The sequence below is a fragment of the Zophobas morio genome, unplaced genomic scaffold (assembly GCF_036711695.1).
Source record: "Zophobas morio isolate AGI-343-1 ecotype UQ-CSIRO unplaced genomic scaffold, CSIRO_AGI_Zmor_V1 ptg000006l, whole genome shotgun sequence".
Taxonomy (NCBI): domain Eukaryota; kingdom Metazoa; phylum Arthropoda; class Insecta; order Coleoptera; family Tenebrionidae; genus Zophobas; species Zophobas morio.
Genome location: NW_026972111.1, coordinates 5,744,014 through 5,888,192, shown reverse-complemented (window position 1 = coordinate 5,888,192; position 144,179 = coordinate 5,744,014). Strand labels below are relative to the sequence as shown.

General features: G+C 33.8%; 9 protein-coding genes, 1 long non-coding RNA gene and 1 pseudogene across 15 annotated transcripts in view; 6 read left to right on the top strand and 5 right to left on the bottom strand.

The window, feature by feature from the left end:
- Positions 1-11,566: 11,566 nt before the first annotated feature.
- Positions 11,567-12,935, bottom strand: LOC135123771 (eukaryotic translation initiation factor 6-like). Its single transcript, XM_064048649.1, has 5 exons — positions 12,928-12,935; positions 12,824-12,866; positions 12,193-12,261; positions 11,781-11,957; positions 11,567-11,726 (listed from the first exon to the last, which is right to left on the bottom strand). Exons 1-5 carry the CDS (start codon positions 12,933-12,935, stop codon positions 11,586-11,588), a joined length of 438 nt encoding a protein of 145 aa, XP_063904719.1. The 3' UTR covers positions 11,567-11,585.
- A 36,324-nt stretch (positions 12,936-49,259) lies between these two features.
- LOC135123419 (eukaryotic translation initiation factor 6-like) lies at positions 49,260-54,701 on the bottom strand. 2 transcript variants are annotated; one of them, XM_064048055.1, is made up of 5 exons: positions 54,292-54,701; positions 54,213-54,229; positions 49,910-50,168; positions 49,584-49,760; positions 49,260-49,529 (listed from the first exon to the last, which is right to left on the bottom strand). In XM_064048055.1, the coding sequence occupies exons 1-5, from the start codon at positions 54,565-54,567 to the stop codon at positions 49,389-49,391; spliced, it is 870 nt and encodes a 289-aa protein (XP_063904125.1). In that variant the 5' UTR covers positions 54,568-54,701; the 3' UTR covers positions 49,260-49,388. The 2 variants fall into 2 exon arrangements, with proteins under 2 accessions (XP_063904125.1, XP_063904124.1); XM_064048054.1 differs by lacking the exon at positions 54,213-54,229 and having other exon boundaries at positions 54,230-54,693.
- A 128-nt stretch (positions 54,702-54,829) lies between these two features.
- On the bottom strand, positions 54,830-56,381 carry LOC135123418 (G2/mitotic-specific cyclin-A-like). The gene is made up of 4 exons (XM_064048053.1): positions 55,972-56,381; positions 55,588-55,920; positions 55,284-55,538; positions 54,830-55,232 (listed from the first exon to the last, which is right to left on the bottom strand). Exons 1-4 carry the CDS (start codon positions 56,158-56,160, stop codon positions 54,921-54,923), a joined length of 1,089 nt encoding a protein of 362 aa, XP_063904123.1. The 5' UTR covers positions 56,161-56,381; the 3' UTR covers positions 54,830-54,920.
- Positions 56,382-56,448: 67 nt separating this feature from the next.
- LOC135123417 (E3 ubiquitin-protein ligase RBBP6-like) lies at positions 56,449-88,604 on the top strand. Of its 3 annotated transcripts, none has more exons than XM_064048050.1 (11): positions 56,449-56,612; positions 56,660-56,856; positions 56,910-57,153; positions 63,864-64,548; positions 64,610-64,842; positions 64,896-65,312; positions 71,186-71,392; positions 71,487-71,612; positions 78,935-79,270; positions 86,444-87,365; positions 87,414-88,604. In XM_064048050.1, exons 2-11 carry the CDS (start codon positions 56,691-56,693, stop codon positions 88,452-88,454), a joined length of 4,377 nt encoding a protein of 1,458 aa, XP_063904120.1. In that variant the 5' UTR covers positions 56,449-56,612; positions 56,660-56,690; the 3' UTR covers positions 88,455-88,604. The 3 variants fall into 3 exon arrangements, with proteins under 3 accessions (XP_063904120.1, XP_063904119.1, XP_063904121.1); XM_064048049.1 differs by having other exon boundaries at positions 71,174-71,392; XM_064048051.1 differs by lacking the exon at positions 71,487-71,612 and having other exon boundaries at positions 71,174-71,392.
- A 16,407-nt stretch (positions 88,605-105,011) lies between these two features.
- LOC135123770 (cathepsin B-like cysteine proteinase 4) lies at positions 105,012-106,354 on the top strand. The gene is made up of 5 exons (XM_064048648.1): positions 105,012-105,389; positions 105,439-105,639; positions 105,690-105,918; positions 105,970-106,265; positions 106,313-106,354. Exons 1-5 carry the CDS (start codon positions 105,051-105,053, stop codon positions 106,352-106,354), a joined length of 1,107 nt encoding a protein of 368 aa, XP_063904718.1. The 5' UTR covers positions 105,012-105,050.
- Positions 106,355-107,774: 1,420 nt separating this feature from the next.
- LOC135123769 (uncharacterized protein K02A2.6-like) lies at positions 107,775-108,816 on the bottom strand. Its single transcript, XM_064048647.1, has 2 exons — positions 108,675-108,816; positions 107,775-108,601 (listed from the first exon to the last, which is right to left on the bottom strand). Exons 1-2 carry the CDS (start codon positions 108,814-108,816, stop codon positions 107,775-107,777), a joined length of 969 nt encoding a protein of 322 aa, XP_063904717.1.
- A 1,251-nt stretch (positions 108,817-110,067) lies between these two features.
- On the bottom strand, positions 110,068-111,483 carry LOC135123768 (uncharacterized protein K02A2.6-like). The gene is made up of 2 exons (XM_064048646.1): positions 111,080-111,483; positions 110,068-111,037 (listed from the first exon to the last, which is right to left on the bottom strand). The coding sequence occupies exons 1-2, from the start codon at positions 111,481-111,483 to the stop codon at positions 110,068-110,070; spliced, it is 1,374 nt and encodes a 457-aa protein (XP_063904716.1).
- Positions 111,484-112,900: 1,417 nt separating this feature from the next.
- Positions 112,901-115,703, top strand: LOC135123415 (cathepsin B-like cysteine proteinase 4). 2 transcript variants are annotated; one of them, XM_064048048.1, is made up of 5 exons: positions 112,901-112,946; positions 113,719-114,129; positions 114,179-114,379; positions 114,430-114,658; positions 114,737-115,703. In XM_064048048.1, exons 2-5 carry the CDS (start codon positions 113,791-113,793, stop codon positions 115,147-115,149), a joined length of 1,182 nt encoding a protein of 393 aa, XP_063904118.1. In that variant the 5' UTR covers positions 112,901-112,946; positions 113,719-113,790; the 3' UTR covers positions 115,150-115,703. The 2 variants fall into 2 exon arrangements, with proteins under 2 accessions (XP_063904118.1, XP_063904117.1); XM_064048047.1 differs by having other exon boundaries at positions 114,710-115,703.
- An 8,523-nt stretch (positions 115,704-124,226) lies between these two features.
- Positions 124,227-126,237, top strand: LOC135123018 (cathepsin B-like cysteine proteinase 4). Of its 2 annotated transcripts, none has more exons than XM_064047512.1 (5): positions 124,227-124,309; positions 124,734-125,135; positions 125,185-125,385; positions 125,436-125,664; positions 125,716-126,237. In XM_064047512.1, the coding sequence occupies exons 2-5, from the start codon at positions 124,803-124,805 to the stop codon at positions 126,153-126,155; spliced, it is 1,203 nt and encodes a 400-aa protein (XP_063903582.1). In that variant the 5' UTR covers positions 124,227-124,309; positions 124,734-124,802; the 3' UTR covers positions 126,156-126,237. The 2 variants fall into 2 exon arrangements, with proteins under 2 accessions (XP_063903582.1, XP_063903583.1); XM_064047513.1 differs by lacking the exon at positions 124,227-124,309 and adding an exon at positions 124,344-124,378.
- A 2,797-nt stretch (positions 126,238-129,034) lies between these two features.
- Positions 129,035-130,869, top strand: LOC135123017 (cathepsin B-like cysteine proteinase 4; annotated as a pseudogene).
- A 12,825-nt stretch (positions 130,870-143,694) lies between these two features.
- The window catches only part of LOC135123016 (uncharacterized), a 1,425-nt gene continuing 940 nt past the window's right edge, over positions 143,695-144,179 (top strand). The window contains exons 1-2 of the long non-coding RNA XR_010279518.1: positions 143,695-143,867; position 144,179. The exon at position 144,179 is cut by the window's right edge and continues 146 nt beyond it. This is a non-coding gene — a long non-coding RNA (uncharacterized LOC135123016). The remainder of the gene's footprint in view (positions 143,868-144,178) is intronic.

The window sequence follows — 144,179 nt, the reverse complement described above, 5'->3', positions numbered from 1 at the left end:
TGCAACCCAAATCTATTTGATTACCCCTAACTCCATAATATCTAGTACTTAATATAGTTATACGCTTTTCAGTTGAAAATGAAAGAATTATTTGTACTGGTAGTTGTAAACAATTGTATAAATATTTCCGTTGGATTCCTTTGCGAACTCTTTGTCAATTATTATTTATGATACTATGGTATGATCCCAAACTGTTTAGAGAAGAAAGGGAGGCTGTGGTGTGCGCACGTAAACTTGTCCTATTTCTTTCCAATACATTAGCTCTAAATATTAGCTCTCTGTCTATCATCTCCTACGTGCGCTTATCATAGACTCCTTTTATTTAAAAAGTATGCAGTATTTCCCGCGCAAACCAGCAGTCAGATCTCTAGATTGCCTGGCCTCGTGATTTGTCACGTATTTTTAAATAACATACAGTTTTCTAAATTTGCTGAAGTACTACTAAACTACAAAAATAAATAAACGGGTAAATTATATTCTCAAATTATAAGTCCGAATTAAACATGCAATGTGAAAAGTTAATGCCGTGAACCCTACTAAGTATAAATTAAACGTCATTGTTTGCTAACTACATAATTGATTAAACTTATTATTTTAATAAGGTAAGGTATTAAACTAGACAGAGACTTGAATACTTTTTTTTACTAATTTTAATAATTCTTATAAATGAGTAGATATTTAATAATAAAGCAATACATATTATTATACGCAAAAAATGTATTTGCATGTTTTTGCATAAACTTCCTGCACTTATAATTTATGAACAGTATTTTGGACGATGCCCAATTAATTGATAAATAATAGTATGTTGATGTAAAAAGAGTATCTTTACATTACTTCAAATTCTTTTAACTTTCATTATGTATGTAGTATATCCTGTTTCCAAAATCTCAAGAAATTAGGGTTATGGTAATTCAATTCAATCTGGATGCTTAGGGTAAAATCTCAATAAACAACAAATGAAAAAGTATGTTATTTTTTAAAATTTATATAACATTTATTGCTGTAAAAGTTGGAGATGACGCTATATGATGGGGAGGATGATTACAAATGTTGGTCAGCGTTTTATCAACCGGAAACGAGAGACCTATGTTTTCGTATTATAGGAGTCATGAAACGCTGAGAAGCCATAAAAGTAGCCAGTCGCCCGATGAACCTGATTACAATACTTCCTTAGCTTGCGCTCGAGATATAAAAAAAATAAACAATAACATTTGGATTTAATAGCTTTTGATACAGTGAGTGAATTTTATGCGGCTATTATTACCATTACATATAACCATCCACTTAAATTAATTGGTAAAAAAATTTACCCATAAATAAGTTATTGTAAAGTTATTTTTATTTACACGCGTATAATTGCACAACAATAATTGTTAGACAAATAGAATGATAAATAATAATAATGTTTATTAACGGATATATACCTTTACATAGAATTATAAATATACAATTACCTTTACATAGATTTATAAACTTACAATTACTTATAAATAAGCAAATATTAAAAAGAAGAGAAAGCAACAAAAACAAAAAACTAACATTCTAAAATACGCTTTAAAGATGCCTTAAAAGAGTTTGCAGACCTAGATTTGAAAAAGTCAACCTGATCACAATATTTATTGCACGAACCAAGAATAGTATTCATTGGTGAAAATAACAAGTAATTAGTTTTAGCTTTGCTTATACTGAATAACGGAACTTTACGAGCATGGTATTGAGGCACATGGAATTTGACTAAACTAATGATTTCTGAAGCATCAATATAGTTATTTAACAATTTAAAAACAAAGTTGATAGCACTGTATTCTCTTCTAACTATAAGTGTTGACAATCCTAAGTAACTTAGATACGTCTGGTAATCACTAATCTGTAGGGGTAATTTGTACTGTAAGTATTTAATAAATTTTCGTTGTACTGCTTCAATTCTATCAATATGAAAATTGTAATGAGGTGCCCAGATGACGGATCCATATTCCAAATTTGATCTAACAAGCGATAGATATAGCTTTTTAAAAGTTTGAATATTGTGAAAATTTTTACTATATCTCTTGATGCAACCCAGAGTTTTATTGGCCTTGTTGGTTATATAATCATAATGTGGAATAAATGATAGCTTGTTATCCAATAATATGCCCAGATCTTTCACCAAAAATTTAATTGTTATCGGATAGTCATTTAAATTATACTGTGGGGGTGATGGGTCATTCTTCCGACTGAAATTTATTATGAAACACTTGTCACGATTTAGAAACATTTTGTTAGTTTTGCACCAGTTACTTAACGTGTCTATGTCAGATTGTAGTTCTTTCTGATCAGTAATGTTTGTGACTATTTTGAAGATTTTTAGATCGTCTGCGAATAGGCTAAATTTGCACTTAAATTTGTCCCCAATATCATTAATAAAAACTGAAAACAGTAATGGTCCCAGTATGGATCCCTGAGGTACCCCCGAAGGCACGCTCTGTACACATGAAAGACAATTTCCGATTTTCACTTGTTGCGTTCTGCCTGACAAGTAAGAAGAAAACCAGTCTAATAGACTGTCAGAAATTCCATAGGCTTTTAATTTTTGAATTAATAGTGAATGGTTTACTTTGTCGAAGGCTTTACTGAGATCAGTATAAACAGAATGTACTTCCAAACCCCTTCCCAACGCGTCGAGCACAGAATTGACATACACAAGTAGATTAGTAATTGTGGATCGCCTATAGAAAAAACCATGTTGTTCCACCACGATCACACTCTTAAAATGGGGAAATAGTTTGTTCCACATTATCTTTTCAGAAATCTTGCTTACACATGAGAGGATTGATACGGGTCTATAGTTTCTAATACAAGAAGCCGAGCCGGATTTGTGAATTGGTACAACATGACTAAGTTTCCACGATAATGGAAACATACTACTCTGAAGAGAGAGGTTGAATAAAATGTGTAGAGGCAGGGCTAAAGGTTCACAGCAGTTTTTAAAAAAAGAAGGTGGTAATCCATCAGGTCCAGGACCTTTGTTGGTCTTTAATTGATCAATAGAATTTTGAATATCGGCGACACTAATAGATAGGTTACTTAAACAAATAGACTGGTTACACTTGAAATCGGATTTTATGGCTCCGCTATTGTCATAAACAGATGAAAAATAGTTCATGAATTCATCACACACATCTGATGGATTCTCTAGAGTTAATCCATTATGATACATAGGTAGAGGTAGACTATTGTGACTTTTACTTCGAATAAATTTCCAAAAGTTTTTTGGATTGACATTGAGATCGTTTTCCACATTGTTTAAATATAACTCATACGCTTCATTTATGTGTAGTTTGCATAACCTTCTAAGAGCATCAAAAGTCAAGTAATCAACTTTGTTATTTGTGTGTTTATATCGTTTATGCGCAATTTTTTTTTCTTTAATAAGTCTAATAATATCGCTGTTAAACCATTTGGGGTAGGTTTTAGTATGTTTATATTTAACCGGCACAAACATATTGATCACAGAGTGCAGATTAGCGTAGAAGATGCTGACGGCATCGTCCACATTAGAGCAGTTTAAAATCGTTAACCAATTAATACTGAATAAGGCCATACAGATTTCAGAGTAGTTTGCACGCTTAAAATCGTAATAGCTTTCCATTGTCCTAAACAATGGACTACCAAGACAGGTATCTATGTTAACTATAAAGGTGGGATGATAATGATCGAGCTTTGACATAGGCTCGCATGGTGATATTTCAACTCCATTACAGTTTGAAAAGCACAAGTCTAGAACTCCATTTTTGAAATTTTTGACATTATTAAACTGGTGAAAAAATAGATTGAAGTAATTGTCGCAAACATACGTCTCAGTTTCACTTGAAATTTTAGTAGGAAGCAGACCATCAAAATCAGGTACCTGCATCCATTCAATATTACTTAAGTTAAAGTCGCCTATCACTAAAATATCACAGTTAGAATGAATAGCGCATATGCTTTGCAGAGATTGAACATGATCAGAATATTTTAACAATACGGAATTAGGTGGAATATAAACACAGCCGATAATGAGATCCTTATTAGGAAGTGAAACTTTTACCCAAATTTCTTCAACGTGGGAATTAACACAAGTCAATTGCATGGAGTTGAACTTCTTGTTGATTGCCAACAGGACGCCACCACCTTTTTGTTTATTACTGTTTTCACTGTTTCTATCATTTCTGTACACTATGTATCTACTGTCAAGAACTTCATTGCTTTGGATTTCCGGAGATAACCACGTTTCACTTAATGCTAGGGCACAATAATTTTCGCTTAAAACAGCACAATATAGATCCTTCAGTTTGCTTCTGATGCCTCTTGTGTTTTGGTAATAAACTGAGAAAGTGCTGTTTCCTTCTGCTGAGTTTTGTTCATTTGTGCATTCCCCCCGGTTATTGTTTCTTTTTTCTTTCCTGATAAAAAATGGAACTTCTTAATTACAATACCAGTTGGCCATATTTCTTCCTTCATGAGAGAAGTGTACAACTCACTAGCGACTGAAATCTGGAAAGCTTTACTTTTAGCGTTCTCACGTTTGGGTAGAGCTTTAATGATAACTTCTTCATTAGGAAACCTGCCTTTTAAATAGTCAACCAAATCTTCACATCTAACATTTAGTTCCACATTGCCAATATAGATATGAGACATACCTGGTGCCGCTTTTAATGATGTACTCCCTTCTGGCAACTTAGCTTTACCGCGTAGAAATTTTCTTTTGAATTTTCTAGAAAGAACTTCATGGAAATCATCCTGTACAGTGTCGACCGTTAATGTCTGTTTTTCACTAGTAGTACTCTTGGTATCATCAACTATAGGTACAGTATCAATTATTAGCGAAGATTTAGTAGAAGTTTTCAACGAAGTGGGACATGAGGGAGATAATTCAGTTTTTGTTGCATCGGGAAAATTGTTGTTTTGATTTAAACGATACAATGAAGTTCTTGTTTCAGTTGACTTCGTAGTTAACCTATGTTGACTGGGTTCTTCTATTCGGTGATTTTCTTCTATGTTCCCAACCACGTGATCATTCGTTTCTGTAGACGTTGTTAACTTTTGATGATTGTGCTGTTTTAACTGTTGGCTATTCTTGAAGCTTCTAACAGCAGACACTTCTGGTATCGTGCCATATGTCGAAGATGGATGTCTCATAGTGTTGTGTTTATGAGAAAAATCAGTTAAGAGCCTAACTAAATCAATGTTGCTGCTTTTGAGGTCGTTGACCTCTTGCCTAAGTTTCTCTACCTCAGCAACTAATGGAGCTGTAGCTCTTAAAATCGAATCATTTACTACATTGAAAAAGTTACCATTGTTTAAAAAAGCGGTGATATCCGGGACTACAGGGCTTTCTTGCTCAATTCCATGCTGATCACAAATCATTTCGTTATCAGACAACACAGTGCATTTCTTGTTTCTTTTTTGCATCACTTGCAAACAACTTTTGTGATACATCACATCACACTTCACGCAACGGATAAATGCATGCACAACTTCAATTTTGCATTTATTACATTGTTTATTCACTATTTGAGTAGGATCGCTTCCTAACCCAACTTTGCTGACAGACGCCATCTTGAAAGGCAATGTCATATTAAAAAACAAATTACCTACTCGTTTCGATGTAAGGTACCTTATATAAGTTAACAACATACATCTATTTAGTTATTATAGGTAAAATTCTAATACGGAATTTGTTCTTGAAGTAAGTCGTAAATTGTAAATAGCTATAAATTCGGAAATAATTCTTTTTAAAAGATACAAGTCAAAAATGTATTAGGGATGATTGTCAAGAAACATTCCAATTCTGTTTCAAATTTGCAAGCATTTTATGTCAAAAGCTGATTTTTGTAAACGTTCCAGTAATAAATTTCGAAGCAAAATCCACCTAAACAGATTTTGCTTCGAAATTTTAATTTTCATATTACTTTTACAACATTTTAATTTAAAAAATTAAAAATGTATCTATTATTTGTGATTATTGATGTAGAAATATTGTTTCTACAAATAAGAATACTACAAAAAATTGTGAACTCTTTTACTGGTATGCAGCGTTATAAATCTTGTTCACTAAAACTTTAGAGAAAATAAGTTCAATCATTCCCGAGAAAAAATTAAAGAAAAATGTTACTGTTTAGTAAAAAATTAAATTATTTGTTTATCGAACAACAAATCTATTTGAAATTTAAATTTGTAAAATTTCGAATCTAATAATTTGAAAATATTTGTAACATCTATAACAACAGAAAAAGAGTTGCACAAATTACAGTTGCTTTTTTTTTAATTTCAGATTCATCAAAATTGTTAAGTCTCTTTTTTATTTATTTCACATTATTCTTATTGTTCTGCGCGTGAAGTTGAATACGATTTCTTTCCCAACCCCAAACCTAACGCTGAAAAGCAAAACAGCAAGGAAGTACGTAAAAACGGATAACGGTACTGTATCGATTTCTGCTTGGACATGCGGCAAATCAGCACTGAATCTAAACTATGTTTCGCTTCGCCCAAGTGCGACATGCGGCAAATCTGCACCAAACAGTAGAGGCGAAAATCCCTCGGACGCGATCTGGATATGCGGCAAACCAGTTCTAAGGTGACGATAAGGTCAACTACTACACCTTTCGAAACCGTAGATAGTTGTAGTTATATCCATAATTTATTATATTTAAAATAATTTGTGATTGCATTAATTGTCGTCTTGCGCGGGCATAACAGACTTCGGTCTCTGCCCGAGCGCTTCATTTTAATAATAATAATAATAATAATAATATTTGAAGAAACATCGTATGAGCTTTAGACGTATTGCCTTGGAATCGCACGTCAGCATGGCACTTGTCAAAGCATTTACTGTGTTGTCTAGTTCTGTCATTTAGATTTTTCGATTTATCGTTTTCGATGTATTGAAATGAGTGTGGCGCAAGCTATATTACTGAACAAGCAGCAATTGTGAGTGAAAATTTACTTGAATTAATTTTGGCTGTCATTTCAACTTATAATAGTTTAAAATGTTTAAAATACATGGTGGTATGAGCACGAGCAGAGCTGTAAAAATTTTACTGGCAGCCAGTAACATTTTTTACAGGCCATAGTCAGTTAAGTGACATTTTCATGTTGAATACAGTGACTTGGTAAATTGATGTTTACAAGTGAGGAACAAGTAAATCAAATTTAAAATGAAACTCACACCCAAAATTAGTCTTTTAAATGATTGAGCCATACTCCAACCTAGATCTGACAAGTGCAATAAACAAGGTTTTAAGGGTTTGTGTTTTATTAAACTCTTTGCTGTTTCGGTAAATGAATCCTAAAATTTTATAGGCTTTTGAACTCATATTTCCAAGGTGCGGTACAAACGTTAGAGCAGAATCAAACAATATTCCTAGATCTAATGCAGAGATTTCTCGTCGCAATGTTTCTTTATTTATGCTATATTGAAAATAAATTGGGGACAATTTCCGGGTATACGTTACCAATAAACATTTGATGGTATTCAAAAATAAACGATTAAGCAGACACCATTGATAAACATTATCAAGGTCATTTTGGGGAGCAATGCAATCATCAAGGGATTTGATAACTCTGCAGATCTTGAAATCATCAGCAAACAATAAGTTACCTGCTGAGACAACCTCCGGACGAAGAACGATATTTTTTATATTTATATTATAATAGCCACTCTGTATTGATACTGATACGCACAATTTACACTGATCACTGTAAAACGGTATAATATCTATAAGTTTTTAAATTTTCGATTGGGAGCCACTTTGACAGAGAGAACTATCAATTTCTACGAATCAGAATTCTTAAACTTGACTTAAATGTCGCCTCATTTTACCCCTAAAGCCCAAAAAACAGCTTACGCTCAGCAGTTTTCCAAAATTTACGTTGTGGATTGGACAGACAGGAATGGCCTGGATTTTAGTTCAGAAGGTACTGGTTTTGAAGGGCTGAAAAATATAATTCTAGCGGTTTTTGGTGGAATTTAGCGGAGGATCTGATGCAAAATTGGCAAAAATTTTTGTGACGTGAGTTGTACCATGGACGAATGAACATTTATTATATTCTTTTCTCCATGGTTTGTATCCAGTCAGGTGAAAACTGGTGACTTTTGATCACTTTTCATCGACAGTAAAATTTAATCTGTCAAATTGTCGAATAACCATACAGAGGAGACACAAAAATCTTCGGGCCAGGAAAAAGTAGTGTATGATTAATCATTTTGTTTATTTTTCCAAGCTAACTAATCCATCCAAGAATTAACTGGCCTGGATTATGTCGTTGTTATTTCCAATTGTTATTCGTAAAGCCTGTGTCCACATTTCACGGCGGTCGGAGTGATACATGAATCCATTATATGAACGTCTTGTTTGAAATGCTTGCGGCCATACACACTCATCTCATAACGCGATTTACCATTACCCTGCATAGTATTATCTTTATTTGCTCTTTTGATTTAGGTACCACCAAAGGTTTTTCTCTGAAGCACTTGTGTAGTTGCGTGTTTGAATTTTGCCGGATGGCATAGACTACTCTGTTGTTTCCATGATCAATCTTACACTACTTGTCGATCACACTAACAATACTAACCCTTAGATGATCAGTGGACTCACTGGTTTTATATACTACCACAAATCTAACATTGACATCATGTTGCACAATGTTGGTAAAAAAACTTGAAGTTATGAAAGAGGAGAGGGAATTTAGCAGCGAGAATTTAGAGTATTGACAGATGAGTACAAAAAAGAGCTGTTTTCAAGCCACATCGTCAAGAAGAGTTATTTTTCTATGGTCAAAAACAAAGTTTGGAATTTTTATCCTTGTGATGTTTACTTTTACCATTACTTTAGCGATTATTATATGCATACTAATTTAAATAATATACAACGTTGCTAAAAAGTATGGAGTTGAATTTCTCATGAACGGTTAATTGTTTACATGTGGAGTTGTTCCGTCTATTTCAGATTGTGTAGCGTTTCATTCGTTGCTGATGTGTTTAATTGGTTCCATAAATTCAGAAGGTGTGTTGAAAAACCAACACTTTTATTGGAATTCATTTCTCATATGAAGTTGAAAAACTACCTGACAAAAAGTTCTACAAGTTTTATGGTGTCGTACAGACATCACATTATAAATTAACATTATACAAATTTGTACAATTTATTTTACAGCTGCACGTAGTGGCGCAACTCAATGTCGTGGATTGTTAGTTACACCCATTATTTGTACGCGGTGAAATCTTATTGTTGCACTGTGTTTGGAACTTGAACACTACTGTCTTTCGTCTTTTGTCGATTTTATTAAAAAGGTCATTCCGAAACTACCTGATGATTGTTGAACGTTTATGTACTCGTATTTTAGGAAATGTCCTATCCAACAAATAAGGTAAGTAAATCCTACTTAAATTTTATAAAATACAATATTTCTATGCCGTGACGTCAGCATTTGTTACTCTGTTGTACGTTTGTGTTACCATGTTGACATTTTGTTCACCTTTACCACGACTTTTGTAATTATTTATTACGTGATTATATATTTTTTAGGTACATAAAAGTGCTGTTTTGATCGCCGCCGTCGTTCAAAATGAAGTCGATACCCTTAAATATTTCTCAAATTGCACAGATTGGTACAAAATCGACAATCTAGAAGACGGTAATTCTCTCTTACAAATTGGCATTATCCACCAAAAGTGGGTATATTTCTCTCTCTTTCTCTATTCAATAACGATAAATCATGCTTTAATTAATTTTAGGAAAGAAGTTTGTGACTATTTACTGTCACTACCCGACTTTCCATTGGATCATGAGAACAACGACCACCTGACAGCGTTGGCTCTAGCGTTACGCGGAAAGGGCGAATTCTGTGACCACATTTCCTACGAACTGATTAAAAGAGGAGCGTCTGTGCCATCTGTTAACACCGTTTCGTTTAAAGATGGCTTCACACTTCTGCACCACGCTTTGGAGAAATCTTTAGTCAAAGTGTCAAAACTTCTAATGGAGCTGGGTTACGACGTAAACGCGTTAACCAGCAGCCAAATGTCACCGCTGTGGTGTTGTCTAGATGCCAATTACATAGATGAAATCGAAGCAGAGTTAGTGGCAGCTTTGTTCTATTACGGCGCTGACCCGACAATAGGTACCATTTACGGTTACAGTACTTTTGAATTTGCGGTAAAATTTAGTTCGTTTCCTGTAGAAGAAGCGTTGTTTTACTACACTTTCGATCAGTACACTTGCGTAGATATCGATTTCGAGGTACTGTTAACACTGGCTAACAAAAGATCGCCGTTTTTTCACGAAACAGTTCAACGGACAAACAACGTCATTTTGGGAAACTCGCCCATGACCCAATACTACCCTCTATTTTTAATCGATGTCGAGTATTTAGATGTTTTGATACAAAAATGTGGCTACGCAATAGCCCAAGTTTTCGCCCAGGTTAAATTCACAATTTACGAAATGTCCAGTTTTTATGAACCCACGTTTCTTCGGAATTTAGATTTTCTTCTTGGAAGTGACTTGCGTCACGACACCATCAATTTCATCGTCATGTTTACTGACATATTTTATAGTTATTTTTTAATGGCTGTCAATCATGGCGAATCTATGATTGTTGAAAATGTGTATTATTTGTTGTCGTACGGTTTGAGGCTAAACGAGTTGCATTTGAAGGCTTTTTATGACCGGTACGGGTGTGGAGAATTACTGAAAATAGCATTACATATGGATATAGAAAAAACCGACAGCAAGCAATATAGTAACAATTCTTTGTTGGTTTTTTTATATGATGTTAACATGACTTTGGAAAAGTATTTGCAGGATTCGAGTCCGTACTACCCTCCTCAGAATCTATGCGAACTGTTGCCTTATTTTGTGCATTCGAAGTTACATTTACTATGTCAACATGAAGGGATTGTAAATGCAGATGTGTGGCTCAGTCGACCGACGGTTCCGTTGTTGGTCGAACTGGCTCGGAACGTTTTTCGTAGTTATTTCATCGAGACGTTTAATATCAGAAGCGCCAAACAGTTTTATGCACTCATTAATGGACTTCCTGTAAGTCCTGTACATAAGAAAATAATTACCTATGAAACGGAGCTGTATTAACATTGTAATATTTCAATGATTCGGACTGACGTCACATTATTTTCAAATATTTGTAATTAGAACTATGATTTTAACTATTTTGTGTACTTAATTGTTCAAATTCCACGTCTTCCAACTTGTAAAGTATTTTGATACAAATATAGCAGTTTTCAATTTATTTTTGTTTTATTTCGGAAACGCCAAATATTATATCATCCCAGTTACATTGCAATGGACTAAAGAAGTCATGTTAAGTCAATCCGGCCTTAAACGATGGACGACTGTGTATGGAAACGTAGGTCTTCCCTTTTCGACTGTCTGTCGGATGTGACGATTTTGTTATCAATCAAATTAAAGTTTGTTGCTTTGTAATAATAATAATAATAATTTATTTCCAACAGGAAAATCCAATTACAGGAAATACAAAATTAAATAAATAAATATACGAAAATCATCACAAGGAAACTATGTACATATATTGTAGTCTCTTCATTAACAGCGTCCTGGTAACCTGAACGCCTTTTCGATAGCCAAAAATTCTCTTGATGTTGTTTTGATTCCTGCATATGCAATAGTATCATTTGCCGCTATCCCTGCTGCTACGCCTTTGTTACCATAATTGACCGTTCCAGGCTACAAATAAAAGTATAGTGTAATTATTTATTCAGAAAAATGTCTTCCGCTTACGATTAGAGGTAACCCTGGTAGTGACGATAAATCTTCCAAATCAGTTTGACTGATATCGACGTGCACTAACCCTCCATTATTATTCAAAACACAGTATGAACCAACGAGAGGATTATTAGCTATCACATGACGAAAAACTTCAACTTGTAACGTATCTTCGATAATTTCTTCGCTTTCCTGTAAAACAAAATCCATTCATAATATACACATTGCACGCTTCGTAATCGAATGGTAAACCACTGTAACTGTGTACAATCCACTGGTTATTCCATTACATTAAACCCAACTAAAATGTGACGAAATCTCGTAAACGTAGGAAACGAGTTCTCGTTCATAACATTTTCCTATCCGTGAGAAATGAATAAAGTCGTTCCTGTTACACAATATATTTTATTTAAAAAGTATCACGTACCTTGTCCAATTCTGGATGCACCAGGGCAACCTGATCATTACATACAACCACGTTTCCTAATGCTGATAACTAGAGAGCGGATTTTATGAAATTTGCATATCCGTTATTTTTTGCATATAAGCCTAGATATTTAATATGTGAACGAATCATACTAATTAAAAATGAATACAGCTATAAAAAAATTGCATATTTGCATATATTTGCCTTCTGCTGCATATTTCACGGAACGGGTGCATATTTTGCATTTTTATCGATTTTTGTGCTAATTTGAAAAAAAAAATTATTGTCATTCTATCGGCATTTATATAGAAAAACGAAATTTTATGAATCATATTGCAAATATTGTCCTGAGCTTCAAATAACTAGAAAAGGTTTGGGTTTTATGGTAGTTTGGAGACACCACTGGGTGTTAAGCCATGCTTCCAGGTAAATTCGCTCCCTAATTACTTTTGGAAATATCCTTAATTCCCAATATTTTGTTCGTTAGTTAAGTGTATTAATCGTACGTTTAGTGGTGGTCAAAGGGACCTTATACTATGATTTTTCATCGTGAGTTTGTATTGAAAGCATTTAAAGGGATACAGGTGTATCAATATGTCGAAGATAACTGAAATTAATTTAAGGATTAAACCTTTTCCTGAACTTCTTCAAGAACGAAGTGTGTTTTATCGCGCCTGCCCTAAACCGGTAAGTATTTTTACATCTGTGGACGTAGTATGCAGTTTTTCTATTTACAAATACATTTACTTTAGAATCACCGGAAAAACTTTTTGTTAGAATATTTCGAAAAATGTCTCAAAATAAATTGTTACCAAAATAGTAATTAAATAGTGGATTACTACTATTTTTTAATTTGATCTGTTTATATTTATTTTTTAGTATATATTATCTTTAAAAACGTGATTTATGTGTTAGTGAGATGTAATTAAACACTTTGCAATGCGATTTATGTATTTTTTGTAATAAAACGTAGGCTCGGGAAACCTGTTTTTGAATTGAAATAAATTTACTTCGCTTATTAAGTTTTTTTTTAATTTTTGGAGCATATGCAACTGCATATCTCTGCATATATTAAGAAAGTTACTGCATATTTGCATAAATTTGGTGCATATCATATGATCATATTTCTCAAAATTTTGCTGCATATTTTCCGCTCTCTACTGATAACCTTTCTTCTATTTTTTTAATTTGGATGGACTCCAGTATTTTGTGTCTAATGTGGGTCTAATCCTGTGTTGTAAATCGCTTCAGGTACAAGAAGACCATGATTGTTTCCCACGCACATTCGACCTATTACTCTACACCCGCTTAAGGAAGTTCTTATCACAGGGTTTTCAGGCAGATCGCCTTGAACAGTCCTGTAACAATTTTGATTCGAATTAGAAATAGAAAGTTTCAGAGTCATCTTACTCTGTTTATGTTTTAACAATGTATTTAATTCTCTTGAATTAGGTTATATCGGAAAATGGTAGATTAAACATCGCGGGAGAGAAATGCATGATTTTTGGATTTTGGAACAAAATCGCTAAACTCATTCAAGATTTATATTATAACGAATTTAACAATGATAGAGCCCTTTAAAAATGTGGAATTTAAATCCTCGCGAAATGCTAGAAATACAAAGCGCAAATTATTACAAGAGCAACCCGAAAAAGAAAGCCAACTTCTGCAACTTTATGTAAAAAAGAAATCATGGAGATTATAAAATACTATGATGAAGAGGCACCATGTGGATTACAAAGAAAATTTTACCATATTGCTTCATTTGAATTAACTTGGCGCAAAAGATAAGGTTCTCAATGTTTCTCAAAATATATATCTCGAGATATGTATTTTGGGTTGCACTAAAAGTTGGTTTCGTTATTATTATTATTATTGTTATTAAATGCAATTTTCCCAACGGGATAACCCACTTATACGGAAAGAAAAGAAAAGAAAGTGAAAAAGTTATTAAATTGGACTTGTCAGAAGAAAAGACAAAATTTTAGTTTGTAGATTATTAATAAAGATATAATACTAGAAATACACTAAACACCATATTCAGCAGTAACACAAGCAGCAAAGATCATAGTCCTTGGATATTTTGTTGTACACTGTGCACATAGCAACAATAGGAGATTTTTGAAGTAAATTACGAGTACTCTTACAAGAGGGACAATAAAATAGTTTGTGTTGGGGAACATTAAATTGCGCGCTTTACCATTACCCTGCATAGTATAATCTTTATCTGCTCTTTTGATATACCACCAAAGGATTTGTGACGTAATTCTTTCTATAAAGGGCTCGTGTAAGGTTATGGCCAACTAACCCAGTCAGAAAGGTATGGGTTCACAACGATCTGCTCAAAAAAATATACCTGGACGCCACGAATTTATCACAACCTTACACGTTTGGTCACCCTTTACATAGTTCCCACCTAAATTCGAAAGCAAAATCTCTAGGCCAACACAAAGGACTTATACCAAATAAGACAACATAGACTAGCTTAAGATATAATATAATTACGGTAATAATTCGACAGAATACGAATACCCGATAAAATAATTATAATAAACTCAATCTTCTAAGTTAAAGTGTTAAACGTTTCAAACTGGTTAATACTAGATTATCTCGGAAAATCACAACTTCAAAAAAAAACTAAAGAAAAATTATAGATTGAGACAACATTACGACTTGGTGATTTTCTCCTTCTTCGGGCTGTTCCTCCTTTAGGGACCTCGTGTAGTGGCGGGGCGATTTCTGGACGTTGACTTGGGTAAGTGGAAGGTATTCCCTTTTCCTCTAACTACGTACTCCCTAAATCCTTGTCTTACAGGGAATTACCGGGACTCAACAGCATGGAATTCTGGATGGCAACCCTGCTTCGGTCGCGAAACACGTACTCCAAAAAAGCCTGTTATTTCAAGAATTGAATATTAATTAGTTTGTTGAATGGGTGTTTCACGTAACTTTTAAATATCGCAGATGTTGCAAGCACATTTAATATTAATATAAGACCGAAACTATTATATAGAAATCATTCTAGCGATTCCCTGGGAAAAATAAATATGTATTTTTACCTTTGATGGCGTGTAGGCTGCTTGATATTCGAGAAGACACCTTTTATTTCAAATCCGGCATTTCACCGCGTGCGTTTCTTTCTATTTCAACCAAAGAAAAGGAATGCACCTAGCTTGCAAAATTATACATCCAGCACCGCGCTCTGGAAATGGGCTGTATTCGAAAATTCCCCTAACACTTGGAATTTTGAATTATTATTCTTGCAAAACTTAAAAAGGTGTCACTCGAATGACTGGTAAAATTATACTGACTGCGACCCTCTTATCTTTCCCGTTTCTTTTCAGAGCTGGATCAGAAAAACTTGGCTATTGATAACAAAGTGAATTTTTAAAGTGGACGGCAAACAGCGAAAATTTAGAGAAATTATTTAATATTAATTGTTGATCTCTATTCGCATATGTCTGTATTTCGGATTTAAGCAGTTCTATGGAACACTGTCTCTGGAGTAAAAAGTAGCTGTTACAGTTTGTCTCTGAAGCACTTGTATAGTTGCGTGTAGGAATTATCAATTATGTCGGATGGCATCATAGACTGCTCTGTTATCTCCATGATAAATATTACACTACTTGTCGATCACACCAAAAATACTAACCCTTAGATGATCAGTGGAATCACTGGTTTTATACACTACCGCAAATCTAACATTGACATCATGTTGCATAAAGTTGGCAAAAAAACTTGAAGTTATAAAAGAGGAGAGGGAATTTAGCAACAGAATTTAGTGTATTGACAGATGAGTTCAAAAAACAGCTGTTTTCAAGTCGCACCGTCAAGAATAGTTATTTTTCTGTGGTCAAAAACAAAGTTTGTAATTTTTATCCTTGTGATGTTTATTTTTTCCATTACTTTAGCGATTATTATATGCATACAAATTTAAATTATATACAGCGTTGCTAAAAACTATGGAGTTGAATTTCTTGTAAACGGTTAGTTTTTACATGTGGACACTGAATTGCTCTATTTCAGGGTTTCATTTAATTGATTTAATTGGTTGCATACCTGTAGAATGTGTGTTGATAAACCAAAACTTTTATTGGAATTCATTTCTCATACGAAGTTAAAAAAACTAACTGACAAAAAGTTCTAGTTTTATGGTGTCGTACAGACATCACGTTAAATTAACGTTACACAAATTTGTACAGTTTGTTTTACAGCTGCATGTAGTGGCGCAAGTCAGTATTGTGGATTGTTACACCTTTTACACCTTTCGTACGCGGTGAAATGTTATTGTCTTTGGTCTTTTATTGATTTTATTTAAAAAAACACCCCGAAACTACTTGATGATTGTTGAACGTTTATGTACTCGTATTTGAGGAATGTCCTCTCCAACAAATAAGGTAAGTGAAATCCTACTTAAATTTTATAAAATACCATATTTCTATGCCGTGACGTCAGCATTCTTATGATGCTACTACTTTTCATAAAAAAAATAAAACTCAATTCTGTAGTCCCACAAAATTTGTTACTCTGTACGTTTATTGTCTTTGCCATTTCTATTGAAACACCACCTGTTGATTTTCCTTAAAATTTAGCAATTGGTAAGAGCTTTCGGTTGATTGACAACGGCTTTTAATTAGAAAATTGTGTGAATATGAACGTTGCCAAGTTTACAATTAACAAGTGGTGTTTCAATAGAAATGACAAAGACTATATGTTGCTATGTTGACATTTTGTTCACTTTTACCACGACTTTTGTGATTATTTATTACGTGGTTATATATTTTTTAGGCGAATAAAAGTGCTGATTTGATTGCCGCCGTCGTTCAAAATGAAGTCGACTTCCTTAAATCTTTCTCAAATTGCACAGATTTGTACAAAATCGACAATTCAGAAGACGGTAATTCTCTGCTACAAATTGGCATTATCCACCAAAAGTGGGTATATTTCTGATTACTCTCTCTATTAAATAACGACAAATCGTGCTTTAATTAATTTTAGGAAAGAAGTTTGTGACTACTTACTGTCACTACCCGACTTTCCCTTGGATCATGAGAACAACGACCACCTGACAGCGTTGGCTCTAGCGTTACGCGGAAATGGCGAATTCTGTGATCACATTTCTTACGAACTGATTAAAAGAGGGGCATCTGTTAACACCGTTCCGCTTGAAGATGGCGTCACACTTCTACACCACTCTCTGAATAAATCTTTAGTCAAAGTGTCAAAACTTCTAATGGAGCTGGGTTACGACGTAAACGCGTTAACCAGCAAACAATTGTCACCGCTGTGCTGTTGTCTAGATTCCAGTTCCATAGATGAAATCAAAGCAGAGTTAGTGGCAGCTTTGCTCTATTACGGCGCTGACCCGACAATAGGTACCATTTTCGGTTTCAGTCCTTTTGAATTTGCGGTAAAATTTAGTTCGTTTTCTATAGAAGAAGCGTTCTTTTACTACACTTTCGATCAGTACACTTGTGTAGATATCCATTTCGAGATATTGTTAAAACTGGCCAACAAAAGAACGCCGTTTTTTCACGAAATAGTTCAACGGACAAACAACGTCATTTTGGGAAATTTGTCCATGTTCTATTACCACTTTCTGTTTTTAATCGATGTCGAGTATTTAGATGTTTTGATAAAAAAATGTGGCGACGCAATAGCCCAAGTTTTCGCCCAGGTTAAATTCACAGTTTATAAAATGTTCAGTTTTTATGAACCCACGTTTCTTCGGAATTTAGATTTTCTTCTTGGAAGTGACTTGCGTCACGACACCATCAATTTCATCGTCATGTTTAGTGACATATTTTATATGTATTTTTTAGTGGCTGTCAATCATGGTGAACCTATGAAGGTTGAAAATGTGTACTATTTGTTGTCGTACGGTTTGAGACTGAACGAGTGGCATTTGGAGGCTTTTTATGACCGGTACGGGTATGGAGAATTATTGAAAATAGTATTACATATGGATATAGAAAAAACTGGCAGCAAGCAATATAGTAGGAATTCTTTGTTGGTTTTTTTGTATGATGTTAATATGACTTTGGAAAAGTATTTGCAGGATTCGAGTCCGTACTACCCTCCTCAGAATCTATACGAACTGTTGCCTTATTTTGTGCATTCGAAGTTACATTTACTATGTCAACATGAAGGGATTGTAAATGCAGATGTGTGGCTCAGTCGACCGACGGTTCCGTTGTTGGTCGAACTGGCTCGGAACGTTTTTCGTAGTTATTTCATCGAAACGTTTAATATCAAAAGCGCCAAACAGTTTTATGCACTCATTAATGGACTTCCTGTAAGTCCCGTACATAAGAAAATAATTACCTATGAAACGGAGCTGTATTAACATTGTAATATTTCAATGATTCGGACTGACGTCACATCATTTTCAAATATTTGTAATTAGAACTATGATTTTTACTATTTTGTGTACTTAATTGTTCAGATTCCACGCCTTCCAACTTGTAAAGTATTTTGATACAAATATAGCAGTTTTCAATTTGTTTTTGTTTTATTTCGGAAACGCTAAATATTATATTAGGCCGTATTCAGCGCTGTCGAGACTAATAATGATTAAAATGTAATTATTGAAAGTTGAGCGGTCCAAAGATGTGGTTTCGCATCAATTTCGATAAATGTGGGACGTCAGCGAATGCAAATACCAATTTACTGTTATCACTTAGGTGTTGAAAAGAGATTTTTGACATATTTATGCTCAGTTCTCTCCACAAATCTAAATTCTGCGATCACATCACACATACTATTGCAACAACTGAATAATCACAAATACATTTTTGCAATTTAACGAATGTATTTTAAATTTCGCGCTAATATGATGTCACTTGAAGTCACACCCGATGCGTATGTCTCAAAAATATGGAGAAGGAGAATGAGCTTAGACTTCTGCGCATGTGTACATTGTGGTGGCCGCCATTTTATCAGTTAACGTTGTGCTTATCTCGTGATTACGACGTTGCTGAACCAATTGTAATTTGGAGTTAAAATTATTACTTATTTTGTTTTACCGTTAGTGTACGTGTATACGTGCTTGTTAGTGTTAAAGAACATTATTATTGACAACAAACATGTCTTGTACAGTTTCTCACTGTAAAATTTGTCAACGATTTCGTTCAGAAGGTGTATCTTTTCATCAGTAAGTTTTCTTCATTATGTTATTAAAATCGAATACGTAGGTATTTATAATTAATAACAATTGGTTATTGCAATACTAAGTGATGAATATTTATTATAACTGATTTTAGGTTTCCCAAAGATTGAGAACTTTTAAAAAAGTGGCTGATTGTTGTGAAAAGAGATGACAGCTTCAAACTGACTAAGTATAAGCTGGTGTGCCCAGATCATTTCACAACAACTGATTTCATTGTTGTAAATGAGAGAAAACGATTGAAATCAATGAGTACTGTGAGTGCCTACTTTGGCTGATATTTCGGAAGACTCTTCATCGATTATACCTCAAGGTGTAACGAGGAAATTAAGGTTTGAATATTTTATTATATTGAATTTTTTACTACTGTTAATAATAATTATTATTTAGTGCTGCGCAAAGATACCATGGAAAAAGCAGTAGCAGTACAAGTGGAAGTAAAAGCAAGAACTCAAAAAGTAGTTCTGACAGTAGGGAAGGTTACATAAAGAAAATACATGAATTACAAAATGAAAAATTCCTAAATGTTGCAAACAAGTTGAAAAAGGCACGTTTGGAGTGGCGGCAACATAAAATGAAAGTAAGTTGTTTTCCTGACAATATTCCTTACTGACATTAATAATTAAGTTCTATTATAGGTGAGTTTAGCAGCACAAACTCTTAGCAAGAGTGTTGCGGATGCACTTGAATTTTTAAAAGATCTTTGTAATGGTGACTTTCACGGTTGTGAAGCAACAATAGAACTCATCAGAAGGATAGATTCTTTATTTGAGATTCTCAATTCCCGAAGTGTACGTGCTAAGAATTTTAAGGCACCTTTGAGAGAAAACAATGAAGAAAAGTGGCGTCCATTTCTCACTGACACCAATGTGTATCTTCTGAATTTGAAGGATGTCACTAGCAGGCCTTTTTGGTGCACTCCCCGAAAAACGTCAATTCTGGGCTTTGTTATTTCCGCTACTTCGTTCATGGGAATTTTTGATGAATTTGTTAGTAGTAAGAGGTTGAATTACTTGCTAACATATAAATGTAGTCAAGATCATCTGGAAATTTTCTTCTGCTCAGTGCGGTAAGCTTTTTAAAGAAACAATTGTATTACTTTTTTTATGCACTGGAATTACACAAATCTGTATTTATTTTTCTGTTTTCAGATCGAGAAATGGGTGAAACAATAACCCTACTCCTCTACAATGTTGTAAAACTTAGAAGGTTGCTTCTATTTACAAACATAACGAGGGAAAGAGGAAATTGTAAAGTGCTTTGCACCACCTGTATGCTCTCTGTTAGCAGTGGCCCAAAACAAAAGAGCACAAATGTTCAACAATCGGTTGCCGTGTTTGCCTTGAAAAAATATGGTCTGGATATTTTGACTGAAGCACTTGCAGATCATGACTATGACTATCTAATTTTATTGGGCTGAGTGAAGTGGCAGAAAACGTTGTGGCGTATATTGGTAGCTATGTTGTCAAAATGGTGGTGAAGACGTTTAAGTGCGCAGACTGCATTTCTTCTTGCATTGAAACACGAGGAAGTGACTTACAGTTTTACAGATTATTGTTGGACAAAAAAAACATGGGTAAAATAAAATACTTACAATAGTTATTGTTTAAGTCTTAACAAAATTTTGATTTTAGGAGAGCTTATTAAACCTGCTGGGGTTGTAAAGATTTGTTGTTACTGTCAGTTGCAAATACGAAAAATTTTGCAACTCACCGATAACAAACTTCCAAGCGATGAACAATTTTTTAAAACTTTTGGCATATCTTGTGCGCAGAGATTCTACAGTGCTGCCAGTATTCTTTTTCCTAATTTAGAGGACCACGCACTCGAGACGGCGGCCATCGATGAAGGACATTTATATATTCTTATTAAACAAATAATTAATGCCTACATGTAAATAAGAATGTTTAATTTGAGCAAAAGACTTTCATGTCTTGCTCAAGGAATTTCTGTTAGAAATGTGTACACAAAATTGGTACTGTTTTTGCATCAATAAATATATTGAAGTATAATATATAATGTTTATTTATTTATATAAGGTGGAATATATTTTAGTTGTGATTTATTATTAGGTGATTTTAATTAATGATTTTAAACTTCCCGCTAAATAATCAAGCAATTGTCTAGGGATATCAAGTTTTGTTAGTGATTTGTGATTATGTTGGCAACAGTTAACTGATAAAATGGCTGCTGTCAATTTTATCAAGGATTTTGTGTCTGCGCAAGTGGAAGCACATTCTCCCTCTCCATATCTCTGTACGATTCATGGAGGAAGGAATATACTATATCAAGGTATAGGAATGTATTATATCAAGGTTAGTTAATAGAGAATATCTATAAATAAATGTACGAAAATCATCACAACGAAACTACACTGACCGGCAAAAAAAATCGCCTACCCTGAAAAATTTCGCAAAACCATACTTTAAAAATGATTAATTTAACTAGTTATCGTTATTTCATTAAAGAGGTATTCACTATAGATATGTATAAATTAGCAAAAAAAGAAGACAAATCAACACAGAATTAAATTGAATTAACAAAATAACAGGAACAACCAAGTCCGATATACCAAGTTTAAAAGGCCCGGGAAAAATTCAAAATTTGGCCTTGGCTGTGATCGTCTAACAAAATGCAACCTACGTTGTGTGTTTTTTTTTTAAATGGTAGGAAGACGTTTCTTCTTCTATCTATCGCAAAGCCTACTGCACAGCACATCTCCATGATGAACATGCCGTCCTAATCAGGCCGTGACGGTCGAAAACTTGCAGTTGGGTCCCGGTTATTTCGAAGCCGATAGCGTTACGTCATCGTGACCGCCCGGGAATCTATACAAACCTGCATCTTTTGTGCAGGTAACGCGATAAATCTCGCCAGCCCAACTAGGAACCACACTCCAGTTCTGCCACGTTTTCTGTGTTAATTTCAATTCCATTTTAAATGTTCAACTCCTATGACTCTGACAGTAACACAACTGAACAAGTGTTAAAGTTTCAAAATGAGCAATAAACAACATTTAAATTCGCCATACAATTTTGTGGAATTTTAAACGACAAATAATTCTTATGTGAGATTAAAATTGGACATTAGACGTTGCGAGGACATGCCTCGGTGATGTAATGAGGATAACGATGCTAATAACGATGATAACTGCCTAAAGGAACAAATTATTTTAACCCCTCCGCAAGTTCACAGTATGAATGAGTTAATTTAACTGCCGTAAATAAACTATTAGTAATCTTGTGTGAATAATTAAAAAGTGTTATAATGTAACACTTACGTATATGCATCCAGAAAATTATTTATAATTAGACGAACAAAATCAAACTAGTCCTGACTAAGTGAATTGCATGAAAATTCCTAGCAAATGTCTGTTAAAATAAATCTAATGTCTGTTAAATTGCGTTAGAAACAGGCAACGATTAAAATCCTAACCTGATCTGTGAATTTACAAACAATAAAACAAATTTACAGCACATTCAATTAGAAACCGCAAGAATTAGTCGCGCGGGTTGGGGAAAACTAGGCGCCATCGTTATTATTAATTTTCGTTAAACAAAGGCTTCCTCCCTTTTATTCACTACCAAACCAACTAATTTAACCTAGCCATTTACAGCCTCTTTTCACCATGCATCCACTACACCGAAAGAAAAAATAATGCCCCCGCTTTCATCATCCTATTTGTCGTGCCGCTCTCTTGTCAAGGTCAACTACCGCCCTCTAACTAAACATGCAGAACCACTCCCAAGCGCTAACGTGCACATGGTTGCCTATGTTTAACGATTTTTTTATTGAATTTTTTCTTCCAAATTAAAATTATTGAAAAGTGATTCAAATTCGGTCACCACAACACTTTCAACTAAATCATAGAAATTTCTAATATCTTCCACATTTTCTACAGAATCATTAAGTATTAAATTCAAATTAACTTTTAATATTTCGGCTTGTATAGTATATCTCAAGATATGTATTTTGTGTGCACTAAAAGTTGGTCCCGCTATTTTAATAACCACTCTCTATTGATACTGATAAGCACAATTTACACTAACTGTAAAACGGTATAATATCTATAAGTTTTTAAATTTTCGATTGGGAGCCATTCGATCTGGTTCGGCTCGTGTTCTTCACTTTGACAGAGAGAACTATCAATTTCTACCAATCAGAATTCTTAAACTTCACTTAAATGTCGCCCCATTTTACCCCTGAAATCCAAAAAACAGCTTACGCTCAGCAGTTTTCCAAAATTTACATTGTGGATTGGACAGACAGGAATGGCCTGGATTTTAGTTCAGAAGGTACTGGTTTTAAAGGGCTGAAAAATATAATTCTAGCGGTTTTTTGGTGGAATTTAGCGGAGGATCTGATGCAAAATTGGCAAAAATTTTTGTGACGTGAGTTGTACCATGGACGAATGAACATTTTTTATATTATTTTCTCCATAGTTTGTATCCAGTCAGGTGAAAACTGGTGACTTTTGATCACTTTTGATCAACAGTAAAATTTAATCTGTCAAATTGTCGAATAACCATACAGAGGAGATACAGAAATCTCCAGCCGAGGAAAAAGTAGTGTACGATTAGTAATTTTGTTTATTTTTCCAAGCTAACTAATCCATCCAAGAAATAACTGACCCGGATTATGTCGTTATTTCCAATTGTTATTCGTAAAGCCTGTGTCCACATTTCACGGGGGTCGGAGTGATACATGAATCCATAATATGGCCGTCTTGTTTGAAATGCTTGCTGCCATACACCCTCATCTCATAACGCGATTTACTATTACCCTGCATAGTATAATCTATATTTGTTCTTTTGATATAGGTACCACCAAGGGTTTTTCTCTGAAGAACTGTTTACTTTTACCATTACTTTAGTGATTATTATGTGCATACTAATTTAAATAATATACAACGTTGCTAAAAAGTATGGAGTTGAATTTCTCATGAACGGTTAATTGTTTACATGTGGACACTGAGTTGTTCCGTCTATTTCAGATTGTGTAGCGTTTCATTCGTTGCTGATGTGTTTAATTGGTTCCATAAATGCAGAATGTGTGTAGAAAAACCAACACTTTTATTGGAATTCATTTCTCATATGAAGTTGAAAAACTAACTGACAAAAAGTTCTACAAGTTTTATGGTGTCGTACAGACATCACGTTATAAATTAACGTTATACAAATTTGTATAGTTTGTTTTACAGCTGCACGTAGTGGCGTAAGTCAGTATTGTGGATTGTTACACCCATTTGTACGCGGTGAAATCTTATTTATTGCACTGTGTTTGGAACTTTGAACACTACTGCCTTTCGTCTTTTGTCGATTTTATTAAAAAGGTCATTCCGAAACTACTTGATGATTGTTGAACGTTTGTGAACTCGTATTTTAGGAAATGACCTCTCCAACAAATAAGGTAAGTAAATCCTACTTAAATTTTAAAAAAGACAATATTTCTTTGCCGTGACGTCAGCACTCTTTTGATGCCACTACTTTTCATAACAAAATAAAACTCAATTCTGTAGTCCCCCAAAATTTGTTACTCTGTTGTACGTTTGTGTTACCATGTTGACATTTTGTTCACCTTTACCACGACTTTTGTGATTATTTATTACGTGGTTATATATTTTTTAGGTAAATAAAAGTGCTGCTTTGATCGCCGCAGTCGTTCAAAATGAAGTCGACTCCCTTAAATATTTCTCAAATTGCACAGATTGGTACAAAATCGACAATCCAGAAGACGGTAATTCTCTCTTACAAATTGGCATTATCCACCAAAAGTGGGTATATTTCTCTCTCTCTCTCTCTCTATTCAATAACGACAAATCATGCTTTAATTAATTTTAGGAAAGAAGTTTGTGACTACTTACTGTCACTACCCGACTTTCCCTTGGATCATGAGAACAACGACCACCTGACAGCGTTGGCTCTAGCGTTACGCGGAAATGGCGAATTCTGTGACCACATTTCCTACGAATTGATTAAAAGAGGGGCATCTGTGCCATCTGTTAACACCGTTTCGTTTAAAGATGGCTTCACACTTCTGCACCACGCTTTGGAAAAATCTTTAGTCAAAGTGTCAAAACTTCTAATGGAGCTGGGTTACGACGTAAACGCGTTAACCAGCAGCCAAATGTCACCGCTGTGGTGTTGTCTAGATGCCAATTACATAGATGAAATCGAAGCAGAATTAGTGGCAGCTTTGCTCTATTACGGCGCTGACCCGACAATAGGTACCATTTACGGTTACAATACTTTCGAATATGCGGTAAAATTGTGTTCGTTTTCTGTAGAAGAAGCGTTGTTTTACTACACTTTCGATCAGTACACTTGTGTAGATATCGATTTCGAGGTACTGTTAACACTGGCCAACAAAAGATCGCCGTTTTTTCACGAAACAGTTCAACGGACAAACAACGTCATTTTGGGAAACTCGCCCAAGACCTATTACCACCTTCTGTTTTTAATCGATGTTGAGTATTTAGATGTTTTGATAAAAAAATGTGGCTACGCAATAGCCCAAGTTTTCGCCCAGGTTAAATTCAAAGTTTATAAAATGTCCAGTTTTTATGAACCCACGTTTCTTCGGAATTTAGATTTTCTTCTTGGAACTGACTTGCGTCACGACACCATCAATTTCATCGTCATGTTTAGTGACATATTTTATATGTATTTTTTAGTGGCTGTCAAGCATGGCGAATCTTTGATGGCTGAAAATGTGTATTATTTGTTGTCGTACGGTTTGAAACTGAACGAGTCGGATTTGGAGGCTTTTTATAAACGGTACGGGTATGGAGAATTACTGAAAATAGCATTACATATGGATATAGCAAAAACTGGCAGCAAGCGATATAGTAACAATTCTTTGTTGGTTTTTTTGTATGATGTTAATATGACTTTGGAAAAGTATTTGCAGGATCCGAGTCCGTACTACCCTCCTAAGAATCTATGCGAACTTTTGCCTTATTTTGTGCATTCGAAGTTACATTTACTGTGTCAACATGAAGGGATTGTAAATGCAGATGTGTGGCTCAGTCGACCGACGGTTCCATTGTTGGTCGAATTGGCTCGAAACGTTTTTCGTAGTTATTTCGTCAAGAGGTTTAATATCAGAAACGCCAAACAGTTTTATGCACTCATTAATGGGCTTCCTGTAAGTCCCGTACATAAGAAAATAATTACTTATGAAACGGAGCTATATTAAGCTATACGAGTATTAACATTGTAATATTTCAATGATTCTGACTGACGTCACATTAAGTATTTTCAAATATTTATAATTAGAACTATGCTTTTTACTATTTTGTGTTCTTAATTGTTCAGATTCCACGTATTCCAGCTTGTAAAGTATTTTGATACAAATATAGCAGTTTTCAATTTATTTTTGTTCTATTTCGGAAACGCCAAATATTATATCATCACAGTTACATTGCAATGGGTTAAGGAAGTCATGTTAAGTCAATCTGGCCTTAAACGATGGACAACAGTGTATGGAAACGTAGGTCTTCCCTTTTCGACTGTCTGTCGGATGTGACGATTTTGTTATCAGTCAAATTAAAGTTTGTTGCTTTGTAATAATAATAATAATTTATTTCCAACAGGAAAATCCAATTACACGAAATACAAAATTAAATAAATAAATACTTATACGAAAATCATCACAACGAAACAATATATATATATATACATAAATTTTGTATTAAGTGGTACCCTGTAGGATGAGTGTAATTGTGACGCCCGGTGTATATACCGATTTGATAAATAATGTAAAAGAAGCACAATCAAAATCAACAGTAATAAGGCACCCATCTGTATATAAATTGAGACAATCAATGCTTTTGTGGCACCATCATCGTTTCTCTGTCATAGTGAACTTTTCTAGCTGTACCTATTCAAATTAGTGCCTAATCGATTCATCCGCATTCGTGCTAGTGTGTTAACCAGTTCACTTAAGTTTATGTTTCCCCGTGTTATTGTTTGCGATTTCAAAAAATAAATTTAAAAACCACCCCTTTCTGAAGTGTGCATGTTACGCTACTGACTGACAGTCTGTTGTTAGATTCTGATGGCTCACCATATTGAACTTAAAATAATCCATCTTTAATAACACTTGTCCTCCAACACTAGGCAATAGCATTCTGATGGTCAAGTGTTTATTTATGTCTATACATCGAGAGAATGTCACATAGAAATTAGTTTGCTTTGAATGTGTTTATCTTTTCAAAACAAAGGCTAAAATTATTATTTAAACCACAATCGAACAAAATGTTCTGATCGTATAATACAGGGTGTTATTAAAATGTACGCACAACAAAATTGACAGTTCTTCGCGAAGTCTAAGAAGCCTGAAAAACGTACTTTGTGTTATCAAAATTATAAGGGGAAAATTAACCCTTATCCATCTTTTTTAGATGCTACTGAAGGATAAATCGTTAAAATTAATTTAGTATAGTAAATCCTAGCAACTGTAACAATAAAACTTTTGTCAAGGCGAAATGTTGCTATAGAAATGAAAGATGATCTTTTTATCAGAGGCGTACAATTTTCGAGGAAATGGGATGACTGGTTCTTAATTTGACCAATAAAAATTTGTAATGAAGTCATCAACATGGATAATACTAATCACAGCACAAAAGAAAAGTAGTCACAGCGTATTACCAGTGCAAGAAAAAACAGCGAGACGTATATCAACTTGGATTGGTGCACTGTAATACTAAAAAAAAACTGTATTGAATTCCCAAAATTTTCTGAGAAAAAGCAGTGAGCCGTTCCTGATTTAATCAATAAAATAAACTGACTCATTCATTAATTTTTTTGAGACACCCCGCATAAGCAAGTCTAAAAAATATTCATGCAGTGATAAATCACAAGTATAGGCCTATCATATTTTGCACATCTACTACGACAGGATTTATTCAACAATATTTTGAGGTGACGTCATAAATGTTTTAGGGGTGATGAGCAAATACATTTCGATAAAAAATTTACCATGCTTATGATAAATTTAAAACATTTCTAAGATTTCAAAGCATTGGGTTTAGCAGTTCCAAATTAAATCAATAAAATAAATTCATACATTCATTAATTTTTTGAGTCACCCTGTATCCGCAAATCCAAAAAATATGCCAGAAATGATAAATTACAAAGACAGACTCATCATAATTTGTACAATTTAGATAGGATTTATTCGGCAAAATTTTGAGCTGACATTTTTTTCAGGGGATAACAAATATATTTTGTTTATGTATATATTATATTTATCATGCTTATCATATTTTCAGTAAGCCTGTATAATCAAATCCAAAAAATATTAATGGAATGATAAATCACAAGTATAGACTCATTATATTTGGACATTTTAGATAGAATTTATTCAGCAAAATTTTGAGCCGACGTCATCAATTACAAAGTTTATTATGCTTATCATAACTTTATAACATCTGCAAGATTTCAAAGCATTCGGTTTTGCAAATTCAAAATTAAATTGCAAAATGTTGTTTTATAATTGTGATTTTTTTTCCAAAAATCTGGACGTTTTGAATAAAAACTCAGCACGAAGTCATAAAGCATTGTTATTTAATACAACTTAAAACCCATTTACTATGTACAATTTTGAAACGACGTCATCACACAATTGTGGTGGGGATGATTAGATAAATTTTGGTTAGCGTTTTACCATTCACATGATTTCCTAATGTATTTAAATACAAAATTTGACAACAATTGGCCCAGTACTTTCGGAGATTACCTGTCTAATAAAAATCGGGACAGCAGGCAGAGACATATTCCTGCAGGTGTAATTTAAGAATCCATGTTGATTTTTTCCCGTATAGATCCACATTTTTGTGAAAAATTAAAAATTGTATTTTACAATTTAACTTTGAAATTGCAAAACCGAATGCGCTGAAAACTTGCAAACGTTTTAAGGTTATAAAAAGTTTAATAAATGAATACTCAAAATTTACTTATTTATGACCTCCCCAAAAAATTATGACGCCATATCATATAATTCTGCCGAATAAATATTTTCAAATTTTATAAAATGGCATGCACCTGCATGTGTGATTTACGTAGATATTTGAAAAAAAAATCAAAATTACCTAACAATATTTTACAAATTAACTTCTAAATTGTAAAAGCTGAATGCTGTGAAATCTTGCAAATATCTTAAGTTTATTATATTATATATTATATTATAATCTTCTAGGATAAATGTTCTTCAAATTTATGAGTGTTTTTGGGAAGAAACTGAATGTGATTAATTAATTAATCGATCCTCTCTTCTGCTTTGAAAAAAACATCGGTTTAATTTTCTTTTAACAGTTGATGCTTGTAATCTGAACTTGTTAGTTGTCTAATTACATAAGCAGTCGAAGTTAAACTTGTACTGAGAAACGGAGAATATCTACATTTTTTCCTGTTGGTTATCTACGATCCAGGGGCTGCGGGATCTTAATTCCGCCGCTGGTTTTTACTTTGAGGAGGTTATCAAAGTGATTGGAACAATTACTTCTAAAAAGTAATGCATTACTTTAGCAAATACTTTTTGCACTTTGAAAAATTTGATGAAGATACAATTTTAGATCTTTGTTGTATGGGTCCAAAGGGAAACAAACGTGTTAGAACGAAAATGGCACTGAGTGATTTATTTTACTAACGCATTTGTTGCATACCCACATCAGTAAATAAAATAAAACAAGTAAATACTTCACGTAAGAGGATTATATTCATAATTTAAATTCAACAATAACTGACATTCAAAATTTTCGTCAGCTGAGGCATGACGTTTTATCTTAAAAACATCCGCGCCAACACTAAACATCCTTTCTACTGCGGCGCTAGATGGAATTGTTGTGGGGCAACATGTCACATATTTTACCAAAAATTGAAGAGCCAATTCTTTTGTGTCTAATTTCATTTCACTCTAGCTACAAATAAAAGTTCGATGCCAACTGCAACAACTTTTAAACAAAAATTTGCATTAGTGGGAGATTTCAAAATATCTTATTGGCGACGTGTAAATGTATCGTAAATATTAGTCCACCAATCTTTAACAAATGGATGTTCCTAAATACTTAGAAGGGGGCTACAAAATAATGTAAACTTAAAAGTCTGTCTTTAATTGCCTCTTACTTGGCGTTGTGACTTACAGATTAAATTTAGAAAACCTTAGAGGGTGGACACTCTCATAAAATTTTGTGGTCGTATAATGAGTGGTTATAGATTTGAGTGGACCAGAAAAATGGCTAAAGTTTGTTTGACCACAAATTTTAAATATTCTGCCCCTGTTTACTAAATTATTTATTAAGATATTTTATTTCATTTCTGTAAAGCGCAATGAACTTTTTAATACAATTTCTACTATGTACCTTTTTGGAAATTTAAAATTGATCCATAAATATCGAAAACCAGATAATCTCATACTCTTCACAATTTTAAGGCGTTGTAGTGTTTTTTTTTGACAACAAAATTTAAAAAAAGGACAAGCAGTCTGGGTAGGGTTTTTACGCTCATTTCAACGGTGTGAAGTTTATTACAATCGGACGTATACTTTTGGCAAAAACTTGGACATATGTATTTCCTTATGCTGGAATATGTTTTAGCTCACCTTTAAAATGATTAAGAGTTTATATATATTATGATTACGTGGTTTTTTAACAAATTTTGTGCTAAACTCGTTTTAGATTTTCACTCCTTGGGTTAATCTTCTGTTTGTGGGGACGAACTAGGTGTAATAATCCCAGCAGGTCAAGTAAACGATTCGTGGACAAAAACAAAACAATATTTTTGAGTATTTGTGGTAAAAATAATTGTAAAGGTGACTGAATTACTCAAAAAAAAAAAATAATTTGCTACAATTACTCATTACATTTTTTGAAAAGTAATGCATTACAATTACTCGTTAAGTCATTACTTATTACTTCCAAACACTGGACGAAACTAACATCGCAACATCAATTTTATAATTTTTTAATGCAGCGGGATTTGTCGGAAAGTGAAGATTTGACAGAGAGAACTATCAATTTCTATGAATCAGAATTCTTAAACCTGACTTAAATGTCGCCCCATTTTACCCCTAAAACCCAAAAAACAGCTTACGCCCAGCATTTTTCCAAAATTCACGTTGTGGATTGGACAGATAGAAATGGCCTGGACTTTAGTTCAGGAGGTACTGGTTTTGAAGGGTTGAAAAATTTAATTCTGGCGGTTTTTTGGTGGAATTTGGCGGAGGATCTGATGCAAAATTGGCAAACATTTTTGTGACATGAATTGTACCATGGACGAAAGAACATTTCTTATATTCTTTTCTCCATGGTTTGTATCCAGTCAGGTGAAAACTGGTAGCTTTTGATCACTTTTGATGAACAGTAAAATTTAATCTGTCAAATTGTCGAATAATCATACAGAGGAGAGACAAAAATCTTCAGCCGAGGAAAAAGTAGTGTACGATTAATAATTTTGTTTATTTTTCCAAGCTAACTAATCCATCCAAGAATTAACTGGCCCGGATTATGTCCTTGTTATTTCCAATTGTTATTCGTAAAGCCTGTGTCCACATTTCCCGGGGGTCGGAGAGATACATGAATCCATTATATGAACGTCTTGTTTGAAATGCTTGGGGCTATACACAGTCATCTCATAACGCGATTTACCATTACCCTGCATAGTATTATCTTTATTTGCTCTTCTGATTTAGGTACCACCAAAGGTTTTTCTCTGAAGCACTTGTGTAGTTGCGTGTTTGAATTTTGCCGGATGGCATAGACTGCTCTGTTGTCTCCATGATCAATCTTACACTACTTGTCGATCACACTAACAATACTAACCCCTAGATGATCAGTGGACTCACTGGTTTTATACACTACCACAAATCTAACATTGACATCATGTTGCACAATGTTGGTAACAAAACGTGAAGATATGAAAGAGGAGAGGGAATTTAGCAGCGAGAGTTTAGAATATTGACAGATGAGTACAAAAAAGAGCTGTTTTCAAGCCGCACCGTCAAGAAGAGTTATTTTTCTATGGTCAAAAACAAAGTTTGGAATTTTTGTCATTGCGATGTCTACTTTTACCATTACTTTAGCGATTATTATGTGCATACTAATTTAAATAGTAGACAGCGTTGCTAAAAAGTATGGAGTTGAATTTCTCATGAACGGTTAATTGTTTACACGTGGACACCTGTGTTGTTCCGTCTATTTCAAATTGTGTAGCGTTTCATTCGTTGCTGATGTGTTTAATTGGTTCCATAAATGCAGAATGTGTGTTGAAAAACCAACACTTTTATTGGAATTCATTTCTCATATGAAGTTGAAAAACTAACTGACAAAAAGTTCTACAAGTTTTATGGTGTCGCACACACATCACGTTAAATTAACGTTATACAAATTTGTACAGTTTGTTTTACATCTGCACGTAGTGGCGGAAGTCAGTATTGTGGATTGTTACACCCTTTTGTACGCGGTGAAATCTTATTTATTGCACTGTGTTAGGAACTTGAACACTACTGTCTTTCGCCTTTTGTCGATTTTATTAAAAAGATCATCCCGAAACAACTTGATGATCGTTGAACGTTTATGTACCAGTATTTTAGGAAATGTCCTCTCCAACAAGTAAGGTAAGTAAATCCTACTTAAATTTTATAAAATAAAATATTTCTATGCCGTGACGTCAGCATTCTTTTGATGCCACTAATTTTCATAAGAAAATTAAAAGTCAATTCTGTAGTCCTCCAAAATTTGTTACTCTGTTGTATGTTTGTGTTACCATGTTGACATTTTGTTCACCTTTACCACGACTTTTGTGATTATTTATTACGTGGTATATATTTTTTAGGTAAATAAAAGTGCTGCTTTGATCGCCGCCGTCGTTCAAAATGACGTCGACTCCCTTAAATATTTCTCAAATTGCACAGATTGGTACAAAATCGACAATCCAGAAGACGGTAATTCTCTCTTACAAATTGGCATTATCTACCAAAAGTGGGTATATTTCTCTCTCTCTCTCTCTCTCTCTCTCTTTATTCAATAACGACAAATCATGCTTTAATTAATTTTAGGAAAGAAGTTTGTGACTATTTACTGTCACTACCCGACTTTCCCTTGGATCATGAGAACAACGACCACTTGACAGCGTTGGGTTTAGCGTTACGCGGAAAGGGCGAATTCTGTGACCACATTTCCTACGAACTGATTAAAAGAGGGGCATCTTTGCCATCTGTTGATACCGTTTCATTTAGAGATGGCTTCACACTTCTGCACCACGCTTTGGAGAAATCTTTAGTCAAAGTGTCAAAACTTCTAATGGAGCTGGGTTACGACGTAAACGCGTTAACTAGCAAACAATTGTCACCGCTGTGCTGTTGTCTAGATGCCTGTTACATAGATGAAATCGAAGAAGAGTTAGTGGCAGCTTTGCTCTATTACGGGGCTGACCCGACAATAGGTACCATTTACGGTTGCAGTACTTTTGAATTTGCGGTAAAATTCAGTTCGTTTTCTGTAGAAGAATCGTTGTTTTACTACACTTTCGATCAGTACACTTGGGTAGATATCGATTTCGAGGTACTGTTAACACTGGCTAACAAAAGATCGCCGTTTTTTCACGAAACAGTTCAACGGACAAACGTCATTTTGGGAAACTCGCCCATGACCTATTACCATCCTCTGTTTTTAATCGATGTCGAGTATTTAGATCTTTTGATAAAAAACTGTGGCGACGCAATAGCCCAAGTTTTCGCCGAGGTTAAATTCACAGTTTATGAAATGTCCAGTTTTTATGAACCCACGTTTCTTCGGAATTTAGATTTTCTTCTTGGAAGTGACTTGCGTCACGACACCATCAATTTCATCGTCATGTTTAGTCACATATTTTATAGTTATTTTTTAGTGGCCGTCAAGCATGGCGAATCTATGATTGTTGAAAATGTGTATTATTTGTTGTCGTACGGTTTGAGACTGAACGAGTCGCATTTGGAGGCTTTTTATAAACAGTACGGGTATGGAGAATTACTGAAAATAGCATTACATATGGATATAGAAAAAACTGACAGCAAGCAATATAGTAACAATTCTTTGTTGGTTTTTTTGTATGATGTTAATATGACTTTGGAAAAGTATTTGCAGGATTCGAGTCCGTACTACCCTCCGCAGAATCTATACGAACTGTTGCCTTATTTTGTGCATTCGAAGTTACATTTACTATGTCAACATGAAGGGATTGTAAATGCAGATGTGTGGCTCAGTCGACCGACGGTTCCGTTGTTGCTCGAACTGGCTCGGAACGTTTTTCGTAGTTATTTCATCGAGACGTTTAATATCAGAAGCGCCAAACAGTTTTATACACTCATTAATGTGCTTCCTATAAGTCCTGTACATAAGAAAATAATTACCTATGAAACGGAGCTATATTAACATTGTAATATTTCAATGATTCTGACTGACGTCACATTATTTTCAAATATTTCTAATTAGAACTACGATTTTTACTATTTTGTGTACTTAATTGTTCAGATTCCACGTGTTCCAACTTGTAAAATATTTTGATACAAATATAGCAGTTTTCAATTTGTTTTTGTTTTATTTCGGAAACGCCAAATATTATATAGTGAACCAAGAGCTATAAGGTTATATGGCCATCATAAAATCATCCCATTGTGTCGAAGTTAAGTTGTTTACAATAGAAAAGGTTTTAGGGTCGTAAATAACGAGTCCACTACAGCTCGACCGGCTCTTGCGGTTTCGTTCAGGGGCGGCTTTCACTAAATATGAAAATCCACCACTCCACTATTTCTTTGCTACCTGCAGCCGCTGAGGGTTCCGAAATAACCACTCGCTTTGAAAGCCGGCCCTGTTAAATATGAGCAAGAAATGTTTAGAAGATGATTTATTGCCAACCGGTAAGCTTAGTGCGAACCACACAAAGGGGGTATTTATTTGCGGTCAACTAATTTTATGATGGCCATATAACCTTATACCTCTTGGTTCACTATATAATCGTAGTTACATTGCAGTGGGCTAAGGAAGTCAAGTTAAGTCAATCCGGCCTTAAACGATGGGCAACAGTGTATGGAAAAGTAGGTCTTCCCTTTCCGACTGTCTGTCGGATGTGACGATTTTGTTATCATCAAATTAAAATTTGTTGCTTTGTAATGATAATAATAATTTATTTCCAACAGGTAAATCCAATTACATGAAATACAAAATTAAATAAATAAATACTTATACGAAAATCATCACAACGAAACTATGAACATATATATATTGTAGTTTCTTCATTAACCACGTCCTGGTAACCTGAATGTACATATGCAATAGTATCATTTGCCCCTACCCCTGCTGTAACGGCTTGGTTACCATAACTGACCGTTCTAGGCTACAAATAAAAGTATAGTGTAATTATTTACTCAGAAAAATGTCTTCCGCTTACGATTAGAGGTAACCCTAGTAGTGACGATAAATCTTCCAGATCTGTTTTACTGATATCAACGTGCACTAACCCTCTATTATTATTCAAAACACAGTATGAACCAACAAGAGGATTATTTTATTAGCTATCACATGATGAAAAACTTCAACTTGTAACGTATCTTCGATAATTTCTTCGCTTTCCTGTAAAACAAAATCCATTCACAATATACACATTGCAGTCATTACACGCTTCGTAATCTAATGGTAAACCACTGTAACTGTGTACAATTCACCGGTTATTGCATTATAGTAAACCCAACTAAAATGTGACGAAATCTCGTAACGTAGGAAATGAATTCTCACTCATAACATTTTCCTATCCGTGAGAAATGAATAAGGTCGTTCCTGTTAACACCAGGGGCGGACTGGCACTTTAAAAGTGGCCCGGGCAAAAGATTTAACCGGCCCTGGAGGCGACCCTCATTTACTACTTATACTAAATTTTTTCTGTGATATTTTGTAAAATCAACAATTTTACATTTATCTATTAATTAATAAGGTTAAAATAACCAATTTTATTTAGAAATACGCTCAGGAAGTAAAAAGTTGTAGCAATTTTATTTTTGATATGCATTATACCTATATTATACAGATTATTTTAATAATTTGGCCATAACGGCACTTTGACCCGACAGTGTATCTATAACAATATTACAGTCAATGTCATCTAACATGATACTTTCAACAAACATCATTGTAAATGCTTCCAAATGATCATCCGTCAAACTATTTGGCAATCTGTTTTTGACAATTTTAAGCTTCGAAAAACTCCTTTCACAACCAGCAGACGAAATAGATAGAGTTAACAAAAATTTATACACAAGAAAAAGATTTTCATAAGCACTTGAATAAAGATTGCGTTTCATTAAAAATGTATAACAACACAAAGCACACTGTTTGCAGGAGTTGCAGGATTTTTGGTTACCACAATCGTCACTAAAAGTTGACTCTTCGGATACTGTTTGTTTTAATTGATCCTATTTTGCAGCAAAATCTAAAAGTTCTTCTCGTATTTGAGACGGTGTAATTTCGGCATTAAATTTTATTAAAATATTGCATAGTGGAACAAATAAATCTGAATTTAGAGTTTCAGAACTTATATTGTTGAACTGTCGGGGATTAAATACAGCAAGCATAGTATAAATTTTTTCGTTTTTGGTAAATCTTGTACTAAAACTTTGCACAATAACGTCCATAACCACATTGTATACATCAATTTTATATTTTTCATAGGGGTTATTAATACAATAGTCTGAAGTTTTTTCACCCGACAACATTTTTTTTTACGAATTCGCAGAATATCTAATTGCGAATTGATTATTATCGTAGACGCGTCGTTTTCTTTTCCCAATTCATTATTTGCCCATTCTACAAATTTATCTGTTGTTGACTTTAAATGATCAAAATCTCTGGATATTGCAGTTAAAGAATTTTTTGTTCCAGTAATCATTGTTTGCGCTGTAATTAGGTCTAGTCCAGATGTTTGTAAATATTTTGATGTAGGTGAAGTATGCTGAAAAATTCTCAAATACATATTGGCGGTTAAAATAGTTTCATATTTTGAAAGTGAATTTAAGTAGGAAGTTGCTTTATATCGTGTGTTAGAATTTAAAATTTCTGATTTTGATATACCTTCAAGAACCTCTATAATTGTAACAAAAAGGGCATTACTTGTGTCACCATAACTTCCAAAAATTTTTAACACTGCATTAAATTTAGAATCCCATCTTGTTTCTCCATTGTACTTAAAACTTTTCGAGAAGACTCTTTCCAATTGTCCATTCTAGTGTGAGATTCTTTAAAGAAAACAGCAATACCATTTAACAAACCAAATAAATATGTACACTGATGTGATTTTTGTGTAATATCTGTTATTACTAAGTTTAAAATATGATTATATGAGCATAGCACCAGAGATGTATGTGTTCAGGATTAGAAGTAGCCATCCAAGAACTAAAACCATTATACATTGCCTTTGCATATTTGCAGCACCATCGGTGCTACTACCTACACAATATTTTAAATTATTGTCGGCCAACACTTTTGCTATTAACTCATAAAGAGCTTGGCCTTTTGTAGAACTTGTACTTTTTAATGCAAGCAATGTTTCATGCACAGATTCATCATCTACATATCTAATAATAATAATAGAAGTTTGATCTGTAAATGTAATGTCTTGTGTTGTATCAATTTGAATTGAATACATTCCGATATTGGTATTTTTTTCTGAAATCTTACGCGTTATTAAATTTTTGATAATATTTACAATGGAATTTATAGTTGTTTTGGACAAAAAAGACACAATATTACCTCTACCTTTCTTGCCACGTGTATATCGCTTTTGCTTTTCTAAAATAACACGATTAATATGTGAATTAAATAAGGGGTCAAGTTTTTTTAGCAGTAAAATAAGTTCCAAAAAGTTACCATGATTAATTTTTGAATTGGCCAAAGAAAGAATATCCTCATTTCTGTGACCTCTGTAGGCACTTTTAATACTTCTATAATTCGCAGTAAAATATCACTTCTATTCTGAACTTGACTTAAACGAATATTTTCTTGTTTTGGTACGTACGACAGTATATTTAATTTTTTCAATTGCATCAAATGTGCTTCAGCAGAATTTTTGTGACTTTGACTTTTTTCATGCTCATCCACTCTACTGTAAATATGTTTAGGATGAATACTTTTTACACCACTTTTAAATATTCTAGATTCTTTGCTGTAAACCATACAAACTGTACAAAATAAAGTTTTTGAGTGTTCATTATAAGTTAACCAAGTACGCCGCACCCCACTTTTCCTGCGAAACAGTGTGATCGGATTGAATGGTAAGTCTTTTACATCACATGATTCAATTGGATGAAATTTAAAAAAGCTATCAATGTCACTTGTTGCTGGTATAGAAAAAAATTTATTGCTTTCGACGGGTGGCAGAAACTCTTGTTCTGATACTTTTTGTTGTGAAGAAAACATCTTCCAGAATCGTTGAAGTAGTAGGTTGCTTCAATCCCAGTTCCACCGCTTCAACAGGTTCAATAGAAGTAGTGCTTGTAAATTGTGCAGGTTGACTGTCACCTTCAACATTTTCTTTACGCAATTTAATAAATGAAGACAAGGGCTTGTAAAACTTGGCTTGTTCCTCCAAAGCTTTTTTTTCCTTTTCGCGTAATTTTTCCGCACCGCCTTTAACCGCTTTTCTTTTAACACCCTTCCCACTTGTGCTTGGTTTGTCCATTTCGACAAACTAGTTTTGAAAAAGCCATAATGCAAAACAAACACTTTTATGTTTAAACTAGCTGACCCCGTGAACTCCGTTTCACCTACAATTTAATTTTGAATCTGCAAAACCGAATGCTTTGAATTCTTGCAGATGTTTTAAACATATAATAAGCATAATAAATTTTGATTCAAAATAATTTACTTATCCCCTCCAAAAAATTTATGACGCCAGCCCAAAATTTTGCCAAATGAATCCTATGTAAAATGTCCAAAATAGGATGAGACTATACTTGTGATTTATCATTCCATTCATATTTTTTAGTTTTGCTTATAAGGGGTGTCTCAAAAAAGTTAATCACTAAGTCAATTTATTTTATTGATTGAATCAAGAATTTCAAAACTGAATTTTGAAATATTGCAGACGTTTTGAAGTTACTGTTTGACATGGTAGGTTTTTAATCAAAATATATCTGTTTATCAAGCCCAAAAACTCGATGACGTCATCTCAAGATTTTGCCGAATAAATACTATCTAAAATGTGCAAAATATCATCAATATATTTTCGTAATTTATCATTGCATTCATATTTTTTAGATTTTCTTTTACAGTGACTCAAAAAATGTATGGATCATTCAATTTATTTTAGAGAATAACTCAAGAGTTGAAGAAATGACTTCTTTGAGATCTTGCAGACGTTTTAAAATTATTGTAAGCATGGTAAATTGTTAAGAATATTTACTTATTCCCCCAAAAAAAATTGATGGAACGGCCTACTCGATTTTCGCAGATAATTTTGGGAATACAATACAGTTATTTTTAGTATTACACTGCACCAATCCAAGGTGGTATACGTGTTGATTGTAAATGTTGATTAGGTCATCACAAAATTGTGTGAAGAAAAGACTCAACTCGAAAATGCTGAATATGTTTCATTATACTTTTGGTGCGAAGGAAGTTCTGTCGAAACAACGTTCGATCAAATTTTTGACAATGGTTGATATAAATAAAACTCAGTAGATGCTCATACTCGAAATACGAAGTATCGACTCGAATATCAAATCAAAATATTTCTAGTTTTTCTAGATGATGCTAATACTTCAGTAGGTAACAGTTGATGCTCAAGTAGTATCTCGATCCAACAAAAACGGAAAACAGTGACAGTGTTCAACCATCAAGGCAAAAATCGAGTCACCAAAATATAAGTTAGTATGGGGTAGACACCTTGAGTTGGGAATCTCTATGGTCAGTGTTAGAAAGAAAGCACTGCACAATTTATGCATAAATAAAAGCTAATTATCTTACGACTTCAGTTTTAATTTATCGGATTCCGTGATTCCTTCACTCGACAATGTTTAAATTTTGGGAAAATTTTCGAAACGATTGAAGTCGGTTGATCAAAGCTATACATTTGCATGATATAAATTATATAAAAAATTTTAAACATAATTAATATCACTTATAATGTTTAAATATGATAAGCATAAATATATATGATAATGGAACCGAAACTCGTTGTCCTAAAAGCCCGAAATTATTAAAAACAAATCAATTTGTTTAAACATTGTTAAATTATCCCCGAAAATGTGCATTTTCCCGGCCAAAATATGAAAAATAATTTTTGCAATCTCATCGTGACGTACGATGACGTCACTGTCACCTGAGCTACCTGTCCGAAGGCCACGTTTCGCGGTCCTTTGCGTTCAGTATTAATTTCTGTTTGATGGCGGCAAGATCGTCGCGTCGTTTTGGCGTAAAAGTGGGGCGTTTTAGCGAATTTCTACTTTATTATTAATAAATATTGCGGAAAGTATGTTGTGTTAGTGTTGTGAACACGAACGAAAATGGATATTTTTCCGAAAAGGACCGAAAACAGGGTAAGTACGATTTCAGTTTTAATTTATTGGGTCCGGTGATTCGTTTACTCGACAATGTTTAAATTGTGGGAATATTTTCGAAACGATTGAAACTGGTTGACCAAAGCTATACATTTTCACGATATAAATAAATAAATTTTAAACATAATTAATATCATTTATAATGTTTAAATATGATGAGCATCAATATACGATAATTAAACCGAAACTCGCTTTCCTACAAACCCGAATTTATTAAAAACAAATCAATTTGTTTAAACAGTGTTAAATTATCCCCGAAAATGTGCATTTTCTCGGCCAAAATATGAAAAATAAATTTTGTAGTGTCATGGTGACGTAGGATGACGTCAATGTCACGTGAGCTACCTGTATAAAGGTCACGTTTTGCGGTCCTTTGTGTTCAGTATTAATTTCTGTTTGAATGCGGCAAGATTGTTGCTTCATTTTGGCGTAAAAGTGGAGCGTTTTAGCGAATTTCTACTTTATTATTAATAAATATTACGGAAAATATGTTGTGTTAGTGCTGTGAACGCGAACGAAAATGGATATTTTTCCGAAAAGGACCGAAAACGAGGTAAGTACGACTTCAGTTTTAATTTATCGGATTCCGTGATTCGTTTATTCGACAATGTTTAAGTTTTGGAAAAATTTTCGAAACGATTGAAGTTGGTGGGTCAAAGCTATACATTTTCGCGATATAATTAAATAAAATTTAAACATAATATAATTCATAATGTTTAAATATGATAACTATTAATATATGATGATTAAACCGAAAACCATTTTCCTAAGAACACGAGGTTAGCAAAAACAAATTAGTTTGTTTAATCATTGTTAAATTAGCCCCGAAAATGTACAATTTCTGATCTAAAATATGAAAAATAATTTTTGCAATCTCATCGTGACATACGATGACGTCACTGTTACGTGAGCTACCTGATAAAAGGTTACATTTTTCGGTCCTCTGCGTATACTTTTGATTTTGGTTTGGTGGTAGCAACATCAGAGTCCGTTTTTGCTTAAAAGTAGGGCTCTTTTCACGAATTTCTAATTTATTATTAACAAATAATAGTGAAAATGTGTTGTATTAGTACTGTGAACACGAACGAAAATGGATATTTTTCTGAAAAGGACCGAAAACAGAGTAAGTTCGAGTTCAGTTTTAATTTATCGGATTCCGTGATTCGTTCGGTCGACTATGTTTAAATTTTGGGAAAATTTTCTAAACGATTGAAATCGGTTGATCAAAGCTATACATTTTCACGATATAAATAAATAAATTTTAAACATAATTAATATCATTTATAATGTTTAAATATGATGAGCATCAATATACGATAATTAAACCGAAACTCATTTTCCTACAAACCCGAATTTATTAAAAACAAATCAATTTGTTTAAACAATGTTAAATTATCCCCGAAAATGTGCATTTTCCCGGCCAAAATATGAAAAATAATTTTTGTAATCTCATCGTGACGTACGATGACGTTACTGTCAGCTGAGCTACCTGTATAAACGTCACGTTTTTCGGTCCTTTGTGTTCAGTATTAATTTCTGTTTGATGGCGGCAAGATCGTCGCTTCATTTTGGCGTAAAAGTGGAACGTTTTAGTGAATTTCTAGTTTATTATTAATACATATTACGGAAAATATGTTGTGTTAGTGCTGTGAACACGAACGAAAATGGATATTTTTCCGAAAAAGACGGAAAACAGGGTAAGTACGACTTCAGTTTTAATTTATCGGATGCCGTGATTCGTTCACTCGACTTTGTTTAAATTTTGGGGACATTTTCGAAACGATTGAAATCGGTTGATCAAAGCTATACATTTTAACGATATAAATAAATAAATTTTAAACATAATTAACATCACTTATAATGTTTAAATATGATAAGCATAAATATATATGATAATTAAACCGAAACTCGTTGTCCTAAAAGCCCGAAATTATTAAAAACAAATCAATTTGTTTAAACATTGTTAAATTATCCCCGAAAATGTGCATTTTCCCGGCCAAAATATGAAAAATAATTTTTGCAGTCTCATGGTGACGTACGATGACGTCAATGTCACGTGAGCTACCTGTATAAAGGTCACGTTTTACGGTCCTTTGTGTTCAGTATTAATTTCTGTTTGATGGCGGCAAGATCGTTGCGTCATTTTGGCGTAAAAGTGGAGCGTTTTAGCGAATTTCAATTTTATTATTAATACGTATTAAGGAAAATTTGTTGTATTAGTGCTGTGAACACGGACGAAAATGAATATTTTTCCGAAAAAGACCGAAAACAGGGTAAGTACGACTTCAGTTTTAATTTATCGGATTCCGTGATTCGTTTGGTCGACAATGTTTACATTTTGGATAAATTTTCGAAACGATTGAAGTTGGTGGGTCAAAGCTATACATTTTCGCGATATAATTAAATAAAATTTAAATATAATTAATAGAATTCATAATGTTCAAATATGATAGCTATCAATATATGATAATTAAACCGAAATCCATCTTCCTAAGAACACGAGGTTAGCAAAAACAAATTAGTTTGTTTAAACATTGTTAAATTAACCCCGAAAATGTACAATTTCTGATCTAAAATATGAAAAATAATGTTTGCAATCTCATCGTGATGTCACTGTCACGTGAGCTACCTGATAAAAGGTCAATTTTTCCATCCTCTGTGTTTAGTTTTGATTCCGGTCTGGTAGCAGCAACACTGAAGCTCCGTTTTGGCTTAAAAGTAGCACGTGTTCGCGAATTTCTAATTTATTGTTAATAAATATTAGCGAAAATGTTTTGTGTTACGTACTGTGAACACGAAGGAAAGTGGATATTTTTCCAAGAATGCCCGATATTTTCTGAAATATGTTGTTAATAACATGCATTCAGGACTGATAAAGTACGGCTTTGGAATATACAAAGTGCAGCGTTCATAATTCACAAAATACTGTATGCATCATTTTTAAACTATGGCGTCCAAATTTACAAAATACGGTGTCCTTCACCCATGCTATCAAACCTTAGTCCTCCCTTTTAATGGCAAGACGCACTCCAGACCTCCTCGTATTGTTTGGTTCTTGCTGGGCAACAGCAACGAGCGAGCACAGTCATCGCTCTTTGTTGGCAAACGTGGAGAAATTTGTATATTGTAACTTTTGTAATTGAAGCATTTTGTACTGTATATTGTATGTGTTACTAACTTAACTTGGGTCTTGCCAATTTAGCTCCAGTGGTGCAAATGCTTTGTTTTCACGATGCATTTGCTTGGGTTTTAATTTTGCAACAGTGCATTCTTTGGTTCCGAGACTGAATTCTCCATGTCGTCAGACGCTCTGGCCTGGGGGGGTTCTGTTGGCCCTTAGACGCTGGGTCATCATCCTAAACGGATGAGGTTCATCATCCTAAACGGATGAGGTCAGTCGGCCCTGTATCTATGCGGCTGCTTTCTCCCTTGGGCGTGTGAGCGCTGCGACCTATAGATTTCGTTTCGAGTTCCATCGGTGTGCTTGCTTGGGTATTAATTTTGCAACAGTGCATTCTTTGGTTCCGGGTTTGAATTCTCCATGTCGTCAGACGCTTTGGCCTGGGGGGGTTCTTTTGGCCCTTAGACGCTGGGTTGCATCGTTCTTTGAGAATGAGGTAAGACGACCTTGGGTTTATGCGGCTGCGTTCTCCCTTGGGCGTGTGAGCGCTGCGACCAATAGATTTCGTCCCGAGTTCCATCGGTGTGCTTGCTTGGGTTTTCATTTTGCAACACTCTCAATTTTTGGTGCAATTTCTTCCGGTGGTGTATTGGGTACTAACTTTGCATTTGTATTGTATCTGTACCTGTAGTGTATTCTGTATTGTAGCTAGATTGTAGGTACCTGTATTGTATTTCCGTTGTATTGTACTGTATAACGTTCTATCCATCATTAACAAATCCTAGCCTTCTCCTTTCCTAGCGAGATCTGCTCCAGACCTTCCCGTGGTTCTTGCTGAGCATCAACTATCGAGGACAGAAAATTCAAATTCAAAACCAGCAAAGTTTCACAAAAATCATGAAAATCGCTCGTTGGTGGCCAACGTGGAGCAAAAGAGACTTTTGTAACTCAACTAACTTTGTTAACTCTATATTCTTAAGGAAACAAAAATATAAATATATTACATTTAATTTATCATTTATAAGGACAAATAGTCATTTGGCACGCCGATGCTCATTTTTAGATTAAATGTTCACAAAACGCGTAAATGTTCAATTTGTGTCCGGGGAGATACAATGTTCGCAAGTAGATACACAGTACATCGGGTAGATGCTCAGGTATATAAGAGTAATAATGAAGTAGGTACTTCGTACTTCGAATATGAGTATCTACTCAGTTTTATTCATACCACCCAATGTCTCGCTTCAGTGTTTGATTATGTTGATTATAAGCACGACACTGATCAACCTCCGTATCCGAATTACTCATGAAATAAATCACTGCGATTTGTACCTGAGGTGGTTCCTCGCACATTTGATTGACTTCGTGGACCTATGTCAGCTTGTCGTCTTCTCGGCATTGTAATGAACTTCATAAAACGACACAGAATTATTTTCACAGTCAATCAAATCTGTAAATTTTGTCTTGAGAATTTTAAAATACTGAAAACTTCAAATCAAATCCTCGAATAACGGTAACGTTTGAGGTTTTGTCGAAACCAACAAAGTGAACATAGGTAACGTATGCAATACGTAACTGAATTCACTTTAACGAACACTTTTCTTGAAATAAACGACGTTTTTTGTTACGAAAAAACAAACGACTTGAAATGCAATAATACGTTTCACAATCGAACGGAAGAAATAGTTTTGTGTGACACGTCAGTCAGGCGACAGGTCCGTCAGGAATGACCAACTATCCAAATTCATTCGAAGTGGCGATTCCCGTGCAAAATTTTTAAATTTTTTTTTATCTTTTAGCCGTCTTATTTTTTATAAATATTCTTACATATAAACCTTCTCCTGACGATAAGGAACACGTAAAAAAAAGAATCGTCCAATTCGGTGCAGTCGTTCTCAAGTTATGGGCGTACATACATTTCGGCGATTCATTTTTATTAATATAGATTATATACTTGCAAAAATATTCCGCTTCGTCTTCGCCCCCAACCAAGAAGTACGAGTTCGTCAACCGTACAAAAGTACATATGTCGTTGTTATTTCCAAGTGTTATTCCTAAAGCGTGGGTCCACATTTCAATGGGGTCGGAGTGATATGTTATATGACCGTCGTGTTCGAAATACTTGCGGTCGTGCACCCTCATAGCGCCATTTACCATTACCCAACGTAGTATCTATAATCTTTATTTGCTCTTTTGATATACCACCAAAGGTTTTTCTCTGAAGCTCTTGTGTAGTTGTAGTTGCGTGTTGGAATTACGTCGGATTGCATAGACTGCTCTGTTATCTCCATGATAAATGTTACAATACTTGTCGATCACACCAACAATACTAACCCCTAGATGATCAGTGGAGGCACTGGTTTTATACACTGCCGCAAATCTAACATTGACATCATGTTGCACAATGTTGGCAAAAAAACTTGAAGTTATAAATGAAGAGAGGAAATTTAGCAACGAGAATTTAGAGTATTGACAGATGAGTACAAAAAACAGGTGTTTTCAACCCGCATCGTCAAGAAGAGTTATTTTTCTATGGTGAAAAACAAAGTTTGTAATTTTTATCCTTGTGATGTTTACTTTTACCATTACTTTAGCGATTATTATGTGCATATAAATTTAAATAATATACAGCGTTGCTAAAAAGTATGGAGTTGAAATTCTCGTAAACGGTTAGTTTTTACATGTGGACACTGAATTGATCCGTCTATTTCATCATTTCATTTTTTGCGGTTGTGTTTAATTGGTTGCATAACTCCATAATGTTAGTTGAAAAACCAACACTTTGATTAGAATTCATTTCTCATAGGTATGAAGTTAAAAAAGCTAACTGACAAAAAGTTCTAGTTTTATGGTGTCGTACAGACATCACGTTAAATTAACGTTATACAAATTTGTACAGTTTGTTTTACCGCTGCACGTAGTGGCGTAAGTCAGTATTGTGGATTGTTACACCCATTTGTAAGCGGTGAAATCTTATTGTTGTACTGTGTTTGGAACTTGAACACTACTGTCTTTCGTCTTTTGTCGATTTTATTTAAAAGGTCATTCCGAAACTACTTGATGATTGTTGAACGTTTATGTACACGTATTTGAGGAATGTCCTCTCCAACAAATAAGGTAAGTAAATCCTACTTAAATTTTATAAAATACCATATTTCTATGCCGTGACGTCAGCATTCTTATGATGCTACTACATTTCTGTAGTCCCTCAGAATTTGTTACTCTGTACGTTTATGTTGCCATGTTGACATTTTGTTCACTTTTACCACGACTTTTGTGATTATTTATTACGTGGTTATATATTTTTTAGGTAAATAAAAGTGCTGCTTTGATCGCCGCCGTCGTTCAAAATGAAGTCGACTCCCTTAAATATTTCTCAAATTGTACAGATTGGTACAAAATCGACAATCCAGAAGACGGTAATTCTCTCTTACAAATTGGCATTATCCACCAAAAGTGGGTATATTTTTTATTAATCTCTCTATTAAATAACGACAAACCGTGCTTTCATTAATTTTAGCAAAGAAGTTTGTGACTACTTACTATCACTACCCGACTTTCCCTTGGATCATGAGAACAACGACCACCTGACAGCGTTGGCTCTAGCGTTACGCGGAAAGGGCGAATTCTGTGACCACATTTCTTACGAACTGATTAAAAGAGGGGCATCTGTTAACACCGTTTCGCTTGAAGATGGGGCCACACTTCTACACCACTCTCTCAATAAATCTTTAGTCAAAGTGTCAAAACTTCTAATGGAGCTGGGTTACGACGTAAACGCGTTAACCAGCAAACAATTGTCACCGCTGTGGTTCTGTCTACTTGTCAGCTCCACAGATGTAGTCGGAGCAGAGTTAGTGGCAGCTTTGCTCTATTATGGAGCTGACCCGACAATAGGTACCATTTTCGGTTACAGTACTTTTGAATTTGCGGTAAAATTCAATTCGTTTTCTGTAGAAGAAGCGTTGTTTTACTACACTTTCGATCAGTATACTTGTGTAGATATCCATTTCGAGATATTGTTAAAACTGGCCAACAAAAGATCGCCGTTTTTCCACGAAATAGTCCAACGGACAAACAACGTCATTTTGGGAAATCCGCCCATGTCCTATTACCACCTTCTGTTTTTAATCGATGTCGAGTATTTAGATGTTTTGATAAAAAAATGTGGCGACGCAATAGCCCAAGTTTTCGCCCAGGTTAAATTCACAGTTTATAAAATGTCCAGTTTTATTGAACCCACGTTTATTCGGAATTTAGATTTTCTTCTTGGAAGTGACTTGCGTCACGACACCATCAATTTCATCGTCATCTTTAGTGACATATTTTATATTTACTTTTTAGTGGCTGTCAGGCATGGCGAATCTATGATTGTTGAAAATGTGTATTATTTGTTGTCTTACGGTTTGAGACTGAACGAGTCGCATTTGAAGGCTTTTTATAAACGGTACGGGTATGGAGAATTATTGAAAATAGCATTGCATATGGATATAGAAAAAACCGTCAGCAAGCAACATATTAAAAATTCTTTGTTGGTGTTTATATACGATGTTAATATAACTTTGGAAAATTATTTGCAAGATTCGAGTCCGTACTACCCTCCCCAGAATCTATGCGAACTGTTGCCTTATTTTGTACATTCGAAGTTACATTTACTGTGTCAACATGAAGGGATTGTAAATGCAGATGTGTGGCTCAGTCGACCGACGGTTCCGTTGTTGGTCGAACTGGCTCGGAACGTTTTTCGTAGTTATTTCATCGAGAGGTTTAATATCAGAAACGCCAAACAGTTTTATGCACTCATTAATGGGCTTCCTGTAAGTCCTGTACATAAGAAAATACTTACCTATGAAACGGAGCTATATTAACATTGTAATATTTCAATGATTCTGACTGACGTCACATTATTTTCAAATATTTGTAATTAGAACTATGATTTTTACTATTTTGTGTACTCAATTGTTCAGATTCCACGTATTCCAACTTGTAAAGTATTTTGATACAAATATAGCAGTTTTCAATTTGTTTTTGTTTTATTTCGGAAACGCTAAATATTATATAATCATAGTTACATTGCAATGGGCTAAGGAAGTCAAGTTAATCCGGCCTTAAACGATGGACAACAGTGTATGGAAAAGTAGGTCTTCCCTTTCCGACTGTCTGTCGGATGTGATGATTTTGTTATCAGTCAAATTAAAGTTTGTTGCTTTGTAATAATAATAATTTATTTCCAACAGAAAAATCCAATTACAGGAAATACAAAATTAAATAAATAAATATACGGAAATCATCACAAAGAAACTATGTACATATATTGTAGTCTCTTCATTAACCGCGTCCTGGTAACCTGAACGCCTCTTCGATAGCCAAAAATTCTCTTGATGTTGTTTTCATTCCTGCATATGCAATAGTATCATTTGCCGCTACCCCTGCTGCTACGGCTTTGTTGCCATAATTAACTGTTCCAGGCTACAAATAAAAGTATAGTGTAGTTATTTACTCAGAAAAATGTCTTCCGCTTACGATTAGAGGTAACCCTAGTAGTGACGATAAATCTTCAAGATCAGTTTGACTGATATCAACGTGCACTAACCCTCCATTATTATTTAAAACACAGTATGAACCAACAAGAGGATTATTGGCTATCACATGACGAAAAACTTCAACTTGTAACGTATCTTCGATCATTTCTTCGCTTTCCTGTAAAACAAAATCAATTCACAATATACACACTGCACGCTTCGTAGTCGAGTGTGACGATATCTAGCTCATAACATTTTCCTATCCGTGATAAATGAGTAAGATCGTTTCTGTTACACAATGTACTTTATTGGAAAAGTATCACGTACCTTGTCCAATTCTGGATGTACCAGGGCAACCTGATCATTACATACAACCACGTTTCCTAATGCTGATAACCTTTCTTCTATTTTTTTAATTTGGATGGGCTCCGGTATTTTGTCTCTAATGTGGTCTAATTCTGTGTCGTAAATCGCTTCAGGTACAAGAAGACCATGATTGTTTCCCACGCACATTCGCCCAATTACTCTACACCCGCTTAAGGAAGTTCTTATCACAGGAATATCAGGCAGATCGCCTTGAACAGTCCTGTAACAATTTTTTTATTCGATTTAGGAGTAGAAAATGTCAGTTATATTGTTTTTTTTTTTTTAATGTAAGCAAATTTAAATGCAGTAAACTTAGCGCCAACTTTTTTAAATCTAGTTTGACCCCCTAATCTCTAGGACAGTGGTTCGCAAACTGGGTGCCGCGGCACACTAGGGTGCCGCAGCATACGGTATTTGTGCATAAGAACATTCAGGACTGCCAACTTCGAAAAACAGTTGGCGTGAAGAAATCCCTAAGCCTAGTGTCATTACAAAAAGGCGGGAAAGGCAAAAGATCATTAATTGCTGTCACTATAGTCTGAACGCACTTTTTCTATATTCTTCCAGAATGGAATCCATAAAGTGTTCTGTCTGTGACAAACAATTTAATTTTGCTACTTCCAGGAATAGACATTTTAGGCGTTTTCACCGTGATCAAAGTGTTGGTAGGATTTGCAAAACAAAGATTTTTTGTCCAATGTGTGGGGATGAACCAGAGAGAAATTTGAAATCCCATGAAGAACTCAAAACTCATCTTGAAATAAAGCATAATATAACATTAGAGGTAGAAGAATTAATACTAAGTCATGAAGATTTTAAAAATTGGATTTGCGAAGAACGAAGAGATGTTAAATATATTAGTCGAAAGCAAAAGAAAGATGTGCGTTACCCCTATCAGCTGATATATTATAACTGCAACAGTAGCTACAATGGTACATTATTATTGTAATTTGTTAAGAATATATTGTATTATTGGACATTTTAGGCTATGAAAGTAAAGCATTTAAGAGATTTCCAAAGGCAGCAAGGGGTAGCAAGAAAATCTGTGGTACTTGTCCATCAAGAATCACTGCAAAAATTTTTGATGAAGGTATGTTGTCTATGTGCACACTTTACTGTATATTAATTGCATCAATTGTTTATAGGAACAGTGAAAATTAAATATATAAAAACACATTTAGGACATGAAGATGAGCTGAGATATCAAGGGTTGACAAAAAATGAAACACAAGAAATTTATTCAAAATTGAAGAATGAAGTATGTAAAAAGAAAATATTAGAAGATGCTCGGACCATTAAAGGAAATAAATTGGAAAGACTACACTTATTAACAAAAATGGATTTGAGAAACATGAGTCGAAGTTTATCAAAAACTAGAAATGCTGATGATATGGCTGCAACAACAATAAAGGTTTTGCATGAATGGAATCAACGTGGCCAAAATTATGGATTTTTATTTAAACAAATTGGTAATGTATATGATTATTATTATTTTGTTAGCATGTGGTTTTTTACAATTAGGTAAAATTTTTGTTTAAAATCTGTAAATTAAGAGAAATATTCATGCATGTAAATTGTAGTTGGTGGTGTTGGTTGTTTAGCACATGCTTAGCTTGGCTTGTAGGGAAAGGCATTCCATTCTTAGAGATGAAGATTTTGCAGTGGGCTTTATGAACCAGGTGATGGAATCTAAATTGAAACAATTCACAAATATTATTTGTATGGATGGGACGCACAACACAAATATTAGAGGATGGGAGTTAACAACAGTTTTAGTTAAAGATGATAGGGGTGTTGGTTTTCCCGTTGCATTTTTAGTGTCTAGTAGAAAAGATCAGTTAATTTTTGAAATTTTTTTAGATGCTTTAAAGAAAAAAGTTGTTGAAAAATTATGTCCCACCTATTTTATGACAGATGATGACCCAAAATATTATAATGCATGGATAAACGTTATGGAAACAAAACCAAGACAGTTATTGTGTAGTTGGCATATTATAAAAAATTGGAACATTCAAGGCAAAGCAAAATTAAAAAATACAGAATTGAAGAAAAATATGAAGACCGAGATGGGAAAAATTTTAAAGGAAACAAATGAAGATAAATTTAAAGAGCTATACAACAGTTATTTTCAGATACTTTTTGAAGCGGGGGAAATTAATTTTTTGAATTATTTAAAAAAACATTATTTTCAGAATATGGAACGTATTAAAATGTGGGCTCACTGTTACAGACTAAATGCTGGGATCAATACAAATATGGCAATTGAAAGTCTGAACAAATTTATTAAATATGATGAGTTGAATAAGAAGAGAAATAATACAATAGAGAAGTTATTGGATATGTTAGACAAGAGTATTGGAAGACAAGGAATGGAACAGAATAATAGAAACAGAAAGACCTTCTACAGAAACGTATCAAAGCAGAATTGTAAGAGACAGACATAGAAAATCAGAAAATTTACAAAATATGGTGGAGGAAGTTGGTTTTGGAGAGTTTTCAGTAAGATCTAATTCCAATAAGATTTATAAGGTTGTGTATGGAGACAGAGTGTGTAGAAATGATTGTAGGCTCATGTATTGTGTAGTTTGCCAAATCTGTTTGCATCATTACAAATGCCAGTGTCCTGAGTTTATGGTAAAAAATAATTTATGCAAGCACATGCATATGGTTGCTTTGTTTGAAAGGGAACGGTATGAATGTGGGTTAGGGCGACTAAAGACACTTTTACAGATATAGAAGAACATAATTATTGTAAGAGAGTATTAATGGAAACAGAAAATGAACACAATTATTGTGATATGCAGAAAAATGAAGAAGTAAAAATGTTAATAGAAAATAATCAGCAAACACCGTTGCCATTGGATGATGAAACTTTTCGAAAATTAAAGCAGGAGTCACTTAATAATACTTTGAATGCACTTAACATAGATGATTTTAAAGAACTTATGAGCAATATCGATGGATGGTTAAGAAAAAAAAACGAGAAGAATTTAACAAAGAAAAGAGTGCAAGAGCCGCAGCAATATTATCCCGTAAGTGAACAAATATGAAGCAACATTATTATGAACTGATTGGTTACAGAAACAATAGAGAAATGAGTGGATTTTTGTGACATGGGTTATTAATAGGTCCTCATAGAATCACCTTTATAAATAATAGGATGAGAATTTTATTTCTCCAATTTAGTAATTATAATTTTTATTACTGCTACTATTACTATGTATTTTCTGTTAGGTAAAGATGAATTCTGTTGTTGTATTTTTTGTTGATTCAGATTATTTTTATAAAGCAAATACAATTTTTTTACAAATACATTTTTATTTTATGCGTTTTTTGTATGTTACGCTTGATTGAAAGTATGATTATACAGTTTTTGGTGTGGCCCTAAGTACATTAATATTAAATTTTAAGGCAGGTTATACGCAAACACAAACGATGATCAAATTATTATGAATTATATTTATCATTTCGATACAAATTCTGTTGTGATAACTGTGGGTTAATCCTTTTGGTAATTCGATGAGATTACATATATTTCAATTTGCCACATTTTTTAAATGACAAGTGTAAACACCTGCGTTTGAATTTACCGGGTTTTTCAGTGACAGCTCAGGCATGCGCATACATACAGGTTCTTCGGCACAAATACCGTATGCTGGGTGCCGCAGATCTCCCAAGAGGGTGCCGTGAAAATTTTATAATGATTTTAATAAATATAAGCACAACACCAACTTTAAAAAATAATAATTGATGATATGATTTTATTAATATGCTACAACTGTTCAGTAATGGAAAATGTGTTCTGAACATGTTATTTTTCTTCATACTGAAGTAAGATGGCTATCTAAAGGCCGTGTTCTTTCCCGATTTTGGGAATTAAGAAAACAGATATAAACGTTTTTTGAATCAGAAAATATTGCACTATTTTTTGACCTCCTTCAAGACCACGTTTGGTGTGCAAAACTAGCAAATTAAACTAATATTTTTGAACACTTAAATAAAATAGAAATTTTAACCTCCAGTGAAAAAATTTTGGCTTTAAAAGACAAGCTTAAATTATGGAAAACAAATATTTATAAAACAACCTTAACATCAATCACATATTATACAATCATGTGATAAAGTGTTTTTGATAATAAATTAGTTACAATTAAAACTGTTCTTGGCGGGGTGCCATCAATAATAAAAGTTTGCGAACCACTGCTCTAGGATCACGAGCCGCCACTGGAAATACAGCGTTGCCTCTCCTGTGTTTAACTCTAACCTCACATTAATTAGTACCTGCAAAAATTCTCTGCTTCGTCTTCACCACCAACCAAGAAGTACGAGTTCGTCAACCTTACCAAAGCACCAATGTCGTTGTTATTTCCAAGGGTTATTCGCAATGCCTGCGTCCACATTTCGCGTTGTTCATAACCACGAGTCGTGAATCCACTATAGGACCGTCGTGTTCGAAATGCTTGGGGCCATACACCATCATAGCGAGATTTACCATTACCTACTCCATAGTAATCTTTATTTGTTCTTTTGATATACCACCAAAGACTTTTCTCTGAAGCGCTTGTATAGTTGCGGGTCGGAATTATGTCAGAAGGCATTGATTGCTCTGTGGTCTCCATCACAAATATAATACTTGTCGATTACACCAACACTTACTCGTAGGACTGCAAAAGATTTTCACTCTACTAAATTTCTACACTATTGCACAACGTGAGGCAAAGTAACTTGATGGAGGGGGAATTTGTAATTTTCCTTTGTATCTGGAGATTGTATTGATAAGCAGAATCTGTCAATTCAATTCAAGTCCACAGCCTCTACTGATCTAAATAACTAATAAACGCACGGTATAACATGTAAATAATATTTATTTAATAAGCAACATCAATATACTTTATCTAATAAAGCTCTCACATATAATTTCCAACAATTGAAACAATCTCAGTCACACATAACATAGATATATCTCCCACATTCACTCTTCGTCTTCCTCAAGCACCAACACTCTCGGTTTCACCAGAGCCACCCTTTGGTACTTGTCGCTGGAGTATTTATTTCGAACAGCTTCCCGTTCTTTGAACGGCGAACTCTTGAAAGTCTTGTGCTGCTTCTGCACTATAGGGCTCAACTGTCTCAAACTGTACCCTGCCGTTTCCGCCATTTTCGGCGGCCATGGATCCGCTTTGAATAACGTGTGTCGCGCCAAAACCAGCGACGCTGCTGCCAACGTCGATGGGTAATATTGCAAGTATCCTTCACCCTCCAGTAGTACCAACTCGCTCAAGTACTAAAAGAATCACCTTGACTCCCTTTTACCTACACTTAATTTAAATCTTACCATTGCTAAGTACATAGTTTTACTATCTACCCTGTACTTTGAACACAACAGCAAGAGAAAATCCAAAATCGTAGGTGCGTTTATCTCAAAGTTGAGAACTTTGAGCATGAGTTGTTCCATTTTGACTAGCTGCTCGGGCTTGTAGGTGTTTCCGGTTAAATAAGACCATTCGCTGGTGTTTGGAGGGTAGATTTCTTCTACTTTGCCAGCGATCATCATCGCAGTTGCCCCTACCAGTTGGAATTTTTCTTTTATCTTGGAAAAAATGAGTTACATTGAGGTGGATGCACAAGGTAGAACTTACCACAGATATGTAGCTTAGAAAGCGGTCCAAGTAGTTGACGCTAAGGTGAAGGGTTTGTTCGTTCATTTGATACTCCTCTGCAACCGAAACTAACCAGTCTATTAAAGTACTTCTCATGCCGTAATTTACATGGTCTTGTTTGACCATATAGTTTGGTTTAATCTTGAACATTTTTTTCTCAAAGTAGTTTAAATATTCCATTATGTCGTCGTCATATTCGTTACTTTCGTGTGGTGGCAACCGCGTTACAACGTTTCTTCTTTTGAACACCGACTTGAGTTTGATGAGTTCATCAGAAGAAACCGGTGAAACAGCTTTTTTCTCTGGTACCCTCTGTGGACAAAATTGCGTTTGATTTTACTCAAAATTGGTAAAAAGACTCACCGTGACTTTTTCACCACCTTGTTGTTTCGTCTGCTGCTTACAGTTCTGCTGATAAGTACTCAAAGTTTGTAGTGCGAGTCTGTTCTTCTTGGCTTGTCCAGGAAATTCCTTAATGGCGTTCTGAAAGCGTTTAGGTCTTACATTTTCGACTAGATATTCAGGATCTTCATGGAGGTGGAAATTAGCCATTATTAATGGTGAAAGTACGAAAAATGGGTAGCGAGTATTCTTGTAAAATTGTATAGGAGATAAGTGTCAGTTTTTGTATGGCAGTTTTTTGGCGCCTTATCAAATTGAAAAAAGCGACTAAAGAGAGGACGCCTGCACAACAAAATCGCAAACCAATACATAATAATATCAAAAGCGACCACTGTTCCAACAATTTGTTCTCTTTTCGTGTGAAAATCGAATATTTGTGAGAAAAATCGGTTTATGCGCATGGATTGTCCGTCCGATCGCGACCTACGCTTAGCCCCACCGCCATTTTGACCAAACTGTCAAATGTCACGCATAAATAAAGATGTTTGTTGCAGTGGCTTTCCAAAAATAATCAAATAAAACATAAAACAACACTAGCTACTAATAATTCTTGATGTGTTTCCTAATCATCACTACACACCTAATTAACATAAAACTTCACTGTGAGTATACGCATCCCTAATTGTGCCAACTGCAATTACCTTTCTAGGTAAATCTGATCTCTTATAAGACTTCCGAAAATGTCGGTGCATTACAAGTTCAAATCGGCCTTAGAGTACGACACAGTCACTTTCGATGGCTTGCACATTTCAGTGAAAGACTTAAAGAATGCCATCATCCAGCAGAAGAGGATCGGTAAAAATACTGACTTTGACCTTCAAGTGACGAACGCGCAAACGAAAGAGGGTGAGTTTTGACGCAAAGTGTGGTTGTTGTGATTCGAAAACGCGCGTTTGTAGTTTATGAAGACGAGAATGTGTTGATTCCAAAGAACACGTCGCTGCTGATTGCGAGAATACCGACTTCGGCACAAACCAAGAGCAAGCAGTGGGAAGGGTATGGGGGCGACGCCACCCCGCCCACGAAGCTTGATGAAGGGGGTCCGATTGCCAAAGCTGTAGATTTGTCAAGTTTAGATGCGCCCGAGGATGATAAGATTAAGGCTATGATGTCGCAATCGACTCAAGATTATGATCCTAGCAAGTAAGTGTGTAGTTGTTTTGGGGAGTGTGAGTCGGGTTTAGTTACCAGAGTGGGCGAAGTTTGCATCTTTTTTTATGTCTTTCAGACTTTGTTGTGTTGTAAGGCGGAGTTTACTAATATTTTAGGGCGGTGTAGTAGTATTCATATGTGGAAGGAGAAGGAATAATATTTAACTGTGTTGAGTATGATAATTTCATTTGTAAGGCTACATTCAAGGGAAAGTTGTGTAAAAAAAAACAAATTGGGTCAAATAATACAGTGCAGGCAACACATAATACACACTATTAGTGATTCACTCAGATTTTTGGCATTTTTGTGAATTCTGTTGTACATTGAATTCCAATTATCCTTCATTTTGTGGAAAAATTGTACCTCTATGACTTCCATTTTCCTCAGGGTTCAAGACTCAGATCAGTTATTTTTTAAATATATCTGAATGTTAAGCGTTTTTGTCTTACAGGACTGTGATAAAGTATTGTACTCTTAGAGAATGGTTTACTGCCTAATAATTGAGCTTGATGTGAATAAAATTGTCACCATGATATTTTCTCTTAAAGAAATTACTGAGACTGATTAAATTTGTGAGTATATTAAAAGTTCTTACGTTTGTATTGATTAAATAAATTAATGGAATATTTGTCATTATTACAATAAAACTTATTTTGTTGATATGACATTTTACAGTTACTGTGAGCATTTAAATATAAAGTTTTTCTTTGTTATTCTTTTTTTTTAGTATTTTTTTAATATTCTGTTTATGTAATTTACTCCATCATAATCATCTCAAAATTTTATTAAGCAATGTTGTAAAAAATATTTCTACAGGTAAATTTTGATCAACTAACCAACGTGTTATAGTTGCAATATTTTTTCGTTGATCGCAATTTTCAGAAGTTTGAAAATAAAAAGTAAAAATGCACCTAAATATACATTTTTGTTATTCCATTTTTGTGTCCCGTTGTCCCATTTCGAAGCCCACAATTGACAGTTTACAAGCGAAACAAAGTAGTTTATTTAAAAAAAATTAAATTTTTGACGTTACTGACAAGTCAGCCGCCTTGATTGATGAAGGTTTATGCTTCATCTGCCAAGTGTATGTTTGGTTGCATATACTCGAGCAGGTAATTGAACGATAATGAACTGCTATGGATTATTTCTGAACTGAAATCATCGACAACAATAATTATTGAATATGTAGATCAACTAATTTTGTTGATTGTGTAAAATATGGTTTCTCTAACATTTTATTTTAATATACAGTCGTCTGTCCGTAGTCTGTGCATAGATTATATAGATGCGACATCCAGGCTGATTTTGCAAAACCGCCCTCAACTGCTTGTTTCACTACAACTCGTCGCCCGAGAACTTGTTTGATTTACAGACCAGAGTGCGCTCAGGCCAATGTCGACTCTAAGCGTTCGTTATTCTGTTTAACTAAGAATTGATTCTTTATTTGTATTTTATACTAGCAAAACGTCTTAAACTAAGAATATTGTTGAAATCGTAATAACCCAATGGATTTTTTTCGGGAAAACGTTTTGGAAACACTGTGTTCTATTTTGTATGAATTTTTTTTTAATGTTTTTAGTGACAATTTTTGTGGTTGTTTTCGATACAGTGTATGATATTAACAGCGAGAAAAAAAAAAAAAACAAAAAACAATTAAAACAATCGAAAATTCGAAAAATGGAAACCTTAAAAAATCATTAAACCGAAACTTTGAAAAATCGAACTCTCGAAGAACTGAAAATCGAAAAAATGTAAAATTCAAAAATCTAAAATTTAAAAACCGAATAACGAAAAATCGAGACAAAACTGGAAAATAGAAAAACTGAGAAATCGAAAAATCAAAAGATCAAGAAATCGTGGAGTCGAAAAGTCAAACAATTCAGAAACCGAAATAGGTCAAAATCGGAAAGTTAAAAATTGAACAATTTATAAATTGAGAAATTGACAGTCAAAATATCGAAAAATCAAAAAACTTAAAAATTCGAAAAATTGAAAAATTAAGAGATTGAAAGATCTAAAGAACGAGAAATCGAAAAGTGATGAAGTCGAAAAATCAAAAAATAGAGAAATCGACAAACAAAAAGTTAAAAGTTGAAAAATTGGAAAAGCGGAAAAATCAAAAAACGAAAAAATGGAAAACTGGAAAAACTGGGAAACCGAAATAGGCGAAAATAAAAATTTGAAAAACTGATAAATCGAAAACCTGAACAATCAAATCTCGATAAATCGGGAATGAAAAATTAACAAATCGAAAAATTGAAAAACAACATCCAACACCAGGAAGTCGAAAAATAGAAAGATTAAGAAATATTGAAAAATTAAAATATCAAAAGATTGAAAAATCTAAAATTTAAAAGTCCAAAAATTGAAAAATCGAAAATGTAAAAAGGTTGACACATCGAAAAACCCAGAAGTCAAAAATAAAAAAGTCGAAGATTTGAAATATTGAAAAATCCTAAAACTGAAAAATCTAAAATTGAAAAATCAAAAAATCAAAAAAGTGAAGTCGAAAAATAGAAACCTTAAAAAATCGAAAAATTGAAAAATCAAAAACCTCAAAAATCAAAAAATTAAAGAATTGAAGAACAGGAAAATCGAAACACTCGAAGGTCAAGAAATGGGAAAATCAAAACATCGATTAATTGAAAAATCGAAAAATTGAGACTTTATGAAAGTCAAATTTGAAAAATTAAATCGAAAATTTGACAAAATGACAATTGAAAAACAGAAAATCTAAAACCGGAAAGTCGAAAAATTGAAAAATTAAGCAATCGAAAAATTGAAAAAGTAAAAAAATCGACACATCGAAAACTCCAGAAGCCAAAAATCGAAAAGTTGAAGAGTCAAAATATTGAAAAATCCCAAAACTGAAATATCGAAAAACTGAGAACCTAAAAAGTCGAAAAATTGAAACCTTAAAAAAATTAACAAATAAAAAATCAAAAACCTGAAAAATGGAAAAATTAAATAATTGAAGAAACCCTCGAAAGTCAAGAAATGGGAAAATCAAAACATCGATGAATTGAAAAGTCGGAAAATTGACAGTTTATAAATGTGAAATTTGAAAAATTGAAAAATCGAAAATTTGACAAAATGACAATTGAAAAACAGAAAATCTAAAACCGGGAAGTCGAAAAATCGGAAGATTTAGAAATCAAAACATTTGAAAAATTCGAAAACTTGAAAAACTGATATCTCGAAGAACTGAAATGAAAACTCGAGAAATCGAAAAATCTAAAATTTTAAATATTGAAAAATTAAAATATCAAAAAACTGAAAAATTTAAAATTTAAAAATCGAAAAATTGAAAAAACGACAATAAAAAACAGAAAATCTATAACTGGGAAGTCGAAAAATCGGAAGATTTAGAAATCGAAACATTTGAAAAATTTGAAAACTTGAAAAACTGAAATATCGAAGAACTGAAATGAAAAATCGAGAAATCAAAAAATCAAAAATTTTAAATATTGAAAAATTAAAATATCAAAAAACCGAAAAATTTAAAATTTAAAAATCGAAAAATTGAAAAAAACGACAATTGAAAAACAGAAAATCTAAAACCGGGAAGTCGAAAAGTCGGAAGATTTAGAAATCGAAACATTTGAAAAATTGAAATATGGAAGAGCTGAAATGAAAAATCGAGAAATCGAAAAATCTAAAATTTTAAAATTGAAAAATTAAAAAACCAAAAAATTGAGAAATCTAAAATTTAAAAATCGAAAAAATAAAAAGCCGACACATCGAAAAATCCAGAAGTCGAAAAGGGAAAAATCGAAGAACAGAAATATTGAAAAATCCCAAAACTGAAATATCCAAAAACTGAGAACCTAAAGAATCGAAAAATTGAGAAATCGAAAAATCAAAAAAGTGAAGTCGAAATATCGAAGCTTTAAAAAAATCGAAAAATTGAAAAATCAAAAGCCTGCAAAATCGTAAGATCGAATAAAAATTGAATAATAAGTAAACTGAAAAATCCCAAAACTGAAATGTGCAAAAACTGAGAAATTAAAAATAAATTTGAGAAATTAAAAAAACAAAAAAGTGAAGTTGAAAAATCGAAACCTGAAAAAATAGAAAAATGAAAAAACAAAAAACCTCAAAAATCAATTAATTGAAAAATCGACAAATAAAGAGTTTATAAAAAAAAGTCAAAAATTGAAAAATCGAAATATTTAAAAATCGTAAAATTGAAGAGAAAAACTGAAAATCGAGAAATTGAAAAATTGAGAAATTGTAAAATCCAAAAATTGAAAAATAAATAGGAGAAAACTGAAAAGTCCCCAAACTAAAATTTCCAAAAACTGAGAATTCGAAAACTGAAACAGCAGAAATTATGGTCGAAACCGGTTAGGATGTGTATCAGATCACGGATCATGGCTTATAAATCAAATCGTTTCCGAACGCTTAGAGTCGACATTGGCCTGAGTGCGCTCTGGTCTGTAGATCAAACAAGTTCTCAAACGACGAACTGTAATTCGTGTGACCTGAATTAAAGTGAAGGTCGTGTGTCATTTGTCTCTGCCATTTGTGGCCTTTTGGCGATTTTTTAGATACAATATCCGAAACTACTGGATTGATTGTTATAAAATTTTATATATTCAAAATTTACCAACTGAGAATAATAGCCCACGTAAATTTACTGCTTTAAAATAAGCAACGGAAAAAGTATGTTGGAGAAAAAAACTTTTTGTTTTTCAGATTTTGTTTTTTTCTTATTTAAAAAATATAAGTAAATTATCTGTATTAGTTTCACTATTTAATATTTAATTAATAAGCAAATATATTTTGACTAAAAATTTATTATGCTGTTTATAACCTTAAAACATATGCAAGATTTCAAATTATTCGGTTTTGATTAATTTTCAAAATTCTTTACGTTTCGGGTAAAAACTCGGAATCATAAACATGTGTAGGATTATGTTATTTTATACAATTTAAAACCCATTTACTATTTACAAGTTTGTGTTTTTGGCAATGACATACTCTTTAAGAAAAGAGAGGGTGGGTGGGCGGGGCTAGTATCTGCTAAGAAAGACTGATTTTGGCAAATCACATACTCTGTAAGAAAAGAGAGGGTGGGTGGGCGGGGCTAGTACCTGCTAAGATAAGACTGATATTGGCAAATGACCGACTCTCTAAGAAAATGAAGGATAGATGGTATATCATTTGGCAAAATCAGTTTTATCTTGGCAAGTATAGAACCTACCCACCCTTTATTTTCTTCGAGGGTATGCCCTTTGGCAATTGCAATTTTATCTTAGCAAGTACTAGCCCCGCCCACCCGCCTTTTATATTCTTAGAGGGCTAGTATCTACTAAGATAATACTGATTTTGGCAAATGACCTACTTTCTAAGAAAATGAAGAATAGAGGGTATATCATTTGGCAAAATCACTCTTATCTTGACAAGTATCTTTGAGAGTATGCCATCTGGCAATATCAGTTTTATCTTAGCAATTACTAGCCCCGCCCACCCGCCCTTTATTTTCTTAAAGAGCTAGTACCTACTAAGATAAGACTGATTTTGGCAAAGCACTTTCAAATTCTTTTCAAGTAGGAATACCTAGAACCTCGAAGATTGTTTTAAATTTTCCAAAAAAAAAAACGGGGTCCGAAAATTAACTCAAAAACAGGTCAGGTCAGAATTTTCAAAAAATAGAACACCAAAGACCGCCAAAATTGTTTTAAATAATTAATAATAAAAACGCTAAACAAAATTTGTCTGATCATCCCCACCAATGACTTCTGACGTCAACTCAAAACTTAGCATAGAAAATGTTATTTAAATTTTATAAAATACTGTAAATATTCTATTCTTCTAGTTTATGAATCCGCTTGATTTTTTGGACTTAAAAGCTTCAATATTGAATGTCCTGAAAACTTCAGAGTGGTTTCACTTAAGGTTGTCTTAAGAACGGTAAATCGTTAACAAAAATTTATCTGTTTAAAACTTGATGACGTGATCTCAAAATTTTGCTGGATACATATTTAAAATGTGTCAAATCTGAGTATATACTTGTGGTTTATCAATTTTTTATGCTTACATGGATTTGTTTGATTAGTCTTCAGGGTCGAGGAAAGTTCAGTATAAATAATTTTATACCCATTTTTAGAAATAATATCTTGGCGGTTTTTTCTATAGTAGTTTATCATCATTTGTTGAAGTTTTATTTTATTCTTCATCCGTAAAATAGGGGCGCATGGATAAAATTTCAGTTGCTATATGATTTCTCGGCGTTTCATGACCCCTAGCAGACGAAAAAGTAGTCGAAAAAAATCTTCAATAGAAAACTTCGCATGTTGAAAATTTCAATACGCCTTTTGTGCAAGTACCAAAGAAAGATTTTTTTATTAGAAATTTAAAAACATTAGTACAGTGAAAGTTACATTGTTAGAATCATCATTATTTGGTTATACATTGTAATAGGGTCGAAGTAGGTCATCGAAACGTGCCTCCTCTCACTTTATATGGACCTCATGCCCAATGACTCACGACAAATACAACACGCATCTGTATAATTGGTTGCCTCAATGCTTCATATCTTATTAAAAAATAAAACTTTAGCCAAAATTTGTCTAATCCTCTCCGCTAACAATGGTATGACGTGACCTCGACAATTTACAATAACAAGAGCTGCTAAACAGTGATTGGCTTAAGAATCGTTGGTTCAAGTTAACTCATTTCGTAACGTATCATTCCAGCTACTTGAAAATCCGCGGCGCCAACCAAATCGGAGCTGTGCCCCCCAACTACCGTTGCTACAAGTGCCACCAGACAGGCCACTGGATCAAGGACTGCCCCCTGAGCAAGGGCCCCGAGCCGATCGAAATAAAAAAGAGCACTGGCATCCCGCTGAGTTTCATGGTGCCGGTGGAAGGCCCCCAAGTGCAGGGGGCCATGATGACCCCGAACGGCTCCTACGCGGTCCCGGTGTTGGACCACCAAACCTACACCCAGAAACAGGCCCCTCAGGCGCCCCTACAAGAAGTGAAACCGGAAATACCCGAGGATCTGGTGTGCTCGATTTGTTCCGACTTGCTGACGGACGCGGTCATGATCCCATGCTGCGGCAACTCTTTCTGTGATGAATGTATCAGGAGTTTCCTGCTCGAGAGCGAGGAGCACGAGTGTCCCGACTGCCACGAGAAGGACATCTCGCCGGCGACGCTGATTCCTAACCGGTTTTTGAGAAACTCAGTGGCGAATTTTAAGAATACGACGGGGTACGTTAAGAAGTTGGCGTACAAGCAGAGGGAGGAGCCGGTGGTGGTGAAGACGAAGGAGGCGGTGAGTCAGCCGCAGGTGGAGGCGGCGAAGGTGGAGACGGAAGAGAAGACGGTGATAAGCGAGGCCGATTCGACTGAGCACGCGAAAACTGAAGAGAAAGTGAGTCATTTTGAATGACGTGTTAGTACTTAAGTTAATCTCGTTTGAATTCCTATTTTAGGAAGAGGATGTTAAGCATTCTCCAAAGACTGAAACTGAGACTATTCCGGAGGGTCCGCCTGGGGTCTCTCCCGCTGAATCACCTAAAACCCAGTCGATCTCAAAAAGGATTAACTCAAATCGTGAGCCGCGAGAGCGTTCTGGGAATACCAGGCAGCATAAGCACCGGTCACGTGATGAGTCGCCGCGGCGCCACCATCGCAACCACCGGAACTCACCATACAGGGATACAGGGTAATTTCCACTTGACACATTTTTGTTATTTTTTTTTTAATTAAATTTCACAGACGTTCTGAAGAAAGAGCCGGTACCCCAACCGTGGACGAGCCCGGCGTCTCCGCCAACTCCAATTACCCTCCTCCAGACGTTCGGTCGTACAACGCCCCGCCCATGATGGGTATGGTACCGCCAATGCAAGGACCGCCTCCAAACTTGCCTCCAGGCTATGCCAATCCGCCAGCTCCCATGGGGAATTTCCCTCCGACGAACGGCCCGCCTCCAAACTTTAGGTTGCCACCGCCCGGAGCCCCGCCCTACATGCCTCCGGGACCCTATCAGGTGCCGCCTAGGCCCATGTTCGACACGAGCAGACCGCCCATGTCGGGACCGCCCCCCATGTACAACCCGTCGTATCAAGGTTCGCGTTCGCACCACAGGGACTACGGGATGAACGATCGGAGGATGAGAGGGCGGACGCCATCAGGGTATGTTTATTCGACGAAGGCGTCTGAGACTAGCCAATCGCCATTGTTATCATCGTATGGAGAAAAACGGACTTTTTTTCAATTTTTACTTCCCGTCTGTCTGCAGTCTGTATCAATTTTTATTAGACAGATAATCTCCGAAACTACTGGACCGATTGTTGTCAAATTTTGTGTGTAGGTGGTAAAACACCAACCAATGGAATGACATCTCTAAAATTTCCAATAATGTATATATTTTTTTAATCCTATAAAGTAAGATACTTCTGCATTTGTGATGTATGAATTCGTTTGAGTTTTCTTTACCCTAGATATCTAGATTTCTGTAAAAAAATCAGAATTGTGTAACAACATTTTGCAAGTTAACTTTGAAACTGCAAAACCGAATGCTGTGAAATCTTGTAAACGTTTCAAGGTTATCTTAATCGTGGCAAATCTTTATCAAAATTAATTCGTTTAACTCATCCCAAAAAAACTGCTGACGTTATCGCAGAATTTAACGTAATAAATCTTCTCAGAAAAATGCTTGTCGTTCATCAATGAATAAAAAAAAAATTATGAATGAGGCTATTACATTAGAATTTACTTTAACATTACATACATATCTTTATTTTTACTTATAAAGGTTATTAAAAAAAAATCGAAAATCAAATCTTACAACTTTTCTCGAAAAATCGGGATTTATTTACCTTTGACCATTTTTTTGATATCACAATTTTTCGTTTTCCTTTTCCTTCGATTTTGCAATTTTTCGTTTTTTCATTTTTTTTTTCATTTTTCTATTTTTCAGTGTTTCGGTTTCATAATTTTTGGTTTTTTTCTACTTTAATTTTTTCAATTTTTCGGTTTTTCAACTTTCATTTTTTTAATTTTTTGTTTCTATATTTTTTGATTTTTCAATTTTTCGTTTTTTCAATTTTTCATGTTCTTGGTTTTCAGTTTTCATTTTCCCGATTTTTTAATTTTCTTTTTTTCGATTTTTTTATCATAATTTTTCGTTTTTTTTTATTTCCATTTTTTTCAATGTTTATTTCGATTGGATATTTTTCGTTTATTCGATTTTGGTATTTTTCGGTAGTACAGTTTTTAATTTTTCGATTTATCGGTTCTCAATTTTTAATTTTTCGATTTTTCAATTTTTCGTTTCGTCAATTTTTCGTTTTTTTTCAAGTCTTGAAGTTCTTGATTTTCATTTTCCCGATTTTTTAATTTTCATTCTCTTAATTTTTTTATCACTATTTTAGGCTTTTTATTTCTATTTTTGAATTTGTTTCGATTTTATAATTTTTCGTTCATTCAATTTTTCAAATTTTCAATTTTTGAGTTTTCAATTGCTGGATTTTTCTTTTATATCAATTTTTCAATCTTGCGGTTTCATAATTTTTCGTTTTTTTCAACTTTAATTTTTCCGTTTTTTCAACTTTAATTTCTTCAATTTATCGTTTCTTCAATTTTTTGATTTGCAGTTTTTTAATTTTGCTATTTTTCGATATATTTTTCGATTTATCGGTTTCTCAATTTTTACTTTTCCGATTTTTTCGTTTTTTCAATTTTTCAAGTTATTGATTTTCAGTTTTCATTGTCCTGATTTTTTAATTTTCATTTCCTCGATTTTTTTATCATAATTTTTCGTTTTTTTTTATTTCCATTTTTTTCAATGTTCATTTCGATTGGATATTTTTCGTTTACTCGAATTTGCTGTTTTTTGGTATTACAGTTTTTCATTTTTCGATTTATCGGTTTCTCAGTTTTTAATTTTTCGATTTTTCGTTTCCTCAATTTTTCGTTTTTTCAATTTTTGAAGTTCTTGATTTTCATTTTCTCGATTTTTTAATTTTCATTTTCTCGATTTTTTTTATCACAATTTTTGGCTTTTTTATTTCCATTTTTTCAATGTTTGCTTCGATTTTATAATTTTTCATTTATTCAATTTTTCGAATTTTCAATTTTTGGTTTTTCAATTGCTGGATTTTTCAATTTTTCTATTTTTCAATCTTTTGGTTTCATAATTTTTCGATTTTTTCAACTTTAATTTTTCCGTTTTTTCAACTTGAAGTTCTTCAATTTATCGTTTCTTCAATTTTTTGATTTGCAATTTTTCAATTGTGCTATTTTTCGATATATTTTTAGATTTATCGGTTTCTCAATTTTTACTTTTTCAATTTTTGGGTTTTTTCAATTTTTCAAGTTCATGGTTTTCAGTTTTCATTTTCCTGATTTTTTAATTTTCATTTTATCGTTTTTTTTAACGCAGTTTTCGTTTTTTTTTATTTCCACTTTTTTCAGTGTTTATTTCGAATGTATAATTTTTCGGTAATTCGCTTTTGCTATTTTTCGGTATTAGTTTTTCATTTTTCGATTTATCGGTTTCTCAATTTTTTAATTTTTCGATTTTTCTATTTTTCGTTTTTTCAATTTTTGAAGTACTGTATTTTAATTTTTTCTATTTTTTTATCGCAATTTTTGTTTTTTTTTATTTCTATTTTTTCAATGTTTCGATTGTAAAATTTCGTTTATTCAATTTTTCAAATTTTCAATTTTTGATTTTTCAATTCCTCAATTTTTCAATTTTGCAATTTTTGGGTTTGTCAAATTTCCGGATTTTTTAATGAAAACACTTTGTTTTTTCGATTTTTAAGATTCTCAATTTTTGTTGTTTTGTTTTTCAATTTTTGGTTTCGATTTTTCCAATTTTTAGATTCCTCAGTTTTCATTTTATACTTTTTCGTTTTTTCATTTTTGATTTTTTAATTTTTCCATTTTTTTAATTCGAAGAGTTGAAAAATCTAAAAACTGAAAATCGGAAAAAATGTAAAATCGAAAAATTGCCAGCCGAAGAACTGAAAAAACGAAAAATTGAATAATTGCAAAACTAAAAATCGAAAAAATTGTTGATTCGAAAAATTGGAAAGCCCAAAAATTGTGAAATTGGAAAATTATAGAAACGTCAAAGTTGTAACGAAAACTGTAACATTGGAAGATCGAAAAATTGAAAAATTAAATATCAAGGAAATCAAAAATTAAAAAATTGAATGAATGAAAATTTTAAAATCCAATAATTGTAAAATGGAAAAATTCAACTATGGAAAAATTGCAAAAGTTTACACTTTTTACAATTTTAAAGCTTATAAGTATTATTAAATATTTGAAATGAAAATTAGAAAAATTGCAATTCAAAAATTGAAGAAACGGAAAATTGTAAAATTGAGAAAAAGAAATCTAAAATTGAAAAAATGAAAAATTAAAAATCTGATGGTTGAAAAACCGAAAAATTGGACAACTCTAAAAATTAAAAAAATTCACATGGAAAGAAAGAAAATATAAAATAAGAACGGTCAAAAACTGAAAAATTGAAAATATGAAGAAAATAAAAAACCAAAACGAATAATTGAAAAATTAAAAATAGAAAACTAGTGAAAGTGCCAGAACGAAAAATTGCGAAATCTAAAAATTGAAATTAAAAATTGAAAAAACAAAAAATTATAAATCCGGAACATTGAAAGATCGAAAAAAGAAAATAAAAAAAACGGAACGACAAAATTGAAAATAGAAAATTTGAAAAGTGGAATAAATGGAAAATTTTTAAAATCCAATAATTGAAAAATGGAAAAATTCTAAAATCGTACAATTGGACAGTGAAAAATTTTAAAAGTTGTTATTACATATTTAAAATGAAAATTAGGAAAATTGCAAATCAAAAATTGAAAAAACGAGTAATTAAATATGTAAAAGTTGATAAAACGAAAAATTTAAGTTTCACATTGAAAAAAAGAAAAATTATAAAATCAGAACATTGAAAAACCGAAAAATTGAAAAAATAAGAAAATAAAAAACCGACATGAAAAATTCAGACATGAAAAATCGAAAAATTAAAAAAATGAAAACTCGTGAAACTATAAATCCAAAATTTGCAAAATCTAAAAAGTGAAAAATTTAAAATAAATGAAAAATTGCCAATCGAAAAATAGAAGAAACGAAAACTTGAGAAAGTTGAAATTGGAAAAGCAAAAAACTATAAAATCGGAACATTGAAAGATTCAAAAATTGTAAAAATAAAGAATAAAGAAAAAACCGACACGAAAATTTGCAAATCGAAAATTTAAGAAGTCGAATAAATAAAAAAAGGTTTAAAATTCAATACTTGAAAAATGGAAAAATTATAAAATCATAAAATTTAAAAGTGGATAAATTTAAAAAAAATATTATTACATATTTAAAATGAAAACTAGCAAAATTGCAAATAAAAAATAAAAAAATCTAAAGGTTGATTAATGTAAAAATTGAAAACTGAAAAATTTTCAAGTTCTTGATTTTTATTTTTGATTTTCTCGATTTTTTATGTTTGTTTTTTCATTTCCTTTATTTATTTAATGTTCCTTTCGGTTTTATAAATTTTCGTTTTTTCATTATTATTATATTTAAAAAGAAAACTATAAAAATTGCAAAAAATTGAAGAAAGAAAAAATTAAAAAATCTGAAAGTTGAAAACCCAAAAGTTGCAAATCACAAAATTCGAATAAACGAAGAAGTTTTAAAATCCATGATTGCAAAATGGAGACATTCTAAATGGTAAAATTGAAGAAACGAAAAATTAAAAAAATCTAGTGACTGAAAAAGCGAAAAATTCAGAAATCCAAAAATTTAAAAGTTTCACATAGAAAAAAAAAACAAAAATTATAAAATCAGAACATTGGGAAACCGAGAAATTGAAACAATAAAGAAAATAAAAAACAGAAAAACCGAAACGAAAAATTGCAAAGATTGAAGACATGAAAATTTTCAAAATTAAAAGCTGAAAATTCTTGAAACTGCCAATCTAAACATTGAAATATTCAAAAGTGGGGAAATCGGAAACTGAAAACAACGTAAAACTGAAGAAACAAAAAAAATGCAATTGGAAAAATTGAAGAAAGAATAAACAAAAAATTAAAAATCGAAAAAAAAAAAATCGTAACATTGAAAAATCGAAAAATTGTATAAATTTAAATTCAAGATTTGAGAAATTTTGTATCGAAAAATTGTAAAATCTTAAAATCGCAGAAAGAAGAAAAATGAAAAATTGGAAAATTTGCATTGAAGAAAAAAAAAAATGGGAAAAGTAAAACTGAAAAAACAAAAAATAAAATCCAAATGTTGAAAAATCGAATACCTGAAAAAATAAACAAAATAAATCGAAACAAAAACTCCAAATTGAAGAAGTTGTAAAATAGAAAAACTGAAGAAACAAAAAAAAAAGAAAAAAGAAAAATTGAACAATTGAAAAATTTAAGTCAAAAAAGCTGGGGGAGTGTTATTTACGCCACTGGGTTTAACCCTATAGAGGAAATAAATATTGCAAAATTTTTTTTATAATTAAATCATTTTAAAACCGGTTAATTTAATATATTTTTTGTTTAAGCTTTTCAGATGTTAATAACTTGAAGGAATGGACAACGTGTTTCAAAATACCTTATTTCATGTTAAAAGTTTCCAAAAATTCTCGAAATAAATATTTTTTAAAATTTTTTTTACTAGCCCGGCGCATCCACCATTTTTATGCATACAATGTGTTTAGTTACAACAATCTAAAAAGTGATTTTCTCTATGGTAAATTTTCTCAGCTTTACGAATCGGTGCTTGCTTTATATGTATCTTCGTAACTAATGTAAAAATAATTAAAATAAAAAATTTAGATCGTTTCAAAGGAGGTAATTTTTTTTAAGTCTGTGCCTGTTGTGTTTAGATAGATTGTTCATATACATATTAAGGAATATAAGTATACCATAAGTATGAGTCCGTTCTTCTCCCAGCTTCATTCTCACTGCTTGGCGTTCCACGAGAGCCCCCACGACCTGTACTACAGTCCTAATTTCTGTCTCTAATAGGCGAACTTACAGGGTCATCGACGACCCTCTCGCAGCCTTCAACCGGATGTTGCGCGAAAAGGACGAGCGCGAGCGGCGCGCCAAGCGCCAGAGGCGCAGCAGCTACAGCAGGAGTCGCAGCCGCAGCAGGAGCTACAGCCGGTCGCCGCGGCGCCTGCGCAGTCGTTCGCCGCGCAGGCGCCAGTCGCGCAGCCGCTCGAGGTCCTTCTCGATCAGCAGGTGAGTGGTCGTCGGCCTTCATTTCCGCGCTGCTGCGTCCTTTGTCTTTGTCAGGCCGGGGCAAACGTCCAATTTGAATTGGTTCTAATTGTAGGTCGCGCTCGAGATCGTTCTCGGGCAGTTTGAGGGGTTCCCCGTTTAGGGACTTCTCCCCGAGACACTCGCCCCCGAGACGAAGGGGGCCTTCGCGCTACAGGTCGCCCATTCGATCGCCTCCAAGGTCAGTTGAAGATGACTCTACCTCGACAACCATAATCCTTTTTCCTGATTATTTTACTGTTGTCTATTGAGTTTTGGTTGTTGCTTTTTGAGTTGATTTCATAAGACGCATGCGTATTTATTTACTCTTTATATAGTTACTTTATATAATAATTTTTATATTGTAGTTGGTGTTGGTAGGTTGCCGAACGATTGTTAGTAGAGTTGAAAACTGAGGTGTTTCGGTGTAGTCGGTTTACTCTTTTTTACTTGTGTATACTTAAGTATGAAATAACGAGAATTCGTTGTATATATTTACACCTTATTGCTGTTCAGATTGTGGTTTTTTGTTAAAATATGTTTTTTATGATAACCTCAAAATGAAAAACCGACATTTACTGTCCTGTCTAAAGTACATGGGGAACATCATCGCGGTTTCAGAAGTTGCAAATTAAAAATGAGATATATCGTTTTAAAAAGTTATGTTGAGAATTAACAAACTCAGTCCAGTGCAGTTTTTAATAAAAAAATATGATAATTTTTCGTCTACTCTTAGTAGCGTTGTTGTGGTACCGAAGGCAGGTTTTCGGTCGACTTCGGTTTCCGATGCTTTGGTAGGTAGTGTGGCAATTCTCTACAAGAGATATTAAGATCGTTATTTTCATCTCCATTTTTTATTTTTCGGATTTTCAATTGAAGTATTTCAATTTCTCATTTTTCAACTTGAATTTTTCAATTTCGCAATCTTTCGTTTCCTCAGTTTCTCAATTTCTCGTTTTTCAATTTTTCCAATTTTTTGTTTGTTACATTTTTAAGTTTTCAATTTTAGTTTTTTAATTTTTCGTTTTTTTTTAATTTTACGATTTTCTATAGAAAAATTGAAAAGATGAAAGTGGAAAAATAAAAAATCGGGAAATTGAAAAATCAGAATTGAGAATTTCAAAATTCAAAAAATAAAAAATCAAAATATTAAAAATCTTCTAGGTTTTAAAGATTTTCAGGTTGTTCAATTTCTCGGGTTTTCAATATAAGTGTTTCAATTTCTCTTGAACTTTTTCAATTTTGCAATCTTCCGTTTCCTCAATTTTTCATCTTCTCGTTTTTCAATTTTTCCAATTTTTGTTTGTACATTTTTCGAGTTTTCAATTGTAATTTTTTAATTTTTCGTTTTTTAATTTTACGATTTTCTACAGAAAAATTGAAAAAATGGAAGTGGAAAAATAAAAAATGGAGAAATTGAAAATTATTAAACAGAAAAATCAGAATAAGAAATCGAAAAATTGTAAAACTGAAAAACGTTTTAAAGATTTTTTACTTTTTCGATTTTTCTGATTGTTCATTTATTCCACTTTGCAATTTTTTAATTTCCCGAATTTTATTATTTCAAGTTTTCAGTTTTTCAAATCTTCCAGTTTTCGATTTTTCAAGTCGAATTTTTCAATTTTTCGATTTTTGAATCTTTCGTTTCAAGTTCTCGATTATTGATTATGTATTCTATTTTCCAATTTGTCGTTTTTTTTAACTTTACGATTTTCTATCGAAAAATTGAGTTGGAAATCGATAAACTGAAAGTCGAAAAACTGAAAAACCAAAAACCAAAATCGAGAAATTGACAAAATGAAAAATTATAAAATGAATAAATTGAAAAATCTTTCATTTTTTAAAAATATTACCATTTCAATTTTACGAGTTCCCAGTTTTTCGATTTTTTTATTTCCAGTTATGTATTCCATTTATGGTCTTTTTAGTTTTTCGATTTTTATTTTGCAATTTTCCTATTGTATAATTAATTTTTTGTTTTGCAATTTTCGCGTTTTCAGCTTGAATTTTTCAATGTTTCGATTTTCCGTTTCTTCAATTTTGCCATTTTCCAATTTATGGATTTTTAAATTTTCCGTGTTCCTCTATTTTTAATTCTTTGAACTTTAATTTTTAGTTTCTTTAATTTTTGAAGTTTTCAAATCTAAATTTTTCAGCTCGCATTTTTTTCAAATTTTCAATCTTTTCTGTCTTCAATTTTTCAATACATATTTTAATGTATCGTATTTAAGATTTTCCGTTTCTTAAATTTTTTGAATTTTCCTTTTGAATCAATTTTTTAATTTTTTAATTTTTCGATTTTTCGATCTCTCGTTTCAAGTTCTCGATTTTTCTATTTTTGAATTTTTTTTTTTTAACTTTAGGATTTTCTGTCGAGAAATTGAAAAGTTGGAGATCGGGAAAATACAAATCGATAAACTGAAAGTCGAAAAACTGAAAAATCGGATAATTGAGAATTCGAAAAATTACAACAATGTAAAATAGAAAAATTATAACATGAAAAATGTCATCATTGAAAAATCGGATACATAATTGAAAAATCAAAAGTTTTAACAATCGAGATGTTGAAAAAACGACAAATTACAAAATGAAAAAATTGAAAAATCTTAGTTTTTAAAAATGTTACTGTTTCAATTTTGCTAATTCTCAGTTTTTCGATTATTTTGATTTTCCAATACTTCCATTTTGGGACTTTCTAGTTTTTGGATTTTTATTTTGCAATTTTTCGATCGCATAATTTTTTGATTTGCGATTTTTTGAGCTGTTAATTCCAAGTTTTTCCATTTTTCAATTTTTACATATTTTAATTTATCGTGCTTAAGATTTTCCGTTTCTTGAATTTTTGGAATTTTCCTTTAGTTTTAAGTTTCTCAATTTTTGCCAATTTTCAACTTTTGAATTTTTAAATTTTTCGATTTTTCGTTTGTTCAATTTTACAGTTTTTCAATTAGTTGAAAGTCGAAAAATAAAAAAAAAACGAGTTGAAAACTCGCTAAATATAAAATTGAAAAATCGAAAAATTGAAACTAAAAATTGAAAAACAAAAAAATGTAAAATGAAAAATCTCATAAGTTATAATTGAAAAATTTCAAAATTGAAGGAACAAAAAATGAGGTTATAAAATTTTAATAGAAATTACACAATCGATAAATTGAAAAATTGTGAAGAGGAAAATTTTTAAAATCTTGTAGTTTTTAAAAATTGTTTACTTTTTCGATTTGACGATTTCTCAATTTTTCGATTTTTCAATTGTACAACTTTTTGATTTGCAATCTAAAGTTTCTCAATTGTTCGATTTTTCAATTTATAAATACTTTAATTTTTCGTGTTTCCGATCTTTCAGTTTCTCGATTTTTAATTTTTAGAATTTTCATTTTTTCGTTTCTTCAGCTTTTTAAATGTTCGATTTAAAATTTTTCAGTTTTGTGATTTTTCAGGTCGAATTTATCAATTTTTGAATTTTTCGGTTCTTTGATTTTACGATTTTCTATCGAAAAATTGGAAAGTTGAAAATCGGGAAATAACAAATCGTGAAATGAAAATTGAAGAATTGAAAAATCGAGAAATTAAAAAAATGAAAAATTATAACATGGAAAAATTGAAAAATCTTTTAGTTTTTAAAAATATTTCTATTTAAATTTTACGATTTTCCAGTTTTCCGATTTTTTTCATTTTACAATTATTCCATTTTGGGGCTTTTTACTTTCTCAATTTTTATTTTGCACTTTTCCGAATGTAATTTTTTGAGCTTTCAACGTCAAGTTTTTCAATTTTTCGTGTTTTTAACGTGAATTTTTCGAATTTTTGAATTTTCCGTGTTTCCCCCACTGTTAATTTTTCGAACCTTCAATTTTTAGTTTCTGTAATTTTTGAGGTTTTCAAATTTAAATTTTTCGAGTCGTATTTCTTTCAATTTTGCAATCTTCCATGTCTTCAATTTTTCGATTTTTATATACCTTAATTTATCGTGTTCCAGATTTTCCGTTTCTTGAATTTCTCGAATTTTCTTTCAGTTTTAAATTTTTCAATTTTTCAGTTTTTCGATTTTTCGGTTGTTCAATTTTTCAATTAGCTAAAAGTCGAAAAATAGAAAATTCTGAAATTGCAAAATGTAAAAATGAAACCAAAAATTGAAAAACGAAAAATTGTAAAATCGAAATAATTAAAAATCTCAATAAGTTATAATAGGAACATCAAAAAATTTGAAAACTGAAATATCGAAAAATGCGGAAACAGTAATTATTGTAAACAGGAAAATTTTTAAAATCTTTTAGTTTTTAAAAAATTCAACACTTTCGTTTTTACGATTTCTCGGTTTTTCGATTTTTCTGATTTTCCAGTTTCACTTTTTGATTTTTTCGTTTTTTATTTTTTTTTACAAGTCTTCAGTTTTTCATTTGCAATTTTGCGAGTTTTCAATTTCAAATTTTTCATTTTTCGAGTTTTCAATTTTAAGTTTTTCAATTTTTCGATTTTTCAGTTTGTAGATATTTTAATTTTTCCTGTTTCCGCATTTTCAGTTTCTCGATTTTTTATTTTTATAATTTTCATTTTTTCGTTTCTTCAGTTTTTGAAGTGTTCGATTTAAAAATTTTCGATTCTTTGATGTTTCAGATTGAATTTATCAATTTTCCGATTTCGATTTTTCAATTTCTCGATTTTTGATTATTCTATTTTTGAATTTTTCTTTTCAATTCTAGGGTTTTCTATCGAAAAATCAAAGTGGAAAAATTGAAAAAATCTCTTAGGTTTTAAAAAATGTTTCTTCTTAAATTTTACGATTTCTCAGTTTTTCGATTTTTATTTTGCAGTTTTCCGAGTGTATAATTTGTATAATTTTTTGAGCTTGCAACTCCAAGTTTTTGCGTTTTCAACCTGAATTTTTCAATTTTTCAATTTTCCGTGTTAAGCCACTTTTAATTTTTCGAACTTCCAATTTTTAGTTTCTGTAATTTTTGAAGTTTTCAAGTTAAGGTTTTCGGCTCGCATTTTTTCAATTTTTCAATCTTCCATGTCTTCAATTTTTCGATTTTTGAATGTTTTAGTTTGTCGTGTTTAAGATTTTCCGTTTCTTGAATTTTTCGAATTTTCTTCCAATTTAAAATTTTTCAATTTTGCTAATTTTCAACTTTTGAATTTTTAAGTTTTTCGATTTTTCGTTTGTTCAATTTTACAGTTTTTCAATTAGCTAAAAGTCGAAAAATAGAAAATTGTGAAACTAATCGAAGAATTGACTAATGAGACAAGTGGGGAATTGAAAACTTGCAAAAGGTAAAATTGAAAAATCGAAAAATTAAAACCAAACATTAAAAAACGAAAAATTGTAAAATCGAAACAATGAAAAATCCCATAAGTCATAATTGGAACATCGAAAAATTTCAAGATTGAAATCTGAATCTTTTAGTTTTTAGAAACTGTTCACGTTTTCGGTTTTACAATTTCTCAGTTTTTAGATTTTTCTGATTTTCCAATTATTATTCCACTTTCCAATTTTTTAGTTTATCAATTTTTTTTACAATTTTTCAATTGTACAAATTTTTGACTTGCAATTTCGTGAGTTTCCAATTTCAAATTATTCCATTTTTCGAGTGTCCAGCTTTAAGTTTCTCAGTTTTTCGATTTTCTAATTTATAGATAGTTTAATTTATCGCGTTTCTAATTTTTCGATTTTTGTGTTTCTCGATTTTTAAATTTTGGAGTTTTCAGTTTTTCGTTTTTTCAGTTTTTGGAAGTTTTAAAATTACATTTTTTTAGTTTTTTGATTTTTCAGGTTCAATTTGTCAATTTTTCGATCTTTCAGTTTTCCATTTCTTCAATTTTTACACATTTAAAATTTTTATTTTCACGATTTTTTTGATTTTTCACCTTCTAGTTCTTTCATATTCGAGCTTTCAATTTGAAAAGTTTCAATTCATCGATTTTTCAACTTTTGAATTTCGAAATTTGTCGATTTAAAAAATTTTCGTTTGTTTAATTTTACGATTTTACCACTTTTATATAAAAAACTTGAAAACTAAAAATAAAAAAATAGAAAATCCAGGAATTGAAAATCGAAAAACAGAAAATCAGATTATTGGGAAATCTAAAATTTGCAAAATTGTAAAATCCAAAGAATAAAAACTCAAAATTGAAACATTTTAAAACTAAAAAATAAAAAAAATAGGAAATTAAAAAATTGAAATAATAGAGAAATGGAAAGATCAAAAATTGCAAATATCGAAAAATTGTAAAATAGTAAATTGAAACAAAAAATTGAAAATTTTAACTTTAAAATAAAGTGATTTATTCTGCTTATTTTTCTTATCGCAAGTCGCAACTACGTACATCCAATTAAAAAAAAAAACGGTGATACCAGCTGTTGAGACTAATTTTTTTGAAATTTTGGGAACACAATATTTGCGTCCTTGTACTGTACATATCAAAAATTATAATCTTGTCCCTCAAAAGAAGAATATTGTTACGAAATTTGAGGCATATTTTAGGAATATCGTGTATATAGTGAAACGCTATTCTAAATTTGTTTTTTTCATTCCCATTAACAGTTTGATGACGTCACCTTAAAAATTTGGCACATAAATCCTATTTAAAATGTGAAAACAGTATGCGTCTGTACGTGTGGTTTATTATTCCACCCTTGCTTTTTATTTTAATATACAGGTGTCTGGAAAATGACGGATAACCATATCAACCAGTAGTCATTAATCGTTGTGCATTATTATTAATAAAAAAAAACTTTTATTTTTCATTAATAAATAAACCAAAAAAAAATTAATAAGACATTTATAAATTATAGACAAAGACAAAACCAACAAAAGAAAAATCCATTAAGAGGGCGGGTGGGTGGGGTTAGTACCTGTTAAAACTGATTTTAGCAAATGACGTACCCTCTAAGAAAAGACAGGGTGGGTGGGCGGGTTTAGTACTTGCTAAGATAGGACTGATTTTGGCAAATGAGATACCCTTTACGAAAAGAGAGGGTGGGTGGGCGGGGCTAGTACCTGCTAAAATTCTACTAGTTCCAAAATTGCTAGCCTTATTTTACTAATTCAATCCCAATCTTGACGTCAATAAATAAAACTGAACGCATTTTCATTTGGATTTTTGAATAACTGTTGAAACGCCGCAAGCTACGAAACACAATTCTAGGTGTTAGTAGTTTGTACTACAGATTTAAGTAGCACTTATACAAATCTAAATGCAAATCATTCGCATTGTGCTTAGAGAAATACCACAATGAACGTAAGCTCAAGTCAATTTTTCTCGATGGTTCATAATTTCTACAGTATGAAAAAGTGGGTCTTCCATTTCCGTTTATTTGTCGTGTGTAAACGATTTTATTAAATATATTTATTATCTCCGAAATTACATAACACATATTGTTGTAAAATTGTAGGTTATTTTAGTTTTTGGTATTATTGGTTGAACCGTTTCTTAAATCGTTAGCACCTACCGCACCCAAAATTCGCCCCCCTAACTAGTATGCTCAGTCCGCCAGCAGGCCCCTCAACCGCCCCTTTGTTTCAGGCACCGTTTCAAAGACAGCCACCAGTTCCGCGATCGCGACTACGAGCACGAGCACGAGCGCGATCGCGACCGCGACTACGGCGGTCGCGACGACCGAGGCTACAGCCGAGAGCGCGAGCACCGAGGCCGCGACGATCGAGAGGGCGGCGGCCACCACGAGCGCGACAGAGAGCGCGACTACGCCTACTACGACAGCTACGACGAGCGCGGCCGCGGCAAGGCCGGGGCCGCCGCAGGAGGATGGGGCCAGCACCGCGGCCCGCCGCCGCCGCAGCCCCCCGAAGCCTACTACCAGCCCGAGATGCAACACCCCTACGCCCCGCCGCCACCAAACAGGTACTGTGATATATGTGACGATATTTTCATGTCGACGGTCGTAGTAAGCGATGCGAGAGACAAGGGACGATCGCGATGCCTGCTCGATCTTGTCGATCGCGGTTGGTTTTGGTTAATGATCGTTCGTTGTTGGTTTTTATTTTCTGTACACTGTTATGGGATGTTTGTGTATTTATTTCGGAGAGGTTCGATGGGAAATTTGCGTGGTGCATGGAAGTTTCCCATTGAAGGATTTGTTGTTAAATAGGATTGTTAAGTTTTTTTTTGGTCGATGCTTATGTAGGAAGTTTTCCGGTCGAATAAGGTGGGGCGGGTTTGTGAAACCTTATTTGACCGGGCGTAGAGGATAAGTGCGGGCGGACGTCCATTTTGGGGGAGGGTTGAGTTTGAGGGATTCTCCCAAGATGGATGGTTCTTTGGAAATAATTGTAGATGAGTGATCGTCATAAACTTCGGAAAAAACTGTTATTGCAGTTGTTTCTTCAAATTTACTAAAACTTGTCAAAGTTTATCAAAAAATAAATAAATTCGGTTTATTTGAATATATAGGGTCATGTTTGAATAGACATGACTTATTTTTCTTTACATCCTGTGCATTTTTTTTTTTTGTTTTCAAGGACGAATCTACCTGTTGAAAACTTATTTAATAAAATACAAATACAAAATAAATAAAATATCAACGAGTTTTATTTGCTACCGATTTTTGAATTTTTAAAGTTCTTCGATTTTACGATTTCTGGTTTTTTTGCCATTTCCGATTTTTCAATTTTTTTTTTGACAATTTTCAGTTTACTCAATTTTTCGATTTTTCAAATGTTCAGTTTGCAATTTTTCCAATTTTCAATTTTTAAAATGTTCAATTTTTTGTTTCAGTTTTTCAGTTTGCAATTTTTGGTTCTTCAGTTCTTGAATTTTCAATTTTTCCATTTTACAATTTTTTTTACAGTTCTCGATTTCGCAATTTTTGATTTTTCAATGATCCGATTTTTCAATGTCTCTTTTTTTCAATTTTTTGATTTCCTAATTTTTCGGTTTTTCAATTTTAAAATTTTTCGATGGATTTCTTAATTATCTGATTTTTCACTTTTGCGATTTTAAATTTTTAGCTTTTTAGTTTTTTTATGGAAATTGAAAAACCGAAAAATTAAACAAAAAATTTAAAAATCGAAAAATTTCAATTGGAAACTTGAAAAATTAAAGATCGGGAAACTGAAAAATTGTAACATGATAAAATGTGTAAAAACTGAAGAAAATGTTGGTAAATTGAAGTTGAAAAATCAAAATGAAAACTTCCAAAACTGAAAGAAAAAAGTAAAATAAATTTAAATGGAAAAATCGAAAAATTGAAAAACTTTAATTTCAACACTCCCAAAATTGCAAATCGAAAATTGTTCAATCGAAAAATTGCAATTAAAAATTGTGAATTGAAAAGTGGAATTGGAAAATAAAAAAAATTCAATTTCTCAATTTAAAAAATTTTTCTGTTTTCTATTTTTTAGATTTTTCAACTTCAAAGTTTTTTTTTAACGTATGAGATTTTTCGTGTTTCCATTTTACAAGTTTTTTAGCTGCAGAAAAATTGAGAAATGTAAAATTATAGAAATCTAGGAATCGAAAAATGTAAAAATTTAAAACTGAAATCTCGAAACATTCAAGAAACGAAAAATCGTAAACACGAAACAATAAAATATGTAAAATCGTAAATTGAAACATTTAAGAAACGAAAGATTGAAAAATTGAAAAAATGCGACTTGAAAATTTTTAATTTGAAAACTTCCATAATTAAAGAAACCAGAAATTGAAATTGCGAAAAATTAAAAATCTAGTAATTGAAAAATCCAAAAGTCGGAAAATTAAAATATCTGTAAACTGAAAAATCGAAAACTAAAAAATCCAAAAATGAAATAAGTGGAAAATAAAAAAAATCGCAAAACCGATTTCTCGAAACCGAAAAACTAAACATTTTTTAAATTTAAGATTTTTCAAATTTTGGATTATGCAGTTTTTGATATTTCATTTTCTCGATTTAAAAAATTTTCTTTTTCTTGTTTTTTTAGATTTTTCAAATTTTAAAATTTTTCACTGTTTGTTAACGTATGGGATTTTTCGTTATTTCGATTTTACAAGTTTTTTTAGCGAGCGAGAAATTGAGAAGTCGGAAAATTAAAGAAACAAAAATCTAGAAATCCAAAAATGTAAAAATTCAAAGTTGAATATTCACAAAATTGAAAAATTTTAAATTGAAAACACGAAAAATTCAAGAAACGAAAAATCGTAAACACGAGAAAATAAAATGTGTAAAAATTGTAAATTGAAAAATTTAAGAAATGAGAGATTGAAAAATTGAAAAAATGTTAGTTGAAGAATTTAAAATTGAAAACTTCAAAAATTAAAGAAACTAAAAATTGAAATTTCGAAAAATTAAAAATCTACTAACTGAAGAATCCAAAAGTCGGAAACACGAAAAATTATAATATTTTATAAACTGAGTCAAAAAAAAATTGAACAAACAGAAAACTAAAAGCTTCACGTTGAAAAAGCGAAGAATTGAAAAATTTGTAATTGAAAACTCCAAAAATTGCAAATCAAAAAATTGTACATTCGGAAAACTGCATAATAAAAATCGAAAACTGAAAAATCCAAAAATGAAATAAGTGAAAAATAAAAAAAAATGGAAAAACTGATTTTTCGAAGCCGAAAAAGTAAATATCTTTAAAATTTTTCAATGTTTGTTAATTTTTGGTTGTTTTGATTTTACAATTTTTTTAATTAGAGAGAAATTGAGAAATCGGAAAATTAAAAAGACAAAAATCTAGAAATCCAAAAATGCGAAAATTCAAAAGTTGAACATTCTCAAAATTGAAAAATTTTAAATTAATAATAATAACTCGAAAAATTTAAGAAACGAAAAATCGTGAACACGAGAAAATAAAACGTGTAAAAATTGTAAATTGAAAAATTTAATAAACGGAAGATTGAAAAATTGAAAAAATGCGAGTTGAAACATTTTAATTTGAAAACTTCAAAAATTGAAAAAACTGAAAATTGAAATTTCTAAAAATTAAAAATCTAGTAACTGAAAAATTCAAAAGTCGGAAACACGGAAAATTAAAGTATATATGAACTGAAAAATCGAACAATTGAAAAATTGCAAATAAAAAAATTGTACATTTGGAAAAGTGCAAAATAAAAATCGAAAAACTAAAAAACCCAAAAGTGAAATAATGATAATAATATAATAATAATAAATATTAAATATTTATATAATAAGTGGAAAATAAAACAAAATCGAAAAACCGATTTCTCGAAGCCGAAAAAGTGAATATTTTCAAAATTTAAGATTTTTCAAATTTCCTATTATGCAGTTTTTGATACTTCAATTTTTCCATTTTAAAATTTTTCAATGTTTGTTAACATATGAGATTTTTCGTTGTTTCGATTTTAGAAGTTTGTTTTAGCAAGACAGAAAATCGTAAAATTAAAGAAACAAAAATCTAGAAATTCAAAAGTTGAATATTCGCAAAATTGAAAAATTTAAAATTGAAAATTCGAAATATTCATGAAACGAAAATTCGTAAACTCCAGAAAATAAAATATATAAAAATTGTAAGTTGAAAATTTTAAGAAACGAAGATTGAAAAATCGAAAAAATGCGAGTTGAAAAAAAAATTAATTTGAAAACTTCAACAATTAAAGAAACTAAAGTTTGAAAGTTCGAAAAATTAAAAATCTAGTAACTGAAAAATTGAAGAAACAGAAAACTAAAAAATTCACGTTGAAGAAGCGAAAAATTAAAAAACCTGGAATTTACAGCTCGAAAAATTCCAAATAAAAAAATTGTACAATCGGAAAACTGCAAAATAAGAATTCAAAAATGAAGTAAGTGGAAAATAAAAAAAAATCGGAAAACTGCGAAATCGTGAAATCGAAATATTAAGAATAGTTAAAAACTAAGATTTTTTAATTTTTCCTTTTACAATGTTTCGTGTTTTTTCAGTTTTTCAATTTTACAATTTTGGATTTTTTAAAATTATGTTTCCGATTTTTTAGCTGAAATTCCTGATTGTTTCGATTTTTCAGTTTTACAAGTTTTTGCAATTTTTTGATTTCTTAATTACCAAATTGTTCCCTTTTTCGATTGTCAATTTCTGGATTTTTAATTTTTTGATTTTCAGTTTTTCAATTTTTCGATGCAAAATCATAAAATTAAAGAGACGGAAAATTCAAAAACGAAAAATTAAAAAATTAAAAATCGAGAAACTGAAAAATGGAAAAACTGCAAAAATTAAAATACTCGAGGTGAAAAAATTGGAAAATTTAAAAGTTGAAAACTCGAAAAAATTAAAAACTTGGAATTGAAAATTGAAAACTAGAGAAATTAAAAGTAAACATTGAAAAACTTAATGAAAATCGTGAAGTGGAATAATGAGAAAAATGTAAAAATTAAAAAATCTTTAAAATGTAATTGATTTTTCAATTTTTCGATTACAGTTTTGCATTTTCCGATTTCTCAATTACCTGATTTTTCACTTTTTTGATTTTCAATTTCTAGATTTTTTATTTTTCGATTTTCAGCATTTCAATTTTTCGATAGAAAATCATAAAATTAAAGACAGGAAAAATTCAAAAATCGTAAAAATCCAAAAATTAAAAATCGAGCAATTGAAAAATCGAAAAACTACACAAATTTAAAAATTCGAGTTGAAATATAAAAAAATTGTAGAACTTAAAGTTGAAAACTCGAAAAGTTGAAAAACTTGAAACTGAAAATTGAAAACTAAAGAAATTCCAGAATAAAAGATCACAAGTTGAAAAATGGAAAAATAGATAAAGTAAAAAAAATCTTTAAAACTTGAATGATTTTTCATTTTTTCGATTTTTTAGTTTTACAGTTTTGCAGTATTTCGCTTTCTCAATTGATTTTTCAATTTTTCGATTTTCAGTTTCTAAGTTTTCTATTTTTCGTTTTTTTTTTAAAAATTCGAAAAATTCAAAATCGAGAAATTGAAAAATCGTTAACAGGAAAAATTAAAATATAGAAAAATTAAAGAATCGAAAAACTGCAAATCGAAAAATTGAAGAAACGAAAGATTGACAAATTGAAAAATTCCAAATTGAAAAATGGAAGAATTGAAATAATTAAATTGGAAACCTGAAACATTGAAAATCTTGAAAATTGCAAAAATAAAAATCGAAAAATGGAGTAATGGAAAAATAAAAAAATCGAAAAAGTAAAAAATCTTTTCAGCTTTACAATTTTCAGTTTTTCGATTTCTCAGTTATCAGATTTTTCAGTTTTTCGATTTTCAATTTTTCGATTTGCTACTTTTGGATAGAAAATTGAAGAAACAGTGAATTAAAAAATCGAAACATCGAAATTAAGTGTTGGAAAATCGTAAACACGAAACATCAAAATATATGAAATTTGAAAAAAACGAAAAACTGCAAATCAAAAAATTGGAATCGAAAAATAGAAAAATCGAAACATTGAAAAATTCCATTGAATAATAAAAAATGTAAATTCAAAAAATGATAAATCGGGAAACTGAAAACTCGAGAAATTCAATTATGTACTTTCAATTGCAAACTCGAAAAATTGTCAAATCGTAAAATTGAAAAAGTAAACATTTTTAAAATCTAAGATTTTCAAATTTTCGATTTTGCAGTTTTTGATATTTCAATTTCTGAATTTTAAAATTTTTCGTGTAGCGATTTTTGAATTTTTTTAGGTGCAGAAATATTGAGAAATCGTAAAATTAAAGAAACAAAAATCTAAAAATCAAAAAATGTAAAAATTCAAAGTTGAATATTCGCAAAATTGAAAAATTTTAAATTAAAAACTCAAGAAATGTATAATTGTAAACACGAAAAATGAAAATATACAAAATTTGAAAAAACTAAAAACGGCAAATTGAAAAATTGGAATCGAAAAATTGAAAAATTCCAATTGTATAATAAAAAATTGAAAATTCACAAAATAATATGGAGAAACTGAAAAATTGCGAAATGAAAACGAAAAATTGAGAAATCGTAAAATTGAAAAAGTGAAACAATTTTAGAAACTAAAGGAATTGTCAATTTTTCCTTTTTGCAAATTTTCTATTTTTATTTTTTTTTAAACTTTTTCAATGTTTCACTTATGATTTGACACTTCATTGTTTCAAGTTTGCAATTTGCAAATTTTCACATCTTCAACAATATGATTTTTCAGTTGTGCGATTTTTATTTTACGAGATAACCGATCTTCAGAATAAATTAATTTTTCTTCCCAGTGTTTATTCTTCTTTTTACAGAATATTTGGGGTCCATTTCCAAAATTCTGCACGCTACTTTCGAAAATATTGCTTATGTGTTTTACTTCCCGAGCGTAAGTAATAGTTTAATGTTTCGACGTTTCAGGACCTTTAGAGTACGAAAAAATAGGTCCTCCGTTTACGTCTATTTGGCGTATGTTTATATTTAATGACAGATAATTCCGAAACTACTGGACTGATTGTTTTCAGATTTACGACTTATGACACTTCCAGATTTTTTTGTACTCTTGTAAAACGTACCGTAAAAAACCGAACAAAAAAAGTTTATGACAGTCACTCATCCCCTAAAATCGATGTACCTAATATGTGCATAATTGCAACCACTGTTCTTTTCTATTGCTACATGTGTATTAATTTATGCATTGATCTCATTTTTCTTATTTTTACAACAAAAGTTTCTCTGTGTATGCCTAACGTTTCACTTTTGTAAACCAATGCAACCGACTGTGATACAATCGAATCTTTGTTTACCGATTTATATGTACCTGTTATTGTTTTTCAAGGCTGTGAACATATGAGACTGTACACTTATACTACCCCTTAATTTTTCCTCCGTCTTTTGTACCAACCGACGGACAAAAATTAAGCAATTCTTGTAAAAATTGTACTTAAAAGAAAATAAACCATTCCAGAAAAACGCTGTTTATTTCACTTACGGACTCAAACGTTTCACTCCGCTCAAGTATGTTTTAGGTCGCCGACTCACCTCAACCACCCCGGAGGACGCACCATCAAGACAAACGATATTTTTGACGTACAACTAAAAATATCGCTTAAGTGGAGTTGTTTAAGTCAGTTGAATTTAATTCGTTTCGTGTTTCTCGGGTTCCTTGTTTGATTGGCCTTTCTGTGTGTTTAGGTACCCTCCGAGAGAATACCCACCTTTCGGTAACAAGGAACCTCACGGCATGCCCGGCATGATGCCGCCGAGACGCTACGACGACGTGGCGCCCCCAGGTGTCGAGGAACCTCCAGTTCCCGGGCTAGAAAACACAAGGTTCGAAGACAGATTCCCCAGTCCCCCGAGGGAACCCAAGCGGGAAGAATCCAAGAACAAAGAGAAGAAGAAACACGAGAAGAGCAGAACTCCGGAACGCAAACGAAGCCCTTCGATCAGGAGAAAGTCCAAATCGAAGGATAAGGAGAGTCCCGAGAAACACAAGAAGAAGAAGAGGGAAGTTTCGTCCGATCGCGACAAGAAAAACGTCTCGGACGACGAGAAGTCCAAGAAGAGTAAAGACCGGAAGAAGAAGAAGGAGAAGAAGGACTCTGATAGGAAGAAGCGCAAGGAGAAGAAAGACAAGCACAAAGAAAAGAAGCACAAGGACGAGGTGAAAGAGGAAACGGTGCAGAAGGACGAAGAAGAGCAGAAGGAACGGGCACCCACTCCTGAGCCGGTCGAAGAACCGGTCGAGGAGCAAAAACAGGATTTGTACGACGACATGTTGTCCGAGGGAGTGGACACGAACGTGCTGGAGAGTTACGGCAAGATCAAAGAAGACAGTGTTGAAAGAGACTTCGAAGAGAAGCTCCCCGAAAAGGAGGAAGAAGCGGAAGTTCCGAAAGAGTACGAAGATACAGAGAAAGATATTCTCGAATTGCACCCGACCGATATCGACTTGAAAACCGACTTGGACGGTAAAAACGAAATGTTGGCACACCTACCCGAAAAGTCGAAATGGGAAGTGGAAGAAGACGCGACTCCGAATTCACACACCAGTCCCAAAGAGCCCGGAAGGTTCGATTTAAAATCAGACAAGTCCGGAAAAGTTACCAACGAGGTAAGATTTCGCGTTTGGTTGTCAAATCTCTTTTATGTGTGTCCACAGGTGTTGAAACGAGCCGAAAATGCCATTTTCGCCAAAGCCATCAACGCCATTCGCCCCATCGAAATAAAGAAGATCAGCACGGACCGAGCCAAACTCTATTCCGGCGAAAAAGAAGACGAAAAAGACGAGGAAGTGGAAATCAAGAGCGTGATGGCCCTGACCGAAGACAAAAATTCCGAACGGAAAAAAGTCGAAGCTCCTAGTCAACCACCGGTTAGATTGTCCGTGAAAGAGCGCCTCGGCATCAAAATCGACGACATTGACCGAATCGTCAAAGTCGATCGAAACAAATCCCGAAGTATCTCGCCGTTCACCCGACGAGTGCACGAAACTAACCGAAACTACGGAATCGGCGAACGAAGAGTGGAACTAGTTGACAGAAGACGGAGAGAAAGGTCACGGCATAGAGATCGCGGTAACCGAAGAGACTTCAGACGGGACGATTTCTCCCGAAGAGACCGACGAGATAGAGGTGACGTGCGACGAAGAGACGAAAAGAGGCGCGAAAGGTCCAAGAGTAAGTCGAAGACGCACCAAGAAGAAGAGAAAAAGGAAAAGAGGAAGCGGTCGAGGTCGAGGAGCGAGAGCGAGGACCGAAAAGACAAGCGCAAGAAAAAGGAGAAGAAGGTGAAGAAAGAGAAAACGAAGAAGCACAAAGAAGAGGATGAGGAGAAGAAAGACGAAGAGAAGGTTGATGAAGTGCAGAAGTCGAAAACTGTGCCGGAGAAGAGGAAGCCGACGATAGACGAGGCTAATTTTGAGCCGGATTACGATCTGGAGAGCGAGTCGGAGAAGGAGGATAAGCGGGAGAAGAAAAGCGAGGAGAAGAAGTCGACGTCTAGCTCGGATTCGTCCGAGTCGAGTTCAGATGACGATAAGAAGAGGAAGAAACATAAGAAGCACAGGAAGAAGAGGAGCAGAAAGGATTCGAGTTCGAGTAGTTCGGAGTCGGAGTCTGACTCTTCGGACGAGGATAAAGAACGGAAGAGGAAGAAACATAAAAAGAAGCAGAAGAAAAGAAAGAAGTCTAAACATAAGTAAATTGTTTTATATTCTTGTACTTGTGTAAGGTATCATTCTGGTAAATAATAGAGATGACTGTATATAGTTCTGTTCTTTTTCCATTTAATGTGATTACATTTTTTAGGTTCTGTAAATTAAATTACTGAGAATAAAGAAAGGTGTAATATATTTTTCGTTTTTTTCTTGGGGTGTCTTTGTCAAGATAAGCCGTCACTGTTTTGAATTATGTGAACTAAATAATACATAATGGAGATATTCATGCACACTAAATTATGATTATCCATTGAAAATCTAGATATTTTTGAGGTTAACGTACTGCCATTTAAATTCAGTGATGCCAACTGTGGCGCGTTAGAATCAATTGTTTCAAAAGCATCATTTTTTCAAACTCAATATTATGAACTTGAATGAAATATTGATAGATTTTTCAATTTTTTCAAGAATAAATTTCACGAGTAGAGGATGGAATTATATAGAGAATAAAACGATGTATGTAAAAATGAAATAATAAAAAAGTGGAAGAGAATTAAATAAAAAAAAAATAATTGTTTAAGTCGCCCGAGATCGCTACTTTTCGCTACTGGTTTTTAATCTGTAGTTCAATTGTGACATTTTGGTTGTATTTAAAGGTCGTTGTGTAGGTGGTAAATGCCACAAGCAAAATGTATCTGCTGTTCCCTGACAATAATTTGATGACGTCATCTTCGTCAAGTCATTTTTGAACGATTTTAAAATTAGGCGCTCGTTGGGTAGGCAACCAGTAATACGTTTATATTTTTATAAGCGACAAAATTTATTCAACATCTTTTAGATACGTGTGTCTTAACTAACTTGATCGACAAATATTAGCTATTCACTTGTTATTTGTGGTTTATTATGGGCGTGTGGCGGCAAATTTAAAATTATGGCAGTTAACAAGAGCACAACAAAAATACCCATAGGGGCGTTCTAGCACAAGCGGAATTTGAGGCTACCGGTTGGGGCTGTTTTCCCCCCACGACGGTGATTCTATCTATCGCAAAGCACTGCCGCAAAGAACCTCTCCATTACGAGCAGGATGTTACGGTCGCAAACTCGCAGATGGGTCTTGACTATTGGGTCAAATCGACAGCGTTACGTTATCTCGACCGCCTCTGACTATATACAAACCTGCATTCTCTATGCAGGTGACGCGATAAATCTCACCAGCCGGACTAGGAACCACGCACTCCACTCCTGCCACGTTTTCTGTGTTATTTAACCTCAATTCCATTTTAAATGTTCAATTTCTATTACTCTGATATTAACGACAACTCGACAACTGAACAAGTGTTAAAGTTTCATGGGGCAATAAGCAACATTTAAATTAGTCATACAATTTTGTGAAATTTTAAACAACAAATAATTCTTATCTGAGATTAAAATTGGACATCAGATAATTCATCAACAAAATATATATTTACAAAACAAAACTAGCAAAGATTTATAAAAAACAAAAGATCCGGTGTGAAATAAACTTGTGCAAAATAAAAATATTATGTGAGGTTAAAACTGCACAGCATGAAATTTACGTTCAATTTAAAATTATACAACAAAGGAAAATTACTGAGGTTAAAATTGCGAGATAGAGAAATATTGTATGAGGTGAAAAATTGCAAAGCTAACAAAATTTACATGAGATTTAATACTTGCCACACTTTATCAACGATTCAACCAAAGAGTTTACATTATGTCAAATTATGTCATGATCCAAGCGATTGGTTACTAAAAAAAACAATTTACTTTGAGAGTTTATAATACCGTGAACTCATGACCCCAAACAAAACACATAATAAATAAACACAAAAATATCCGGTCGTCGTTGCGAGGAAAAACCGTCTCGATGATGTAATTTTTAACGTTGGAAGGAAATGCCTCGATGATGTAAATTTTAACGTTGCGAGGAAATGCCTCGGTGATGTAATCAATCTTTAACGTTGCGAGGACATGCCTCGGTGATGTAATCAATCTTTAGCGTTGCGAGGACATGCCTCGGTGTTGTGATGATGATCACGATGATAATAACGATTATAACTGCCTAAGAGAAGAAATTATTTTAACCCCCCGCCAGTTCACAATACGAATTAGTTAATTTAACTGCCGTAAATGAATTATTAGTAATCTTGTGTGAAGAATTAAGAAGCGTTATAATGTAACACTTACGTATATGCGTCCAGACACTTATTTATAATAACATTAGTTTACAAATTTAAACTTTTTTTCATATCCAAAAATAAAAAAATATTTTTACTTCTAAATTACTTACTGATAACAAATCCAAAAAAGGATAATCCTTATCACGTCAGGTTTTTTCATAAATCCTAAATAACGAACTTTTCTTTTACCTTCACGTTAGTGTTAAACTGATTTATGTTAATGCAGCATTGTCGCATAAAAAAAGTCTTCGAGATCGCGCAAAGTGCAAATCAGTTTTGTTACGTTTGTGGTAAAATTATAGTACCTAAAGCAGGAAGACCTGTTCAAATATGCTTAAACAGAAGGTATCAAGGTTTTTGGGACGAAAATGTGTTACTGTTGGTCTATTATAAGAGAAACTGACAGTACTGTCAATAAAAAAAACGCTAGTGTTAATCATTTTTAATTTTCAGTCATAATGTTTATAACATATACTGGGTGTTGCTTTTAGTGATACAACCCCTGTAACTTCTTTATTCTTAAAGATAAACCTGTATTTCTTCGAGCAAATTTGTATCATTTTAAAAAGATATTTGTGAGGCCAACCTCACATTTTTATTATCACTTTCCGTAGAAAAATCAAAAGCAATCAATTATTCTAAAATCAATACTTAAAAAAAAAATTAAGTAAAACATTGATGACAATCTAGTAGCTTGAAAAATTGACACTCATGTTATTTATTTACGTAAATGATCTTTTAAATTGATACAAATTTACAGAAAGAACTATATATTACAAGAGTTTGTTTATATAAATATCTCAAAAACCTGATGTGATGGATTTTTTTGTTTTCAGATTTGAATTTCCCGAACCCAAATCCTTTAGATTCAACTATTTTTGTCTTTGGATATAAAACCTTGTAAAGTAGTGTAATTAGACGAACAAAATCAAACTAGTCATGACCCAGTGAATTTCATGAAAACTCCTAGCAAATGTTTGTTTAAATAAATCTAATGTCTGTTAAATTGTGTTAGAACCAGGCAACGATTAAAACCCTAACCTGATCGGTGAATTTACAAACAATAAAACATATTTACAGCATTGTTAATTTATCGAAAAAAAAAAAACATGCCCACGCTTTCAGCCATGCTCTCGCCATCATGTTTACCAACCAACCCTCTAACAAAAATCCCGTAGCGATCTACGAACTATCAGCAAAAGAACTAAACGTGCATAAGGCCTATGTTTAACGATCTTTTTGTTTGAATTTTTTTCTCAAATTCAAATTATTCAAATGTGATTTCGCGCCGCTGTTAATTAAATTCAGCGCGAAAATTTGATTCAAATTCGGTCACCACAGGATCTTGCAGTTCTTTCATCCATGGACCATTTCGTATACCCAATACAGTACAAATGACTACCTGGTCCAAGGATTCAAAATGACAATTGTAACTTTTATCGGGGTTTTTCCAAATAGACACGATAGCAATGAAGAAAGACCTCCAAACAAAGCATGAATGGATTTCGTGACCCATTTCTTGGCTTCTTGTGGTATCTTTGCCCTTTAAATTGACCACTAATGTCTATAAAAATCCGTCATAATATGTAGCGTTATTTAGAGTGTTGCACAAGCCTTCTGTTTGTGGAGCTTTTGAAGGTTCTCCATTTGTCAACTTTGGAAATTTCGAACACATCAAGGTTACGTGTTTACCTTTACAGGACTGGGACTTTAGTTTGGCAGCTGTTCAAATATATGTTCAAATTTAAGGCAGGCATGACAACGTTCTTTTTCTGACAGGATTTTCTTTAATTCAGTAGGACAGTCAATTTTGTTGAGAGAGAAGATATGTTATGCCGTTTCAAAAGATCATTCTCATCTGTTCCTCTATTTGGATAAGTCCCATCTAGTTTGAATGACAAAAATTTCAAAAATTTTCTTTGTACTTTATCCAGAAGCATATGTTGATACATATATACTGGATACCAAATTAAGGATGCATATTCCAGCTTGCTACGTACATAAACAAAGAAGAGAGTCTTTATTAAATCAATGTTACTAAATAGTTTCGAAATCCGCATTACAAATCCCAAAGATTTATTCGTTGCGCTACAAATATTGTCAATTGGCTGTCAAATGTAACACTAAGATCATTGAAAGTTGTTTTACGTTCCAAAGGTGTTCCTCCAATTTGATATATAAAATCAAAGAAGTGCTGTGTGGGGAAGTAAGATATAAAGCAACATTTGCTTATATTAATTGTAAGTTTGTTTAAATTACACCATTCGACAATTTTGATTAGTTGAGCTTGTAGATGAAGAGCATCGGATAAAGCAACATTCTAAGGATTCGAGAAGATCATTAATATATAAATTAAAAAGGAGAGGGCAAGATTTGACCCTTGAGGGACACATGAGGTCGAACAAAAAGGCAAAGAAATAAATCCATTATAAAATACATAATTCGTGCGATTAGTCAAGTATGATTCCATCAATTTAAGAGGGGAAGAAGAAAATCCAAGATTATTAAGTTTGTGAAGAAGGATGTCATGAGAAATAAGATCAAAAGCGTGAGAAAAATCTGTATAAATAACATCAACTTGTTCACGTTTGTCGAGGGCCTCATTGAGTTCTTGAGTTAAGACAGACAGATTGTAGACTACTGATCTTCCAGTCCTAAAACCGTGTTGCCCAGAACTAATAACTGAAGACAACTTACTGTAGATAAAGTACAACACAAGTTCGAAAATCTTAGCGAAGTTATTCAAGATGGAAATAGGTCGATAATTAGGGGAAAAGTGCCTAAAATGATCCCCTCAGGTCAAATGATCCCCATCAATTGTAAGAAAATTTGTGGCTCCATCTACCAAACATAACTGTCATTTGATTAAGCGCTGTGTAATTAGTACCTTCTGAAAGTTTGATGGCGTTCTGTGTATTCTGCACAGTTTTGTGCCAAAATATGTAAAATAAGCACCTCTGATCTAAGGTAAGATATATTTTAAAAGTCCATTACTTCCATTTGAAAGGTCTTATAGCGGTGGTAGTTGTTTTGACAGAATTAGATACATTTCAGTCGTAGGTTAGTTATGATCTTTTTACCGCATGTAAAAATTGAAGGTTAGTTTACAATTTTTGAATGCGGATATGCTACCTAAGGTGATCCCTTTTTCTTGAGGCAAAATGATCCCGGATCATTGGGCGGGGCTAGTACCTGCTAAGATAAGACTGATTTTTGCAAATCATATACCCTCTAAGAAAAGAGAGGGTGGGTGGGCGGGGCTAGTACCTGCTAAGATAAGACTGATTTTTGCAGATAACATATCCTCTAACCCCGCCCACCTACTCTTTATTTTCTTTGAGGGAATACCATTTGCCAATATCAGTTTTATCTTAGCAAGTACTAAACCCACCCACCCGCCCGTTATTTTCTTAGAATGTATGTTATTTGCCAATATCAGCCTTATCTTGCCAAGCACTAGCTCGGCCCATCCGCCCTTTATCTTGTTAGAGGGCTTGTACCTAATAAGATAAGACTGATTTTCGCAAATGACATATCCTCCAAGAAAAGAGAGGGTGGGTGGGTGGGGCTACTACCTGCTAAGATAAGACTGATTTTTGCAGATGACATATCCTCTAACCCCGCCCACCCACCCTTTAGTTTCTTCGAGGGAATACCATTTGCCAATACCAGTTTTATCTTAGCAGTTACTAGCCCCACCCGCCTACTACCTGCTAAAATAAAACTGATTTTCGCAAATGAAATACCCTCTAAGAGAGGAGAGGGAGGGTGGGTGGAGCTAGTACCTCTTAAGACGGGGAAATTTAAATAATTTAAAAGAATTTTAGGGATTTTCGTGTTCTATTTTTGGGAAATTCTCAGTCTTAAGAGGTACTAATCCCAGTCACCCGCCGTCACTTTTCTTAAAGGGTATCTCATTTGCCAAAATCAGTTTTATATTAGCAAGTATTAGCCCCACCCACCCACCCTCTCTTTTCTTAGAGGGTATATCATTTGCCAAATTCAGTTTTATCTTAGCAGTTAGTAGACCCGCCCACCCGCCCTCTCTTTTCTTAAAGGCTATATCATTTGCCAAATTCAGTCTTATCTTAGCACTTATTAACCTCACCCACCCACCCTCTTTTTTCTTAAAGTTATGTCATGATTTGATTTTTCTTGTTGATGCTGTCCCCTTATGGTCAAAATTCAAAGGGATCATTATGCCCATGCCGAGGGATCATTTTACCTATGGGGATGCCTAAAATGATCCTTTTGTAAGGTCCTGGAAAAACGTTAATAACTTTTTTTATAATTATCGAATCACCAATTGGCTTATACTGTTACCTAGATAAATCAATGTTCTTACAAATAATGCTACAGTTTTACATGAATAATAATAATTTGTATTTTTTAAAGAATTTCTCCCTTAGGGGGATCATTTTAGGCACCTTTCCCCTACTTAGTAACGATGAATCCCCTTTTTTAAAGATTGGACTTATTCTAGCGGAAATGTACTGGTTTTAAGAGCTAAATTTATAATGATGGAAAGAGGTTGCGCTAGTATATACCTGCAGTCAGGGATAAGAAAACTGGGATTTAAATCATCACCCCTCGTTCGTTTGTTTGCAAGTTTTGCCATAGTTGAAATCAACTCCTCTGGAGTGACATGGGTTATAGATAAACAATTGTTGTAGACGTAAGACGAAGTTTCAGTGGGAACACAATTACTTCTAGGTGAAAAAGTTCTAGCAAAAGCATTAACAATATCCTGGGGATCTGAAAATGTCTCTTCCGCATCATCAGATAATGAACAGGGAATTCTGGAAGTGCCATTTTTGGTTTGTAAAAAACTCGATAAGGAAGATGGATCAGACTTGATGTTATTTTGAACTCGGTACAAATAATTCTTATATTATGAGTCTATTTGATATTTAACGATAGATCTTAGGCGTTTAAATTCCTCATAGTGATATTGTGATAGTGAAGATAAACTCCGGATCATAGAAAAACCTTGTTTTTTGAAGTATTTATTTTTTTTATTGACTTCTCTTGATTGCATAGAAATTTCCTTGGAACTATTAAATAAACAACAGATACAGTAGATAACAGTAAACTCAGCATTTCTTCCAACTAAGATGTCTACATAAAAATCGAACAAAACTATTCGATTCGAACGAGTATAAAATACAACGTGAAACTTTTCAAAATCCAAACAAATACATAAAAAAAATGAAATTTACTATAAATGAAAATAAAATATATTTTATTTTTATAAAATAAAGACGGTACGACTTGAGACTATTTGCTGGAGAACATGACTTGAATGTTTCTTCTACTGGAAATTCGCCCTTATACCGGGTGTCTGGAAAATCTCGGATTAGCTCCTCGCTACGCTCTTAACAATCAACTGGTGAGGGGAAAATAGTAAAAAAAAACCCTTCTCACATTTTGGTGGAGTTATAATGATTTTAAATTAGTTCTTTTGCTACATTCAACTAAACACATTCATTATCACAGTAGCTAGTAATGTTTAATGTTTAATTACCACTTCAGTTAGAATGTACAAAGATATGGTTTTGTTGTATTTGTAATAATTTGATAAAATTCAATTTGAATTTGACAATAATGTTTGTCTGATATAAAGCAAAAGAACAAATCAGCAAAAATCGAGTAAGTAGTTAAAAATGTTTGACGAATGAAAAATTGTCAAAGTTTTCAAAACTTCACGTTTAAAATGTTCGCAGTTAATTTTAGGTTCCTTGTTGGTGTTTTATTTTTTATGAATTGGAAAAAGTCTTGAGTGCCACAGTGTTTTTTTTTTAATTCGGGAGACTCTTGGGTACCTATGGTGTATTATTTTGGGAGCCCTTGGAGATTTTTTTTGTAAATTACTTATTTAAAACAATTTTGGGGGACTTTGGTGTTCTATATTTGGAAAATTCTGATCTGACCTGTTTTTGAGTTCATTTTGAGACCCCGTTTTTTTTTGAAAATTTTAAAACAATCTCGAGGTTCTAGATAAAATTTAAACTTTCTGTAAAAAAAAAAAAAATAATTCGGACCCCCGAGAAGGTTCCAAATTCTTAAAAAAAGTAGTTGGAGCCAGTGAGAAGGTTTCATTTTCCTTAAAAAAAGACAATTGGGACCCCTGAGAAGGTTTCATTTCCTTAGAAAAAAGTCATTTGGGGACCGAGAAGATTTCATACCCTTAAAAGAACAGTTGAGGCTCTACGAAATTTTTCACATTAAAAAAAGACAATTGTGGCTCCCGAGGAGGTTAAACCTTCCTAAAAAAGAAATCAATTTGGACCCCCGAGAAGGTTCCAAATTAAAAAAAAAATAGTTGTGGCCCGTGAGAAGGTTTCATCTTCCTTAAAAAAAGACAATTGGGACCCCTGAGAAGGTTTCATTAAAAAAAAAGGCAGCTAGGGTTCGAAAAAGTTTCATACTCTTAAAAAAACTGTTGAGGCTCCCGTAAATTTTCACATTAAAAAAAAAGACAACTGTGGCTCCCCAGAAGGTTTGATTCTTAAAAAAAAAACTATCGGAGTCCCCGAGAAGGTTAAACCTTCTGTAAAAAAAAATCATTGGGACTCCCGATAAGGTTCCAAATTCTTAAAAAAAGAGTAGTTGGGGCCCGTGAAAAGGTTAAACATTCTGCAAAAAAAAAACAATTGGGACCCCCGAGAACGTTACAAATTCTTAAAAAAAATAGTTGGGGCCCGTGAGAAGGTTTCATTTTCCTTAAAAAAAAGACAATTAGGACCCCTGAGAAGGTTTCATTTCCTTAAAAAAAAGTCAGTTGGGGACCGAGAAGATTTCATACCCTTAAAAGAACAGTTGAGGCTCCGCGAAATTTTTCACATTTAAAAAAAAGACAATTGTGGCTCCCGAGAAGGTTTGATTCTTAAAAAAAATAGTTGGGACCCCTCAGAAGGTTTCATTGTCTTGAAAAAACAGTTGGGCTCCTTGAGAAGGTTTCATTCCTAAAAAAAACACAGTTGGCACCCCTGAGAAAGCTTGACCTTCTGTAAGAAAGACACTTGGGACCCCCGAGAAGGTTTCAAATTCTAAAAAAAAGCAGTTGGGGCTCTCGAATAGTTTTGACCTTTACAGTAGAGACCCCTGACAAGGTTTTATTTAAGCAAAAAAGATTGTTGGTGCCTGGGACCTTCCATCTTCTTAAAAAAAAACAATTGGGACTCCTGAGAAGATTTCACCTTGTTAAAAAATTACAGTTGAGACTCTAGAAGGTTTAAACTTTTTTAGAACAAAGGGAGTTGGGATCCTTCAGAAGTCTTCATATTCTTAAAAAAACAAACCAGTTGGTGCCCCGAGAAGGTTTAACCTTCTTTAAAAAAATAGACAGTTTAGACTTCTGAGAAAGCTTCAGATTAAAAAAAATAGTTGATGCCCCCGAGAAGGTTTGACCTTTTTTAAAAAAGCATTGACCCTTTTGGGTCTCTTTTGCTTTACCTGTTATTGTAAATACAAATGTAAATTTAGTACTTCTGTAACCGTCCTGTATTAAACATCGAAACCGAACGCTGTCTATTATCTCGCACGCAAGAAAACAAAGGTCCTTGGAGCAATATCAAAGTACAATTCGGTATCACATTGTTGTATCAACCAGATTACAAAAAATACTGGTAGGACGAGCCGAGTTGCACAAACATTGGTCCTTCGAGACGGATTGCACAAAACATTCGTCCATCGAGTAGGATTATACAAAACAATAAGTCCTGTAAAGTGTTATAAGTACTATGTGTTTAAACATATGATGCTGATTTGCACGAATAAACAAATTAAAACATTTACCAAAGAGCGGTTGCTAACGATGTCAGAAAAAGTGACTCGATTTGGATTTTTTCTCAAAATAATAATAATTTTATCGAATAAAAAAGTATGTTGACAGTATGAAATAAAATACATAACAACATACGTCCGGTAACTCTTTTTGCAGTACTCGTTTCGAAATTAAAGACTCGGCTACCTACTCGTCCTGAAACATATCACTCGTACTGTAAAATTTGAGCTACCGGACCGGACCGTATTTAGAATAACTTTAATTACCATTTATGTTTTCATCAACACTAACAAGTATTTAAAATAACAAGTAATAATTTGTTTGTATTGTTTATTCATTATAATAATTCCATTTATTCACCAGAAACTTTTAAACGAAATAAAATCTAATCGACTAGAAATAACGGCAAAGTTGTGCTAGGCTCATCTGGCAACGTTGCAAATTATATAAATGCTTACTATGAGATTTTTACACATTGTTTTCGTCGCCCTCTGTCGAGTGGTAGCTTTATTAAATGTATTGTTGCTGCGATTTGGGTTATCTACGCGCGCGATTGGTGTCCAAGCTTTTCGCCGGCGTTTGACGGCCGACTGTTGGTGCGCCATCTCTTGTTCGCCGGCCGTTGGCCTGTTCGCTCCAAACAATAGCATGGGTCTATCTATAGTATTTCCACCGATAGATTAGCTGACAGAAAAGTCACCAAATAGACCGCTGTAAAAAGTAGTGCCAAAGGCGCTTTATTTGAAATATAAGGAGATTTGAAAATAATGTTGAACGACGTAAAATTACTTTTAATAATAACACAATTTATTTCCAACAGACAATATTATCTATACTGGAACATACACTTCGAATAACATTACGTACTTTATATTGAAGTAACAACCTCTGTATGGCATCTTAAATTAAAATTTTCCTTCTTGAAAAATGAATACGCATTGGCAATCATTTTCTGTGCCACGATGTTGTCAACAGTCATACTGCATCGGGTTGAAGAGGGCTACAAAATATAATGGTATATAATGATTGCAGGGAATAAATCAACAACTCATTCTTGCGTAATTATGAATTTTATTCGTATTTCATGGGGTCCATATGAAACGTTTTTTGACACAAACAACTTAACCTAAAATGTCCAAACTTCAGCCACTATACAAAAAACAGCACAAAGGTCTATAATATCATACCTAACAAATCAAAACAAGTAAAAAAACACAAACACTAAACGCAAAAAACACACTTTTTAACTTTTTGAACCAAAATTTTAAATTAACGTCAATTAGCTGATCGACCAAAACACAGGTTAAACGAAACCGGCCGACTGGCGCAGGCATAGAGGCGTACGAAATTCGTTGCGCGGGAAAAGGAACGTTGGTTGCCAACTTAAACTACAACTCTTTAACTGCTTTAAGCGTATAATGTTAGTATATTTTGGATTCTCCGGTTGGCGATTGTGAATTCAAAATTTTCCAATCTATCGCTGGAAATAGTATATATGTATTTAATCAATGAAAAAAGAAAGACAGTTGAGACCCTTGGGAAGATTTCACATTCTTAAAAAAAATGCAGTTGGGACCCCTGAGAAGGTATGATCCTCTTTAAAAAAGACTGTCGGTGCCCCAAGAAGGTTTCACAATAGAAAAAACAGTTGAGGCCATTCAGAAAGTTTGATCTTCTTCTTAAAAAAAAACACAGTTGGGGACCGAGAAGGTTTCACATTTCACAAAAATCAGTTATGGCTTCCAATAAGATTAAAAAAAGGGATTTGGGGCCCCTGAGAAGGGTTCATTCTTACAAAAATAAGTGAAGGCCCTATAAAGTTTGACATTCTCTAAAAAAACACATTTGCCCCCTCTGAGAAGGCTTCACATTCTTAAGTAATAATAATAACAATAATGATGTATTATATAATAGACTACAATCGTCTATGGTAGAAACTTAATACATAAACATACAGCTGATTCCCTAGAAGATTTCATTTTCTTAAAAAAAAAAAAAAACAATTGAAACCCCAGAGAAGATTTCACTTTATTTAAAAAAAACAATTGGGACTTCTAAGAAAATTTCCCCTTCCTAAAAAATGACAGTTGAGACCCGAGAATGTTTCATATTCTTAAAATATAGTTGGATCCCCGAGAAGGTTTGACTTTCTTTAAAAAAAAGATTTGGGATGCCTGAGAAAGTTTTTCACATAAAAAAAAACAGTTAAGGCTTACGAGAAGGTTTGACCTTCTTTAAAAAAAGACAGTTGGGACCCCTAAGAAAGTTTCGCAGTCTTAAAAGGGATAGTTGGTGCCATCGAGGTTTCTCCTTCTTAAAAAAAAAAACAACAATTGGGACCCCTGAAAGAGTTTCACATTCTCAAAAAAGGTAATTGGGACCCCTGAGAAGGTTTCACATTGTTACAAAAAGACATTTGGGGCTTCGAGAAGGTTGAACTTCTTAAAAAAAAAGATATTTCAAACCATTAAGAAAATTTCACATTAAAAAAAAAGACAGTTGAGGCCCGAGAAGGTTTCTTATTCTTCAAAAAAAATAAAAAAAAATAAAAAAAACAGTTGGGGTCTCTGAGGAGATTTCACATTAAAAAAAGAGTTGGAGCCGTCCTGAAGGTTTGAACTTCATTAAAAAAAGACGTTTGGCCCCCCTGAGAAGATTTCGCATTTGGAAAGAATTTGAAAATGCTTTGGAGTCTATAGTGTCTTTTCTTATAATAATGTAATTAAACTTCTTGGAGGATACGTCATGTGCCAAAATCAGTCTTATCTTAGCAGGTGCTAGTCCCGCCCACCCACCTTCTCTTTTTTCGAGGGTATGTCGTTACCAGTCACCATCGTTATTAAGAGAAAGTAAGGTGGAGGTATTCACGCATTAGGTGCGTGCAGTGTTGCCAATTTTATTTTTATAAAATAATGTTTTTTTCCTAATCTATATCATAAATAATTTTTTTATTATTTTTTTGGGACTCTCGTACATAACGTACTGAAGAGGTAATACCCGGTATAGCTTTGCTCTGGACAGAAACAGACTCGTGCTTCGTATGCGATGCCGTGTGTCGTTATATGGTAATAATATGGGAAGGTGCGTAGACCAATCGATAGTTCCGCTTCCTTATATGGTAAGAATATGGGAAGCTGACGAAATTCGAGTTGCGGGGATCAGTCTAATGACGACTGAGACGAGGTTGCGTGGACAGACGCAATGCGTGAATGATGACGTAATAAGGCTGAAGGTTATTGCGGGATGTAGGTGGTCGCTGCTTGGATACATTGAACACGGTTCAATATCTTGAGAACCAATTGTACAAATCAAGTGATATTTGGTATAGGGGTACAAGAAGTTGTGCTCTAATTATATATATGTCAAAAAAAAATTTTTTTGCTTAGTTTGTTTTTTAAATGCAAGGCCAAACTGATTTTTTTTAATGGTAGTACCATATAGCTACTCGTAAGACGGTTTTTGCAAAAAATGTGAATTGAGTGAAACTGATTATGATGATTATCGGAACGTTGGTACAGTTTTGTTGGTTACCATGTAATTGGTCCTTTTTTTATTAATGGGAATTTAAATTCTGAGGGATACTTAAGTCTGTTGCGGGAACATTTGGTGCATAGACTTAAAGAATGGTTTCCCAATTACCAAAATCCGGAGTTGCTAGCAGAAACTATTTGGTTTAACAAAACGGTGCTCCACCCCATTTTGGACGTCAAGTGCGACAGTACTGAAATGAAACTTTTCCTGGTAGATGAATAGGCCGAAGGGGTACTACCTATTGCTAGCATTAATCCAGAAATTCTCATTAACTCACTACAAGATTTTTGGAAATTGGTTTGTGTTATTTCAACATTTCAGTAACTGAAAAAAGTAATAGACCTGTCGGGAAAACCAAGATGAACGTGTCGAGATAAAATTTTTGTATACTTTTATGATAAGCAATTATTAAATAGCAGAGATTTCCCATATTCTTGGTACTGTGCTCTGCCAGCGGTAAGTGTTTACACCTTTTCTGATGTGTTTTTACATTTTTTGACTTAATCAATAAATTAATCTATAATGTACCAATTATTTGAAAACAATTAAAAAAAAATTAAAGCGCAAACAACCTTGCATGTATAATCACACGTTTCGACAAACATTTATACACTTCTGCGATGACGTCATTAACTATAGGGGACGAGCAAATAAATTTTAATCATTATTAGTATCTTGCTAAAATTTCCACGATATTGGTTTTGTAGATTCAAACACACCCTCTAAATTTTCTTTCACAGTTCTTTTTACGATAACCCGTAACATAGAAGGTTCATTTTTATAGTTGTTTTTTCTTCCAAAACATCCATGCATAAGATTAAATATGGGGGTGGATTAATACGATATAGAAGCATATTATTTTGTGTACCTTATATAGGATTTTTGTCTTAATAAAAAGATAAAATGTAAGCCCGCCCACCCACCCTATCTCGATTGTGATGATTTTTTCATTCGTTGTCAGATCAAGGGGCGGGGCTTAATGGCAAAATCCATATTTGTCTACAAGAATTTACCATCTTAAACATGTCTTGAGTTTCTAAGAATAAAAAAATCATCACAATTGCGATAGGGTGGGTGGGCGGGGCTTATATTTTGCCTTTTTTTCGTAATATACATAGCCATCTTTTCACAACAAGAAACTTAAAACATCGTTAAAATAGTACATTTTGGGAAAGAGATGGATTTCTCAATAATGGGGCGGAGCCTAATTGCAAATCGATACTTCCTTATACAAATTTTCCCATTTAAACATGTTTTAAATTTCATGTTGTGAAAAGAAGTTCACACGTCTTAAAATAAAAAGACAAAATGTAAGCCCGCCCACCCACCCTATCTCGATTGTGATGATTTTTTCATTCGTTTTCAGATCAAGGGGAGGGGCTTAATGGCAAAATCCATATTTGTCTACAAGAATTTACCATTTTGAACGTGTCTTACGTTTCTAAGAATAAAAAAATCATCACAATTGCGATAGGGTGGGTGGGCGGGGCTTATATTTTGCCTTTTTTTCGTAATATGCATAGCCATCTTTTCACAACAAGAAACTTAAAACATCGTTAAAATAGTACATTTTTGGAAAGAGATATGGATTTCTCAATAATGGGGCGGAGTCTAATTGCAAATCGATACTTCCTTACACAAATTTTCCCATTTAAACATGTTTTAAATTTCATGTTGTGAAAAGAAGTTCACACATCTTAAAACAAAAAGACAAAATGTTAGCCCGCCCACCCACCCTATCTCGATTGTGATGATTTTTTCATTCGTTGTCAGATCAAGGGGCGGGGCTTAATGGCAAAATCCATATTTGTCTACAAGAATTTACCATTTTAGACGTGTCTTGAGTTTCTAAGAATAACAAAATCATCACAATTGCGATAGGGTGGGTGGGCGGGGCTTATATTTTGCCTTTTTCTCGTAATATACATAGCCATCTTTTCACAACAAGAAACTTAAAACATCGTTAAAATAGTACATTTTTGGAAAGAGATATGGATTTCTCAATAATGGGGTGGAGCCTAATTGCAAATCGATACTTCCTTATACAAATTTTCCCTTTTAAACATGTTTTAAATTTCATGTTGTGAAAAGAAGTGCACACATCTTAAAACAAAAAGACAAAATATAAGCCCGCCCACCCACCCTATCTCAATTGTGATGATTTTTTAAATACTTAGAAGCACGTTTAAATTGGTAAATTTTTGTAAGGGAGAATGGATTTTGCAATTAGGCTCTGCCTCTCGGTCTGCCAACGAATGAAAAAATGAAACTTCATTATTATTTAGGTCAGGTCAGATATAGGTGGAGTTTAATTGTTGGTCTTAATTTTGGCTTAATATACATAGAATTCTTTGATTTACACGATACACAAAAACATGTCTTACATAGTAATTTCTTGCAGAGAAATAAGGATTTTGCAGTTAAGCTCCGCCTTCTTGGCTCATGACCAATAAAAAAAATCATCACAATTGAGATGGGGCGGGTGGGTGGGGCTTATATTTGCCTTTTTATTTCTTAACATACATAGCCATTTTTTCACAACAAGAAACTTAAAACATGGTTAAAATGGTACACTTTTGCGCGAAAATGTGGATTTTGCAATAGCTCGGTCTATCCACCCCCCCTTCATTTCAGTGATTACTCTTAACATTGCTCAGTCATTTACTAAAATCAGTCATATCTTAACAAATACTAGCCCCGCCCACCCACCCTCTATTTTCTTAGAGAGTATGTGATTTGCCACAATCAGTCTTTTCTTAGCAAGTACTAGGCCCGCCCACCCGCCCTCTATTTTCTTAGAGTATATCATTTGGCAAATTCAGTCTTATCTTACCAAGTATTAGCCTCACCCACCCGCCATTAATTTTCTTAGAGGGTATATGATTTGCCAAAATCAGTCTTATCTTAGCACGTACTAACCCCGCCCACCCGCGCTGTTCTCATTCTAACGATTTTATTTCTGTTAAGTATAAGATCCACCTTTAATTCTGACTAGATAAAATTAATCAATGAAATAGAGGGGGTGAGTGGGCGGGGTTAATTATATATTCTTTTGTAGTAGCTTATCAAAACTCCCATACTTAAGACAACAATTGTGGATTGTTGGAAATAACAAGCACCATCATGGAGCACAACATATTTGTGTTTGCACTTATGCTTTTCCCATCTTGTCTGGCACAAAACACCCTCAACTCACATGAAGAAATCATAGAATTCATAAATTCCAATCAATCATCGTGGACTGCTGGAGTGAATTTCGCCGGCAAAGACCTAAGAGATCTTTTACCATTATTCGATGGTGTTCGTGGGCTTCATCCTGATCTTAATTTTACGATACCTCAGATGAAACACAACTTGGAAAACATTACACTTCCTAGTAGTTTTGATGCTAGAAGTAACTGGCCTCAGTGCGCTGATATTATAGGAAACATTCTAAACCAAGGACTATGCGGTTCCTGTTGGGTAAACTTTCCAACTTTGTATTTTGTATTTTGATTATGGATAATTTCAGGCATTCGCTACAACGGAGGTTATGTCGGACCGACTCTGTATACAAAGCAACGGAACAGTCAAAATGCAGTTATCAGCTGAAGACGTTGTTTCATGTTGTTCCACCTGTGGGGATAAGTGCCAAGGAGGTTATCCCTCTACAGCTTTTCAATACTGGGATACGCACGGCGTTGTCTCTGGAGGAGATTATTTATCAAATTCTGTATTTTCGTGAAGGTTTATGTTTTTTTTTATTACTATTTCGTATTTTAGGGCTGCAAACCGTACGGGTCATCCGAATTTGACAACGGTGTAGCAGCGGAATGTCATCAGGCATGTTCAAACCCTTCCTACAAAACTTCTCACAACTCAGACAAGCATTGTGGCGCAAATTTTTACCAAGTGGACGGACAAGAGTCCCAAATTCAAGCTGAAATTTACGCCAAAGGAGCAGTTTCGGTTGTTTTTACGGTCTATGAAGACTTTCCATATTATCAAACAGGTAAATATTGCATGGTAGTGCTCTTGCAATCCACAACTTCAATAATTTTAGGTGTCTATTATCATATCTATGGTGCAGCTTTAGGTCTGCATGCAGTTAAAATCATAGGATGGGGGACCGAGAATGGACATCCGTATTGGTTGGTCGCTAATTCGTGGGGAAAAAGTTGGGGAGGATTAGGTGGATTTTTTAAAATTTTGAGACGTTTGCATCAATGTGGTATTGAAAAGCAAGTCCTTGGGGCCGATTCAAGGGTTTGTTTCCCAAATCCAGAAGACGATGTGACACGTTCATGGAGTACTGTAGTGTTGTCGACGGTTTCAATTGTATTTCTTTTAATTGTATTGGTTTTTTGTATTTGTTCTGAAAAATTTCGTAGTATTATGTTTGACAGTCGCATTCAGCATATTTGGATGAATTATCTGGAAAATTTTAATTGTGCCAGTTTGTTCAAGCCTTCTTCTGAGAATACTGTATATGAACCATTAAAGTACTGAATATAATTGTAAACATGTGTTTTTTTTACACAGACGTGCATAAAAAGAAGTCTTTTTTGTCATTTAAAGATGCTAACTCGATAAAGAACTGCGCACTCAGCTTCCGCTACGTGTTTCTGTTTTATTTAACCTCAATTTCATTTAAATATTCATTTTCTATGACTCTGATATTAAACTACAACTGAACATGTGTCAAAGTTCCAAAAAAAGCAATAAACAACACTTAAATTCTCCATACACTCTCGTGAAATTTTAAACAGCAAAGAATTCTTATCTTCTTAAGATTGAACAGCTGACAGTTTATATGATGGAAGCATTAAGCATATTTACAAAACAAAAAACTGGCAAATATTTATAAAAATAAAAAATGATCTCGCGTGAAATAAAACTTGTGCAGACAAAAAGTTACGTGAGATTAGGAACTGCAGTGCATGAAAATTTGCGTTCAATTTAAATTATACAACAAAGAAAGTGACTGAGGCTAAAATTGTGAGATATTTTATGTCCATTCGAGTTATTAATTTGTTCAATAAGATTTTACAGTTCAAACATGTGCGCGGTTTGAAAACACAATTTCAACATGGCCGCTGCCAGAACAATGAATTTACCGGATGTTAAATTATGCCACACTTTATCAACGATTCAAACAAAGAGTTAATATTATGTTAAATGATGCCTTGATCCAAGTGACTGTTTACTTAAAACCATCAGTTTTGAGAGCTTATATCGTGAACTGTCCCCAGCTTATCTCAAACAAAACACTTGATAAATAAACACAAAATGTATCAGGCGTTGCGAGAAAAGCTTCTCGGTGATGTGATATGATGTTAATAACTGCCTAAGGGGAGAAATTTTTTTAATCATGGCAAGTGCTTTATCTGAACAGATTCCTGACTGTTAAATTGTGTTAGCACTAGTTAACGATAAAACTCCTAGCATGAACTGTGAATTTATAAACAACACGTAGCGTCGGTTGAAAGTTCACTTATTTCCGCTTGGAAAAACCGCAAGAATTAGCTACGCATGTTGGGGCAACTGTGGCGTCGTCGTCGTTACAATTAATTTTCGTTAAACAAACTCTCTCTCTTTTTTATTAACTACCAAACCAACTAAACTTAACTCACCACGTGGTTTTCACTCACAACAACAAACCAAGAGTGACCCGCTCACAGCTCTAGCCACCAAATCAAGTTCTCCCATTGTTGTGTTAATAAATGCGTACTATTACAAGTGTGTTTCTACATTTTTCACCTGTCACTTGTCAATGCTAATCTGCATTCCCGGCCGTACATGTCGGTACATTAGGACACTACATCATTCCCCCTTTTTTTAACAAAATGAAAAGATACAAAATTATAATTAGCAAACAAAATCTTTGGTCCACGGAGGCGGTTGCCTTTGTCTCGCGGAACGCCTCTCCGTTGGTTCTTGTCGTTCTTGTTGGATATCTTCCACTGAAGGCTGGATTGGGTTTTCTCCTTCTCGTTTCTTTTTGTAGGACTTCACACGGGATGTGTTCCTGTGTACTTTACGCCCATCAGGTGTTTCGATAGTCACGGAGTTGCCCAGTTTATTCGTCACTCTACCAGGTTGCGGGAGATACGGTGTCTCTAGTTTGTCGGAAATAACGTCTCTTCTCAGTAGTACTTCATCTCCGATTTCAACTTCAGACGGCCAGCTTCGTCTGTGCGTGTCAGCATATGATTTGCTCGCTTCCTTCTTCTCCAAGTCTTGATCTCGCACCTCGGTGTCGGTAATTGGCTTGAAGAAATTGTTCTGGTAACTAGGTACGAGTAGTTTATCTCGGAGTTCCCTCCCGAACATGAGATATGCTGGTGTTTTCCCCGTTACGCAATGTGGTGTCGTGTGGTACGACAAGTATTGTCTTAAGGCTCTGATGATGTTTTCTCCTGAAGCTTGCGCTATTAGAAGTCTTTTCAGCAAGGATTTATTTTGTCTCTCGACTTCTCCGTTTGCTTGAGGCCATTTCGGGGTATTTATTCTCAGCGTGATGCCGTTTTGCAAACAGTAGTCCCGGAATTCAGTGCTTGTAAAATGAGTTCCATTATCTGCAGTGATGTGTTCTGGGAGGCCAAATCTTGAAAATATTTCCTCCAATTCTTCAATGGTCTTCTGTGCAGTGATGGATTTCATGACTCTTGCTTCGTAGAAGCGGCTATAATAGTCTATAACGAGAAAAATGTATGTATCTCCTTGAAGTGGTCCTTAGGAAGTCCATTGCAACCATTTTCCAGGGACCTCCCGGGAGTCTCGTCATGGTCAGTGGTTCTGGTGGTTGCGCAGCGCTCACTAGCTGGCATCCGTGGCAATGCTTGCAGAATGTCTCGACGTCTTTTTCCATGCCAAACCACCAAACTTTAGTTCTCAGTCGTTGCTTCATTTTGACGATTCCCTGATGACCTTCATGGGTTAATTTTAAGACTTTGCCGTAATGAAGGCGGAATTAATATTCTTGTGGCTCTAAGAACAACGTCGTCAATGATACATAGTTCTGTTTTGATCAGTTCGTATTTTTGCAGTCTCACTGGATATTTATCTTCTCGGATCGCATCTCTAAGGTCTTGCATCTCCGTGGATTTTTCTCGGATCTCTTCAATGGTCATTGAATATGGAACTGCTTCCTTCGCGACCCATCGGACGTGATATTCATCATGGGCGATGTTTGATTTTGTATTCGTGTCAGTTAGCCTGGACAATGGGTCTGCAATATTTTTCTTGCCTGGTTGGTATACAACGTTGAAGTTATAACCCATAAGCCTCATGACCCATCTTTCTACTCGTGCACAAGGCTTTGATCTGGGCGAGAATATGAATTCTAACGGCTTGTGGTCTGTAATTATATTAAATTCAGCGCCGTATACGTACAGGTGAAATCTTTCACATGCCCATACTAGACTTAGGGCCTCTTTTTCAGTTTGGCTGTACTTCTTTTCTGCATCTGTTAAGGGTCGACTTGCGTATTCGATGATCTTCTCCTCCCCATTCTGCCTTTGGACCAGAACTGCACCTAAGCCATACGGACTTGCATCAGCTATGATCGTTGATTTACAACGTGGATCGAAGAATCCCAGGGTTTTACTCTTCATTAGTTCCCCTTTCAGTCGTTCAAACGCCTTGTTTTGTTCTTTTCTCTATTGGAACTGTACGTCTTTTCTAATCAGTTTTCTAAACGGAGCAGTTAACGCTGAGTATTCAGATATAAACTTACTGCAAAATCCTACCAAGCCCAAGAAACTGCTTAGCTCGGTTTTTGTCTTCGGAGCCCGAAAGTTTTTGATTGTTTCGATTCGGTTTCTTAGCGGTCGTACACCTTCTTCGCTGATCTCATGGCCCATAAATTCTAATTTCTTCTGTGCTATCTTGCACTTGTCCTTGTTCACTGTTATGCCAGAATTCTCAAGTCGTTTGAGTAGTTCGAGTAAATTTCTATTATGTTCTTTTAGGGTTTTCCCATGGACCAAGAAGTCATCTACATATATTTCTACACCGTGTAGGTCTTCAGCAAGTTGTTCCATGATGCGTTGGAATATCTCGGGTGCACAGTTTATGCCAAAAAATAGTCTCTTGAATGGTAAAGCCCATCGCATGTAGCGAATGTTGTGATTTCTCTGCTACTCTCTTCTAATTCGATTTAATGAAAAGCTGATTTTAAGTCAATTTCTGAAAACCATTTGCTTCCATTTAAGCTCAGAATTAAATCGTTGATCGTTGGAATTGGATGACGTTCTCGGATTATGGCTTCGTTTGCTGCCCTCATGTCGACACACATGCGTAGTTCTTCGTTTTTCTTTGTTGTACAAACTACTGGTGATACCCATCGCGCCGGTTCGTTGACCTTCTCAATTATATCGCTTTCTATTAGCTCCCTCAGTTTTTCCTTTACCAAAGGTCGTAGCTGGAACGGTATTCTTCTGCCAGTCTGTGCCAACGGTGGAATTTTTTCATCAATAGCGATTTTCAAGGAGTAATCATGGAGTTTCCCGATTCCTTCGCCCATAGCGTTAGGAAATTTTTTGCTTAGCGATTCGATGGAAGGGACCTCTATGCTGCTGACGTTTCGTAGCGGGAGTCCTGTCCGCAGGATGCCCAACGTCCTAGCAGTGCTCTTTCCGATTATTGGTGTAGCCTTGACATCAACGACGTAGAACTTGATCGAGTCTAGCTTCCTTCCATTTTCTAGTTCTACGGTGGTGTGGAACGTACCCAATGTCTTCAATGGTGTTTGTCCCCCATACGAGTATAATTTCTTCGTGTCTGGCTCCCCACAGGTGCCTTTTATCTTACTTGCTTTCAGGTTTTCCCAACTCTTCTTGTCTATTACGTTGCATGTTGCACCTGAATCGATAAGAAATCTTGCCTTGACCCCTCCGACTAAAACTTGAATACTGTCTAGGTCGCTGTCTTCGTCTTGTACTTGAAAAGCATACTCACTGTCTTCCGGATCTCCAGTTTCGACGTTTCGGATTCTTTTCCCTTGTTCAGTCGTTTTCTTCTTTGTTCTGCAGCATTTATCCAGATGTCCTATCAGCCCACATTTGTTGCATGTTTTATTCCTTGCAGGACACTTCTCATCACTCGCTCTGTGACCTTCCCCGTCGCATCTGTAACATTTGAACGCTTTGGGTGGACGCTTTCTTTTCTACTCTTCGGATGTCTTGACTTCCGGCTTCCATTGGCCCGGCTTGCTTCTCGGGGGCTCGAAGATTCTTCCCAGCGCCTTGGCTCGATCTACGGTTAAACTGTCGCCTTCCTTTAGCAGTTGCCTTCGCAGGTCATTTGAAGTGCATTTCTCGATTAGTTGGTCGATGATCATGTCGTCTGCGTTGTTTCTGAAGTTGCAGTTGGCACTCTGCGCCTTTAAGCGGGTGACGAACTGGATAATGGTTTCGCCTTCTTTCTGGCTTAATGACCGAAACACGTGCCTTTCGTACGTATAGTTCTTTTTTGGCTGAAAAATTGCGGTTAGTGTTGTTTTGCAGATATCATACATCCTCCGTTTTCGCTTCTGGAAGCGTATACCAGACCTCTTGTACACCTTCCCCGGCATGGTGCCCGTTTTCTTTTTTCATTTTGAATCACACTTGCCTCCAGAAATAGCTCGAACGATCGTAGCCATCGGTCCCATTTCTGTGCTGTTTCCGATTCCTCCCCCGTCGGGCCGAACGGTGAGAAACACCAAAAATTTATACAAAAAAAAAAAATGAGCGAGAATGACCTTACTGATCTTCGTGAAAATTTATTTTTTTAGATTTGTATTTGTGCAGTGCAGCAAGGTTTCGATGAATTTATCAACAGGTTCATGACATTCTGAATTTTTTAATTCAGTTTTATATCTTGATGTTTTTTGAAAATTTCACACTAAATTTTGTACTGCAAAATTAGCGGAAAGTTTGGTATTGTTTTTCAGCGATCTTCCGTGAAAACTGTCGACTTCCAAACTCCATGTTGCATAATTTCTGCAAAATCCGTACCAGAATCAGATACAGTGAAACCTCTCCACAATGGACATCCATGGAAATCTCAAATTGTCCAGTGTGGAGAGGTGTCTAATGTCAAGCGGTTCAAAACATTAATTAACATTAAACCACATACATGCATTTTATTCAATATTTTATGATTTATTGCTACATATATATTATTTCTTGCAATTTGCGTTTCAGCAACGGCGATTTTTTCTGAAATTTCAGTTTTGTTACTAATACTTAAAAGTTTTTTTTCCTCAGCGGCCAGGTTACACATTTTTTTAAACGTTAACGTTCAACGAATAATGTTTTCTAAGTTCATTCGCGCTCGACAAACAAAACTACCCCAGCTTTGCGATTTGGGAAAAGCCCATATTTATTATGAGTGGTGTGGGTTGAAGAGAATCTGTTACCGAGAATCTGTTGGCGTAATTTTTAATTTTATTGTACGGTCTAATCTCTGGACCGCCTTACCTCTTATCTGTCCGTTGTGACGAGGTAATTTTAGGTAACAAATAATGTATTTTGTCATTTCAATCAGAACCAAAGTATGACTGTACTAGATCAGTGAATTCAGAAAAAAAAGCTCTGTTCAAAAATTCATTAATTATAGGCTAATTTTAAATTGTCCACAGCCTACATTATGATTTATTTAACCATTTGATGTTTACTTGATTTTACTTCGGGGCTTCTTCTTTACAGAGTCAAAGAAATGATAAGTATTATCATTAATTGGAGTTGCATGTTTATTTTCACGGAGTTATTTTCGAAGAGGAAAATCTCTGGTTCGCCAAGATTTAGGTGGCTCTTAATCCCCAAAGAAAGCTCCATATTTGCTTCAGTTTTATTTGCAGAGGCCCGAACAAATGATTTTTGGAAATTGGTTTGTGTTATTTCGACATTTCTGTAACTGAAGAAAATCTCGGTGATACATTTGTCGGGAAAACCAGGATGACCGCGTAGAGATAACATGTTTATATATTTTAATGATAAGTGGTTAGTAAATAATATAGATTCCGCATATTCTTGGTACTGTGTACTTCAAGCGGTAAGTGTTTATACTTTATCTGAGCTTTTTTGGTTATAATTTGATAAAATTCGAAATTTTCTTGGATTTGTAATTAATAAAACTAATTTATTAATTCATCAATTATCTGAAATCAATTAAAAAAACCATTAACGTGCAAACAAACTTAAAAGTAGAATCTCACTTTTTAACCAAGGGTTATTAAATACATTTCTGCGATGACGTCATTAGCTTTTTGCCCCGGGTGAACAAATAAATTTTAATTGTTGTTCTATAATCAATAATCAGTGTTAGTAAAATTTGTTCTCACATATATAATAATTTTCAAATAACTCCCGTAAATCTAAAAATTTCGTGAAAGAATGTACACTGTTTCAGAGGGCAAGACTTTAAAAACATGTTTGCCGACTCAGCAATAATTGTTAAATTTATTGATAGTTCTTTAAAGGAGCTCTTTTTCGCGGTCGGTTTTTACATATACTATAGTTGTTTTTGCCGAGAGTCCGAAAATATGGACCTATATATACACTTTGTTTGGAAAAAACGAAGTGGTACTGCCCTTCTTTATAGTTTTGATTTTTCCAATGAACAGGATATTGACGCAGTTCTCTTTTTGTTCCCCACGGTTTTATTTTGCTTTCTGTTAATAGGTTTATATGGAGACAAAAATTTTAATGGAAAACGTAAGATAAATTTGCCTTTCTTCTCCTTCTAAAACTTATGATGTCATCTCAAATTATATGAGTTATACATAGTGATGTTCTTGACTCAACTACACAGAGTTTTCTTTTAGTAAATAAGGTATCAAAACTCTTCCCATACTTAAGACAACAAGTGTGGATTATTGAAAATAACAAGCATCATCATGGAGCATAACGTATTTGTGTGTGCACTTATGCTTTTCTCATCTTGTTTGGCACAAAACACTCTCAACTCACATGAAGAAATCATAGAATTCATAAATTCCAATCAATCATCGTGGACTGCCGGAGTGAATTTAGCCGGCAAAGACCTAAAAGATCTTTTACCACTATTCAATGGTGTTCGTGGACTTCATCCTGATCTTAATTTTACGATACCTCAGATGAAACACAACTTGGAAAACATTACACTTCCTAGTAGTTTTGATGCTAGAAGCATCTGGCCTCAGTGCGCCGATATTATAGGAAACATTCTAAACCAAGGACACTGCGGTTCGTGTTGGGTAAATTTTCCAACTTTGTATTTTTGCTTTTGATTGTGGATAATTTCAGGCATTCGCTACAACGGAGGTTATGTCGGACAGACTCTGTATACAAAGCAGCGGAAAAGTTAAAATGCAGTTATCAGCTGAAGACGTTGTTTCATGTTGTTCCACCTGTGGGTATCAGTGCCAAGGAGGTTATCCCTCTACAGCTTTTCAATACTGGGACACGTATGGCGTTGTTTCTGGAGGAGATTATTTATCAAATTCTGTATTATCGTGGAAGTTTATGGGTTTTTTAATTATTATTTCGTATTTTAGGGTTGCAAACCGTATGGGTCATCCGAATTTAACAACGGTGTAGCACCGGAATGTCAACAGGCATGTTCAAACCCTTCCTACAAAACTCCTTACAACTCAGACAAGCATTTTGGTTCAAATTATTACCAAGTGAGCGGACAAGAGTCGCAAATTCAAGCTGAAATATACACCAAAGGAGCAGTTTCGGTTGTTTTTACGGTCTATGAAGACTTTCCATATTATCAAACAGGTAAATATTGCATGGTAGTGCTCTTGCAATCCACAACTGCAATAATTTTAGGTATCTATTTTCATATCTATGGTGTAGCTTTAGGTCTGCATGCAGTTAAAATCATAGGATGGGGGACCGAGTTTGGATTTCCTTATTGGTTAGTCGCTAATTCGTGGGGAAAAAGTTGGGGAGGATTAGGTGGATATTTTAAAATTTTGAGAGGTTACAATCATTGTGGTATTGAAGAGCAAGTACTTGGGGCCGATTCAAGGGTTTATTCCCCAAATCCAGAAGATTTAAACAACAACGATATTACCATAGGTACTACACCTTCTTCGGGTGTGAAACTTTCAGAGCGGGTTCTGTTGTTTTTGTTGGGATTATTTTTTCTGTTTACTGTTTTTTGTTTTTGTATTCGTTCTGAAAATATTTTTAGTAACATTTTATACAGTTGCATTCGGCATATGCGGATGAAATATTTGGAAGAAAAGCGCATTATTGTAAACTGATAGTTAATTGTCCTAGTTTTTCAGGTCTTTTTTGTGTATATTTTATATGTAACATTAAAATAGTGAATATAATTGTAAACATGTATTTTTTTTACACAGACTTGCATAAAAAGAAGTCTTTTTCGTTATTTAAAGATGCCAAGTTGTGTGAAAATGTTAAGCAATTCATACTTGTGAAAACAAACAAATAAATCTTACTTAGTTTAATAATAATTATTTAACGAACGAGGTAGTTAATGATGAAAATTCACAAAAAAATATGTTTATGTGAGTTAAAGGAAAAAAAGTTTTTAATTGTAAATGTGTAATGTATCATTTCACTTTATTTTGAACAGAATTTTCAGTATAGCCTTTCGTGAAAGCTGTCCACTTCCAACTTCTATGTCGCTTAATTTCTGCAAAATTTGCACCAGAATCAGATAATAGTGAGCAAAACACCGCCGAAAACGATGTCCACTAGACAAACGCGGGAGGTATTTCACAATGTATTTTCGAAAATGTATTGGTTCTGTTTTATATTGGTTTTAGAATATTAATAAAACCAGCTTCTACAATTATTTGTTTATTCTAATCTCTTACGTATCTAACAACATTCTCTAAGCCTACTTCTATAACACCCCCCTTCTTAATTCTAATACTTAACAATTAGTACAAAATATAGTCTTTAAATCGCGAGGGTGTTCTTCGTTTTCTCTGACTAAACTTTGCTTTGATACATCTATAAATTTGTCATCATCATTGTCGTCACAGTTAATAATAGGAACGTATTCGTTAAGAGAATCCCTTAAATGTATACTATTTCTTCTCAACAATTGGCCTTTCCTATCTTTTACAATATATGACCTAGGTTCATTACATTTCTTTACAATTTTTGCCGACTCCCATTTACCTTCCTTTTGTAAGGTAACATTTTGATTGTTCACAAAATTAGGTTTAGCTTTTGTAGTCCTGTCATAGTAGTATTTTGTCTGTTGTTGTTTGGTGTGTAATTTCTTGATTACATTGTTTGGATCAACTGTGTTAAATTCTAAAGTACTTTGAGGAACTGGCAGTTTGGTTTTGATGTTTCGATTAAAAACTAATTCTGCAGGAGATAGACCTACACCAACAATTTTTGTCGATCTGTAAGACATTAAACCTGTTGTTAACTCACAGCTCTTTTTTAAAAGTGACTTGGCTATTTTTACCCCACTTTCTGCAAAGCCATTACTTCTAGGATAATGTGGACTACTTGTTGTTATTTTAAACCCATACTCATCCGAAAATTTTTTGAAACTATAAGAAAAATATGGCATATTATCAGCTATCAGTAAATCCGGTATTCCAAAGTTAGCAAAAAATTTTTTAAACTGCTTTATCAATTCAACTGAGTTTTTCTCTCTAATTGGAACTACATCAAGCCATTTAGAGTAATAGTCAAAAATTATTAAATAATTATTCTTTGCATATTCACATATGTCTGAACCTATTTTAGAAAATGGTCTACCCGGTAAAGGATGACTTATCAATGACTAGTTCTTTTGCATTTGATGAACGATTTGATTCACAAATTTTACAACTTTTAATAAATGTGATAATCTCTTTATCATAATTTGGCCAGTATAATGCTTCTTTTGCTCGACTTAAAGTTTTATTAACACCGAAATGACTTTCATGAAGTAAATTCAACATACTTCTACGTAAACTTGGTGGTACTAACAACCTATTTTTAAACAAAATTATTCCGTCAACAATAGTCAAGTCTAACACTGTGATAAAATTTTAAAATTTTGGAATTGTCATCAATATCATGTATTTTATTGGGCCATTCAGTTAAACAATATTCTTTTACTTTATTTAGAACAGGATCTGCTTGAGTTTCCTTTTGAACTGTTACTTTTTTATTCTCTGAAATGTTTACAATTGCATGTATGTTATGTACTACTTCAAGCATCGATTCATCATCTTCCACTGGATCATTTAAATAATTTCTGGACAACAAATCAGCAACATGTAAAAATTTTCCTGGCATATACTCACATTTTATATCATACCGTACCAATTTTAATTTAATTCTTTGCAACCTAGGAGAAATGATGTCAGCAATTTTTTTATTCATTATGGAAACCAGTGGCTTATGATCAGTACAGATTGTTACTTGCTTGCCATATATATAATTATGAAATTTTTTTAGTGCAAACGCCATAGCCAAAAACTCTTTTTCAATTTGAGCATAATTTTGCTCTACTGTTGTCATACTACGTGATGCAAACGAGACTGGTCTTCCTTCTTGCAACAAGCAACAACCTAAACCACTCTTAGAAGCATCTGTATGTATCGTTATTTCTTTTTTATCATCAAAATTTGCCAGCACAGGTGCTACAGTAAGCATATTTTTGATTTGATCATAAATATTTTGATGTAGTTCAGTCCATGAAAAAATTACATTATTTTTTAATAAATTTCGCAATGGATCTGTAATTTCTGACAAATCAGGCAAAAAGTTTCGAAAATAATTAAACATGCCTAATACCTTTTGTAAATCTTTTTTATTTTTGGGTTCTTTTAATTGAATTATTGATTTAATCCTATCTGGATCTGGTTGCATGCCATCTTTTGAAAATAAATGACCTAAATATTTAACTTGACTTTTTCTATATTGTACTTTACTTTGATTAAATTTAATATTTAACTTTATGGCTCTATCAATAACTTTATTGAGTATTGCATCATGTTCTTCTTCAGTCTCTCCTGCAATTAATAAGTCATCAATATATACAGTAACTCCCTCAATGTCTCCAAAATTGTTTGTATTTAATTTTTGAAATTACTCTGGTGCTGTTTTCAGACCAAAGGGTAACCTGTTGAATTGATAATACCCAAACGGACTACTGAATGTACAAATCTGTTGTGATTTATCATCAAGTTGCACGTGATAAAAACCATCTTTAAGATCTAGTACAGTATAGCGAACTTTATTTTTCAATTTTGCAGTTATTTCCTCCATTGTTGGCATAAGGCAATACTCCCTTTCGATATTTTTATTTATATCAGCTGGATCTAGACAAATTCTTAAACTACCATTCGGTTTTTCAACAATAACCAAATTGCTAGCCCATTCAACTGGTCTATTAACTTTACTTATTATACCTTTTTGCTCTAAATCATTTAAAGTCAATTTTAATTTATTTTTAATTGAAATTGGGACTCTTCTAGGTGGTCTGTTAAGAGGGATCGCATTTTTTCTTAACAATATTTATGTACACCTCCAAATTTACCTGATCCCACAAACAAATCTTTATTTTCATCAAGAAAATTTTCTTCAGTTAATGTTTTTAAATTATTTACTCTCTTGACGAGACCTAACTGAATGCACGCATTTAATCCCAACAAAGGTTGATTATTATTATTACACACATAGAAACTAATCGAGTGTCGTTTACCTCTAACAGTACAGTCCAAGTCAATAAATCCTAAAGGCTTAATTTTATATCCTCCCCATGACTCTAACAACATTTTTGTGTCCCTGACTATCTTATTCATACACTTGAGTTGCCTCACTAACTTTTCTGGAATTGTGTTAACCTCCGCCCCAGTATCTAATTTCATTTTCACAACAGAACCGTACAATTTTACATCTTCATACCACGCTTTACCAACAGTGTTAACACCCGAACAATATTTCTTAATGCCTTCCACCATAAGCGTTGCTTCTGAACCACTAGCAGTGAATTCGTCATTCTTAACTTCTCTAACTTCCTTAACTCTACAACAAATTTTAAAGTGATTCATTTTACCACACCGGTGACACTTCTTTCCAAAGGCAGGACAATTACGAACACAATGCTTTGTTTTACACCTGGTACACAAAAATCTCGTTACTGTTTCTTGTTTCTTCTGACTATCGTCTTGCTGTTTCTTCTTATAAGTTTCTGAACTTGGATTCTTCTTCTGGAGTACTTCCACAGCTTTCGCTCCTTCTGTCTGCACTGTCTGTATATAGCCCTTGGCTGCTTCATTTGTTCTACACATGGTGACCACATCTGCCAGGGTGACACTTCCTTTAATAATTAACTTTTGCTGTACTTCTTTGTCAGATATTCCAAAGATTATCCTATCTCGTAGCATTTCTTCGGAGTCTTTGAATTCACATCTCTTAACTGCAGTCCTCAAATCATTCACAAAATGATCGAAAGATTCACCACATTCTTGTAAAACAAGAATCTTTCATAAACTATGCTTTTCCTAGGATTAACATACTTCATAAACTATTCCACGACCGTTTTATATACTTTCTTCTGTGCGCCTGTCACCTCAAAGTTACTGTATATTTTAATACCCTCTTCTCCCAACACATTAAGGAGTATGGCAATTTTTACTGGATCCTCTTTTAGGCTTCCACCACTTGCCAGCATATAAACTTCAAATTGACGTATAAATTTTGTGAAATTTTCCTGCACATTTCCTTCAAAACTAAACTTTCTCGGCGGTTTGATATCCATTTTCTTCAACTATAATTATTCGTTCATCAAACTACTGCACCGACTGCGCCATGTTTTATATTGGTTTTAGAATATTAATAAAACCAGCTTCTACAATTATTTGTTTAATCTAATCTCTTACGTATCTAACAACATTCTCTAAGCCTACTTCTATAACAGGTTCCAACTGGCTGCGTTGAACATCTATTGTGCAGAGAATGAAAAATCATCAGTTATGAGGAGTATGAATTTCATGCTAATCGTTCCAAGTTTCATCCAGAAAAATAATACTTCTATCCTCTTCCCTGAATTCCACTATTTCACAAAGGTACTTATACTGACAGTCACTTATTGCTTTTGATTCTTTCATCACATGCCTTTTATCCAATGTTTTATTATCAAATCCAATTTTTCCTAGAAATGTTCGAATTGTTTCAAGACAACCCTGCAATCCAGTAAACTCTGCAATTTTTCCATATTTATTTCCTGAGAAAAATTTAGATAGTACAAATAAAAGTATATAATTCTGTTTTTTGACGTTCATCACATTTGCACTGAATTATCTAAGGTGATTCATCTACAACAGTTTTGTTCGTAAAAATTGTTTCAAAATGAGTTCTCGTTTTGGGCAAAATTCTGGGCAAGTTATACACTCCAGTGAATACAATGAGTCCAGAGATTCTGCATGGAAACAATTTCAACAATTTTGCGATGAAAGAAAATATACTGTGAACAAGGAAACTATCGTATCCGAATTGGCTCTAATTCTAAAAGATCGAAACAAAATCTCGACCAGAGAACTGACAAAAATTGACCAAACTACGCTTTTAACATTTCGCCAAAAGTGGAGACTCCACCCGGCGTCAGGGGGCCAAACAAAGAAAAATCAATGTTGTTTTGAAAAGAAGTGTCTTCTCGTTCTCTCTCGAACCATACCAGCAAACCGCTCAAATCGCCGTCGATTCACGTATTCTTCATCAAAATTCCCTCATTTACATTATAAAACAAATCTATCGAACAGCTCTTTAGAGTGGCCACTGGCTCGTGACTTAACTAGGATAGCCAGCCATAGATCTCGATCCCATCAAACCTTCTTTTACCTGTGACTCGGTTTTCCCCCAGGTGGTATGGCAAACTTCACTCCACTTGTGGTATCCGAATTTCCAACCTTTTCTTTTATCAAAACATCTGTACTAATTTACAAAGCGAGGAAATCGTATCACTCAATTTTGATAAGGGGATTTCTCGAACAAAGCCTTTCTCTGCCTCTGTGCCCATCCATCATGGTCGCTATTACACTGTGCCGTTTTCTTGAAATTCAACAAAAAGAGCTAGGTATGCTTGAAAGCAATTTACTTTCTAACGACTCCCTCGGAAAAGATTGAACATGTGGTACCATAAGCTTAACTCGAGTGTCCAGTGCCACATGGGGAGAGAACGGGATATAGCGAGATGGGACAAAAGGAACTATATGGACCTGTTTGTTGGAATTTTCAGGGAAGGTCCGGAAGATGTGATTTCTGAGGGGTCGTTAAGAAGAACAAAGTTAAATTCTTATTTAGACGCTTATCAACAAGTACTTAATCTTTCTAACGAAATAAATATAAAGACGGTTCTGGAAACCAACCACAAAAAGGAGGTTATTCTGGTACTTTTATGGGAATTAAGCTCAATAGTAGGCAGCTGAATATTAACCAGGAACTAATGGCACTCTTAAAGTGATTAACTCTGTTTCTAAATATCTTTAGAAATAATTTAAAAGTTCGTCTTTTCTTAAAATGCTCTAGCTACTCCAAAAATGAGTGCAACCTGTAAATTGCAATATTTTTTTGTTTGATTGATCGTTATTTTATTACATTTATCCTTAAGAAGACGGTGTTGTGGGGGTCAAATGTCAATTTCCGCACATGCTCTTTCTCCAAACTTTGAATTTTTTGAGAACTTTGACCTTTTTGTCGGTCTGTCTGTCTGTCTTTGGCACCATACCTCCCAAATGGATGAACCGAAATCAATGCGGTTTCTTTTGTTTGAAAGCCGGTTGAATCGGGAAGGTTCGTACGAAGGTGGTTTGATGAATAAAGAAGAAAAAGCAGTAACTGCATTTGTAAACTTCAAGAAAGCTTCCCATAGATAATGTTTCGACAATGTCAAGACCAGAAATCATTGACAATAAAGTTCATAATAGTGTTTTGGTCAATAGATGAATGAAGGTGCGTGAGTTAGCCAAAGCTGGAGGCATCTCAACTGAAAGAGTTCATTTTGTTAATGCCCAAAGCAATGGTGGAGGAATTAGCTCTCTTAACCAGTTTCAGACTTTTTAAAGGTTATTTTTTTGTCGAACATTTTAGATAAACTCTAAACGCTCTAAATTGAAATCGCCGTTTGGGCTATACATACTGTTTAGACAACATCTATGGACAACACTGACAATTGAAAAAATTTACAACTCGATTCTGACATGTCATGATAACGCGATTAGTGTCAGCTGAATTATTATAATCTAAGCTTCTTCTTTAATTTCTTGCATTCGAGTAGAATAAAAAATAATTGATGATGCTTTGGACCCATGAGGCTCGCCACAAAGCCTCGTCCAACAACATATCTACTTCAGTTGTCTGAAATATTGTAATTTCATTTTGTAAATTTCGTTTATGAACTCTTCGTTTGAAGTTTGCAATATTTAACCGAATTTGCTATGAAGGATTTTGATAGGCAGATCATTTTTGTTATTAGTTCGAGTCAAAGCAATCACATAATTTCAGTTAAGACATTGGAAAAAACGAAGGGAGATGTAAAATCAGTAACGTGCAACTACGATATTATACGTTTTAAAAGAACGCATTTTGGGTAAATAAAATTTCGTTATACTAAAAATAATGCTGAGCTGATAGAACTTCCGGAGGAATGTGCGATATGAAGCTTATTTTCTAGGAGAAATATTACTAATTTGTGTAGATTTTTTCTCCTTTTAGGTGGTTTCAAGATACAAACTACCTTTTAATCTTATATTTGCTTCAGTTTTATCTGTAGAGGTTCGAGCAAGTAATTTTTGCAAATTGGTTTGAATAGAAATAATGTATAGTCTTGGCAAATACAAGTGGCATACCTAACTTTAAACTCTAAACCTGACTTTAATTTTTATTCAATATACCTCCTTTGAACAACGTGATACTCAAACACATGTCTTACATGGTAATTTATTGTTGAGAAATAAGGACTTTCCAATTAAGCTCTGCTCTCTTGGCTCGCATTGAATAAAAAAAATCATCAAATCTGCATTAGGGGGTGTGGGCGGGGCTTATATTTTGCCTTTTTTTTCTTAATATAGGTAGTTACCTTTTCACAACAAAAATTTAAGTCATGTTTAAAATGGTTAATTTTTGTTGGAAAATTCAGATTTTGCAGTTACGTTTAGCCTCATCCATATCTGCGCCGAGCTGAATAGTGACGACGTTTTGATCCGTTGTCAGACGAGGAACGGAGCGTGATTGCAAAATTCACATTTACCTACAAAAATGTATCGATTTAAACATGTTTTAAGTTTCTTGTTGTGAAAAAATGACTACATATATTAAGAAAAAAAAGACAAAATATAAAAATAGAAATTGATCATTTAAAATGGAATTGAGGTAAATAACACCGAAATACGTGGCAGAAGCGGAATGCGCGGTTCCTAGTCGAGATGGCCGGATTTCCCGCGTTTTTCAAAAACACAATGTAGAGTTCTATTTTGTTAGACGATGATCACAGCCAAGATCAAATTTTTGAATTTTCAGGGGCTTTCAATTTTTTTTTCACATGTCAATTTGAGGCGGGATATTTGGGTTATCACACCGTTTTTGATTTAATCTCATTCGTGGAATATCCAAAATCAATTTCAACAATTTAAACTCCGACTTATTTGGTACAAATTGGAAGCTATGTATGGCATGGCATGGCAGAGAATCATAGAAGTCTTTCTTCGGCCTATCCATCTGCCAGGAAAAGTTTCATTTAAGTACTGTCGCACTTGACGTTCAAAATGGGGTGGAGGACCGTCTTGTTGAAACCAAATGGTATCTGCTGGTAACTCCGGATTTTGGTAATTGGGAAACAATTCTGTAATATAAATAAAAGTATTCTCTTAGCACACAAAGGAATCCGTAAAAAATGTATCTGAATCATTTATTTATAGCCTAATTTTAAACTGACCACAGTCTACATTACGATTTATTTAACCACTTGGTGTCTGTGACATTTAGGTATTTGATTTTACTTCGGGACTCCTACTTTACAGAGTTAAAGCAATAATACAATAGTTATAGTTTGGCTTGAGTGTTAGGTATCTAAATAAAAGTTCGTTATACTAAAGATAATATACAGAACTGATACGGCTTCCGTGGGGAGATAAGAAGTTTATTTTCGCGGAGTTATTTTCGAAGAGGAAAATCACTTATTCATGCAATTTTAGGCGGCTTTTAATCCACGAAAAGAGCTCCATATTTACTTCAGTTTTATTTGCAGAGGCCTGAGCAAGTAATTTTTGGAAATTGGTTTGTTTTTTTCGACATTTCTCTAACCGAAAAATGTCCCGGTGATTTGTTTGTCGGGAAAGACTAAGATGATCGCGTCGAGATAACATTTTTGTATACTTTTATTATGATAAGTAGTTAGTAAATAATACAAATTTCGCATGTTCTTGGTACTGTGCACTTCGAGCGGTAAGTGTTTATACCTTATCAGAGCTTTTGTGGTTATAGTTAGTTAAAGTTTGAAACCTTATTGGATCGGTAAAGTTGCAGGGATAGTTAATTTAAGAATTGCTAAAATATAATATAAACTTTTTTTCGGAATATGCAAATATTGGAAAACGAAGAATTAAGTCTCTAAGTTTTTATTTGTCCAATGAGCCCGAAAATGACACATTTCCATTTTTTGTTTCCCGCGGATTTATTTTACTTCCGGTTAATAGGTATTTTATCAAGGGAGACAAATTTTGAAGGAAAACGCAAAACGAGATTTTCCTTGTTTCTCCTCCAAAAATTTTATGATGTCATCTCATGGTTTGATTAGTAATTCTCACTTGAATGATACATAATGACATGTTCTGGACCCAACTACACACAGTTTTCTTTTGTCTTGTAGTAGCTTGTGAAAACTCTTCCCATACTTAGACAACAATTTTGGATTCCTATTGAAAATAAAAGTACCATCATGGAGAACATCGTATTTGCACTTATGCTTTTCCCATCTTGTTTGGCACTACAAGCCCTCAACTCACATGAAGAAATTATAGACTCCATAAATTCCAATCAGTCATCGTGGACTGCTGGTGTGAATTTCGGTGGCAAAGATGTGCAAGATCTTTTACCACTATTCAGTGGTGTGCGTGGGCTTCATCCTGATCTTAATTTTACGATACCTCAGGTGAACCACAACTTGGGAAAAATTACACTTCCTAGTAGTTTTGATGCTAGAAGTAACTGGCCTCAGTGCGCCGATATTACAGGAAACATTCTAGACCAAGGAAACTGCAGCTCCTGTTGGGTAAATTTTCCAACTTTGTATTTTTTCTTTTGATTATGGATAACTTCAGGCATTCGCTACAACGGAGGTTATGTCGGACAGACTCTGTATACAAAGCAACGGAAAAGTCAAAATGCAGTTATCTGCTGAAGACGTTGTTTCATGTTGTTCCACCTGTGGGTATCAGTGCCGAGGAGGTTATCCTGCTAGCGTTTTTCAATACTGGGACACATACGGCGTTGTCTCTGGAGGAGATTATTTATCAAATTCTGTATAATTGTGTAAGTTTATGGGTTTTGTTCTTATTGTTTCGTATTTTAGGGTTGTAAACCATATGGGTCATCCGAATTTAACAACAGTGTAGTGGCGGAATGTCAGCTGGAATGTTCTAACCCTTCCTACAAAACTCCGTACAACTCAGACAAACATTTTGGCGCAAATTTTTACGAAGTGAGCGCAGAAGAGTCCCAAATTCGAGCTGAAATTTACGCCAAAGGAGCAGTTTCGGTTGTTTTTACGGTCTATCAAGACTTTTCATATTATCAAACAGGTAAATATTGCATGTTCGTGCTCTTGCAATTCACAAATGCAATAATTTTAGGTGTCTACTATCATACTTATGGTGCAATGCTAGGTCTACATGCAGTTAAAATTATAGGATGGGGGACCGAGGATAGACTTCCGTATTGGTTGGTCGCTAATTCGTGGGGAAAAAGTTGGGGAGGATTAGGTGGATTTTTTAAAATTTTGAGAGGTGTCAATGAATGTGGCATTGAAGATCAAGTACTTGGGGCCGATTCAAGGGTTTATTCTCCAAATCCAGAAGATTTAAACAACAACCATACTACCATAGGTACTACACATTTTTCGGATGTGAAACTTTCAGAGCGGGTTCTGTTGTTTTCGTTGTTGTTATTTTTTCTTTTTACTGGATTTTGTTTTTGTATTTGTTCTGAAAACATTTTTAGTAACATTTTATATAGTTGCATTCGGCATATGCGGATGAAATATTTTGAAAAAAAGCGCATTATTGTAACCTGATACTTAATTGTCCCCGTTTTTTCAGGTCTTTTTTGTGTATATTTTATATGAAACATTAAAATAGTGAGTATATAATTGTAAACATGTATTTTTTTACACAGAGTTGCTTAAAAAGAAGTCTTTTTCGTTATTTAAAGATGCCAAGTTGTGTGAAAATGTTAAGCAATTCATAATTGTGAAAACAAACAAATAAATCTTACTTAGTTTAATAATAATTATTTAACGAACGAGTTAGTTAATGAAGGTTATTAAAACACACCGAGACTAGCTATTAACCAAAGTGTTAGTTACAATATTTTTTCGATCAAAATTAAAAAAAAATATGTTTGTGTGAGTTAAAGGAAAAAAGTTTTTAATTGTATGTAATGTATCATTTCACTTTCTTTTGAACAGAATTTTCAGTATAGCCTTTCGTGAAATCTGTCCACTTCCAACCTCCATGTCGCTTAATTTCTGCAAAATTCGCACCAAAATCAGATAATAGTGAGTAAAACACCGCCGAAAACGATGTCCACTAGACAAACGTGGTAAGTATTTCACAATGTATTTTCGAAAATGTATTGGTTCCAACTGGCTGCGTTGAACATCTATTGTGCAGAGAATGAAAAATCATCAGTTATGTGGAGTATGAATTTCATGCTAATCGTTCCAAGTTTCATCCAGAAAAATAATACTTCTATCCTCTTCCCTGAATTCCACTATTTCACAAAGGTACTTATACTAACATTCACTTCTAGATCATTTTTGTTATTAGTTCGAGTCAAAGCAATCACATAATTTCAGTTAAAACATTGGAGAAAACGAAGGGAGATGTAAAATCAGTACCGTGCAACTACAATATTATACGTTTTAAAAGAACGCATTTTGGGTAAATTAAATTTCGTCATACTAAAAATAATGCTGAGCTGATAGAACTTCCGGAGGAATGTGCGATATGAAGCTTATTTTCTAGGAGAAATATTACTAATTTGTGTAGATTTTTTCTACTCTTAGGTGGGTTTCAAGCTACAAACCACCTTTGAATTTTATATTTGCTTCAGTTTTATCTGTAGAGGCTCGAGCAAGTGACTTTTGCAAATTGGTTTGTATAGAAAAGCGTACTTTATATTTTTTAATTGGTTCTCTTTCATTGTCAACATAATGCACTTCACCATTAATATCGTCTAATGAATCCTGGCTCGCAATGAATAAAAACAAATCATCACAACTGAGATACAGGGTTTGGGAGGGTCTATATATTTTGCCTTATTTTTCTTAACATTGGTAGTCACCTTTTCACAAAAAAAAACTTAAGTCATGTTTAAAATGGTTAATTTTTGTTGGAAAATTCAGATTTTGCAGTTACGTTTGGCCTCACCCATATCTGCGCCGAGCTGAATAGTGACGACGTTTTGATTCGTTGTCAGACCGAGGGACGGAGGGTAATTGCAAAATTCACTTTACCTACAAAAATTTATCGATTTAAACATGTTTTAAGTTTCTTGTTGTGAAAAGATCACTAAATATATTAAGAAAAAAGACAAAATATAAAAATAGAAATTGATCATTTAAAATGGAATTGAGGTAAATAACACCGAAATACGTGTCAGAAGCGGAGTGCGCGGTTCCTAGTCGAGTTGGCCGGATTTATCGCGCCATCTGCAGAAAAGATGCAGGTTAGAATAGAATTTAGGGCCGGTCGAGATGACGCAATGCTGTCGGGTTCTACCCCATAGCCGGGACCCAACTGCGAATTTGCGACTGTAATGGCCTGCTGCAATTTTTTTTCACATGCCAGTTTAAGGCGGGATCTTTGGGTTATAACACAGTTTTTGATTTAATCACACTCGTAATCAACTTCAACAATTTAAACTCCGACTTATTTGATACAAATTGAAGGCGACTCTATGACAGCACTTGTTCCAGAGGGTCATAGAAGCGGTGTCAAATCCGATGACCTGGCAGGCAACTCAATAGTATCCATTCGGCCTATCCATCAGCCAGGAAATGTTTAATTTAAGTACTGTCGCACTTGACGTCCAAAATGGGGTGGAGCACCGTCTTGTTGAAATCAAATAGTTTCTGCTGGTAAATAGCACCCCCGCAACGCGGGGGGGGGGGGGCGCAGCACCAAAAGGGGCGCAGACCGTAACGTAACCCATATATTTTTTAAAATGTGCAAACGAGTAAATACATATTTATATTACTTTTAAAATTTGGTGTAAGGGAGCGCTCACTATAAATTGCGGGGGGCGCAGTGGAAGTTAGCTACGCCACTGCTGGTAACTCCGGATTTTGGTAATTGGGAAACAATTCTCTAATATAAATAAAATTATTCTCTTAGCACATAAAGGAATCCGTAAAAAATGTATCTGAATCATTTATTTATAGCCTAATTTTAAACTGACCACAGTCTACATTACGATTTATTTAACCACTTGATTTTACTTCGGGGCTCCTACTTTACAGAGTTAAAACAATTATACTATAGTTTTAGTTGGACTTGCGTGTTAGGTATCTAAATAAAATTTCGTTATACTAAAGATAATATACAGAACTGATACGACTGGCCGTGGGAAGATATGAAGTTTATTTTTCGCAGAGTTATTTTCGAAGAGGAAAATCACTGATTCACGCAAATTTAGGCAGCTTTTAGTCCACGAGGAAAGCTCTATATTTACTTCAGTTTTATATGCAGAGGCCGGAGCAAGTAATTTTTGGAAATTGGTTTGATTTTTTTTCGACATTTCTCTAACTGAAAAATGTCCCGGTGATTTGTTTGTCGGGAAAGACCAAGATGATCGCGTCGAGATAACATTTTTGTATACTTTTAATGATAAGTAGTTAGTAAATAATACAGATTTTCCACATTCTTGGTACTGTGCATTTCGAGCGGTAAGTGTTTATACCTTATCAGAGCTTTTCTGGTTATAATTTGTTAAAGTTTGAAATCTTATTGGATCCGTAAAGTTGCAGGGACAGTTAATTTAAGAATTACTGAAATATAATATAAGCTTTTTTTCTAAGTTTTCAGTTGTCCAATGAACCCGAAAATGACACAGTTCCATTTTTTGTTTCCCTCGGCTTTATTTTACTTCCGGTTAATAGGAATTTTATCAGGGGAGACAAATTTTAATGGAACACGCAAAACGAGATTTTCCTTGTTTCTTCACCAAAAACTTTATGATGTCATCTCAAAGTTTGATTAGTAATTCTCATTTGAATAATACATAATGACATGTTCTGGACCCAACTACACACAGTTTTTTTTTGTCTCGTAGTAGCTTGTCAAAATTCTTCCCATACTTAAACAACAATTGTGGATTCTTATTGAAAATAACAAATACCATCATGGAGAACATCGTATTTGGGTTTGCACTAATGCTTTTCCCATCTTGTTTGGCACAAAACGCCCTCAACTCACATGAAGAAATTATAGACGTCATTAATTCGAATCAGTCATCGTGGACTGCTGGAGTAAATTTCGGCGGCAAAGATCTACAAGATCTTTTACCACTATTCAATGGTGTTCGTGAGCTTCATCCTGCTCTTAATGTTACGATAGCTCATCTAAAAACATTACACTTCCTAGTAGTTTTGATGCTAGAAGTAACTGGCCTCAGTGCGCCGATATTATAGGAAACATTCTAAACCAAGGACACTGCGGTTCCTGTTGGGTAAATTTTCCAACTTTGTATTTTTTATTTTGATTATGGATAACTTCAGGCATTCGCTGCAACGGAGGTTATGTCGGACAGACTCTGTATACAAAGCAACGGAAAAGTCAAAATGCAGTTATCTGCTGAAGACGTTATTTCATGTTGTTCCAACTTTGGGCATAAGTGTCAAGGAGGTTCTCCTGCTAGCGCTTTTCAATACTGGGACACATACGGCGTTGTCTCTGGAGGAGAGTATTTATCAAATTCTGTATTCTCGTGTAAGTTCATGGGTTTTCTTACTATTATTTTGTATTTTAGGGCTGCAAGCCGTACGGGGCATCTGAATTTATCAACGGTTTAACATCGGAATGTCAGCCAGTATGTTCTAACCCTTCCTACAAAACTCCTTATAACTCAGACAAGCATTTTGGCGCAAATTATTACCAAGTAAGTATAGAAGAGTCCCAAATTCAAGCTGAAATTTACGCCAAAGGAGCAGTTTCGGTTGTTTTTACGCTCTATGTAGACTTTCTATATTATCAAACAGGTAAATATTTCATGTTAGTGCTCTTGCAATCCACAACTGCAATAATTTTAGGTGTCTATTATCATACCTATGGTGGAGATTTAGGTCTGCATGCAGTTAAAATTATAGGATGGGGGACCGAAAATGGAAATCCGTACTGGTTGGTCGCTAATTCGTGGGGAAAAAGTTGGGGAGGATTAGGTGGATTTTTTAAAATTTTGAGAGGTTCCAATCAATGTGGTATTGAAGGGCAAGTGCTTGGGGCCGATTCAAGGGTTTATTCTCCAAATCCAGAAGATTTAAACAACAACCATACTACCATAGGTACTACACCTTCTCCTGGTGTGAAATTTCCAAAGCGTGTGTTGTTGTTGTTGACGGTGTTATTTTTTCTTTTTACTGGGGTTTCTTTTTGTATTCGTTCTGAGAAAAAAAATAGAAACATTTTGGGTAGTAGCAATCGGTATATGCGGATGAATTATCTGGAAAAAAACCGCATTACTGTAAACTGATAATTAATTGTCCCTGTTTTTTCAAGTCTTTTTTGTGTATATTTTATATGAAACATTAAAATAGTGAATATAATTGTAAACATGTATTTTTTTACACAGACTTGCAAAAAAAGAAGTCTTTTTCGTTATTTAAAGATGCCAAGTTGTGTGAAAATGTTCATCAATTCATACTTGTAAAAACAAAGAAATAAATATTACTTAGTTTAATAATTATTTAACGAACGAGGTAGTTAATGATGAAAATTCACAAAAAAATATGTTTATGTGAGTTAAAGGAAAAAAAGTTTTTAATTGTAAATGTGTAATGTATCATTTCACTTTATTTTGAACAGAATTTTCAATATAGCATTCCACTTTCAACTTCCATGTCGCTTAATATTTTCAAAATTCGCACCAGAATCAGATAATAGTGAGCAAAACACCCCCGAAAAGGATGTCCACTATACAAACGCGGCAGCTATTTGACAATGTATTTTCGAAAATGTGTTGGTTCCAACTGGCTGTGTTGAACATCTATTGTGCAGAGAATGAAAAATCATCAGTTATGTGGATTATGAATTTCATGCTAATCGTTCCAAGTTTCATCCAGAAGAATAATACTTCTGTCCTCTTCCCTGAATTCCACTATTTCACAAAGGTACTTATCCTCCCTGTTAAAAATGCCCAATCAAATCCAATATAACCCAATCTAAGTTAGATTGGACCAGATTGTGTTTGATTGGGTTAATTGGGATTCAATTTGAACTTATATTGGATTTGATTGGGCAAACACAATTAAGGGTTTTGATTGGATTTGATTGGATTTGATTGTGAAAATTGGAAATAATTGTGTATTACCAATAAAAACATCGAAAAAGCAAAATGTGATGTAATAAATACAATTTAGGTTTGGAGTGTGCTAGAACGTGCAAATGGAACATTTTATTTTATTTTATCACTAACATTGATGTCCCTAATATAAATAATTTTGTTGCTTTCTTTTAGATTCCCAAAATGGCTTTGAGTTATCATTTACAATAAAATGCCGTAAAAGATAATTAATTATTATGGAAATAAAACGCTTATTGAAACGATTATAACGAAAAATAAAATTATTTGAAAAAAGCACCCCCTTCACGAATTCTATAAGTTGTTAACATTTTATTACCCGAGAACAAGACTCGAAAGAATTCTGAATCGATCACAAGAATATACATCTATATGCATATTCAAAAAAATTGCATAAATATGTTCTGCGTATTAGCAACCCCCATAAGGGGGTTGACGGAGAACGTAAACACCCACTTCGATGAGAAGTCGTAAAGAAACACATTACGCAACAATTTTGCATCCTACGGCAACGATACGGACCGCACGTGCCTCAATATTACGTTTAAACGACGGTCACAGTGTCGCCCAATCTGGCCCAATCAAATACAATCCCAAATTGGGGGCGCCCAATCAAACCCAATCTGCGAATAATTCGCACGCCAATCGCACAAAGAAGGTAAAAAATGACCACCACAATGGTCACGTGGTACGCAAGCAAACTTAATATCACTATTATAGCGAACAATAAACCTTTTTTAAAAAACAACCCTTTTACGCGGGTTTAAGTGTTAATACTGTCCGACCGGTGTATATTTTTGGGAAAACATTCTGTGTTCGACACGATAACGTTTACAGCGATAAGCATACCAAAAAAAATGCATAAATATTGTCTGCGTATTGGCAACCCCCATAAGGGGGTTGACGGAGAACGTAAACACCCACTTCGATGAGAAATCGTAAAGAAACACATTACGCAACCATTTTGCATCCTACGGCAACGATACGGTCCGCACGTGCCTCAATATTACGTTTAAACGACGTTCACAGTGTCGCCCAATCTGGCCCAATCAAATACAATCCCAAATTGGGGGCGCCCAATCAAACCCAATCTGCGAATAATTCGCACGCCAATCGCACAAAGAAGGTAAAAAATGACCACCACAATGGTCACGTGGTACGCAAGCAAACTTATTATCACTATTATAGCGAACAATAAAACTTTTTTAAAAAACAACCCCTTTGCGCGGTTTTAAGTGTTAACACTGTACAATCGGAATATATTGTTGGGAAAAAATTCTGTGTTCCACACAATGAAATGTATAACTGTAATCATGATCAAAAAAGTTAAATAAATATTTTGTTTAAATTAGCAACCCCTGTAAGAGGGTTGACGCGGAACGTAACGACCCACTTTGATGAGAACGCTTAAAGGAGCACATAACACAACTGTTTTTTATTCTGCGGCAAAGATCCTGACCAGACGTAGCTCAAAATTGCGTTTAAACGATGTTCACAGTGTCGCCCAATTTCGCCCAATCAAATACAATCTGGACCAATCTCGCCCAATCAAATCCAATTTGCGAATAATCCGCACTCCAATCGCACAAAGAAGGTACACAATGACCACCAGAACGGTGAAGTAGTACCCAAGCAAACATATTATCACTAGTTTAACGAACAATAAAACTTTTTTACAAAACAACCCTTTTACGCGGTTTTAAGTGTTAATACTGTACAATCAGAGTATATTGTTGGGAAAAAATTCTGTGTTCGACACAATGAAATGTATAACTGTAATCATGATTAAAAAGTTATATAAATATTTTGTATAAATTAGCAACCCCTGTAAGGGGGTTGACGCTGAACGTAACGACCCACTTTGATAAGAAAACGTAAAGGGACACATAACATAATTATTTTTTATTCTACGGGAATGATCCTGACCAGACTTGGCTCAATATTGCGTTTAAACGACGTTCATAGTGTCGCCGAATCATATACAATCTGCGAATAATCCGCACACCCATCTCACACAGAAGGTACAGAATAACCACCAGGGTGGTAATCTGGTACGCAAGCAAGCATATTATCACCATTTTAACGAATAATAAAACTTTTTTAGAAAACAACCCTTTTACGGGGTTTTAAGGGTTAATACTGCACCACCGGAGTATACTATTGGAAAAAAATTCTGTGTTCGACACAATAAAATGTATAACTATAAACATGAAAAGTTATATAGATATTTTGTATAAATTAGCAACCCCTGTATGAGGGTTGACGCAGAACGTACTGACTCACTTCGATGAGAACTCGTGAAGAGACGCATAACACAACTGTTTTGTATTCTACGGCAATGATCCTGACCAGACGTGGGTCAAAATTACGTTTAAACGACGTTCACAATGTCATTAGTCAATTCAATTTTGAAACATTGTTTGTAATCCAGGTTCAGGTGGAATCGGTATTTTGGGTTGCCTATTTTAAAAACATAAATGGATCATCTTAGTTGAAAAACCCTGTATATGCAATAATTTTAAACACGGTATTCCCCACCCCGGTAGTATCGAAATATAGAAAAAACAAATTGAAAATCGAATGGGGCAAAACCTCCGTGAACCACCTTCGATACGAAGACGCTCAGCCACCTCGTAAACAGAGTTGGAAAAACGTTCGAATAAAAACGATGTAAACACTTTCAGTTTCAATTAAAAGTAAAACCAACTTTTTGCTGGTTATCATTCATTCATTCATCGTTAGAGGTCAATGCGGAAGGTTATTTGTTATAGAAATAAATGGTTGACCTGAAAAGGACCGATTTTTGATAATGCTTCATCGTGATCGACTTTTTATTCTGACGGAAGTTTGGTCCTTGTCACAACGATTCCACTTTGTTTATTAGAATACAAATAAGAGCAACTTACAATGCTACTACCTCTTTACAATACATGTCGAAAATGTTGCCCATAACTAGCAATAAACGCTTCAGAACGTCGCAACATAAACGACCTAAAAAAAACACCGGGAATTCCATCAACTTTGGCGGCTGCCACTTCCACTCGTCGTGGAAGCTCTTTGATAGTTTCTACTGGACACGGTTGATTTTCATAAAATATATGTTTCATCCAAGCGACATCGGCCCACACATTTATTGAAAAGCGTCGTTCGCACATTATGTCAGTGGCATTGCCGTAGGAGGCAAAATGGTTACGTTATGTGTTTCTTTACGACTTCTCATCGAAGTGGGTGGTTACGTTCTCCGTCGACACCCTTATGGGGATTGCTAATACGCAGAAAATATTTATACATTTTTTTTGAGTATGGTTATCGTCATAAATCCTATCGTGTCGAACACAGAATTTTTTCCCAAAAATATACTCCTGTTGGATAATATTAACATTTAAACCCGCGTAAAAGGGTTGTTTTTTAAAAAAGGTTTATTGTTCGCTATAATAGTGATAATAAGTTTGCTTGCGTACCACGTGACCATTGTGGTGGTCATTTTTTACCTTCTTTGTGCGATTGGCGTGCGAATTATTCGCAGATTGGGTTTGATTGGGCGCCCCCAATTTGGGATTGTATTTGATTGGGCCAGATTGGGCGACACTGTGACCGTCGTTTAAACGTAATATTGAGGCACCTACGGTCCGTATCGTTGCCGTAGGATGCAAAATGGTTGCGTAATGTGTTTCTTTACGACTTCTCATCGAAGTGGGTGGTTACGTTCTCCGTCGACCCCCTTATGGGGATTGCTAATACGCAGACAATATTTATGCATTTTTTTTGGTATGCTTATCGCTGTAAACGTTATCGTGTCGAACACAGAATTTTTTCCTAAAAATATACTCCGGTCGGACAGTATTAACGCTTAAACCCGCGTAAAAGGGTTGTTTTTTAAAAAAGGTTTATTCTTCGCTATAATAGTGATAATATGTTTGCTTGCGTACCACGTGACCATTGTGGTGGCCTTTTTTTACCTTCTTTGTGCGATTGGCGTGCGGACTACTCGCAGATTGGGTTTGATTGGGCGTACCCAATTTAATTTATATTGGGCGATCCCAAAATAATTTAGATTGGATTTGATTGGGCATTTTTAACAGGGCTGACATACACTTATTGCTTTTGATTCTTTCATCACATGCCTTTTATCCAATATTTTATTATCAAATCCAATTTTTCCTAGAAATGTTCGAATTGTTTCAAGACAACCCTGCAATCCAGTAAACTCTGCAATTTTTCCTTATTTAATTCCTGAGAAAAATATAGATAGTACAAATAAAAGTAATTCTGTTTTTTGACGTTCATCACATTTGCACTGAATTGGCATCTAAGGTGATTCATCTACAACAGTTTTGTTCGTAAAAAAAAATATGTTCAAAATGAGGCCTGGTTTTGGGCAAAATTCTGGGCAAGTGATACACCGCAGTAAATAAACTAACTCCAGTGAATACAAAAAGTCCAGAGATTCTGCATGGAAACAATTCCAACAATTTTGCGATGAAAGGAAATATACTTTGAACAAGGAAACTACCGTATCCGAATTGGCGCTAATTTCGGATACGGTTTAATATTCCAATTTGGTGAAACTTCAGATATTATTTCTTCCAAATGTAATCGAATAGGCAGATTTGAACCCACTCGTCCTGCCCCACGCCCGATGAGGGTTTACCTAGAAAATGGTGAGCAAGTGGTAAACCTTTAACGCGGGATAAGGAAAAATCGTGATATCATTAATGAAAATCAAATTTATAAAAATGTTAGAGTGTCGCTGGACAAAACACTAAAACAACGTAGTTACTACAAGAAAATCAGACAAGAATTACAAGAAAGAAAAAATGGGGGTGGGGAAGGTCTTATTATAAAATATATAAGGGGAATTCCGCGTGTTACAGTAGCGAACAAACGTTCCAATGACAGAGATTCAAATAATTTAAACAAGTAAATCCCAACTTTTCTATATCACTATATTACCAAAATGTGCGTAGTATAAGAAATAAATCAAATGGATTTTTTAATGCCACGTTAGATTTAAGTTATGACATCATCGCCATATCTGAGACTTGGTTATGTAGTTCTATCTCAAATTCTGAAATTGTTTCTTCTCACCTGTATAATATCTTTAGAAACGATCGTAATTATCAAGTGTTAGATACGTTATATACGGGGGTTTCGGGAGTCCCAAAAAAATAATAAAAAAATACTGTATAATGTAGATTACGAAAAAAATGTGCTTTTATAAAAGGAAAATTGGCAACACTGTACACACCTAATGCGTGAATATCTCCGGCTTACTTTCTGGTTTCTTAGTAACGATGGTGACTGAAATCCACCTTCGCTTTATATCAGGCAAACATTGTTGTCAAACGGAATTGTATCAAATTGAGTAGTACAAAAACAACACAGCCATACCTTTGTGCATTCCAACTGAAATGGTAATTAAACATGGTTATGGGCGAGAAAAATATTAACTAAAAGTTTTACTACTAGTTATTCTGATAATGAATGAGTTGTTTAGTTGTTAAACGTAGCAAAAGAACCAATTTTAAAATCATTATAACTCCACCAAAATGTGAGAAGGATTTTTTTTACTATTTTTCCCAGACTCACCACTTGATTGTTAAGAGCGTAGCGGAGAGTTAATCCGCCATTTTCCAGACACCCGGTATATCTAGAGGTGGTGGTGTCCTTTTAGCACTGCGATCTCACATAATTGCCAATTTTTGACTTATCTCAATTACGTAATAATATAGACATAATTGAAATTATAGGATGTAAATGTTGGTTTAAAAATTCGATATTTTATGTATTTGTTGTATATTTCTCAAGAACTCCAACATGTGATAATTTGATGATATTTTGTAACTTTTTTGAGGAGTTTTTCAACAAAGAAGATAATATTTTGATCTTAGGAGACTTTAACATCCCCCAATTTATTCAAAATAATGACAATATCTTGGTACATACCCTCAATAATTTTTGTAGTTTTATTAAAAACGCCTCAAACAAATAACTGGATCTTGTATTTTCCAATGTCCATTGTCGGGTTGAACATGATTGCAGTCCTGTGGTTGCGGAAGACACCCATCACCCGGCTCTTTCGATTTTCATTGACTTCACTGTCGACAACTTTAGTAACTTACCTTCCACTAGACCAAATGGTGTAAAACTATACAATTTTAAGAGAGCTTATTATCCTTATTTATATCAGGAATTATTAAATATAGATTGGTCCTTTCTAAATAATTGTGTTGATAGTATGGTAGATCAATTTTATAACGCCCTATGTCATATTTTTGATAAGCATGTCCCAATTTATCCAAATAAATTCAATAAGATGCAGTTTCCGCCATGGTTCAATTCTGTGATTATCAATAACATTAAATTAAAAGGTTATTATCATAATAAATATAAGCAAACTAATGATAGCTCCTATTACGTCAAATTTAAACATTATCGCACTATTACTAAAAATCAAATATCTCTAGCTTATAAAGAATATCCGAATTCCATTCAAAATAATCTACCCCAGGACCCAAAAAAATTCTGGTCGTATGTAAAATCAATGAAAGGTCAGACACGCATACCCGGAAAAATGATTTTTAATAACGTTTCTTTAAATTCTCCAGAAGACATCGTCAACCCATTTGCCACATTTTTTCAGTCTTCCTATGTTTGTTCTCAGAATTCAACAGATTTTCCAGTGCCTTCGTCTGATTATCTTTCTTTATTTATATCCAGCATTACTCACAATGACATTTTAGTTGCTCTCAATAAAATCAAAAATTGTTTTACTGCTGGGCCTGACCAAATCCCAGGTTTTGTGATACACGATTGTAAAAATATTTTTGTTCAACCTTTATTAGCAATTTTTAATGTTGCCCTTACTACTTACTGGTACATTCCCAAAAAGACCTCGAAAGTCACGCCAATCTTCAAATCAGGTAATAATGCTGAAATAGATAACAATAATAAATAACTTTTCAAAAGTTTTTGAAGTTGTTCTGTATTCGTTTATCTATCCTCATGTCCGAAAATATATCTCTCCGCAGCAGCATGGATTTGTTGATGGGCGCTCAACGATAACCAATTTAGCTTGTTTTTTCCCAATTTCTGACAGAAGCTATTGATAATAATGGGTCCCAAGTAGACGTCATTTATACAGATTTTGCGAAAGCTTTTGATCGCCTTGATCACTTAATGCTATTATCTAAACTTCAGGTATATGGCCTCTGTGGCAATATTTTCAATTTACTTCGCTCATATTTATCAGACAGATCGCAATATGTTTTTTATAATGGTCACTCTTCTCATATCTACGATGTCACATCAGGAGTTCCACAATGAGTTAATCTTGGTCCGCTACTTTTCATTTTATTTGTGAATGATTTGCCTACCATTTTCAAGAGTCAATCATTAATACACGCGGATGATGCTAAAATATATCACATTATTAGAACAACTGAGGATGCACATCAGCTTCAAAGTGATATGAATCAATTCAACAATTGGTGTTCCTTAAATAAAATTACCCTGAATGTCACTAAATGTAAAGTCATCATTCACTCGTAAGAAAACATTACACAAATTTGATTATTCAGTCAATAACGAAATCATACCTCGATGTAATGTCATAAAAGATCTGGGAATCACATTTGATTCAGAACTTATATTTCAATGCCATATCAACAATATTGTTGCACGTTCGTTTTCTCTACTTGGGTTTATAATAAGGCAATGTAAAAACTTCAATAATTTAAATCAATGACATCTTCTTGTTGACATGAGTTTCTTCTAAGTTTTTGTAGAATTTTCCATGTAGTTGTTTTTGTTTTAGCCCACTTATTATTTTGTCTATTGTGTGGGGGGTGTGGATTTCTTCGGTGTTCGCCAGATTTAAGGGTGTGTGGATCAAATCTGCTCTTGTGATGGTGCGAAACATTTCATTTCTTTCTGCTCGTTTCAAGAAATACTTCTTCAGATCTGAGATTTGTCTCTGATATAAGTTTTCTAGGTTCTGGAAACCCCTTCCTCCATTCTGTCTTGGTAATGAGAATCTTTCAATCGACGATTTTGGATGATGCCTTCTATACTGTGTGAAGATTTTCCTTGTTGCGATGTTTAAATTTTCAAGATCAGTTTTGGACCATTTAATGACTCCAAAAGAATATTTGTTTATTTTTTCCATTTAACTGTGTCTTCAATATTAATTTTAATCTCGCTAGGTATTGATCTTTCAGCTGTGTTTTCGTTTTGGTATGATTGATGTGGGAGGATTGACAGAAACCCAGATATTTGTATGTATCGTTTCGTTCTTGGGCTTCGATTATTTCCTTATTCTGGGTTATATGTGGTACTTGGTGTTGGAGGCCTTTTCTGATTGCTTGGGTCTTACATTTCTCAATACCAAAAGACATACCAATATCACCGGAAAATTGTTGAGTCAGATTTAATAGGTTTGTTAATTGATTTTGTGTACTTGCGTATATTTTTATGTCAACCATATACAGCAAGTGACTTATTCTGTTTTCTCTTTGTTTGTTAATTCTTCTATTGAACCCATAATTGCAGCTGTTCAGGATATCGGAGAGGGGATTTATTGCTAAGCAGAACCATAATGGGCTAAGAGAATCGCCTTGAAAAATTCCTCTTCGGATCATTATTGGGTCTGACTGAATTGTTTGTTCATTTAAGTTTATTTGGAGGGTGGTCTTCCAAAATTCCATGGAACATTTGAGAAAAGTGCAGATTTTAGTATCAATTTTGTATAATTCCAGAATTTTGCAAAGCCAGGAATGAGGGACAGAATCTAAGCTTTCTTATAATCATTAAAAGCAGTATATATGTTTCGGTTTTCTTTTCTAGCTTGTTCACAGATGATGGAATCTATGATTAATTGCTCTTTGCAACCAAAGGATCCTTTAATACATCCTTTCTGTTCTTCATTAATGATGTCAGAGTTAAAACAGTGTTGATAGATTTTTTGTGTAATGCATGAGGTTAATATTTTATAGATTGTCGGTAAACGTGTGATAGGTCTGTATTTTGATGGATTTTGATAACGGGATTTCTCGAACAAAGCCCTTCTCTGCCTCTGTGCCCATCCATCATGGTCGCTATAATACTGTGCCGTTTTCTTGAAATTCAAAAAAAAAGAGCTAGGCACGCTTGAGACGCAATTTACTTTCTAACAACTCCCTCGGAAGAGATTGAACATGTGGTACCATAAACTTAACTCGAGGGTCCAGTGCCACATGGGGAGAGGGCGGGATATAGCGAGATGGGACAAAGGGAACTATATGGATCTGTTTGTTGGGATTTTCTGGAAAGGTCCGGAAGATATGATTTTTGAGGGGTCGTTAAGAAGAACAAATTTAAATTCTTATTTAGACGTTTATCAACAAGTACTTAATCTTTCTAACGAAATAAATATAAACACGGTTTTGGAAACCAACCACGAAAAAGCAGGTTATTCGGGTACTTTTATGGGAATTAAGCTCAATAGTAGGCAGGAACTAATGGCACTCTTAAAGTGATTAACTCTGTTTCTAAATATGTTTAGAAATACTTTAAAAGTTCGTCTTTTCTTAAAATGCTCTAGCTACTCCAAAAATGAGCGCAACCTGTAGGAAAGTGCAATATTTTTTTGTTGATTGATAATTATTTTATTATATTTATCCTTAAGAAGAGGCTGTTGTAGGGCCCAAATGTAAATTTTCGGATGTGCTCTTTCTCCAGACTTTTTTTTTAAAACTATGACCTTTTTGTCGGTCTGTCTGTCTGTCTGTAGCACCGTACCTCCCAAACGGATGAACCGAAATCAATGCGGTTTCTTTTGTTTGAAAGCCGGTTGGATCGGGAAGGTTCGTACTAAGGTGAATAAATAAGAAAAAGCAGTAACTGCATTTGTAGATTTCCAGTAAGCTTACCATAGATGATGTTTCTGCAATGTTAAGACCATAAATCTAATAAAGTTCATAATAGGGTTTTGGTAAATACATAAATGAAGGTGCCTGAGTTAGCCAAAGCTAGAAGCATCTGAACTGAAAGAGCTCATTTTATTAATGCCCAAAGCAATGGTGGAGGAAGTAGCTGTCTTAACCAGTTTCAAACTTTTTAAAAGTTAATTTTTTGTCGAACATTTTAGATAAACTCTAAACGCTCTAAATTGAAATCGCCGTTTGGGTTATACATACTGTTTAGACAACATTTATGGACAACACTGGCAATTGAAAAAAATTACAACTCAATTCTGACATGTCATGATGAGGGGTAAACCGCACAGGAAATCAAAGGAAATCAAAAGGAAATTAAGAGGAAATCAACGAGAAATCAAGAGGAAATCCAAAATCATCATAGCAAATCCAGTTAACCTAGATATTTTCTAGAACTAATAAACGTAACATGTACGACATAAGTTATAGCATTCATCATAAGAAAGAAAATACCAGTATAATATCATTAACTGACAGCATGATATTTCAGCTTGACAAATATTAAAGTTGTAGTTAATGAAGTGCAGTTCTGATGAGACATAATACATTATATTGCTTTATACCTACAAACCAAATTTATAATTTCACCCCAAATTAGTTTTTAAAAATTGAGTTTGTGATATGAGGTACCAAATTCATTAAGTTCAGGTCGTGCAAAAATCTTACTGATGATATGTTCTTGCCTTGGAAGTTTAGCTCTCAAACTTGTGAGAGTATGTTTCACGGTTGTAGAATAGATAGGTTGATACCAGGGCCCTTCAGCTCAGTGGGTTTTGTCATGTCATTTGTAAAAATCGTAGTAAAAAGATTTCATTCATAAACTGACAGATAGTTCACTCCGTCGAAAGCAGATGGCGCTACTGCAGCGCAATGAAAATTGAAATTTGAATCAAGAGTGTGTTTTTTATGTCAATTTATTTGATTTTCTGAGCGAGCTCGTTTAGCGTATCGAAGTGATTTTTTCTGGTGTTTTAGTGGTTTCCTTTTGCGTTTTGTTGTTATTTTGAGTTATTTGTTCCTCGTTTTCGTTCTTCGTTCCTCGTTTTCGTTCTTCGTTCCTCGTTTTCGTTCTTCGTTGTAGTTTATAGTGTTATTGTTTGCGTTTGTGTTACTGTTCGTTTTTGTGTTCTCGTTCCGTTCTTTCGCATTTTTGTTTATTAGTTTAGAAACTTTTCACCATTTTAAGAGACTTTTTTGTTACTAGAAAGCAGTTTGCCTTTAAAGTGCAGCAGGTAAGGGCGGTAGTTTATATGTTTAGAATGTTTCTTCTGTGGCTTTGTTGGCAGAAATAGTTTACTCCAAGTCACATTCATATATGTTTTAGAATCGTGAGGCTCTAGTGCCTTGCAGACTTCCTAAGAAAGTCATAAGGGCTAAGCTCCGATATTTATAGGCATTTCTGTAGTTATAAAACTTTTGGATATAATTTCAAAATATTGTTTTTCCTTAGCTTATCAATGTGAAATGTTTTTAAATGAAGAAAATATTGTTTGAACTCTGACAATTTTGAAGTTTCAAATTTAAAAATACATATTATAGAAGCCTATATTAGTTAAATGCGTTACATTATTTACAACACTTTTTTAACAGGTAATAATGGAATATCAACACGTTAGCTGCTGTGTTCCACTTTGTGGTAGAATCCCCAAAGGAGTGCCCGTGTTGCGCTTTCCGGATCCAAAAAAGGAAATCACACGTTTTAAAAAATGGATAAACCTTTGCGGAAACGAACATTTGAAAAATCGCAAACCGGAAGATGTTCATAAACACTTTAGAATCTGTGGAAGACATTTTCCAGAGAATATCCTAATAAACCATCGTCTAAAGAAGGATATCTTACCATCTTTGGGTTTACCTACAGGTATAAATAAACTTTTGTAGAGCTATTTAAATTGCTATTTTGTTATGATACGGTATTACTATACATTACACACAGGGTCACAATTTGGGTTGCATGTTGCATGATATTGAGAAACATTAAAAACGACTTATTCGCATTACTCTGTGAACATTTTTACAATAATTCTAATAAGGTAACAATTTTCTAGCGGTTGCTTCAAACAATGACTGCGATCTCAACTTGATTGATTGCCCAAATAATTATGAGACAAGTACTACAATTGAGCTCGACTTTTACCAAGATTTGCAGGAAGTACCCTCTACAAGTGGACTTCACACATTTGAAAGGAAACGTTCTGGTACACTCGATCATGACTCTGATAGAAATGTTAAAGGTGATGATATATCTTTACTCCCTTAATTTATTTTATACTTATTAGCAACGCCCGGAATTGTATCTCATACGCTACATCCCGTGCTGTCGCGGTGATAGTTTGAGTATAAATATATTTTTCTTTTGGACTATATCAACATAATATAACATTTCAAGATCACAAATCTGTGGTCTTGTGGTTGAAAAATGAAAAAGGGCATCGAGTATTATTATTTTGATTATACTGTCTACTATGCACATACAAAAAAATATGGCTATATACGTTAAAACTCTTAAATATGACACTGACTTATATACTGTATTATTTTTTAGT

Coding starts and splice junctions, on each gene's coding strand:
- LOC135123771 (XM_064048649.1), bottom strand. Junction 12,262..12,823: donor TTGAAGAAGTTCAGGAAAAG/GTTTAATCCTTA, acceptor TCCGCTCTCTAG/TTATCAGCATTAGGAAACGT. Junction 11,727..11,780: donor TACCAGGGTTACCTCTAATC/GTAAGCGGAAGA, acceptor TTTTATTTGTAG/CCTGGAACGGTCAATTATGG.
- LOC135123419 (XM_064048054.1), bottom strand. CDS start 54,567: ATGGAGACCACAGAGCAATCAATGCCTTCTGACATAATTCCGACCCGC. Junction 50,169..54,229: donor GAAGCAGAGAATTTTTGCAG/GTACTAATTAAT, acceptor AAATTGTTACAG/GACTGTTCAAGGCGATCTGC. Junction 49,530..49,583: donor TACTAGGGTTACCTCTAATC/GTAAGCGGAAGA, acceptor TTTTATTTGTAG/CCTGGAACAGTTAATTATGG.
- LOC135123418 (XM_064048053.1), bottom strand. CDS start 56,160: ATGGCTAATTTCCACCTCCATGAAGATCCTGAATATCTAGTCGAAAAT. Junction 55,921..55,971: donor AAGGTGGTGAAAAAGTCACG/GTGAGTCTTTTT, acceptor TTTTGTCCACAG/AGGGTACCAGAGAAAAAAGC. Junction 55,539..55,587: donor TTCTAAGCTACATATCTGTG/GTAAGTTCTACC, acceptor ATTTTTTCCAAG/ATAAAAGAAAAATTCCAACT.
- LOC135123417 (XM_064048049.1), top strand. CDS start 56,691: ATGTCGGTGCATTACAAGTTCAAATCGGCCTTAGAGTACGACACAGTC. Junction 64,843..64,895: donor TCACCATACAGGGATACAGG/GTAATTTCCACT, acceptor TAAATTTCACAG/ACGTTCTGAAGAAAGAGCCG. Junction 71,393..71,486: donor AGGTCCTTCTCGATCAGCAG/GTGAGTGGTCGT, acceptor TTCTAATTGTAG/GTCGCGCTCGAGATCGTTCT.
- LOC135123770 (XM_064048648.1), top strand. CDS start 105,051: ATGGAGCACAACATATTTGTGTTTGCACTTATGCTTTTCCCATCTTGT. Junction 105,640..105,689: donor GAGATTATTTATCAAATTCT/GTATTTTCGTGA, acceptor TTCGTATTTTAG/GGCTGCAAACCGTACGGGTC. Junction 105,919..105,969: donor CTTTCCATATTATCAAACAG/GTAAATATTGCA, acceptor CAATAATTTTAG/GTGTCTATTATCATATCTAT.
- LOC135123769 (XM_064048647.1), bottom strand. CDS start 108,816: ATGAAGCAACGACTGAGAACTAAAGTTTGGTGGTTTGGCATGGAAAAA. Junction 108,602..108,674: donor CATGACGAGACTCCCGGGAG/GTCCCTGGAAAA, acceptor TTCTCGTTATAG/ACTATTATAGCCGCTTCTAC.
- LOC135123768 (XM_064048646.1), bottom strand. CDS start 111,483: ATGCCGGGGAAGGTGTACAAGAGGTCTGGTATACGCTTCCAGAAGCGA. Junction 111,038..111,079: donor GAAGTCAAGACATCCGAAGA/GTAGAAAAGAAA, acceptor CAAATGTTACAG/ATGCGACGGGGAAGGTCACA.
- LOC135123415 (XM_064048047.1), top strand. CDS start 113,791: ATGGAGCATAACGTATTTGTGTGTGCACTTATGCTTTTCTCATCTTGT. Junction 114,130..114,178: donor GACACTGCGGTTCGTGTTGG/GTAAATTTTCCA, acceptor GGATAATTTCAG/GCATTCGCTACAACGGAGGT. Junction 114,659..114,709: donor CTTTCCATATTATCAAACAG/GTAAATATTGCA, acceptor CAATAATTTTAG/GTATCTATTTTCATATCTAT.
- LOC135123018 (XM_064047512.1), top strand. CDS start 124,803: ATGGAGAACATCGTATTTGCACTTATGCTTTTCCCATCTTGTTTGGCA. Junction 125,136..125,184: donor GAAACTGCAGCTCCTGTTGG/GTAAATTTTCCA, acceptor GGATAACTTCAG/GCATTCGCTACAACGGAGGT. Junction 125,665..125,715: donor CTTTTCATATTATCAAACAG/GTAAATATTGCA, acceptor CAATAATTTTAG/GTGTCTACTATCATACTTAT.